This window comes from Phallusia mammillata, chromosome 3 (assembly GCF_965637545.1).
Source record: "Phallusia mammillata chromosome 3, kaPhaMamm4.hap1.1, whole genome shotgun sequence".
Classification (NCBI taxonomy): Eukaryota; Metazoa; Chordata; class Ascidiacea; order Phlebobranchia; family Ascidiidae; genus Phallusia; species Phallusia mammillata.
Genome location: NC_137254.1, coordinates 6931350 through 7063361, shown reverse-complemented (window position 1 = coordinate 7063361; position 132012 = coordinate 6931350). Strand labels below are relative to the sequence as shown.

At 35.8% G+C, this 132012-nt stretch overlaps 11 protein-coding genes, 2 long non-coding RNA genes and 3 pseudogenes across 24 annotated transcripts in view; 3 read left to right on the top strand and 13 right to left on the bottom strand.

The window, feature by feature from the left end:
* Positions 1-3001: 3001 nt before the first annotated feature.
* LOC145218527 (uncharacterized) lies at positions 3002-4365 on the bottom strand. Its single transcript, XM_080085948.1, has one exon. It carries the CDS (start codon positions 4032-4034, stop codon positions 3348-3350), a length of 687 nt encoding a protein of 228 aa, XP_079942074.1. The 5' UTR covers positions 4035-4365; the 3' UTR covers positions 3002-3347.
* Positions 4366-13703: 9338 nt separating this feature from the next.
* Positions 13704-16270, bottom strand: LOC145218517 (uncharacterized). The gene has a single exon (XM_080085938.1). The coding sequence runs from the start codon at positions 16062-16064 to the stop codon at positions 14790-14792; it is 1275 nt and encodes a 424-aa protein (XP_079942064.1). The 5' UTR covers positions 16065-16270; the 3' UTR covers positions 13704-14789.
* A 12783-nt stretch (positions 16271-29053) lies between these two features.
* Positions 29054-33877, bottom strand: LOC145218523 (uncharacterized; annotated as a pseudogene).
* A 1722-nt stretch (positions 33878-35599) lies between these two features.
* On the bottom strand, positions 35600-37422 carry LOC145218524 (uncharacterized; annotated as a pseudogene).
* Positions 37423-40406: 2984 nt separating this feature from the next.
* Positions 40407-45199, bottom strand: LOC145218513 (uncharacterized). 8 transcript variants are annotated; one of them, XM_080085928.1, is made up of 17 exons: positions 45078-45199; positions 44784-44891; positions 44573-44721; positions 44469-44493; positions 43937-44124; positions 43539-43674; positions 43390-43481; positions 43172-43334; positions 42766-42917; positions 42619-42707; positions 42436-42541; positions 42216-42368; positions 41917-42044; positions 41740-41825; positions 41380-41554; positions 40956-41044; positions 40407-40893 (listed from the first exon to the last, which is right to left on the bottom strand). In XM_080085928.1, the coding sequence occupies exons 1-17, from the start codon at positions 45175-45177 to the stop codon at positions 40790-40792; spliced, it is 2043 nt and encodes a 680-aa protein (XP_079942054.1). In that variant the 5' UTR covers positions 45178-45199; the 3' UTR covers positions 40407-40789. The 8 variants fall into 8 exon arrangements, with proteins under 8 accessions (XP_079942054.1, XP_079942058.1, XP_079942060.1 ...); XM_080085932.1 differs by having other exon boundaries at positions 43937-44058; XM_080085934.1 differs by having other exon boundaries at positions 43937-44001.
* Positions 45200-57050: 11851 nt separating this feature from the next.
* Positions 57051-59200, bottom strand: LOC145217362 (uncharacterized). The gene has a single exon (XM_080084621.1). The coding sequence runs from the start codon at positions 59065-59067 to the stop codon at positions 58291-58293; it is 777 nt and encodes a 258-aa protein (XP_079940747.1). The 5' UTR covers positions 59068-59200; the 3' UTR covers positions 57051-58290.
* A 6194-nt stretch (positions 59201-65394) lies between these two features.
* Positions 65395-67299, bottom strand: LOC145217357 (uncharacterized). Of its 5 annotated transcripts, none has more exons than XM_080084611.1 (2): positions 66850-67299; positions 65395-66630 (listed from the first exon to the last, which is right to left on the bottom strand). In XM_080084611.1, exon 2 carries the CDS (start codon positions 66555-66557, stop codon positions 65670-65672), a length of 888 nt encoding a protein of 295 aa, XP_079940737.1. In that variant the 5' UTR covers positions 66558-66630; positions 66850-67299; the 3' UTR covers positions 65395-65669. The 5 variants fall into 5 exon arrangements, with proteins under 5 accessions (XP_079940737.1, XP_079940739.1, XP_079940738.1 ...); XM_080084613.1 differs by having other exon boundaries at positions 65395-66562; XM_080084612.1 differs by having other exon boundaries at positions 67200-67299.
* A 60-nt stretch (positions 67300-67359) lies between these two features.
* Positions 67360-71327, top strand: LOC145217401 (uncharacterized). The gene is made up of 2 exons (XR_013857381.1): positions 67360-70734; positions 71118-71327. It is a non-coding gene; the product is annotated as an uncharacterized LOC145217401 (long non-coding RNA).
* Positions 71328-75628: 4301 nt separating this feature from the next.
* On the bottom strand, positions 75629-86510 carry LOC145219376 (uncharacterized). Its single transcript, XM_080086747.1, has 3 exons — positions 85720-86510; positions 84076-84853; positions 75629-78729 (listed from the first exon to the last, which is right to left on the bottom strand). The coding sequence occupies exons 1-3, from the start codon at positions 86154-86156 to the stop codon at positions 78580-78582; spliced, it is 1365 nt and encodes a 454-aa protein (XP_079942873.1). The 5' UTR covers positions 86157-86510; the 3' UTR covers positions 75629-78579.
* A 2718-nt stretch (positions 86511-89228) lies between these two features.
* LOC145219375 (dihydrofolate reductase pseudogene) lies at positions 89229-90676 on the top strand (annotated as a pseudogene).
* A 1455-nt stretch (positions 90677-92131) lies between these two features.
* LOC145217351 (uncharacterized) lies at positions 92132-93338 on the bottom strand. Its single transcript, XM_080084604.1, has one exon. The coding sequence runs from the start codon at positions 93304-93306 to the stop codon at positions 92230-92232; it is 1077 nt and encodes a 358-aa protein (XP_079940730.1). The 5' UTR covers positions 93307-93338; the 3' UTR covers positions 92132-92229.
* Positions 93339-100007: 6669 nt separating this feature from the next.
* LOC145217349 (uncharacterized) lies at positions 100008-103907 on the bottom strand. The gene is made up of 10 exons (XM_080084602.1): positions 103407-103907; positions 102213-102367; positions 102066-102154; positions 101903-102008; positions 101685-101837; positions 101427-101554; positions 101256-101341; positions 100920-101097; positions 100732-100820; positions 100008-100669 (listed from the first exon to the last, which is right to left on the bottom strand). Exons 1-10 carry the CDS (start codon positions 103555-103557, stop codon positions 100566-100568), a joined length of 1239 nt encoding a protein of 412 aa, XP_079940728.1. The 5' UTR covers positions 103558-103907; the 3' UTR covers positions 100008-100565.
* On the top strand, positions 101957-113020 carry LOC145217404 (uncharacterized). Its single transcript, XR_013857387.1, has 3 exons — positions 101957-102015; positions 107644-109043; positions 112795-113020. It is a non-coding gene; the product is annotated as an uncharacterized LOC145217404 (long non-coding RNA).
* LOC145218019 (uncharacterized) lies at positions 103765-106688 on the bottom strand. The gene is made up of 6 exons (XM_080085417.1): positions 106512-106688; positions 106340-106450; positions 105320-105474; positions 105207-105231; positions 104441-104604; positions 103765-103911 (listed from the first exon to the last, which is right to left on the bottom strand). Exons 1-6 carry the CDS (start codon positions 106609-106611, stop codon positions 103765-103767), a joined length of 702 nt encoding a protein of 233 aa, XP_079941543.1. The 5' UTR covers positions 106612-106688.
* On the bottom strand, positions 110608-112602 carry LOC145217368 (uncharacterized). The gene has a single exon (XM_080084631.1). It carries the CDS (start codon positions 111511-111513, stop codon positions 110809-110811), a length of 705 nt encoding a protein of 234 aa, XP_079940757.1. The 5' UTR covers positions 111514-112602; the 3' UTR covers positions 110608-110808.
* Positions 113021-127629: 14609 nt separating the features above from the next.
* Positions 127630-132012, bottom strand: part of LOC145219374 (uncharacterized) — a 15962-nt gene continuing 11579 nt past the window's right edge. The window contains exon 4 of the mRNA XM_080086746.1: positions 127630-130034. Within this exon, the coding sequence (XP_079942872.1) occupies positions 129090-130034 (945 nt within the window). The 3' untranslated portion in view covers positions 127630-129089. The remainder of the gene's footprint in view (positions 130035-132012) is intronic.

Below are 132012 nucleotides of genomic sequence, written 5' to 3'. Positions count from 1 at the left end.
AAGTGTTCATACACTGATATCAAATTTTGCGCGATTGTTTCGTGATTCAAGCCATATATCTCGCTGAAGCTGATGTGGCTAACTGTTCTTCGATTATAAAATCGCTTTTTGCCAATCGTAAGCGGTCGACGTCGCAATCTGGTGCTTGTTGATTAATACCGAGTTTGCCATTCCGCCATACAAAGCCAACTTTATTGATTTGTTCAGTCGATAAACGCGTGCGAACAGAAAATGAATTACAAGCATTTCAGTTTTGCAGATAATTCATCCAATCAACGTATATTCATAATACGAATCACATTTATTTACCAATCAGCCTAAATACGTCTAATCACGTAAATTAAAGCTCATGGGATTGTATATTTAATAGGTTTGATATAGAAATGTAAAAAAAAACAATATAAAAACACTGAAATAAAACTAAGAGCAAAAAAGTGAAAACAAAGGTAACTTGGTAGGGGGAACAAGCTGTATTGTATGTATCCTGAAATGAGCGAGGGCAAAACCTGTTGTACTTATTGAGGGGTCGTATTGTTTCAATAGATACAAAACTTTTTTTGAATGTCAATGAGCGTTGCAAAGACTTAATGTCGTTTGGTATTTTTTACCATACTTTTAGACCTCGATGGCAAATTGATCTTGCGCAGATCGCGGATTTTACCCGGGGATGAAAGTAAATCTGGCTGCAGTCAGCCCTTCTGGTGTTTTAACTATGTACTTACGTAGTAGATGTAAACAGTTAGTTGTATGTGGAAGGCAGTGTACCAGAATGGAACGCATGCAACAATTTGGCAACCTTCAGGTGGTAAATTACTTACTTTACGCTACCCCAAGCGGCGACGACGTATTGTAGATGGGGGTACGCAAAGGAGTAATAAATAATACGCGAAAACTGTTGTCCAAAGTAGTAATAAATGCATTTATATAACCAAGTGAAACAATAAATTGAAATAATTGCGTTGCTCAATTATGCAGGAAGCTACGGTGTTTAGTGTTGTGGTGTCCAGAATATGGTTCGAATTTTAATGTAAATGTTCAGCAATTTGTTAACATTTACTGTGGAATAATTGCTATAACTCTTCTGTATCGTTAAATTTTCAAAATACATTGGTTACCAACGTATACAACACTCAGCCGTCTTTAATCAGTATTCAGCAGTCCTTTTATGATTATATTCTAGTTTAACAAAAATGTCGCTCAACTGGTGTAATGTTAAACAAAAATACTAGTTGTTTCTGTCCATAACTTGTATTTTTCCAGATCGGTAGGGCTTCATCAGAGCAATGAATGACGAATGGAAGCAACAAGCGATAGATGGATAGACTACATTACGAACTTAAGGCTCAATCGCTCCTAGGGGACAGCTCGATGTACCAACGGTTTGAAAAGGAATCCACCCAAGACGCCCAACCAATCCATCAAATTTTGGACATTAGTGCCGCTTCATCGTTTTGCAACGGACGCTACTCTTTTCGGATGGCCTTTGTTATAATATAATTATTTTTCATGGTATCACGCTGTTCTTGCGCCTTTCGCTTGTTGCTTGCATTCGTCATTCATTGCTCTGATGAAGCCCTACCGATCTGGTGGGCGAAACGTCAGCAAAAATACAAGTTATGGACAGAAACAACTAGTATTTTTGTTTAACATTACACCAGTTGAACGAAAACGCCTGTACAGCATTTTCTATATTCTAGTTGTAACAGAAACAAACTTATGTTCTGAAAGATATGTGTCATTGAACACTGATTTGGTCTGACAAACTAAATAAAGGCTGTTTTCTTTCCTACAAAATTACAATTGCATAATTCTGTACAGACCGATATTTTTGGGCTCGATAAAACTTGTCTTTCGGCAACTTTCACAGAAAGACAATTCAAACAATCTTATTAGCTGTACTTTATTTACAGATTGAAGTAAGCATGGTGGATCACATACAATAAACCTTAAGCTGTAGATAGTGTCTGGACAAGATGTCGTAGAATATATTTTGCAAAACGATTTGATTTGGCGATACGACTACTTAAGAAACGAGCAAAGAGTTACAGTTTAACATCAACGTGCATATTATCATATTTTAGTATTAGTGTTTTGAGTTTAACGCAAATTAATACGTAATTACAAGACATATGAAAGCAATTGTTCCAGTTGAAGCGATACCAATATTCCTTAACCAAGTAAGTTATCAAATTAAACGGTTTTACCTTCCAGTTATTTATTTTTAAAGATTTTTTTGTTATATTGCAAATAAATTGGCTTAAATATCATGTTCAAATATAAATACCTCATAATTCAATATTATTACACACAGTCCTTTGGTACAATGGAGTATCTGAATGATTTACAAAATCTTACATACAAACTGTCATTCAAATCGTATTTAACGATAAAATATTACTATTGTTTAAATCTCCCTAAGAGATTCCAAATCTCTCTTCCAAATAAATTAAAAGTTTGCAAGTGCAAAAATGGGCAAAAAAACATAATAAACTGTTCTTATTTAACTTTATTGCCAATTGGTCAGATTGTATTCTTGAATGGGTTGCACGAAACCCAACATAACGCAGTTTTACTGGCCATAACCTTTGCACTACGCAACTACTCAACTATGCCGCTACGTAGGACAAAGAGAAACTAAAGTCCTCATGAAGATCCAGCTAATCCTGGAGCAGGAGCTGCAAAATTTGACCTGGCCGTTTCCCCGTGAATGTGATATTATGCTTATTTTAGGCCATACAGCAAATTAATTGTTGTTTTCTATATTTTTTGTTTGTTTTTGTGAAATTTAACAATCTCATGCTTGGATGTTATTGATTTTAATGAAACATTATTATCCGAGTTTATGTAACTAAACATGGCGGGACCGAACCCAAGCGTTTTTTTGTAATGTTGTAAAAAAAAAAACTATTGAAAACAAGAGGATGTGTCTCAAAATAACCTATTTACTGGCGCCCAATTTCTAACTTCAATTGCTGTACATTTAAACATTGGTAACTGTCAATAGAGTAACCGTTTTTATTTTTACTCTGCGTAATATATGTTTCACACTGTTAGAAAACCAAATCTATACAAACATGCAACTTTGGCCCAAAGCAAACCTTTCGATAAACATCAAGTCGGTAAAGTTATCTTTCGTTGTGAGTCAACAAGTGAAATTTTAAACTTGAAATGACATTAAATGGAATTTCACAAACAACACCTTGATGGACCAACATGTGTTTTTCAAATTCCAGACCAGGTAAATGTTTTACTAAAAACATCTATCGATGAGGCTTCTTTTTATTGTGAATCAACATGTGGGTTTTCAAATTTCCACTTCGGATTAATCATTTACCACAAGTATAACATCATTGTGGTTTCTCTCTAGTGTGAATCAACATGTGTGTTTTCAGATTTGAAATGATACTGAAACTCTTTTCACAAACATCACATCGATGTGGTTTCTCTTTCGTGTGGGTCAACATGTGTCTTTTCAAATTTGAAATGATACTGAAATTCTTTTCACAAACATCACATCGATGAGGTTTCTCTTTGGTGTGAGTCAACATGTGTGTTGTTAAACTTTCCATACGAGCAAACTCTTTTTCACAAACATCACAACGATGAGGTTTCTCTTTAGTGTGAGTCAACATGTGTCTTTTCAAAAGTCCACTTCGGGTAAATCGTTTATCACAATTATCACATCGATATGGTCTCTCTTTAGTGTGAATCAACATGTGGGTATTTAAAATTCCACTTTGGGTAAATCTTTTATCACAAACATAACATCGATGAGGTTTCTCTTTAGTATGAGTCAACATGTGTGATTTTAAAACTTCCATGCGGGCAAACTCTTTTTCACAAATGTCACATCGATATGGTCTCTCTTTAGTGTGAACCAACGTGTGTCTTTTCAAAGTTCCTCTTCGGGCAAAAGTTTTTTCACAAACCTCACATCGATGAAGTTTCTCACTGCTGTGTTTCGGCACATGTTGTTTTACATTTCCACCTTCAGTAAGCCTTTGATCACAAAAACCAAAATCCTTTGATGTCATCTCTTTTTTAAAAATTAGTTCGTCGAAAGTTAAATTGATTTACAGTTAATATCGTCTGAAATAAGATAGGCATTTTAGTTCGCCTGACGATTGTAAACAAGTCATCCGAAGTACGACGTCATATACAGGATGTCTACATCCCAACACAGCCGTTCTTATAACACCCCGTGATTGAACACAAAAAAGACACAGGCGCGAAAACCGCTAAAAAACGTTGATAAGTATCGGACCGAGAGCTAATCGGCTTTAGAACATCCGTTTTTCTGGTTTTGAACATTTAGAACTGTACGTACCTTGAATGCTGGTTATTTTGTGATACACGCTTAAACAAAGTGTACCATACAGGGTGTCGAAGTTTCTATATCCAGGGTTAAAATATATTTCTTTTTTGTCTACAAACAAACCAGCACATCCAGGTACCTACAGTTGATGTCCCACCACCCGTTAAACCAAAGACTTTGTATACCAAAGTGCCAGACAGGTCACTGAACGAGCGCCTAAAGGAACACCAAAGAGACGTAGCAAAATCGACATTAACAAAACATGCTACTGTCTATAATCACACCATTAACTTTTCTGCTGCCAAGGTGTTAGCGAGGGAAACCGGTTTTCACAAGCGATGTGTCCGTGGAGCACTTTCACACCAACACGATAAGCGTTATAATGGACGGTCTAGTGCCGATAACTTATCGGTCGCTTTTAGACCATTGAGCTATGCGTAATCACTCGACCATCGGTGAGCACTGCTTTTTTACCACCGCGTTTTTTGTGCGTTTTAAGGCCCTTGTTGCTATATAAGAACTTTGTGTTCTCAATCTATGTCATTACCCGGAAGAAGATGTCTCGTATGGAACATCGAAACGTCGACATATTATAATCAAAACTGCTGGAAGAGCTAAAAATTTGTTGATAAATTATGCCTGGCAGCAACAGTTTATTCAAAATACACATTACTTTCCCCGATGTAATTAAGACCGAAGTATGAAGGATTAGAATTCCATGATATGTATAACAACTAATTTATATTTAATATTCAAACACTCAAATTTTACCATGTTTGAACAATTTTGCAAACCTAACATACAGATTCTTTGCGGCATTATAATGTTTTCTAAACAATGCACAGGCTTGCAAACAGAATAAACATTAATGCAATCAACAATCTGCAAATAAAAATGTATAAGTCTGCCAGCACCATTTGGGTTCGCAATATGACAGTCAGCTGTGCAACAATTTTGTTTTCCAGCGTGTCCCATTTCAAGCGCCATTCATATTGATATGAAATTGGCCAAACTAACTGCAATGACAGATTTTCGTTAGCGCTGGCAAAATTCCTAGGGCTTGTCAAGTGTTTGAAATTCACCTGCAAATGTAATGCGGGAAACACCTGCAACTTTCATCTGAAGTAATATATCTCGCTGTAGTCAATGTAACGAACGAGTATACACTTTTCTAGTTGGCGTTTTGACACGCGCAACAAACATATATGTAAGTAAGTCAAAGCTGTATTAAAGCACATTGCCTAAACTGCAACTGAGTAAGCATTGTTTAGTAAAAATGGTGCATAAATTTTTGTTGATACGTTGGAGTTATCTGAGACATCTAAATATATTGAGACATCGAAATATTAAGTATAGATAAAATGTGAACTTAGTTTTAAACTCTCTTTACCAATGATGCATTTTGCTTATACTCAGCCAGGAAATAGGTGTGGGGCTTTAAGTTTGTTTATACCAGTGGTCTTCAACAGGGGGTCCGCGTCAACTTGTTGATTCGAGCACAACGAGATTGATTATTAAAAGCACAAAGATAATTTAAACTCAAAGGGGTTCGCAATTAGATAACTGTATCGAAAAGGGACTCCAAAAGGCAGAAACGTTGCACTCAGACCTACAAAAAGTTTGTTTGCTTTATTTTTCCTGCTTTGTTTCGTTTAACAGATTCCGTTGTCTGGTGATTTATTTCCACATACGGCTGATGTGAGCTCAAAATGACTTCAAACATTTTATCTAGTAAACTAAGATATGCACCGAAAATCGCAGTACGAATGAAAGTTGGTTGAAGGTAAGGTTAGGTGAGGCGTCACTACGCATAGTGTTATCTGGTCTTTTCGGTCAGAAATGGATTTGGTCAAACTTATGTTGTGGCGAAAAATAAGATTGGGAACTTTATTCCGCATCATGTTTTTTTGAAAAGGTGATGTTGTTCAATATTTATCTACTTGCCTGACCACGTCACAGTTTTGTACTGAAGTCCATTGATACTATAGTTCTAACCATTACTTATTTTACATAATAATTTTATTATTTTGCCGATTTTTTCTACGTGCTTGGGCAGGTCCCATAAAAAACGTTTGAAATTAAACAAAAAATATTCGACACCTAATATCAATTGTTTAAATTGCTGTAAACCCAAGGCGTTTGAAGTCTCGTTAGCGCGAACAAAACACGAAAAATCTGCCCTTTATCCCTTTATTGTCTCAACGTTTTTTTGCTAACATACATCTGTATTCTGAATCGTATATTTTTTTTATCTTGTTCCGTTTCTCTACTGAGTTCAGACAGATTGCGTGTTAACTCAAATATAAAATTCAAAGAGAGCACTGTCAAGTCACACAACCGACAAAACTTGCTTCTTTGGAGAATATGTCCTAAAAACTACTCACTGTTATTCAAATATTTTCAGTTACTAATTCGTTTCGGTTTTATCTTGAATTTCCTGTGTAGAGTGGAAGGTAGGTATTTTTGAACATTTTCCCAAGTTCAGCGAAAAACTAAAGTTCATGTGGTCAAACAATTAAATACTCGGTGCATAAAATCTTTTAATAACCATCTCAATATCATAAAATGGAAAAGTTTGCATATATATGAAATACCCGTGAAAAGTGATGTATATTACGTACAACGTGTTTATTGTTGTTGAATACAAGTAAAAAATCATTGTTTCAACCACATGAAATACAAAACAATATTAAACGAGAACATCCATAATGCTGAAGCCTACCAACATGTTTAAACGAACCAGTTTTTTTTTTTTTTTGTCGGTGAAAATAAACAATTTGGCTGTGATTTTATGAAACTTTTTCAACCGAGTTTATGAAGCAAAAGATCGCGTGATCGAACCAAAGTGTTTTATTTTATTTTCGTTCAAAATTTCTTTTAAGTAAAGCAATCGGATATCCTATGGACTGGCGCCGAACAACGTTTACGGCAGATATTCTTCTTCTGTGTGATACCATAGAATACTAAACATAGAAGGCCAACTTCATTGTTTCACCATTGTGACGCGAATTTCGGTTCCGCTTGGACGAATCTTGGTCAGCGGTTGTTCGTTGCAACTTGCAAAATTTGCTGTCTATTCTTTGTAGAACTATTATGCTTTTCGGTGTAGCTTATACGAGTTTTATTTTTTAGTGATATTAGGTAAAACTAAATAAATTATGGCACCAACTCATTGTGCTGTACCTGGCTGTTCTGTCTCATACGAGCGTTGTGCGGCAATTGGCAGAAGAGTGTCTATTTTTACCGTTAAAATACCGGAATTTGTGCGAAAAGAAGATGAAAAAAGACATCACTCAAATTTAACCAACTTTCTACTGTCAATGCGTGATGCAAAGGCAGGAGATTGCATCAAACAAATGCTACACAAAGAAACGTAAGTGATAAATTTTTGTTGAAGTGATTTAAAGTCGTTAAGGAAGTGTAGGCATGTGGAGTTTGTAGTGTATGTCTTGTGCAGTTAGAAAGTATTGTTTGCTTTCAGTGCTGGAATTTGCCAGGATCATTTTCAGGATGGTGACATATTGAGCAAGGGAAGGAGAAAAGTTTTAAAAATTGGAGCTAGGCCGTGCAAAAACTTGCCCAAAAATGTTTCTGTAGTAAATGAGCGCAAGTTAAAAGACCACCTGCCAATCCGTCAGTTAGATATAAAAATATAGAAGATTTATTAAAGGCATCTGGAAAACTGTCTGAAGCAATGAAAGGTTGTTTTTGTTGTTTTACAGTTCAGCAGTTTATTTCATTTTTCAGTGTCTTTGTATTTCATAGATTCTTGGATATTTTATAAGTGGAGAGGAGAATTGTTTGCAGAATATAAGGAGGATAATGTTATCATACCTGTAGCGTCGCACCTTCAGTGCAGCGCCTGGACAAGCTACCAGTGCGAGCAACAGAATTTTATTTCGACCAAGATGAATGACGCGCGCAATAAACGCGGTTTTCTGCAAATATAACAACACTAGTAAAAGTCAGAACGAGGAACAACGACAAACGCATTTACAGGAGAGAAACAAATAACGTACTACTAAACTACTGGTGCGAAAATGAAAAACAAATTTGACATATACTGCTTTGGGTACATATTCACAAAAATCACAGTTTACCTTCAAAGGAGTTAGGGAAGGTTGTATAACGTAGATTCCATCTTGAAACCTAGCGTCTCTCAGTTCAACACATGAACGTGCTGGATTAAGGAATGTACCAAGCGGTGGTTTTGTTGCAGAATCAATTGTGTTCAACGTTAAATTTGTCTGCTGTGCTGCTCAAAAATAATATTAGAATCAATTTACATATGTGTAGGACAATTTTTAAAGGGAATGTTTGTCACTGAAACAACCTTTTAGACACACTTTATCGTACAGGTTTTATTGTAATTTGATTCTTTTAATTAGTTAAGCATTGTGTAATCTCAACTTGGTATTTGAATCGCATAATTTTGTCCACAAATCTAAATTATCTTTTCAGACATATGGTGACCGAAGTTAAAGGCCTTTGTTAACGTTCATAGATTACCCCGAAAATTAAAACATGTTACTTTACTTACTTTAAGAAGTATTTTCATTTATTTTATGAAACAACAAAACATCAGTTGATTACACTATTTCAAGAATTTTTAAACACCTGGTTTGTTGTAAAAATGAGTATCCCGAAAACTAGACTCAAAGCAGTCAGGATAACAACAGCACACGCCAATATTATAACCGCGTGCGATAACTTTTGGTGTGTTGAGGATTTTCGCAAACCATTTGGTTGTGTCGTTACAGTTTCTGTGTGATTTACAAAATAATAAAAAATATTATTCTGATAATCAGTTGAAATGAGATGCATGAATCTTTATACAAAAAAGGAAGCAGAAACCCCAAAAATATTTTTGTTAAAATTAACGTAAAAGTTTAAAAATCTTTCAGTTGCTTAACAGAGAAAATGGAGTAGAGTAAAACAACTTACCATAATTGTGCATTGCTCTGCTTGTTGTTTGGTCTCTGTTGTTACTTTCTTTGTGAAAATATGCTGAAGATTCTTCGTACACATTACGAAATGTCTCATGATTTCCTGGTTGATTAAATCAAAGATAAAGGTAGGTACAGGTTATGGTTTCAAATCGTTTATCTTCTATAAAAATGCGGTTCAAAAAATGTGATGAGGTAATATTGCTGGTCAAACCGGCATTTCTTTACATTAAAGTATTGCCAAAGGATAAAAGGTATTAAACTAATGTTTAGTTACTATACAGCAACATTATACCAAATCCTTTCGACAAATCTTTTGATTTATATTGATGATTTAGTCAACTTCAGCATGTAACAAGTATTGTTACAGCAACATTTTTGCTCATGTTTGATATACCCACTCGGATTCGTATTATGAGCAACTTGCTGTCCTTTAACCTCCATAGTTTCGTATGCACCAGTATCATTATTTGCAGAAGCTTTAGCCATTTTTAAACTTCCATTAAAATCTGCAAAGCGTACGAACATGATACCTTATCACCGTATGTTAACAGTTGTGAACATAAAAAAGTTGCTTCGTTGGTTCCATATACAATCTTTACTCGACGGATCTTGCGTATAAAAGATGTTTCTATAGTCTCGCATTACCTCAATTGTAACATTTGTATGTAGGGCGAATTGAAAACCTTCCTTTCGCCTAGTAGAAAAATGCTATCTAACGCTCATAACCGAAAACTGGAATGGCAATGGTTGTATTTAAAATAGCAACATTCCTGGAGATGTTTAACTAAACACTGCTTATATAGAAGGCCCGTGTGGTATAATTACGTACACGCAAACTATTGTGTTTGCCCACTGCAATCTTTATTTAAACGCATTCTGTCATCGACAACCAACAAACAGTGGGGTGTTATTTAAAGGTTGTTACGTCTACTGTGGGAAGCAAAGAAACAACCCCCGCCTATTAATCGATACAGCAATTCGAACAACATTTTTTGCAGGAGCTGCTGGATGGTTCAAAATCTTGTTGTTTTTAGTTTATGTACCACACAAATTGTACAGTGCACTTGTGACACAAAACGCTGGTGTACATCTTAACACATAATTAACATGTAAACAAGTTGCTAATCAAAACTGCCCAACTATTTGCTTACACTACCGGCAACAAAACGTACCTGACTAATATAATAATTCAATCAAACTATCGCTTAACCTTGCGGTTTATAAAAACTTTTTGCCGTTTTAATGTTCTACTGTCATTGTAAATCTAATTGTTGCTGTTTTGACCGACAATGATGGTTCCAAGAAGTCTCTAAGTTCTGTTGTTTGTGCAATAATGTATTAATAACTATGCGTGTGCTTATTGGAATACTAATTTTTTTCGTCTCATGCGTGTTGAGCTGGTCAAGTGGAAAAGAGTGGGCCGCGTTTTATACGAGCAAGCAAACAACTAATCACAGTGGCAAGGAAACAAACAGCATTGCTGTAATACGGTTAAATATAAAATGGCATCATTATACCTTTTTAACTAGTTGACAATACGAAACATAACTGTTCAACACATATCTTGTTAAAAATATGCTAAACCAGAGGAAAAAATAGACAACATCTTTATGACGTCAGGTATATTTTCGATATTAAATATAACATGGTTTTAACATGTATCTTGCACAATGAAACACTTTTGTCAGGACATATACTTGTTTAGCATGGTTTAATAGGCAATTGGCATTTAAATCCTTTGTAAGAGGCAAAAACTTGTATGCGATACAATAGAATCCAAAACGCAGGCAAATACAAAGTAAAGGCGTTTCATGTCTGTTCGAAACGTTTTTATGTCCAATTTTAGATTGGTACACACTCGATGCTGGTTTAAATTGAAGTAAAATCAATGGCTCTTAAACATAACACTTCGTATAATTTGATGTAAAGATCCGAAGTTCAGGAACAATTGAAAAAACAGGAGCATAAAATATGCGAGAAGCAATAACATGATTACTAAAACACACATTCCTTTACGCAAATACGGGTTATAATATTTTAACTCAAATATCAGAACACAAATAAGAAAGAGTTAATACAGTTCCGTTTATATAAATTATAAACAATCCTAACCACAACCATAAAGCCATTAAAATTATTTACAGTTTTCAGTTTATCGTATTTATCGATAAAATACCATAAATGTTAAATCCAAATCTTTCCTAACCAACATACCTTGGACACATTTCTTACCAATATTAGCTCGGTTGTGAACGACATCAAGTTTAGAAAACAGCAGGTATCGGAATAACTCCATCTCGTTTTTATACGTTTCCATAAGCAAAACAGTCAACGAAGTTTCAACATCCACTTATCGTAAAGCAACAAACACAGGGTATTGCAGCAAGTGGTTAAAGCTTTACACCGACGCATTTCAAATGCAACCTTGTGTTGGCCTTGTTACAACGCGGCTACAAAATTGTCAGTTCGTACAGGATAATTGAAATTGACAGTTCAAGAAAATCAAACAGGTCTTTCGGAGCGGTTACCCGTCCCATTTTATCGACAAGTGTGTGCAACGATTCCTCAGCAAGAAACACTTTACCCGAACAAGAGCTCTAGCCGAATTGCATCTTCCCTTTGTTGGGACAGTTTTCCATAAGTCCGTTAGGAACTGGGCCGGTTTATCGACCGCTGTGGCGAAGGGAAAATCGATCGAAACCCAGGGGTTTGGCAACGCCGAATCAGGGGTTCGACGGAGGTCTTTTTGAAGTACAATACAAATACTCGTTTTTGTCAAACTTTAGCGCCTATAGTCGCTAAAAACGGCAGTGCGTGTTTGCCAAATATCGAAACACTGGAAGGTTAAACTTGGTCAGGTGTGTTTTAAACTGCTCTAAATATTTCTGTGGTACTGAAAAGAGTATTACCAGCCTAATAACCATATGCGTTAGACTTTTTGTTCGCCTATTGTGTGCCAACAATGCGACAAAACAGGTACTACAAGCATCATAATATAAATTATGACATCATAAACACTTAAGACTGATCTCTTCGCTGTGCAGCTCAACCTGTGCACAGAGCTAGAATTAACCCTTTAACTGCCACGGGCGCATAAATGCGCATGGAGACATGCCTCGTTGTTAACAGCGACAAAAATCGTATTATTTGAAAAAAATTAATTACAGTAAGGAGAAAGTGAAAATTCAGAAAAAAACAAGTTTTTTTCAAATTTTTGTTTTTGAGCCGTTTTTTGATATTTTACGCTTGACTGATTCACAGACAGCTGCTTGGAGTTGATTTTAGGGCTTTGCGTGCGTGTTGCGGCCATCTTTGTTTACAATTTGATATGTGTGCAGCTGAATTGGGCTTGAAAGTGGGTAGTTAGGGCCTGTAAATTTGCCTTGATTTGCTTGAATATACAACTGTATGAGTCAGTTTAGCTTTATTATTAGTGGTGACAACAGTTATTTATCAAGAAAACAACTGTTGCAGAAGCACTTTGACTTTGGAAGTTGGTGCTTGCTGACCTATATTATGATTGTATCTGGCCCACAAATGCATTTACATTTGTCAAATGATGAGGAGATGTGGCCTCACGGATGGACAACAAATACAGAAGAATCAATGCAAAGTATCTTGGGAAGGCTTGAAATTGTGTTTTTTCCGCAAACTTATATGCACTGTGTTTACAAATTTTACATGTTGTGGTGTAATAATACATAATAAACATTCCATTTAAAAAAAACTTGTGAATGCATTATGTGTATACAGCTGGTTGGTAAACATTATAATAAGTCAGTGAAATGTCATATTAGCCAATAAATATTATTGAAAACAAGTTCCATACCCTCAAAAACATTAATTTTATTATTTAATACTGTAAAATAACAAACTGAAATTAATGATTATGACGTCATGAGCTAATTAATGACGTAATCAAAATAACACAGATAAAATTTTGTAACGAAGTGTTTGTAAAACAACTTGTAACTAATAATTGTAACGAAAAACATCAATAAACTGCAATTTCATGAAAAAATAGAATTAAAATGACGTCATTTCATAGGTGATGACGTCATCGAAAAATTTTTTATCCTAAAATTGTAGAAAATTATATACCCAACAACTTTCCCAGAGAAAGTTTTTTCCTATCTTCTATCGATTTTGCATAAAACCTAAAAGAGCAAGAGCATGTCTAAACATCATTTTTTGTCAAAACAAATTCGGCAGTTAAAGGGTTAATCTGGGCTTTTTGGGCGCTATTAGATGGTAAATACATGATATAAACCAAGTATTTCAAAACAAAAAATATGAAGGTAAATTACGGCAGTTGGTGAAATAAGAATCTGCAATGCGGCCGTCCTAGCAAAATAGTTGTGCACCCATGCACTAAGGTTTTCGTAAGCAGAAACACAACGAAATTTAGGTGGCAGCAAAAACATATTACAGTCAAACTTTGATACTATGCCACCTTGCTATTATGCCACACTCGCTGCTATACCATGTTTGATCGTCACCAAGGAAATTCAATAGAAAATATATTTACTATGCGAACTTTCGGTTTGAGCTCATGATAAAACAGAGAAAACACGAAAAACAAATCGTTGAATAAACAAACGTGGTCATGTTAAGAGGTTTTGCGCTTTGCAGCGAGTTATGTAAACGCCGTTCTGTGCTTGTGTCACGGCAAAACTAACAGAACTTGTTAGTTCTAGGCACGATCTATCCGTTTTTTTTTGTAATAAATTATACTGTTAGCTGTAATAAATTATAATCGTACAATACAACGTGGCATTACAGTACATTGTCACGTCACAATGCTATGTTTAAAAACAATCCTCGCTATTATGCCACCCTCGCTACTATGCCACTTTTTCTCGGTCCCAAAGGATGTTTCATGTTTGTGTACAGATGGCAAAAATACAATGCTTCATTTTGGTAAAAAAACGCAAATTCCTGGATGTCAAGCAATCATGAAACAAATTACTTGTATTATTATGACAGAATTTAACAAAATGACAAACAGTAACTGTTGTCACTATGTTTCAACAAAAACTAATTATGACCCACCAAACAAAATGGGTTAAAAACCTAGGATGTAACTTTGGGGTTCGACGAAAGGCTGAAGAATATCGTAGGGGTTCGGCCGTTGTAAAAAGGTTAAGAACCACTAATATAGAGGTCGCCCCATGCCTCGGCAAACCTCCGCTTGCAACCTTTCCGCGTGCGTTTTATTTCATCTCTGTTTAATTTCACCCTGAGTAAACATTTTAACGAACATCACACTGATAAAGCTACTTTTTGTGTTGAGTCAACAAGTGTATTTTCTACCCTAAAATTACATTGAATGGCTTTTTACAAACATCGCATCGATGAGGTTTCGTTTTGTGTGAATAAACATGTGGGTTTTCAAATTCCCACTTTGGGTAAATCGTCACAAACATCGTCACAAACAGCACATCGATGTGGTTTCTCTTTACCGTGGGTCAACAAGTGTGTTTACAAATTGGAAATGACACTGAAGTTTTTTCACAAACACCACATCAATGTGGTTTCTGTTTAGTGTGGGTCAACTTGTGTGACTTCAAATCGCTACCACGAGCAAACCATTTTACACAAACATCACAACGATGAAGCTTCTCTTTAGTGTGGGTCAATATGTGTGTTTTCAAACTTCCACTTTGGGTAAATCGTTTATCACAAACATCACATCGATGTGGTTTCTCTTTACTGTGGGTCAACAAGTGTGTTTTTAAATTGGAAATGACACTAAACTTTTTTTCACAAACATCACATCGATGAGGTTTCTCTTTAGTATGTGTCAACATGTGTGTTTTCAAATCTCCGCCACGAGCAAATCTTTTTTCACACACATTACATCGATGTGTTCTCTCTTTAGTATGGGTCAACATGTGTGTTTTCAAATTTCCACAATGGGCAAAACATTTTTCACAAACATCACATCGATGAGGTTTCTCTTTAGTGTGAGTCAACATGTGTGACTTCAAATTTCCACTGTGAGCAAATCTTTTTTCACAAACATTACATCGATGTGTTTTCTCTTTAGTATGTGTCAACATGTGAGTTTTCAAATTTCCACGTTGGGTAAATCGTTTATCACAAACATCACATCGATGTGGTTTCTCTTTACTGTGGATCAACAAGTGTGTTTTTAAATTGGAAATGACACTGAATTTTTTTTCACACACATGACATCGATGTGGTTTCTCTTTGGTGTGGGTCATCATGTGTATTTTTAATAATCCCATGCGACCAAACTTTTTTTCACAAACATCACATCGATGAGGTTTCTCTTTAGTATGGGTCAACACGTGTGTTTTCAAATCTGCGCCACGAGCAAATCTTTTTTCACCCACATTACATCGATGTGTTCTCTCTTTAGTATGGGTCAACATGTGTGTTTTCAAAGTTCCACAATGGGCAAAACATTTTTCACAAACATCACATCGATGAGGTTTCTCTTTAGTGTGAGCCAACTTGTGCTTTTTCAAATTTCCACAGTGAGCAAATCTTTTTTCACAAACATTACATCGATGTGTTTTCTCTTTAGTATTGGTGAACATGTGTGTTTTCAAATTTCCACGTTGGGCAACACTTTTTTCACAGACATCACATCGATGTGGTTTCTCGTGAGTGTGAGTCGACATATGCGTTTTTGAACTTCCCCTTTCGACAAATTTTTTTTCACAAACATCACATCGATGAAGTTTCATAATGCTGGGTGTCAGCTTATGTCGTTTTACATTTCCACGTTCAATAAACCGCTGATCAAAAACATCACTATCCTGGGATTTCATCTCCTCAATTTAGTTGTTCAAATATTATAAAGAAATATTATATTTGACTTACGAGTGTTATGTTATAAGCTGAAACAAGACGTTTGCCTTGTTGTTTATCAGTTTCACACAATGAAACATTATGTTTAAAATGGGTTGACACACTTAGTTTCACAAACTTTCTAGGTACCAGAACGTAGAAGCAAAGTTATATTCACGCCATACTACAAATTTGAACAAGTTGTATGCTAGGCTAAAATATACAGCCCAATGCTACCCTGGTGTAATGAGATTGAAATAAATACAACAAACATTAATGCGATTGACTTTCTGCAAAGCATAATTTTCAAGTGAAGTTTTAAGCTAACCGGCATAAACTGGTTTCGCAATGTGGCAGTCAGCTGAGTAGCAATTTCCTTCTCCAGCATGTCCGATTACGCATTACTTATACTGGTCTCAAACTGGGTCAAACCAGATAGAACTCAATAATATGTCAGATGCAGCCAGTAACAAATATTAATATGCTATTTCCAATAAGTCTAAACTAAAGGAAACTTGTATCATTGTTGAGATTAATTTTCACAAAACGTGATCTGGGCAAAATAAGCGACCGTCACATCCACGTCAAATTTAGTGAACGGTCCCGCTAAAAGCGTATTTTATGTTAACGCATGCAATCCCATGTGTAGACCAAAGTATTTATAATTCTGCGAAGTTATCTTAATATAGATTGTATTGTATACCAATAAAGAATCAAAACTTTGGTTGACGTTTCTGGAATTGCTCTTCCAAAACAAACTCGTTGACACATTACAACGTTTACAGAACCAAACATGTCTTTGAAACTGAACAAACGCTTATGCGATTAACTACAGTCTAATTCTCGACTGAAGTGTTGAGCTAACCGACTTCATCTGGCTTCGCAATGCGACAGTCAGCTGTGCAACAATTTCCTTTTCTAGCGTGTCCGATTACAAGCGTCAGTTATAAAACCACTAATCGGACACGGTCCACTAGCGCTGGTAAAATCAGCATGTTTCGTCCAGTACTTGAATAAAAACCAATACGTGTATTCATTTTTGCGCGATATTCGTGTAACTTCAAACTAGAGCACAATATATCTCGCTGTAGCCAATGTGACAAACAACCAAACACACGTGACAGAGTCACATTTTTGAACCATAAGCGGTCGACGTCGCAATCAAGTGCTTGTTGGGTTGTTATCGAGTTTGGCTTTCGGCTTCACAAAGCAATGGTACACATTTGTTAAGCACTAAAAGCGTTGGAGGCCGGAAATTATTTACATACGGTTTTTGCAGACAGTTCATCCAACCAATGTTCATAATATTCGCAGTACGAAACTTGTTTCTTTTACCAATCAATCTAAAGCCCTCAAATTACATCAATTAAAGTTCCCAGGAATGTGTACAATGTGAATGTATATGGTGTATCATGGCCGATATGTCTGTGTATTTTTCATTAAAACTTCGATTTTTATTTTTTGTAAATCATTTAATCAACAACAAAGCACAATTAATCAACATGTCCACAACCCTATTGAATTGAAATATATTGGCGATTCATTAAATAATTATACTTGTGCGTACAGGAATCAAAAGTCAGATCATCGTTACAAATTGTCGCTCATTAAAGCCCCCAAATTGCGTAAATTAAAGCGCCCAGGAATGTATACAATGTAAAAGTATATAGTGCATCATTGCCGATATATAAGCGTATTTTTCATTAAAACTTCGATGTTTAATTTTTGTAAGTCATTTAATCAACAACAAAGCACAATTATTCATTAATTTTTGTAAGTCATTTAATCAACAACAAAGCACAATTATGTCCACAAACTGATTGAATTGAAATATATATTGTCAATGCATTAAACAATTATAATTATGCGTACAGGAATTGAAAACAGGATGATCGTTACAAATTTCTGTCGCTCCTTTTTCCGTTGCAGTATTGCAAACTTTACATGCATTCCAATGAGATTCAACAGAAGAACAACATAATGCAAAATCCAGTGTATAAAATCCTAGACCAAACAGAATCAATCGTTGTGTACAAAATTTTCACCGAATATATATTTCACCAAAAAGTTTTGGCATCTTCAGTTCCTGTAAGCGATTACAACACTGTTATAAAAGCGATGGAAAAGTAAAACAATGATATACTTAAACAAGCTGCCAGTATATCTTGCAATTGGCGACGAAACCAGTGGCGGCTCGTGCCTAAAATTTTTGGGGGTGCTGCTCCAAATTTTAGCCATTTCTGAACATACATAAGTTGGCAATATATAGAAAAGCTGCATTTCTAGATTTCTAGCCATTGTTTTGTGTAGAAAAACAAGTAATACAAATCTTAATTAGCAACTCCATTGTGACGTAATTTTTGTCACGCAATAATGTACACGAGTGTAAACAGCAGACGGTATCATTTGTGTATTTTGTTAACTTGCACAGCGACGGACAAAACACAATAACATGCAGTAATAACGTTGAACAAAAACACTTGGACACAGACTCGAAACGAAGCGGTTGTAAATACAGTAAAGCACAACAAGAATATAGAAAAAAAAACAATAAGAAAAAAAGTAACGAGTCGAAAAAAGTCAAAGTATTTCAGTTAGACAACATAAAAAATGGTCACGTTTCATTTAAATAACTTATAGTCACAGTCAGCGTTTTCAACATATTTTATGACACTTTACAGTATTTTGTCACACAAAAAACTAGCCATACAGCTGTTTACGGGTATCATAACTTAACAATCTCTTTACATCAGAACTTGTTTATTTTACCATCTTTTCTTTGAATGTTTGTGTACAGAGTATTATTTGTCTTTCAGATTTTTAACTGCTATACTTGCTGCTTTATTTGCTGGCAAATAGCTTATAATTGCTTTTTTAAGTGCAAAACTCCTTGAAGCTTTAATTTCACTTAAATTTAAACCATATAATAAAACCTTGTGCTTCCTTTTTACAACCAAAATGAATCATATAGTTTGGACAAGATAATTAATAGCTTCTTTCTTGATTCCAAATGACAACTAAGAAACTGTTTTAGTACTAGCACTGCAAGTGCAAGTCTTTTGGAAATAATGGTGTTCCAAACAAAGGTTTGCATCCTTTTCAGTGTTAAAAAGAACTGTTTGCTTTTGAAGGACTCATGGAAACAGCAAAAAGGATTTTTCATCCTAGTAATTTCACTTGTCAAAACATCATCTAGATTATTTTCAAAGTAATCATTCATTTTAGTAACTAGCTTTTCTTTGTCAACAATAGGATGTGTTTGGTGGTCACTACTATCTTGTCTGTAGAATGTTCATTCTTCAGAAACACTTCATGTGAAGCAATTTAGCAGCTACTGTTCAGACAAACAGTACATGTCCATTATATCAATACACATAATTGCACTTGGTTGCAAATACAGTTCACATGGTGTGTTAAGAAACCAAAACTTTAGATTGTCTTCACTCAGATATTTTAAAAATCCTGTTGCTTCTGCCATTGTTTGTTCTGCATATGATATTGCCTGAATTTCAGTAAGGCATTTAACTTCACAGTCACAAATTTACTTTTTCTTTAGTAGAATGAAGAACTAAAACTAAGTATTTCTCGTTGTTTGTTCCTGAATGGCATTGAAGTAGCAGATGTTTTATCCCATATTTTCTTGAAACTTTTTAATTCAGTTATTTATTATGAAGGTTAATAGTGACTGTTCAAGTTGTTAGATGACCTTTTTTTCAAGGTGTTAGATACACTTCTTTAATACAATGATGACTGCAAAAACTGAAACCCAGTTACAGTCATCTTAAAAAGTCACGACTAACCTTCAAACAAATAAATTATAAGATGGCAAACTAGTTATTTAACTATACTCACTCCCGAAAAATATAGTACACGGGTTAGGCTTTGGAGTTCACTGACGCGAAGCAGACAACACAACTATAGCGCTACGTCACGGGAGGGGCTGTGGCTCGCACGTAGCTTTCCAAGTGCGCATGCGCACAACTGAAAACGTCACGAAACTGGAGCTGCAGCTCCACCATAACATATGAATGCAATGATTTTTTTTTTATAAAAAGGGGGAAAAATTACGATTAAGGTGGAAATTATACTTATTATATATTGCTAAAGAATAAAAAAAAGAATTTAATGAAAGTTATTTGTAATATTGTGGTAGGAATATTAAGTAAAAATGTCTAGGGGGTGCTGGAGCTCCGCAGCCCCCTCGCACGAGCCGCCCCTGGACGAAACTTTCCAGACTAAACCCCGAACTATTTACTGTCGGACTGACAAGTCTGCTGCAGGTGCATTACCGGAAAACTGCTACTGTAGGTCAATTTCAGTTCAAACTAGACTTCATTTTTGTAGAACAATATAACAAACGGATGAGGAAATTTTAGCTGTGTGACATCTTTGACAAATAGCATTTTGGTTTTAATATTACACAGGTCAATTTACAATCTTACAACATGGTACTTGTTGTTATGCAACTTTGAAACTAGAGCTCGTTTATACGAATTACATCTTAAAAAGCATTGTGTCAAAATCGTAAAGATTCTAGCCTTTAGCATTTTTCAGTCTCAACGTTTTATTGCCGATTTCGGTACACGTGCAAACTAATATAGCGTAAATATCATTTGATTTTAAAACAATGGAAAATTAAAGTTGCAATTGTATGTTAGGATACTTTAGAAAGGTGAAAACCTTCTATATATGTTTGTTTATATCACTGATTTAAAAAGTATCGCATCTCAATAAACAAGTTGTCGTTTCATATAACTGATTTAAAAAGTGAAAAGAATTTAGTAAGTTTTTGGCAGGATCTAAACATTTTAAACAATGCAATTAAATCGTTTAACAGTAACGCTTTGTTGCGGCGAAACAGGACACGAAAACAAACCAATTCCCAAAGTTCTGTTTTCGAAGCAGATTAGCTGATTTTTGTGTTGAGATAACGCAACACCCAATATGAGTTTCAACATAGCCTTATCTGTTTTAGGATCAAGGCCCATTATAAAACGTGTCGATTAAGTTAAAAAATATATACTTATTTTCAGAAGGAATTGTCGTCAGACGCAGTGTTTTTTAAGGTGTTTTGGGGGACCGAAACGGATTTGGCTATTTTTTGGTATTTAAATGAAACGCTTGCGGTCTCTTGAAACTACTTAGCGGTCAACCAAACCTTAAAAAACCCTGGTCAGACGAGATGTATAATTTGTATTAGATCTAGTACATTATTGCGCATGTACACAGAAAGGGGTACACGTGCATACTACATAAGAAAATAATGCTGGTCTACCACCATGTTTGAAACGAATATGTTGGTTATCTGTGTGGTGAATTAAACAATGTATCGCTTGGATATGATTGAGTTCAATTTAAAAAAATGGCAGCGTTTATAAAGCAAATGATTTCGTGATCGAACCTAAGTGTTCTTTTTGGAATACAGTGAAGAAATTCCTAATGTATAGCAATCGAATATCCCATGGACTGGGGCAGAACTTAAATTACTGTAGATTAAAATAGTTTGGTGAACAACGTCAGATGTACACGAAGTTACCGTTTATATTGTTACTTTGTGTGGTACATGTTTTTTTTTACACTGTTTAGAATCAAAATCCATACAAAAAGGCAACTTTGAGCGAAAGTTAATCCTTTAATGCAGTGGTCGGCAACCGCCGGTCCGCGGCCCGATACCGGTCCGCGAGGAGTTCGTTACCGGGCCGTACAACATTTCCTGTGGAACGGTTTAAAACATTTTCCCATGTATCCCGGGAATGATAAACTAATTTAGGTATTTTTATTGCTAAATATTTATAGTTTTTTTAAGACCGGTCCGCGATAAAATGTCACTTTCAAAAACGGTCCGCGGTGCAAAAAAGGTTGCCGACCCCTGCTTTAATGAACATCAGAACGGTAAAGTTACTTTAGGTTGTGAGCCAACATGTGTCTTTTCAAATTTGAAATGTCACTGAAACTCTTTCCACAAGCATCACATCGATGTGGTTTCTCTTTAGTGTGGGTTAACATGTGTCTTTTCAAATTTCCACTTCGGGTAAACTTTTTATCACAAATATCAAATCGAGAAAGTTTCTCTTTAGTATGAGTCAACATGTGTCTTTTCAAATTTGAACTGGCACTGAAACTTTTTTCACAAAAATCACATCGATGAAGTTTCTTTTTGGTGTGGGTCAACATGTGTGTTTTTAAATTTGAATTAATACTGATTTTTTTTTCACAAACAACACATCGATGAGGTTTTTGTTTAGTGTGAATCAACATGTGGGTTTTCAAGCTTCCTCTTAGTGTAAACCTTTTATCACAAGTATCACATCGATAACGATTCTTTTTGTCGTGGGTCAACATGTGTGTTTTTAAGTATCCACCACGAGCAAACCCTTTTTCACAAACAACACATCGATGTGGTTTTTCTCCAGTGTGAGTCAACATATGTATTTTCAAAGTTCCACTTCGGACAAAAGTTTTTTCACAAACATCACATCGATGAAGTTTCGGAATACAGCGTTTCAGCTTATGTCGTTTTATATTTCCACGTTAAATAAACCTCTGATCATAAACAACACTTTGCTCGATTTTAAAATCCTGAAATTCCATCTCGTCAAATTAGTTGTCCAGGTATTATAACAAAAAGTTTTGTCTGAATCATGAGTACTATGTTATGACCAAAAGAAAGGTGTTAGTAATTTTACTATTGTTCTAAATGCTTTAATTGCTGTTCCTAAGTTTAAAACAAAGAAATGTTATGTTTAAAATTGTTGGACATAAATTTAATTGAACAAACTTACTACGTACCGGAACGTAGAAGCAAACCTATATCGACTTCATACTACAAATTTCCAACAACATGTGTGCAAAGGTACATATATTTAACAATACTACCCTTAAGTAATAAGATTCAAATAAACAGAACAAACACTTATGCGATTAACTATCTACAAAGCATAATTCACAAGTGAATTTCAAACTAGCTAGTACAGCGGTTCCCAACCGGGGAGGAATTCCTCCACAGGGAGGAGTATTATAAGTTCAGGGGAGGAATTTCATAAAAACTGTAAAAAAATAATTTACATTGTAAATGTTACAGAATATTTTTGTTTTCACATTATTATGCCCATTATAATTTGGACCCGGTTTACATTTGAAACTAGTTGCAAAGGATTCTGAAATGGACATCCCTAGTTATAAGGTCTATTTCTAATTGTTATAATTTTTTGAGTTGTATTTGTTTTTCGTCTGATGGGGAGGAATGAATAGTTCGAAAATGGGCCAAGGGAGGAATGTAACAAAAAAGGTTGAGAACCACTAAACTAGTATCAACTTACTTAGCGATGTGGCAGCCAGCTATTTAAAAACTTCATTTTCCAGCGTGAACGATTACCCCTCACTTATATTGGTCCGAAACTAGGACAAACCAACTGAGGGAAAATCAAAATTATTTTACAAGAACTTGATTATACATCAGACTCAACCAGTAACAAAATCCAATAACAAAAAGAATCGATTTCGTCAAACTTTAGGATTCTATAATCGATAAAGTTGGCAATTTTTGTTCTAACTATCAAAACACTGGAAGGTTTTTTCTTGACGTAACAAAGAGCATTGTGCGCGTAGTTCGTAAGCAGCAAAACAACAAAACTTTGTTGACAGCAAAAACGTAATACTTCATATTTTTCATGTTTGTGTACAGTTACGGAAAGCTCAATGCTTCTTTTAGTAAAAAAGATTGTCTGATTTGAAGCAATCCTGAAACAAGCTGCTTATATTCTTATGTCAGAATTTAACAAAATAAAATAAATTGTATGCCATCCCAACACAGAAACGAAACTTTGGTGGACATTTCTGGACTTGCTTTGTTGGAAACATTACAACGTTAACAGAACCAAACATAAGTCTTTTAAACAGAACAAACACTTTTGATTATGCGTCTAATTTTCGACTGTGTTCAGTGTTCAGTTAATCGGCATTAACTTGCTTCGCAATGCTGCAGTAGCTGTGCAACAATTTCCTTTTCCAGCGTGTCAGATTACAAGCGTCATTTATGATGGTCCGAACTGGGTCTAACCGCTATACGAAAACAGTCCACTGGCGCTGGTAAAAGTAAAATGCTTTCTTTAGTGCTTTAATAAAAACGTGTATTTAATTATGCGCGATATCCGTGTGACTTTAACGGTTAACCTAAAGCAATTCGCTGTAGCCAATGTGACAAACAACCAAATTTTTCGAACACAAGTGACAAAGTCTTTTTTATTCCTATTTTAATATACCAGCGGTTCCCAAACTGGGGTCCGCGGTCCTTTAGGAGTCCGTGAGGCAATTTTGGGGGGACCGCGAAGCGGTTGAAGTAATTCTATAATCTTATTTGGCGTCAGTTTGTGCCACTAAATAAGTTTAAATCAAAGTAGAATTGGGAATTGACAGTCTCCATTGCTAAACAATGGCCTTTATTGAATGAGAACTGTCAAAAATGCAATTGTTCGCGCACCATCGTAATGTTTTTGTCCTCTTTGTGATGTCAAATGTTGTCTTTGGATCATTGTTATGCGCAAATTTTGCATACCTAGCTAAAATAGTGCAATCAACTTTCGTATTTATGTAATAAACATTTAGGCTTAAAGACCGCGAGCCCTCGAAATAAAGGCAAAGAGACCGTTTTGAAAAAAATATGAAAAAACCACTGTAATATACCATAGAAACTTTTTTACTTACTGCGACATACTTGTTTGTTTGATCTAATGTGACCCAAAACGCTGACGTACAACTTAAAATCAACTGACATACAAGTTGCTGTTTAAAACTTCCTGACTATTTGCTTGCAATGCCAACACCAAAACGTAACAGACTGTCAAATACACTCTATACATTCCAAATTATCGTTTTATCGTGCAGTAGGTAATATCGTGTTCATTGGAATCTCAATTCATACGCTGTCGGTCAAAAATGTTGTTTGCGGAAGAATATAGTAATAACTATGCGTGTGCTTACTGGAATGTTAACTTAACTCTATTTAACTTAACCGCATTGCGTCTCATACGTGTTGAGCTGATCGAGTGGCTGCGCAATGCGGCAGTCAGCTGTGCAACAATTTCCTTTTCCAGCATGTCCAATTACAAGCGCGGTCATAAACTGAGCCTAGGGACTGGCAACTGATTAGTTAAAACGGTTAAACCTGTAATTCAAGATATGTGAAAAATCCTTTCATTTCAATTAGGTACTAACACACCGGTGAAAACACTTTCGTGCGAATTTGATTACCTTTTGTGGAAAGTGTTACAAGTAATATGAAGTTACGCTTCATTTGAAACTGCAGTTATATTACACACTCAACTTAACCTCAGCAAACCGCTTATGAAACATTATACCTGTGTGTTATAAACAATAAAGAATCGTCCTAACAAATCAATTCATCTTTCCATTAGCTTTACCTCGCTACTGAAAATCCCTCAACTGGGCTACTGTTTCTAGTTGCTTCGCGTACACAAAGTAATTTGGACAGTAATCGGTCGTGCAGCTACGACCTTCCACTTTTACACGTTTTGTATTACAGGAAGCAATTGACTAGTTTGACTCAGGACATGCAGTCAGGGACGAATTAAATGTTGCATGTAGCGTTTTTCGTTTTAATTAGACGTTTGACAGTGTATGCTTCGTCTGAAAAAAACATACAAATGTAAAAAATGTTTTAATGAGTCAACCCGTGTGACGTACGTAAACGAAATAAAAGAAAGAAACTTAATTGGTCCACTGCGATTTTTGAGCACATGGTGCTTGATCGCGTAATTTATTGATGGAAAAGTAACAATCCATCATTTTGTTGTTATAAAGGTAACTTTGGTGTTTGAGCTTTTTCATGTGATGGCTGGGGTTTGGACTCTTTATTAACTTATCTATTTGAATATGTTAATCCATTTTGAAATATGCAAAAATAATATTCGCTAACATTTGCTTTGTGTGACGAAATAGTCATTTAACCGTCATAACCAGTGGCGGCTTGTGCCTAAAAATTCTGGCGGTGCTCCACATTTTAGCCTTTATTTCATTATAGTTTTCCAGTCATTGATTGTGTAGAAAAACAAGTAATACAAATCTTAACTAGTAACTCCATTGTGACGTAAATTTCGTTACGCATTAATGTGAACAGCAAACAGTATCATTGGGGAATTTTGTTTACTTGCATGGCAACTCAATAACATGTGGTAATAATGTGGCACAAAAACACACGTGACACAGACTCGAAACGAAGCGGATGTTAATACGGTAAAACACAACGACAATATATTGAACAAAATAGTAATAAATGAGTCGAAAAGTATTTCAGTTGGACAACATTTAAGAATAACTGGTTATAACAATGACCACTAACTAACACACTTGCTATTCAGTCACTAACACACTTGCTATTCAGTAATATGGTCATGTTTCATTTGAGTAACTTATAGTCACATTCATTGTTTGAACATATCTCATGATACTTCACAGATTATTGCACCACAAAAAACTTGCCATAAAGCTTTTTATTGGTATCATAACTGACAAATTTAACATCGACGTGACATTTGTTCAGAACTTGGTTATTTTAACATATTTTCTTTAAATTTTTGTGTACGAACTAATAATTGTCTTTCAGATTGCTTATAATTCCCTTTTTTAAAGTGCAATACTTCTCCAAGAATTGAAATTTACAACACATTTAAATTTAACCCATATGATTAAACCTTGTGCTTCCTTTTCACAACCAAAATGAATCATAAATTTGTAGTTTGGGCATGGTAATTGATAGCTTCTTTCTTGATTTCCAAATGACAACTAAGAAACTGTTTCTATTTAGTGCTAGCACTGCAAAGTCTTTTGGAAATAATGGTGTCCCTTAGAAACGTTTTTTTTTTTTCAGTGTTCAAAAGAACCGTTTTGCCAACAATTCCTATGAAGCAATTAAGCAACTACTGTTTAGAGAAACAGTACATGTCCATTATATCAATACACATGATTGCACTTGGTTGCAAATACTGTCCACGTGGTGTGTTAAGAAACCAAAATTGAAATGGTTTTCACTCATTTATTTCAAAATTCCTGATGCTTCTGCAATTGTTTGTTCTGCATTTGATCCTGCCTGAATTTCTGTGAGGCATTTAACTTCACAGTCACAGTGCTATTTTTAATTGGTAGCATTCAGAACTAAAACAGAGTATTTCTTGTTGTTGCTTATTCCTACATGACATATTTGGAACAGCAGATGTTTTATCCCATTTTGTCTTAAAACTTTTTAATTCAGTTATTTATCATAAAGGTTAATCGTGACTTTTCAAGGCGTTAGATGACCTTTTTTTCAAGGTGTTAGATACACTTTTTAATTCAATGAAAGCTGCAAAAACTGAAGCCCACTAACGGTTATCTTAAAAAGTCACGACTAACCTTCAAACAAATAAATTGCTGCAGCACGAGCCGCCCCTGGTCATAACAAATAGTACAAACATTTTTGCGATTAACTATTAGCTGGCATCGATTGACTTCGCAATATGGCAGTCTGTAACAATTTCGTTTTTAGTGTGATCGGACATTTTCAACTGTCGCCAGGAAAAATTAAAATCGTTTTCTAATAGAACTAATAAAATGTCACACTTACCGACAACAAAACATAACATGCAATTTCCAACTAGTATAAACTAAAGAAAGCTTGCAATTTTGTTAAGATGACTAGACATAAAACGTTACCATGGCAAAAAGCGACTTTCACAGGTCAGGCTGAAGTGTTTCCAGTTAACACATGGCGATAAAAACCCATAAATTTAGTGTGTTAAACAAATTGTTCGCAATGCGGCGAAACCTTAACTAAAAAATAAATTCTATTGAATTGCAAGAAAAAAGGTAACTTTGTTTACTTTTCTAGATTGCTTACCCAAAACTAACTTGTTGTCACATTATAACGTAGACCAAGGGTGGCCAAACTTTTTTACCAGAGGGTCAAATTTGCAACTGTCTTGCCACTGGAGGGCCGGATTAGAGGTTTACGTCAAATTTGTCGTAACTGGTTGCCATCTTTATTAAAATATATATTATTGTAGTAGAACAACAATAAATAACACCATCTGGTTTGCACTTGTATTTAATAACTGCTAGTAGCAGCCATCGCTGTTGCACTGCTTGTTCACAGTGGTAAATATGGTGCTTGGAAAAAAAACAGGCAAGGTGTTTGGCGGGCCGGATGAAACAGGACTGGGGCCGGATGCGGCCCACGGGCCGTAGTTTGGCCACCACTGACGTAGACAGAACCAAACTTAAGCTTTCTAAACAGCTTAACTATCGGCAAAGACTAATTCTTGACTGAAGTTTTAGGCTAACTTCTATCAACTGGCTTCGCAATGTGGCAGTCAGCTGTGCAGCAGTTTCCTTTTTTTCGTGTCCAATAAGCTACTCACTGTTTATTCTATATTTAGTTACTAATACGTTTCAGGTGTGTATTGAATTTTCTATGTACAGTGGAAGGTATTCATAGTCTTTTAAAGGTTTATCTGTTTAAACATTTTATCCACGTTCAGTGCAAAACTAGAGTTATTTTAGGTTAAATTACTAAACACTCAACACTTTTAATCTTTTTATAACCACTAAATCAGTATCTTTAATAAGTGTTTATTGTTGTTCAATCCAAGTAAAAAATCATTGTTTCGACTAGGGATGGCCCGATAGTACTGTATCGGCGCCGATACCCGATGCTTCGAGCAGCATCGGTACCGGTACTCGTCCGATACTTTAGCGGTATCGATACTTTTTTTGAGACTTTATGAGGGTGACACTAAAACGCTGAATGGGCGGGACGTCGCGGAAACCGCTCAATATCGGGTAAATTGCTGACGGTTAGTGCTATCAGGGTTAGGTTGAGGTTTTATAATAGTATATGAATCAAAAAATGTCCCTGCCTAAAACTTATTCAACTATTTCCTGACATTAGGCAAAAATGCTATGGCGGGACGTCGCGGGAGATGGCGGGACGTTTCGGGCGCGGAATGTAGTGTTCGGCGGAATTTTTTTTAATGATTTTCTATTATAAAACCTTATCCCAACCTTAATAGCTCCAACCGTCAGCAATTTAACCCGATATTTAGCGGTTTTCACGACGTCCCGCCATCTCCCGCGACGTCCCGCCCTCCATTCCGCCCATTCAGCGTTTTAGTGTCACCCCTTTATGATGTGTAAAATTGAAAATGAAAAGAGGCAAAAAAACAACCATCGGCTGTGATAAAATATTGATGGGACTACAACTAAAAAACGCGTTCGTTTTGGATTTAATGAAATAATATGACCTAAATCGCTACAGCGACTTAATGCCGCAACACGTTTTTTAGGCCCACGTTAATTGCGAGCGAGAGTCACAACGCGCAAAGTTCATTGTAGATGTTTGTAAGCGTAAGTTTCGAAACTGCAGGTGTTTAATTTGTACGGCCAAGTGTATTTAGACATTCCTAGTGTTATCAGTGACAAATTATTTTCTCTGCCGTTAGGGATGTCCAAAGTAGAATAACTGGGTATTCTAGAATAATTGTTTCGAATGTAGAATATCGAATCCAATTCTTATGTTATTTTTAACTGTGTAGTCATTAACCTTGACAATAACGAAAGTAGACCATTTTCACATATTATAAAGCTTAACCAAAACAAAGAAAATTACTGGGAAAAAACTTGGAACAAATGCATTGACACTAAATACCCAAAAATCCACAAAGACAGAGAATTAGCAAAAAAACTTTGATTATAACAATTTCATTTAGTGGTTTTTATTGCCTTCAGTAGTAGTAACCATGTTGTAAGCATGCTGAGGTAATTGGATTTGTCTGGTTGTAAAGCACTGACATAGACTTCCTAGTGTAGAGATACATAAAGTTTGTTAACTTAACACAACTGCAAAAAAGGTCCCCTAGCAAACAAAGTTGTGACATTCGGTGACTTTTTAAATCCCAATCAAACTACCTGCGATTTTGCAATACAAAAGTTGGCTTTAAGATATGACCCAGACATCATATGTTTTGGGGATATTAACAGACAATCCCATTCTCTGCCTAAAGCCATGATCGTTAAATGTTTTTTTTGTTGTCAAAGTCGTAAAACAATAACGCCGGCAAGACGTTGCAAAGTATAGACGCCGGTAAGACGTTGCAAAGCCCGTCGCATAAACGTAATCACGTGATCAGATGCGTAACAACAAGTGCACCAATCGTTAGTTATGCCTCCAATGCACCACCGTCGTTAGGGCATCGTTAGCTCGCCAGCTGATTTGCCAAAGAGTCTTTACCAGACCTGGGCATTTTACGGCCTTAAGTTATCTATTAGACTGAGTGTGTTGTTAAACTAACTGTGATGGTGAAAAAACAGTTAATGTGTTAGACTCAGTGTGTTGTTATATTAACTGTGATAGGAAAACACATTACAAATACATCAGTTTGAAAATGTTTTTGCTTGTTTGCAAAGTATCGAGTATCGGATCGCAGTACTTTTGGGGTAAAATATCGGGTATCGGTTCAAAATATTGGTATCGGGGCAACCCTAGTTTCGATCACTTGAAAAACAAAACAGCACCGAGAACATCCACGATGTTGAAGCCTACCACCATGTTTAAACGAACCTGATTTTTATATGTGTCGTGTAAATTGAAAAAGGTCATGCTTGGTTTCTATTGATTTTTATGGAATATTTTCAACCGAGTTTATGTAGCAAAAGATCGTAATCGAACCAAGAGTTTTTTTTGTAATATTGAGAAAAAATTCCTAATGTAAAGAAGTCGGATATCCCATGGACTGGCGCCAAATTTTGTATTTAATTTACAGTAGATTTAAATGATTTGGTGAACAAAGTTAACTTAATCAACGTTTTTATTGTTACTCAACACTCGTGATACATTTTCACACTGTTAGAAAAAAAATCTATAAAAAAAGGCAATTTTCAGCCCAAGTAAACCTTTTAATGAACATCACATGGGTAAAGTTACTTTTTAGTGTGAGTCAACATGTGTATTTTCAAATTTCCAAACTGGGTGAATGTTTTATTACAAACATCGCATCGATGAGGTTTCTTTTTATCGTGAATCAACATGTGTCCTTTCAAACTTCCACTTCGGGTAAATCTTTTATCACAAGCAACACATCGATGTGGCTTCCTTTTAGTATGAGTCAACATGTGTTTTTTTAAATCCCCTCTAGCAGTAAACACTTTTTCACAAACATCACATCGATGAGGTTTCTCTTTAGTATGGGTTAACATGGGTCTTTTCAAATTTGAAAGGATACTGAAACTCTTTTCACAAACATCGCATCGATGAGGTTTCTCTTTAGTGTGAGTCAACAAGTGTCTTTTTAAATTTCCACTCAGAGTAAATCGTGTATCACAAAGATCACATCGAAAAGGTTTCTCATCTGTGTGAACCAACATGTGTTTTTTCAAATCTCCAACACGAGCGAATCGTTTTTCACAAACACCACATCTGTGATGTTTTTCTTTGGTGTGTGTCAGCATGTGCTCTTTCAAAACCCCTTTACGAGCAAACCTTTTTTTAACAAACGTCACATCGATGAGGTTTCTCATTGGTGTGTGTCACCATGTGTTGTTTCAATATTCCAAGCCGACAAAATGTCTTTCCACAAACAGTACACTGATAAGGTTTTTCTTTGGTGTGAGTGTACATGTGTCTTTTTAAAATCGAACTCTGAGTAAAAGTTTTTTCACAAACATCACATCGCTGGAGTTTCTCAATGCTGTGTTTCAGCATATGTCGTTTTACATTTCCACCTTCCAAAAACCTTTGATCACAAATATCAGCTTGATCCACGGCCGTTGATGTCATCTCTCTTTAAACTAGTTATTCGGGTATTATAAATAAAAGACTCGGTTAAGCTGTTTAACGATTTATGTGTTGTGAGCTGAAACAAGATAGGCTTTGCTTTCTTCTAAAAAAATGTAAACAGGTCTTTCGACGTCTTATACTGGGCGTCTCCCTTAGGGTAACGTCAGCTAGCCAACCAGTGGTTCTTATAACAGCAAAAGAGTGAGTACGAAAAAGGCACTGCTGCTAAAACGACGATAATACGTTGATAAAAAACGTGGATAAAAATCGTAGTTAAGTGCTGCAAATGCGATCGATAGCTAATCGGCATTAGAACATCTGTTTTTATATTCATTTTGAGTGTAGGTGCCTTGTGATACTGGTTGGTTTGTGATGCACGCTTAACACAAGTGTACCATCCAGGGGTGTCGAAATTTCTGTATCCAGGAATAAAATATTCTCGTTTTAGTCTACAAACAAACCAGCAAATCCAGGAACCTACAGTTGAAGTCCCACCACCCCTTAAACCAAAGCCTTTTTATATCGAAGTGCCAGGCATGTCCAAACGGGAGCCTGAAGGAACACCAGAGACATAGCAAAATGGGCTTCGTTGAAATCGGTCTAGGCTAGCCATGCAAGCTGCTGCTGCGATTTGCCAAAGAGACAGTTTCACTGGCGCGTCAACACGATGAATAAAAAAAACAGATGTTCTAATGTCGATCACCTATCGGTGGCTTTAAACTGCTGAACAATGGTTTTTATCTACGTTTTTGCTTTAACATGTTTCTCAACATGTTTAAAATATGCCTGGTAGTACCACTATATTTACTGTAACAATATGTTAGCATTTATACAATTGTTTTACATGTTTTTGTTTTCTTTATCCGTGATACATTCTACACATCAACCAAAGTTTAACTCTTCCAGTAGTTTTAATTGTAATATGCCGACATTTCGATGTCCCATACGAGATACCTTCATCGGTGCAATGACATAAATGGCAAACACAAAAATTGTTATGTAGCAACAAGGGCGGTAAAACACACACAAAAGGCGGTGTGAAAAAAACGCAGTGCGCATCAATGGTCGGATGATAACACCTAGCTCAATGGTGCAAAAGCAACAGTTATCAGCATTAGAACGTCTGTTTTAACGTTTATCGTGTTGGTGTGAGAATGTATGTTCCACGACTCTAGGAAACCTAGCATGTGGACGTCAGTTTCCCTCGCTAACACCTTGGCAGCAGAAAAGTTAATGGTGTAACTATGGACAGTAAAACTGATTAACGAAGGGTACACGCGGCCCTGCGGTTAAACGGCTACCCGAACTGGATTATCAGTGACCGAAAACCAAGATTGCACGGAAAAAGATTTAGTCCAAAGAGCGTGCTTATGTCACTTTGCCATACTTTCCTAAGTTAACGGATGTAATCCGTCGCATGTTGACCGATTTTCGGGTTCTGGTAGGGATTAAACCAGTCATCCCTACGTCAGATGCTGTCGCACCCTAAAAGCACCATAGATACAAACGCGTGGAGAGTGCAATGAGATTTACGTCGGCGAATCGTCTTTGATTACGCGCCGAAGACAACACGAAAGGAATGTGGCCAAGAAAGATGCAAACAAATCGGCATTAGCACTTGTTGAACATACATTCTCACACCAACACGATGTGAGAATGTAAACTAAGTGCAAGAAAAGATTTTCATTATAGCTGGCAAAGTTCCCAAGGTTTGCAAAGTGTTTAATATTCACCTGCAGTGTTTTTTGAGGTGTTTTGAATTTCTCCAGCGGTTTCCCGAAATTTGGACTGGCTATTTTTTGGTATTTAAATGAAACACTTGCGGTCTCTTAAAACTACTTAGCGGTCACCCAAACCAAACCTTAAAAAACCCTGTTCACCTGCATATGTAATTCGGGAAACCCCTTCAACTTTCATCTGAAGCAATATATCTCGCTGTAGTCAATGTAACGAACAAGCAAACACTGGCCTTTTGTTACTTATTGCTTGCTTTGTGCTAGCACAAACACGCGCAACAAACAGATGTGTAAGTAATTTAAAGCTGTATTCGAGCATATTGTAAACTGCAGCTGAGTAAGCATTGTTTGATAAAATGGTGCGTAATTTTCTGGTGATACATTGGAGTTGTCTGAGACATCTAAATATTAGCAAGTATAGCTTATTTATTTGTGAGCTATTTTTTACCATTAATGCATTTTGCTTGTACTGAGCCAGGAAATAGGTGTGGGGCTTGAAGTTTAGACCAGTGGTCCTCAACAGGGGGTCCGCGACAACTTGGTAATTTTTGCACTACGAGGTTGATTATTAAAAGCACAAAAATACTTACACTCAAAAAGCTGCGCAATCAGATAGCAGTATCGCAAAGGGACCTCAAAAGGCACAAACGTTGAACTTAGACCTACAAAAAGTTTGTTTTATTTTTCCCGTCTTGTTTGGCGCTATACAGATTTCTTAAATCGCAAAAATAAGCGAAAGTTCGCCTACTGTGCGTTTTTCTGCGCGTCAAGTAGCTTGAACCTGTGGATCACGGTTCGTTGGCAAAAATAAATGATGATGCTCTATTAGCCTTAGATGTATTTATTTGTGACATTTTTATGATTAAATTACATGTTGTGTTTGACAAGTTTGTGCATTTTACCCAGCACTGGGGATAGCTTGCTATGAAAGCATTAATGTGTATGTTAAGCATTCAACTAATCTGAACAATAACATCCAGTATAATCTTGTAAGATTACCAATGTACAAAATCATGTTTGCTAACAAAATATTATTTAAATTAGATTGATACAAAGCTGTAATGGATCGAAATTATATAACAAAACAATTATTAGGTGATTTATCAACAGTTATAACGAGCGAAACATTACGTCAAGCATTTCATTTGTTCGCAAGGTAAGGTTAGACCACCTAGCAATCGAGTCTTTTCGGTCAGATATTGATTTCGTCAAACTTATATTTTTTTCGACGAAGGAACATGACCATATTTTTTCTGCATTGGGTGATGAATAATGTTTGAATATTTGCCCAACCTCACATCGTTTAATCTATATTTTGAAAACTCAAGTGGTTTTACTAACGATTTGTAGATGGTGATGCTGTTCCGTATTTCTCCAAGTGTTTGACTACGTTATAGTTGTAACAACTTTGCAATCATGGAATCAATTATATTTAGCCAAACAATCAGCCGTTTACCAAGCATGTCCATGTGGCAAAGTGTCGCTAGATGAATAATATTAATATAAATGCATGTTGTCCGTTTGTATGAGTTTCATGAAAACCAAAAGTAACGGCATACAGTAAATTTATTGTGTTTAAACACGTAACATTTCACCGGTTCGACAAACTACGAACAACAGAAACCACTACAAAAACATGATCATTTGCTTTACCGATGGGCTCTTATTAAAACATGTAAGATATATTTTCGTTTGCAAATAGCTCATATTCAGAAACCCTGATATTTGTAAGAAGGAAATCAAATATATAATTGTTTAAAAAAGGTTATCCTGCATGTACATAGACAGTTCACAAAGTGTAGTTCGCGGTCGCGTGGGTTCTTCAAGGTACTGCTAATGCTACTCTCACGAATTAACAACGCCATAGGTTTGCGCTATGAGCCTCACCAAGTTTATAGATCAAATTGCTGCCTCAAGATTCCTTGGAGATAAATTTTAGAAAACACCACTTGTGCAATCCGTTGACTACATTGTTGGTTTATTTGGTTATAAGCGACAAAAATATTTCAAGGAGTCTTATTCAAATAGAAATCGCAATTAAGAGAATACAGCAATTAGCGGAAAAGTATATAAGACTTCAAAACCAATTTTCAATATTTAATAGTATGTTTAATGTTTTACAAACACGGTTAAGTATTACCTTCCATGTACGCGGCTGTGCTTTCTTTGTGAAAAAAACAAAAAACAAAAACAAAACGGCGGGTATTAGCATGCTGCCGCTACAAAAGATATGATTTCACATAAGTTACATGTTCAAATCATTTGCGTTTACTTTGTGACTCTGTGTGGTATATGATGTTTTACATTGTTAGGCCACCAAAGCTGGACAAATAGGTGGTTTTTCAGTCAAAGCAAATAATTTTGCGAAGATCAAATCGGTAAATTTACTGTTAATTGCCAGTCAACAAGTGTCTTTTCAAACTTGAAATGACATTGATTCTTTTTCCGCAACCAAAATATCAATAGGTTTTTGTTTTGTATGAAGCAACATGTGCGTTTTCAAATGTCCGCTTTGGGTAAATCGTTTATCACAAGTATCACATCGATGTGGTTTCTCTCCAGTGTGGATCAACAAGTGTGTTTTGAAATATCCACTTCGAGAAAACCTTTTTTCACAAACATTACATCGAAGAGGTTTCTCGTTATTGTGAATTAACATGTGGGTTTTCAAATTTCCGCTTTGGGAAAATCGTTTATCACAAATATCACATCGATGGGGTTTATCCTTAGTGTGCGTCATCATGTGTCTTTTCAAATTTGAATTGATACTGAATTTCTTTTTACAAACTTCACATTGATGAGATTTCTTTTTAGTGTGGGTCAACATATGTCTGTTTAAACTTCCACTGTCAGCAAATCTTTTTTCACAAACATAACATCAACTGGGTTTATTCTTACTGTGCGTCAACATGTGCCTTTTCAAATTTGAATTGATACTGAAACTCTTTTTACAAACAACACATCGATGTGGTTTCTCTTTAGTGTGAATCAACATGTGTGTTTTCAAATCTCCACCACGAGCAAAGCCCTTTTCACAAACATCACATCGATGAGGTTTTTCTTTGGTGTGAGTCAACATATGTATTTTCAAATTTCCACTTTGGACAAAAGTTTTTTCACAAACATCACATCGATAATGTTTTTTATTAGTGGGTGTCAGAATATGTCGTTTTACATTTCCACGTTCCATAAACCTGTGATCAAAAACATCACTTAACTCGAAGTCGAAATCCTGTGATTTCATCTCGTCAATATAGTTGTTCAGATATTATAAAGAAAAGTTTTATCTGACTTTCGAGTACTATGTTATGATCTAAAACAATATGTTAGCTTTGTTGTTCATCCGTTTGAACCATGAAATATTATGTTTAAAATTGTTTTGCATACATTTAGTTGAACAAACTTCCCACCACTGATTTAGTGTGTAGACCAAAGTGCGCAAAATGTTGCAAAGTGTGAATGTGCACATAAAAAAAATTGTATGCCATCCCAATAAAGAAACGAAACTTTTGTGGACAATTCTGGACTTGCTTTGTTGGTAACATTACAAAGTTAACAGAACCAAACATAAGATTTTAAAACAGAACAAACACTTTTGATTACGCATAGTCTAATTTCCCACTGTGTTCAGTGTTGCCGCTAACTGGCATTAACTTGCTTCGCAATGCTGCAGTCAGCTGTGCAACAATTTTCTTTTCCAGCGTGTGAGATTGCAATCGCCATTTATAACGGTCATAAACTGGGCCTGGGGACTGGTAACTACTTAGTCTAAATGCTTAAACCTGTACTTTAAGATATGTGAAAAATCATTTAAATTGGCCAGGTACTAACACACCGGTGAAAACACTTTTGCGCCATTTTTAATACCTTTTGTGTAAAATATTACAAATGATATTAACTTACGCTTTATTTGAAACTGCAGTTATATTACACACTCAACTTAACCTCAATAAACCGCTTGTGAAATATTATACCTGTGTGTTATAAACAATAAAGAATCGTCGTAGCAAATCAATTCATCTTTCGATTAGCTTTACCTCGCTGCTGAAAATCCCTCAATTGTGCTACTGTTTCTAGTTGCTTCGCATACACGAAGTAATTCAAACAGTAATCGGTTATGCAGCTGCGTCCTCCGACGTTTGCACGTTTTTGTATTACAGGAAGCAATTGACTAGTTTGACTCAGGTCATGCAGTCAGGGACGAATGGTGTTGCTTTTTGAATGCCAATTTAGGTGTCAACTATCCGTGATGTTACATACTTATTCAGCTGTATTGACGCACGTTAACCCTTCGCTTGTGGTTGCACACAATAGAATAGTTGAACGATACTGTTTTCTGAATGGGAAAATGAAACAACTTATATTGAGCGATGCAAGCAAACGATTAGGTTACACCTTGTTTTGCACAAGTAAACCATAAATGAGAGTTAGGGTTGAAATAAAACCGAGCCATGTTTGATGGCACAAGTTAGGCAGTGCAACGAATAACAATTGTAGTAGGCACGTGCATAGAGGCCAGTCAAAAAACCAGGCCACTTTAAAATCTGTAGAAATTTAGTCATGTTTTCAAAATAATTACTTTCTAAACTAATAGGTATTTACTATATTAGGTTTTTCCAGATGAATTAAATCTTGCAAAAATCGTTAAAAAATACGAATTGAAACATGTTGCCACCTTTTGATGTTTTTAAAAATTCGCTTTTAAAATCATTGTTCGCATTTTTGTTAAGTGACGCAAAGAAACAAACGTGGCGTTTTTGACGTTGAATCAATCTAAACATGGATGATTTTGTTAGCTGGGTATGACTTAGAGCAGGGGCGGCCAACATACGGCCCACAGACAGTTTCAGGTCTTATATGATAATGTGGCCCGCGGCCACAGTCTGCCGCAATCCCTCACTACTTGCTTACTGCGTCAAATTATAGTTATAAATGTAACCACTGATCTCTATAAACACTGGATTACGCTACAAAGCAAATTGAAGCGTAATGGCGGCTGTAAAAGGAAGTCCCAAAAATGCATTGCGGGCAATGGGGATATCTAATATGATTACAATTCCTTCATAGTGTAATTGTCGCAGTAGTGTAAAAAGGTCGTACTGTAATCCTGCAGTGCCATAAAGCTTGAGCGTTTGGGAAGAGACTGAAACATTTCCAGGGGAATTTTTCCTGAGACAATTAATGTTGCTTATTGGAGAAACATAAACCCTATTGTATCTGAAATATTCAGAAACAACTTCATGAGAAATTGAGAATTGTAAAATTTTAGAATATCACCAATTTTATAATAAATAATAAACACCCAAATCAAATTAACTCAATCAAATCAAAAACTGTTAAAAATATTTTGAGCAAAGTAGTTGAAATATTATATTATTATTTTGTGTTTTTAATTAAAACGTTCAATCAGTTTGGATAAGCAAGGTGATGTCATACAAAGTATCACACCATCTTGTGTGGAGAAAATAGCCATCTTGTGGAATTTAAGTCCAAAATACTTAAAAAAGCACGAACATTACTTATATTGTACAAAATTTTTTTATTACTGCTCAGATTTATTTCAACACTAACTAAATAACGTATATCCAGTACACCTACACTAATACACATAACAGTCAAACTACGCATATTTATAGGTTATTACACACTGGAATACATGCGTCCTATTAATCTACAAATCATATCTGCAAAAATCACTATGCAAATGCCTAAAACAAAAATTATCGTCATTTTTCCACTCTTTCCCCATTGCCCGCAATGCATTTTTGGGGCTTCCTTTTGCAGCCGCCATTACGCTTCAATTTGCTTCAACCGTGACGGCCAGTAGCGCGATCCAGTGTTCATAGAGATCAGTGAATGTAACAGACAGTGACGCTCCCCAACAGCAAAAAAATTTCCCGCCGTTGTTGCCATTGCACCATACGTCCATTGTTACTGCATAACTGCCAACCGTGTATGGCCTGCTTTCACTGTTTAATTTGTTTCCACACGTGTAGTCTAGTTAGTGTTTCAACAGTATCTAAGTCTGTGGTGTATGCATTATATTTGCTGTGGTGAATAATTTTATGTTATATTAGTCTAATTTTTTAGTTGGCAACCCTGATTTTCGGGCCACTTACAAAATGTGCCTACAGGCCAGCAGACCCTTAAGCCGGCACTGTTGGTACACTGCAAATTCTGAACTCAAAGTGCTTGATTGTATAATTTGTTAGTGGGAAAGTAACGATCCATCATTTTGTTGTTATAAAGGCAGTTTTCGTATCTGAGCTTTTGGATTTGAAGGCTGTGGTTTGTCGTATGATATGCTTGACAAATTTTCTCACTTGAAAAATTAAGCATTTTTATATTAATTTGACGCAAAAAGTACATATGTCAATGCCAAAAACTTTACTACCAAAGCCAATGCTTGTGTCGTTTAATCGTTACTCATTTTATTTTGCTTTTCTAACGAGCAAGGATCACTTACACGAGACGATGTATGTGTGCGAATTGTTACGTGCACGACCACAGCATATTACCTGCCGATGTATTAAAGATTAACAGTTTCCTTATATATCGGTTGTAATACATGAAAATGATTTATCCTGACAATATAAGTATGAGTTCAATTAAGTAGTAATACCAAGTCACCTATATATTTGTTCAGATTCACCAAAAATTCTTAGCTGTTTCTAGCAATCCGAGAATACTGTACTTCAAATAATCTTTATTGTATGACATCCCACTAATTTGTTTTTGTTGGCAAAAACACTTTCATTTCAATATCTTATAATCTATTGTAACAGAACGTACATTAAGAGAAGTATTTTTTTATAAAACTGCTCATTCTTCTCATTCCAGACAAAAAGCAACTGTTTATACTATCGTGAAATAAAATGATTACATCAACGTATTTACAACCCAATAACGCATTTTACGGTGAAAGATTTGACTAAAATCAACGTATTTTGTGAGCATAGGCCTAAATTGGACAACAAATTTCGCTTCCAAAAATATGAGTTAAAATCAATTTCAAACAATTAGCAGACACATGAGCATGAATTATAAATCATCCCTTAAATTTTGTTGTCAGTTGTCAACATGAACAATATAATTACAATATTTTTTTTAAATTCAATACGTCGCAGAAATGTGTGACTTATCGTACTCATCGATAAAATATCAGAATTGTCGAATCCAAATCTCTCTGAGAATGAGCATAATCAACTGGAGTAACTTTTTGGACCGCCGTGTTCGGCAATCCATTCCAATCTGCATTAAATTAAAATGTTGCGTTCAAAGATAAAATGTTTACTGCAACAAAAGTGATTTACTTGTAAAATCATTGCAATCATCCAAGTACGGAGAATTAGGATTGTTCATTCCTCCAATACAAACAAATTCGCTTCGCCAATCGTTTACTCTAAAGAATTTAGAAAATTAGAAAATTGCTGTATAATTGAGGCACCAATGTAAGCCCCGCAACTTTTAACCGTTTACTCTAAATCAGGGGTGTGCAAAAATTTTCGTCGTCGGAAATTAGTACGTCACATTCGGTGAAGTACTTGCAAACTACCTCATGGCCCACCGGTTAGAAAACGCTGATTTAGCTTGTACATTAGTGTGTTGGTGAGGGCCTAACTATATAGCTTGGAGGGACAGATTGTGGCCTGCGTGCAGCCTGTTGCACACCCCTGCTCAAAATTAATATATAACTGTACTTTTTCAACAGTTTGATGTTCCTTGGCTGTAACTTACTTAACAGCAGGACACATTGCGTAGACACTCCCAGCTCTTCCATAAGCACGAAACTGAACAAAACCGGTCGGTAGAGGTTTTACACTTGGTGGCAGCATCGAGTTAACAACCAAATCATTTCCGATGGAAAATTGGACTGGTACCGAAATGACGTCATCATAAGAACAATTCGGGCCTGAAACAACAACCGGCTTAAAACTTTGAAAAATCAATACGTAATGTTAGTTATTGACAAAAAAATTAAATTGGATATAAATTTATAACTTTGTTCGCATGGCAATTTATTCAAAATTTAAACAATGACATTTCGTACAAGCTTTAGTTACAAAACAAACAATACATTTAGAGCATAAAACTCACAAAAGTGATCAGTTTCTGAAATAATTTCCAATATTTTGTACATTACAGCTTTGATCTCCTTTCCTGGAATCAAAACTCCATTTTTTCTAAAACGTGTAAACAAAAGTAAAATACAATGAAATAATATTAAAATATGATTATCAGCATTACTTTAAACGTTCAGCTATAAAGGTTTACCGTGCAATCATTGTGTAACCAAATAGTGTATTGGATACAGCTTCACGAATTCTCCATCCAAAATAATAGTGTGATGAATGTGTTATTTTGTACGGTTCTGTAGTTGGCGCTGCAGATGAATTCCAATTCTACGTGACAAAGAACAAGAATGTGATAAGAATTTCGAAGCAATTTAATACTACTTGAGCGAATTCGATTGAATTGAATAAAATGTTCATATATTATGGAATTGGCATAAAAATAATTTGGTTAGGGGATTTGCGAAAACAACACCAACCACAAACATGAACGATGCTTACTTCGGTGTTAATGACGTAAAACCAAACATCACACAAGCTGGCATGTGACGACCCATATCTACACTGTGCTTCATAATGCAGAAAGAAATTGTTAAGAGTGTGATTTACTTTGTACAAAACTATTGAATCCGTATTTGGTCGAAACGATAAAACCTGAACATATCAAACATACAATGGGATTTATTTATTGAGACAAATTGTTAATGCAGTATTTCTTTACCCTAAGGTTTGTGTTGGAAAAGCAATGATCAAAGTTTCCCACAGCAAACAAGGCAATGAAGGGGTGCGTTTTTCGGCTTGATCGAATCATATTGCCAAGGTCGCATCTTTTTGGTTTCGAAGAAAAGTAAGTGTTGACGTGAAACCAGCAAAAACGTAAAATCAAAAGCAATATTTGACTTACGTATAACTCAACCCATATCGAAAACTCCCTAATTGACAATTTGCTTTATACGAGCTTGGATAGCAAGACTGTGTTGTGCTAGAGTACACCTGTGTAGACACCTTTTATTAGTAATTCCACAAACATGCGGTCATACAGTTAACTTACCACCATTCCGTGAGATGCATAAACTTTGTCATCGAATAGCCCGCTTGAATGAATACTATAATCATAATAATAGAAATCAGAGATGTGGTTTCGGATTTCTGAAGATTGTGCTACAAATCGATCCAACATCAAATCTATTTTGGGGTAAAAAACTGAAAATAGAACAAAAGTAAAATGTAAGAAATAAATAAGGTGTTTCCGAACTGCAAAAAAAAACTATCTTTCCAAAGACAATTGTTAACATACTCGCATACGAATACTCGATATGACTATTTTGTATTTAATTATTGTTTGTTACCAAAAATGATTCTTTACTTTGTATGCGTAAAATGCTTTGTTTACAAAAAAAAAAAAAAATATGACAACCACTGTCAAGAACAAATTATGGCAAGTTTAAGTATATTACCACTTGTCGGTTTCAATGGATAATGATTATTAAACAAATTGTGCAAATTTCCTCCATAATCTTTCATAAAACCGTTCTCCGTTTGATATTGCAAAAAAACTTGTTCTCTGCTGGCTCCCAGTGGTGTTTGGTTTAGAACGTGACGTAACATAATGTCTTTTCCCTGGAAATTTCCCGTTGTAAAAAATATACCACATTTTACATCGCATAACATTTGCCTGATATTCAGAATAAGCTTGACTTTTGAAGTCAGATCTTGTACAATTGTCAAATGTTCCGAATGTATTTGTGTTCATCCAGTTTTGATAATCTGGAATTAGAAAAATTAAAAAAGCTGTTGCAAATTGTGTAACATTGCCAAATTTACTCAAGTAATTTTGGTGATTGTTTGACGTCATAAGAAACCACGATCCACCATTAGCCCCAGTCGTATTGAAATTAATATTGTTGATGGTGGCTGCGAGAATCCATCCACCACCAGCAGCTAGCATATCACAGTAAGCCTAAATGCAAAAAAAAATCATTTTCGAAAAATCAAGATAAATTACTGTATTTCTATAGTTTCCATATTTTTCTTTATCTTTCACTTTATTTTAACACACTTCTGCATTGATTGTCTGCATTCCAAATAAAAGAATAACTGATTTCTCCTAAAGGAAGCCTTTTAGCAATTAGTTTTTAAACGTTTTGTTGCATATCTTATAATTTAGTATTTAAGGTTTAATAAACATGTTTAAACAGTAACAAAAAGGATTTGAAAAATACCTCAAACGATTTTAGAGTCGTTTTAATGACGTAGATTCCATTTTTGAATCCAGCATCTCTCAGTTCTATACATGAACTTGCAGGGTTGGGGAAAGTACCAAGCGGTGATTTTGCAACTGGTACTGATTCAGTTGTGGTAAAATTTATTAGCCCACTTGTCAGCGGTGGTAAAAAATAATTTGTCAACACTAAAATGAAACTGAATATTGAAACAACAACTATGTATTTTTGCCAAGTGTGGGTGTTGTGGTCACATATTTAGCTGTGTTTAAAGTTGTTCATCCAGTTGTCTGTGGTGCTATGCAAATGATATTTGTAAACGTACGAGAATAGAGGTTTAATTAATTATTATCCTGTGCACCGAGAGTTTTCGAGTAAATTAATGATCCCATTGACAGCTACTACTTGTCATTAAATGGTTTCAGAACGTGTTTCTCAATTTCAGCAACGTTAATGCTTTTGAACCAATTTATTAAACACCAGTGAGTTATCAACAAATTCAGAACAGATTCTTATCAAACATTTGACTTACCTTGATAGACTTCTTCCTTTTCCTTCTAAAGCAAAAATCGTTGCATAAAAACATGACATTTTTAGAAAACGTGTTTGTTGTTTTACAAAACAAACATTGCATACCTGGTCTTTCCTGAAGTAAAGTATTGCGAAAACTATCGCCAAAGCAGCCAGGATTACGAAAACACACACCCAGATTATGTTTAGTTTCGAGAAGCTTCGTTTTTGCACACACTTTGTTTCAGTTTTATTTGATTGAATTTTACTTTTTTCTAAGTTAAAAAAATGTTTAACGATATTACGATTTTGATGAACTTTTCCTGAAACACCTTACCATATTCTTGCAAAGATGCACCTTTGGGACTCAATGTATCGCTAATTTCTCCATGAAACTTTGATATAGGTTTTTCATACACATTTGAGGATGTTTCCCAGAATCCTACTTCATTAATACAATCAAGATTAAGTAGTGAAAATCAAAATAAGGGCATAATGCACAGATTTCAATTTAATTGAATGGACTTACTGTCAATTTACGTTTTAACTATGTATTGTAGGGTTAAAAAATACAATATAACTAATTTTTTTGCAATCCAAAAACAAACCGTAAACTTAATATAACATTTACCAGGTACCACTGTATTAGCTGGAGCATGATTATGTTGTCCTTCGTTCATCTCAATTGTTTCATAGGCATTCGCTCCAATATTAACACCAACACAATTCATGATTACATTCTTTAAAAAAAAACATTCGTATGTATGTTTTGCCCACAACAGAAGCAGTGCAACCGATATTGTTTTGATAAAATTGTAACAAAATATATTTGGTCAAGTAAAATTTTTGATCCTATTTGTCATGTCACATGTAAAAATTTCTGTTTCGAACATTTGTTGCTTGTTTAAATTGACAAGTCGAATGCTAGAAAAAGTTAACTCAATGCTTGAAAACCGTTTTCTAAATTCAGCAACACGAATGTGTTCGCAGGAGTCGCATTAAAACATTTTCCCATATCATTAGGTTTGGTCACGCGACGACACCAAGTTCTATATGCTGCCTTATTACTAATTAAACTAAAATATGTACAAAGCTAAACTTTAGCCAGACATGAGAAACATTTAATTATGTTATATGAGTTGCCTCTTTTTTGTTATAATAAACCACACTAAAGAAATCTCGGAACAAAGCAAACTACACAATGACCACAAAGGAACAAAGCACATTTTCCTATTGTCTTAAGCATTCCAATCCTTGGTAAAAGGAAAGCCAAACAGTGAAGGATTGTATTTAGGATGTTACGTCTGTTGTGAAAAGCTAAGAAGCAGCCCCCGCATGTGAGTCAAGCCAACGGTACATGTTGTTGTTTCAGAGTGGTACTCCCTTTTGTTTGTGCGATACTGTAATAATAGCTATGCGTTTGTTCATTCGAATATAAATTAAACCGCGTATTCACAAACACATTTAGTTGCTAGAGTTGGATGCAATGAGCGTTGTTTTTTTACAAGCAAGCCAACAACAAATTACTCTACTCTGTTGGATACTCTACAATCTACTGGATATCAACGATACAAGCAGGATGTGTTACTTCGGGTTCACAATGCTATACCATTATTTTTGCCAAACAATGCTCATTAAAATATACTGAATTTATAAGCAAACTTGACTTCCCTTTGTGAAATGACAGTTACTGTTAACTCAGTATTTTTTGATAGTTTCCAAAGCACCATGTGAATTCCATGAAATACCCTTGACATCCTGCAGACAAGTTTATTCCTCATTGTAGCAATGTGTATTTTATATTTTTGTGCGATTTCATTTTAGCTACACACCAGAAGCTCAAAACAATTTTGTATTTCCTTTAAAGTCTGGCGGCCTAAGATGTTGCGTTTTCTAAAACCACACGCCCTAGCGCGCTTACGCAATCATTAAACCGTTTCTTGTAACCGCATTCCGTGTACGATAATTGTTTCTTTTGTTTCGGAGCGACTTCCTTTGCCCTGGGTTACAATACCACGTTGTCCCTTGACTTTATATTTGCGTTTGCTAATACAACAAAATATTTCACTTAGTTACTATTCAGTGAAAGGTCTGTGATTCGACTTTTACCTGTGCTGTTCGATAACGAGCCCGACCGCAATTTCATCGTCGCCGCATAGGAGCCTGGCCATGTAAAAATGGCTGCAGGCTGAACGAGCTCTTCACACGAGCTCGATTCGTTTGACAATTATACTGCATAACGCAGCACACATTGTGGCTTTGCAGCACCGTGATCACTGATAGAAGTGAATCCCCAATCTAAAAATTTTACCTTGTACGAATACTTACTCATCAACGCTAACTATTCCATCTCCACGTTCAGTTTCGCATGATTAACTTGTCCTATTATTTCCCGTGCTAAGACGTTACAATCGCCATGTGAGTAACAGTAAACTTGGAAGTCTATTGTCTGTATGTGGTAATGATTGGTATATTTTCATGTACAGCGTGGTCGAGTGAGGTGACTTTATTACTGTTAATTCGTTTGTGTTTACTTAATGCAGCAATAGAATTAAATTTGGGCAGAATTGAATCACCATAGCGCGACCCATTTTTTGACCCTGCGCGACCCATGTTTGGGTCGCGACCCATACTTTAAGAACCACTAGTAGTGTTCACTATTACAGACGAATCCGGTTAATCGCATACCGGTTAATCGCATAATCCGTTTAATTGCATCACAATTAAAAATCCCAAACCGTCGCGCATCGTTTGTTAAGAAAATCGTCCGGTTAATCGCATACACCGGATATTCGCTTCAATTTTCCACGAAATATGCGATTAACCGGATTGATGATATCTATGTGAAAGTCGAACAGACCGAGTTTTTGGAATAGAAAACGACGGTATGATAGTAAAATCATCCGGAGGTAATGTACGCGAAAAAAACGTAGATGCATGTTTGCATTCTACACCAAATAACGCATCTAATTTTTTTGATCCTTTTTTATTGGCTTATCTAATCGCCAATAGTGCTATATCAAGCGTTTAAATAAAGAGTTCAATGTGTTCAAGTTACGAAATTGGTGTTCGGGCAAAGACGCTGATTGTAATTTCTTACTAAGTGCGAACTTGCAAGTGTTAAACTGTATTGAAATTTGAACAATGTTAAATGTAAAACAAATTTTTAAAAATGTTTTCTGTTATATTGTTCATTACCCACCAAACACGTAATGGTTGTAAAAAATGAAAAAAAATGTAAAAGATCGCAAGTAATCACACTATGTTGTTTAGATCCACGTAATTGATAAGGTGCTAATGACTGCCATATTTTATGTCTTCTATTCGTGACCTTGCGCAACTTATCAGGTAGAACACCAATTAAGAAAGGCATTTATTCATCTAGTATTTGTTGCTGCTTTAAATTTTTCAACCAACGATCACACGTTGATCACGTGACAGTCACGCTAGTCTTGCAGCTGCAGTTTTGCTGAGTAAGCTAGGAAGTAGCGCCACAATCTGAGTCGTTAAAGTTTTAAGAGTGTGTGTGCGCGTTTCTACTGTTTCTTTAACACACTTAGGCGATTGCACCATACCCACGACAGTTAGGAAGCATGACGTCACGCATTGCGCTTAGAGTAATAAGTCTAGTTTTGACTTCAGAGTACTTTTTCAATTCTCGGCAAAAAAAGAGAGAAAATACTGCTCCGTTGCCATAGTTGAGCGTCACTGCAACTTTGTTTCAGCTGGAGAAGTGAAAATGAGCACTTTTGTTAACGGCGTGTACTGTTTACATAGCAACCGGATTATCGCATAATCCGGTTAATCGCATCAAATACCCTTGGCAAATCGATGATGCGATTAACCGGATTCGTCTGTATTTCTGATGTCTACAAGCATGACTAACAGGAGTTACGTCAAAAACACGTGATCGAAGGATAGTGGGTGGTTTCTCATAACTGACAACCACGCAACTATACACTGTGGCAAGGAAACCAGCAACCTCCTACTGATTAGTCATTTCAAAACTGCAATAACATGTAATGATGGTAATTCTAGAACAGGGATGGGCAAACTTTTCAGTGCCAGGGCCGCAAAGTTTTGTGGGCCGCATAATATATTTAACCCAAAATATTAACATAATGTGTGTTCCAGCTAAATACAACCACGTTTGTTGTCACTTCATTGATCGAACAAACATTGGTTGAAACGCTACAAATTGCAAATGTTTCAAAATGAACAGGAAAGCATAGGTTACACCAGGCTTTTTGGTTAATAAATTCCTTGCACCAACTTCAAACAATGGGCAGCTTTTACAGTAATATCCATCTTCACGCTTTTGGCAGGTCTTTGTTACGGATTCCAAAGCTCTGTGAAATGTCCATTTTTAAGTTTTGGCGTCAACAGTGCAAAGTGGGCTTTTGTATTTACTTTTACCAAACAAACATATTGTGTCAAGTGACGATGTGCAACAAAACATGAACTCCGTTGCCGGGCCGGATGCGAGCCGCGGGCTGTTGTTTGCTCACCCCTGGACTAAACAGTATGTGGGGTTTAGTAGAATGATAAAATTAAATGTCGCAATTTTTGCCATTTCTTACAATAAAAGTACAAGAAGAAAATGTACAAAATATCACCATGGAAAACAATTGGGGCATTTACATCTTTATATGGTACAATCACAAACGTGTACTTGCTTAAGCAGATAAAACGCATGTTGAAAAAACTAAAAACCTGAATTCTCGAATGTCAATTCAACTAACAATTGTCTTGAACGAAGATTTGTAAACGCCAAGTTGTGAAACCAATTTGTTGAAAGAACAAAACGTCACTTGTTTTGTCTGATACCTTAAGCTTAACGGTGTCAGTTATGGTCCTATGGCGTAGACTCAATGTTTGAACCTAGCGTCTCACAGTTCAACACGTAGTATTGTACTAGGCGGTGGTTCAATTTAAAGCTGTTTGATCCATTGCTTGTTGTGCGGCTCAGTTGAATAATAAAGTTAAAGCAGTTACATGTTGATGAACTGGCGGAAACACACACCCCAGTTTGCATCTACCAAATATTTTAATCCAATCAAAAAAAAACGAAAACTACTATTTTTCGGGCACGAGCGTTTGTTAAACTTCCAATAAATGTTTTGACTTATTTTGATCCATTTCTTGATCACCGGCCGGAAAAACAAAATCAGAGAAACTACAGAGTCTGTCTATCTGTTTGCCTTGTGGCGACAGGATTACATACAATGTGATTGAAAGTGCGTATGGCGGCCACTCTAATGGCCAGTCAAAAACGTATTCAGCTTTGAGTGTTTTTCTTTACTTTAAACAATAATTTTGCTTACCACGCACTAATTAATAAGGATTGGAGCAACAAGCAGTATGTTAACTGTTAAACTCTGCAGCAAGCATCTGATGTCAACATTCAGTGCCGATCTCGATTTCCTGTGTTAATTGTTATCACTACCTTACAATCAACTTAGACGATTATCGAAATCTTGAATGTCCGTTTGATAAAGATCAGAATGTTTACTTAAAAAATCTCAAAAATAACAATCTTTTGAAAAAGTATTACTTACAAGCTGAATCAAAATTTATTGTAAAACACAATGCTTTAACCAAAATACTCATTTAAAGTTGTATATCAACATAACCTTACTCGTTACAAACGCTGGCCTGTTGATTTTAAATTCTTTTTTATTCGGTTAACGGTAGTTTTATTCAATGAAATGTAACAACAAGTTTAACTCGATAGTTCCAAATCTTTTATCGTTTTCAGGTTTCCAATGCTACCTTGCTTTTTAAAGCTTTTGTATGTCTTGCACAGGTTTACTCGTGTGCATTGAAACATATACTGTTCATGGGATCGCAGTTACCAATCCTTTGAAACAAAGGATTTGATTTAAAGCGGAAATATGCTGCTTCAGCGCATATAACAATACCATACCCTTATATCAATGTGCATTAAACGCTTGGTTATTATCTGCTAACTGGATTAGTTAATAGATGTATTTGTCCACTAAGCGTTTTGGTCGTTTACGGCTAGTACCAGACATATAACTCAAACAAACACCAAAATATCGATCTAAACCAGTCGTTCCCAATCTTTTTGTAGTCATAAATTCTAAATTGATCATTTCGATGCGAAACTTATTAAAGTCCGCGAAAAAACACGTCTCTTTCGTGTAATCCAATCTAACGTGTAACAGAAAAGAAACAGAAATACCACAGCATTTGTTTGCTAACACGAGCACGATTGATACATTTACAATTGAATTAATCAATAATGTAGCAAGCTTTTACAACACAACAATATTGATCTAGTTCTGTTCAGTAAATTAAGATTTTAGCGCATCAAATTTGGTAAAAGAAGATTAGTGAAAACATGAGAAATTATCTAAATAATATAAATCGAGCAGCATCAATGCAATGCAGATGTTGAACAGAATTGAACGTAAAAACAATTACTGGATTTCATCGTTAGCTACGTGGTTTAGTTAGTTTGGTTTAGTATTTCGTCTTGCACTCTCTCACATCACGTGTTACTGTAATTGTAGAAGCTCCGGCTGCTACGCGCTCATTGCTGCTTAGACTTATGACTGGCTTCTACGACTTATGGCACAACCACTTTATCAGACAACAAGACTTAGCTTAAGCAGAAACTTAAAATATGTGTTTGTTTAAAACCGAGTGTAAACGCCATTTTGTATTTTGTTGGCAACAATTCATTTATAAATACGAGTAACGCTTCATTACTGAAACAACTTGTATATTTTGCGATTTGATGCCTAACTGCAATGTTGTCTCGGTCTTGGTCTGTGTTGTGTTTCCTAATATTTAAGAAATTGCTTTGGGTAAGAAATATAAAGTAAAGTTCTTGATATGTGCAAGACATTTCAAACATATGCCAAAAGATTCTGAAATAAATTTTCTTCAAGGCACACTTGGAAATCACTCGCGACGCTTTAGTATATTGCAGTACGCAGGTTGAAATATCTACGACAAAGAAAATATGTTTAAGTACAGATTTGATAGTAACAATGTAGTTGCCTAATGTGCCTACGACTTTCTGCTAACGCAAGGAAAGGCATTTCAAGGACCAATAAGTATTTTTCCAACGATCTTGTTGTCAAAGTAAACATAAAAACATAGACATTCTCACGCAGTTATCACCTCTCGCAACAACCACATGACACCACCACGATATATTTATGAAGAGACCAGATATCGCGGAATGTTTTACGGTCACCTTTGTGGAGCAACCCAATGTTGATCGTTTGGATCACTGCGAAGCCAAATGGCTGAAACTTACTGGCGCAACGCTTAATATTCAAAAGATGTTGCTGCCCAAGATTCGATAATTTTCGTGATCGTGTTTCATACTTGTGTGTGTCTGTGGTCAGTTATTGCACGGCCTTTGGGTACGGTTTACGGCAGTTTAATTTTTAATTTTATCTTCATTTTATCTTTTTTATCGTTTTATCGGCTTTTAGTTGCGAGCGCCTTGGTTTCTTTTTGCCACCCCCCTTTTTCTCTTTACTTTTGTCCACGGTGTAGGTCTTGCCAGCTTTTCACAGGTGTTACCTTTAGGCTTTCCAGGCGTTGCTGGGTTTGCAAGGTTTTTAACGATTTTGTGTTTGGCGACACTCGCGTTGTTGAGTTGCTTAGAACATTGTGTTTGTTTTACATTCTTGATATTTTGGTGTTGATCTATTGCGTTTTTCAGGAACTGATGATGCCATTATTAGGCGAAATATATATTCCTACTTTCTAATTTACTGACTGATTCTGTTGGCAGTTGAGACAGTCCTCTCAAATTTCGAGTCTTTTAACAATTTGCACAGTTATCGTCGGTATGCATGGCGGCTGTTGGAGGTTTAGATATTGCCCATCCACGACAATTTCTGATAAAAACATCGCATTGCGACTTTCCAACGAGAAAGTTACCATTTTAATGACAAAACTTTTTTTTAATCAAAGAAAAAAAATCCACACCGCTATTTTTGATACCGCTACCTTAGATCATCTTTTCTGATAGAGATATTTGTTGTTTAAATAACTTTTTAAATTACTTGTTTTAATGTTTGTTAATTTTTCCTGAAATAATTTTTTATTTCAAGTTTGCATAAGAGTTCTTCAAATTTGCATGGAGTTCTTCAAAACAAAATTATATTGCTTATTTGTAGGGTGCTTTGAAGGAACTTTCCGTGCAAGATCCAAGTAGGTTAGGGTTGCCATTCGTCCGGATTTTCCCTGACATGTCCGGGAATTTAGTGTTTAAATCTGCGTCAGGGAGAAATGGTAAAATGTTCCTAAAAGTCCGGAATTCATGAAAAAATGTTTGTATATTTTATGAAATGAATGTACAAACGGAGAAAGTTTCTAGTAGATAGCTTTCTAGTAGATAACAACCGCGTCTATACCATGAAACGATAAGAGGTAAACTGGCGGCGCGCAGGTTAACGTACCTGTTACTGTTTTATGTGTGCGCGCGCGTAACAATACCTGTGAAGCACCAGCCTCCTTAGAGCCTGTTGGGCGGCAGGTATGGTGTCTCAAGGGAATGGATAGATTGATGACACAAGATTCTTCTCCGTTAGGACGCAACCACAATGGCCTTGCAGGTGCGGCGTGCGTTAGCGTGATCCACTCAAGTTGCTCACGATTAACCCGTTGATATAGTCTCACTGCTTTACTTATTTCGTCTGGGTTGTTGCCGAAACTAGCCTGTTCAAGATCTGTGCTTGCAATTAAGCCTTGGGAAAATTCACACCTTATCTCCTGCAAACGTCGTCGTAGACCTTCAGCCAGATATTGATCTCGGTCACTTGTAAATTCGACTAAAGAGATCTCTTCCTCCAAAGAACAAGGCTTGAACTTCAAATCAAACTCTCTATGGTTAGAATTCCAGACAAAGGTTGGAACTGCGTTCTGAACCACAGTTAAACGATTTATCTCACGCTTAGCTTCAGTAGAAAGTCGCAATGTGTGATCGCGGACACGATTTAATTGTTCTTCGTCCTCCTCACGATTTCTGGATTGTCTGTACTGCAGTGGCGGCTCGTGCCTAAAATTTGTGGGGGTGCTGCCCCCACAAATTTTAGCCTTTACTGGACATATATAAGTTGGCAATATATTGAAAAGCTACATTTCTAGTTTTCTAGCCATTTGTTTTGTGTAGAAAAACAAGTAATACAAATCTTAACTAGCAACTCCATTGTGACGTAATTTTTGTTACGCAATAATGTACACGAGTGTAAACAGCAGACGGCATCATTTGTGTATTTTGTTTACTTGCACAGCGACGGGCCAAACACAATAACGTTCAGTAATAATGTGAAAAACAAAAACACACGTGGCACAGCTTCGAAACGAAGCGGTTGTAAATACGGTAAAACACAACAGGAATATAGAAAAAATAGATACAAATGAGTCGAAAAAGGTCGAAGTATTTCAGTTCGACAACAAAACTTGTCATGTTTCATTTAAGTAAATTTAGTCAAAGTCAGCGTTTTCAACATATTCTATGACACTTCACAGATTATTGTCACACAAAAAAACTAGCCATACAGCTTTTTATTGGTATCATAACTAACAAATTTAACAACCACATTACATTGGTTTCAGAACTTGTTCATTTAAACATCTTTCTTGAATTTTTGTGTACAGACTATTAATTGTATTTTAGTTTCTTAACTGCTATAATTGCTGCTTGCTGGCAAATAGCTTATAAAACACTTATTATAAAAAGTGCAAAACGCCTTCAAGCTTTAAAATTTACAACACTCTCACTTAAATTTAAACCATATTTTTAAATCTTGTGCTTCCTTTTTGGTTGGAAAAAGGAAGTTATAGTTTGGGCATGATAATTGATAGCTTTTTCCTTGATTTCCAAATGACAATTAAGAAACGTTTTTCTATTTAGAGCTAGCACTGCAAGTGCAAGTCTTTTGGAAATATTGGTGTTCCTCAGAAAAATTGGCATCTTTTTCAGTGTTATAAAGAACTGTTTTGCCTTTGAAGAAATCATGGAAAGAGCAAAAAAGGATTTTTCATCCTAGTAATTTAATTTGTCAAAACATCATCTCTAGATTAATTATTAATAAGTAATCATAAACATCAGATCTACAGAAACATTTTCATTTGAGTAACTAGCTTTTCTTTGTCAACAATAGGATGTGCTTGGTGTCACTACTATCTTGTCTGTAGAATGTTCATTCTTAAGAAACACTTCCTGTGAAGCAATTTAGCAGCTACTGGTTAGACAAACAGTACATGTCCATTATATCAATACACATGATTGCACTTGATTGCAAATACTGTCCACATGGTGTGTTAAGAAATCCACACTTTAAATTATCTTCACTCTTTTTTTTGTCTTCATTTCAAAATTCCTGTTGCTTGCAGTTGTTTGTTCTGCATTTGATATTGCCTGAATTTCAGTGAGGCATTTAACTTCACAGTCACAAATTTAATTTTTCTTTGGTAGCATTATAGGAACTAAACCTGAGTATTTCTTGTTGTTGCTTATTCCTGCATGACATTGGAGTAGCAGATGTTTTGTCCCATACTTTCACAAATCTTTTTAATTCAGTTATTTATTATAAAGCTTAATTGTGACTTTTAAAGGTGTTAGATGACCTTTTTTCTGTTTCAAGGTGTTAGATACACTTTTTTAATTCAATGATAACTGTAAAAACTGAAACTCACTTACAGTCATCTTAAAAAGTCACGACTAACAGTCAAACAATAAATTTAATGATAGCAAAATAATTATTTAACTGCACTCACTGTCGAACTTAAAAACACAGTACACGGGTTTGGCTTTGGAGCTCACTGACGCGAAGCAGACCACACAACTAGCGCTACGTCACGGGAGGGGCTGCGCGAGCCACAGCCCCCTCTCGCCTATTACGCCCGGCATGTAGCTTTTCCAAGTGCGCATGCGCACAACCGAAAACGTCATGAAACGTCACGAAACTGGAGCTGCAGCTCCGCCATAGATAACTTATCATTATTTTGATTTTTTTTTAAATTTTTTTTTAAATAATACAAAATTTTTACTAATTTTATTTCAATAAATGCCGATTAATGCCATAAAAGTTATTCTTAGTATACACTGATCAAACATAAAAACTATATGTAAAGATTGTTTTGTATAACAACTTGGAATAGGAATGTCAAGTAAAAATACTGGGGGTGCTGCAGCTCCGCAGCCCCCTCGCACGAGCCGCCCCTGCTGTACTGTCTGGAATAGTTAAAGAGTCTTGCGAACCTGATGTTTCTATGTCGGAATGAGCCTCTCAAATTCGCACGATTCATCACTGTCTCAAATATTAGGCACACACAGAGTTGATTAACACTCTGTATTCTTGATTATTTGCCTTAAACGATATCGTTGATTAGCTCTTGGCCAGCTAACCACAGCAGTGAGATAAAAACCAAATTTAGCATCCACAAATAGAACGGCGAAAACATCAAAGTCTACGCTTATATAACAATGCGAAACATGGGCCGGTGTACGGATTCTTTTTTCTCAAATTACTTATATTATTTATTTTAATGTAGCCATGTAATTTATAGTGCCATAGCGCCTTTTGGTGAACACCATATGCTTTTTCATAGGGTGGAAACGACGCGTTCTAATACGAAACACAACTGCGGAAACATTGCAAATACCGACGGAGATATGTGTCATAAGGGAATAAACACTATGTTTACTGTTAGATCTTTCTGGAACCCGAAAAATGGCTGAAAATAACTTATGACTACCATAGAAACGGAAATATAAACATTAGTCTATGCAGAAATGAGGGTAAACATTTCCATTTCGTGGTGTGAAACGTTATTGCGAAATAACATGCAATCGTTTTCATAAACATTGCACAATAATATTGCAACAACCGTTACACCTGTTTGTTACTAGATGTTTAACAATATGCGTTAAATACATAAATAAAAACCCGCGTTTCAAGAAAACACAGCATTCGAAGCTACATGAGAACGTGGAAAATTTCATTTAACTGTGTACCTAATATGCAGGGAACTAAGTAACAACTAAAAGTCATTTTTACAGTGGCATTTTTCTACAAATTTAAAAAGCTCCTTGTGCTAAACAGAAGCGTGCGCACAAAGTTAATTCACAGGGATCAGAGTATCGTATGTAACGTTTTCTCGTGTCGCTGTCCATGTGACTTCCCAATATTCTAATTTATTCTGGAATAGAAGTGTTCGCAAAAATGGTCAACGCAGCGGTTCTCAAACTGGGGTCCGCGGTCCTTCAGGGCATTTTGCGGGGACCTCGAAAAGGTGGAAGTAATTCTATAACCTTATTTGGCGTCAGTTTGTGCAACTGGATAAGTTGAAATCAAAGTTCAAGTGAGAATCGACCGTCTCCATTGTTAAACAATAGGCTTTATTGCATGACAAGTAACAAAATGCAATTGTTCGCGCACAATTGTAATGTTTTTGTCCTGTCTGTGATGTCAGATTTGGATCATTGTTATGCGCAATTTTGCATAACTAGCTAAAATCCTGCAATCAACTTTCGTTTTTCTGAAATACACACTCAGACTTACGTCAACACATTTAGACTTAAAGTTTGAGAAAAACTGGGTTCACGCAACCAAAATAAATTTTGTCAGGGATTGTGTTTCATAAAATATGGCAACCCTAAAGTAGGTAAGAACAGAAAAAAGTTGTTTCACTTTTTCTTTTTGGGTAGATTTGACAACTACTTGTTTGGTGGAACTCAAACTGCATCATTTGTCGAGTTGATTGCCATTTTGCAGATTTGTAAAACCTTTTGTTTGATTAGATGGTCTAATTGGTATTTTGGAGGTTTTACCATGGCTTATTTGAGGAAAAAAGCAAAACATGGAGTTCCTACACACAAGATTACAAGTTGACGAAATTTAAATGGCATTTGAAACCTCCTTACAAATATTTTTTTCTGTCTTGCACAATTTTGCCCTATTTTAAGCTACCATATCGCCATGCAGCAAAGAAGCACATGCTCACTGCAGCAATGAGGAAGAAAATGCTTTAACTTTTGCAAGAAATACCGACGTTGGACAGCTGCAAAGTGAAGAAAAGTAATGTTTATTGATGAAAGCACTTTTAAACAGGTTGATTTTGTTAAAACAAATCAAAACACCTCAACAATGTAAATACGTTCATTTCTTTCGTCAGTTCAGGTTGTCGTTCCCTATTAATGATTTAGACAGATATTGAACTAGACCAGAATTGGCAAGTTTTTTTACAGCATGAGAATGAATTGTGAAAACAAAAGATTTCTGTTTTCGAAGCAGATGAGCTGATTTTTGTCCTTCGTTTATGCAACAAACTACGGATTGATTATCGAAACTGGTTTTTGGGTATAATTTTGATATACAATGTATTAGATCAGGTACATTATTTTGCATGAAAATAGAGATGGTCACACATACACATTATATACAAAAATAATGCTGGTCTGCCATGATGTTTCAAACGAATATGTTGTTTATTTGCGTCTGTGAAAACAGACAATGTATTGCTTGGTTTTGATCGATTGAAAATTTTTTAACAGCGTTTATAAAGGAACAGATTGGTTGATTGAAGCCAAGTGTTGTTGTTTTTTGTAATACTGTGAATAAATTCCTAATGTACAGCAATCGAATATCCCACGTACTGGGGCAGAACTTAAATTACTGTAGATTAAAATATTTAGGTGAACAACGTCAAATGTACATGGAGTTACCGTTTCTATTGTTAGTTTGTGTGGTACATGTTTTTTTCACATTGTTTGGAATCAAAATCCATACAAAAAAGGCAACTTTGAGCCAAAGTTAACCTTTTAATGAACATCGCAACGAAAGGTTAAGTTACTTTAGGTTGTGAGCCAACATGTGTCTTTTCAAATTTGAAATGTCACTGAAACTCTTTCCACAAACATCACATCGATGTGGTTTCTCTTTAGTGTGGGTCAACATGTGTCTTTTCAAATTTCCACTTCGGAAAAACTTTTTATCACAAATTTCACATCGAAAAAGTTTCTCTTTAGTGTGAGTCAACATGTGTCTTTTCAAATTTGAAATGATACTGAATTTCTTTTCACAAAAATCACATCGATGAGGTTTTTGTTTGGTGTGGGTCAACATGTGCATTTTTAAATTTGAAATGATACTGAATTTTTTTTCACAAACAACACATCGATGAGGTTTTTGTTTGGTGTGAATCAACATGTGGGTGTTCAAGCTTCCTCTTAGTGTAAATCTTTTATCACAAGTATCACATCGATGAGGATTCTTCTTGGCGTGGGTCAACATGTGTCTTCTCAAATTTGAACTAAAATTGAAACTCTTTTCACAAATATCACATCGATGAAGTTTCTTTTTGGTGTGGGTCAACATGTGTGATTTTAAGTATCCACCACGAGCAAACCCTTTATTACAAACAACACATCGATGTGGTTTTTCTCCAGTGTGAGTCAACATATGTATTTTCAAAGTTCCACTTCGAACAAAAGTTTTTTCACAAACATCACAACGATGAAGTTTCAGAATACAGCGTTTCAGCTTATGTCGTTTTATACTTCCACGTTCAATAAACCTCTGATCACAAACATTACTTGGTTCGATTTTAAAGTCCTGAAAACCCATCTCGTCAAATTAGTTGTCCAGGTATTATAACAAAAAGTTTTATCTGAATCATGAGTACTATGTTATGACCTGAAGAAAGATGTTAGCAATTTTACTATTGTTCTAAATGCTTTAATTGCTGTTCCTAAGTTTGAAACAAGAAATGTTTGAACAAACTTACTACGTACCGGAACAGCAAACCTATATCGACTTCATACTACAAATTTCCAACAACATGTGTGCAAAGGTACATATATTTAACAATACTACCCTTAAGTAATAAGATTCAAATAAACAGAACAAACACTTATGTGATTAACTATCTATAAAGCATAATTCACAAGTGAATTTCAAACTAGCTAGTACAGCGGTTCCCAACCGGGGAGGAATTCCTCCCCAGGGAGGTGTATTATGAGTTCAGGGGAGGTATTTCATAAAAACTGTAAAAAAAGGGCAGGAACTTGGCCGAACGGTCTGGCGCGCCTGACCCATAAAAAACCTGATTGGAATTCGTCCCCGGGAGAGTCCTGGGTTCGAACCACGTGAAAAAAAAAAACTGTAAAAAAATAATTTACATTGGGCATGTTACAGAGTATTTTTGAATACACATTATTATGTCCATTATAATTTGGACCCGGTTTACATTTGAAACTAGTTGCAAAGGATTCTGAAATGGACATCCCTAGTTATAAGGTCTATTTCAAGTTGTTATAATTTTTATGTTATATTTGTGTTTCGTGTTATGGGGAGGAGTGAATAGTTCGAAAATGGGAAAATGGAGGAATGTAGCAAAAAAGGTGGGGAACCACTAAACTAGTATCAACTTACTTAGCGATGTGGCAGCCAGCTATTTAAAAACTTCCTTTTCCAGCGTGTCCGATTACCCCTCACTTAAAGAACAATTATATGTCAGACTCAACCAGTAACAAAATCCAATATCAAAAAGAATCGATTTCGTCAAACTTTAGGATTCTATAGTCCATAAAGTTGGCAATTTTTGTTCTAACTGTCAAAAAACTGGAAGGTTTTTTTGACGTACAAAGAGCATTGCGCGTTGTTCGTAAGCAGCAAAACAACAAAACTTTGTTGACAGCAAAAACGTAATACTTCATATTTTTCATGTTTGTGTACAGTTACTAAAAGCTCGATGCTTCTTTTAGTAAAAAAAGTTTGTCTGATTTGAAGCAATTTTGAAACAAGCTGCTTATATTTTTATGTCAGAATTTAACAAAATAAAATAAATTGTAAGCCATCCCAACAAGGAAACGAAACTTTGGAGGACATTTTCTGGACATTTCTGGCTTCGTTGAAAACATTACAAAGTTAACAGAACCAAACACTAGTTTTAAACAGAACAAACACTTAATTACTGTTGGGTTTAAAACCAACATGTTTGATTACAACAAACTATAATTGGTTTCCTCACAATCAGAAACAAGACGTCGTGCAATTCGCCCTCAGGTCAGGTCAATTTACTGACCAACGCGAGAGATCTGATGTCGTGCTTCAAATGAACGATAGCCCGCTAATTCTGTTTAATTGTGTAACTTTAATCATTCTCTTCTTTTGGCGCTTTTCATGTAATCGCCTTTTCTTGCGTTCACATACCTACGACATAGTATTTATGTGGTCCCTTTCGTTGCGAAAGGGAGAGTGTTATCCTCGGGCAGTCGTCCAGCGTGTATGCTGGACTGATTGCCCTGTTGTTGCCTGTGAAGTCGTACGCTTGTTGAATGCAGTTTCTTTAGAACTGAATGCCAGATTACTGTGAATTTGGCAGTTGTATGTATTAGCATTATGTCTTGTGTTTAATAATTGTTTGTGTGTTTCTCTTATTAAAATCACTTGGTGGAGTGGAACTAGGTTTGGTTTATAGACGGGTTTTACTTTCATAAAGTAATTTAACTTTAACTAAAAGTTCGTTCTTACACAAAAAGCAATAAGCGAATTAGTGAACTCACGCAATAATAAAATAACTAGATAATATAATCTACATTAACGTAAGATTATACTCTAAATTTAGTGGCATTTTTATGATAGCTCAAATAGTTAATTTAGACTAAAAAGGCTACCTAGAAACGTTACAATTACGTATAGACTAATTTTCGACTGAAGTGTTGAGCGAATCGGCATTATCTTGCTTCGCAATGCAGCAGTCAGCTGTGCAACAATTTCCTTTTCCAGCGTGTCAAATTGCAAGCGTTAATTATAACGGTCCGGGTCCGAACTGGGCCAAACCGTTATACAGTCCACTGGCGCTGGTAAAATCAAAATGCGTTGTTCAGTGCTTTCATAAAATCGGGTATTTAATTATGCGCGATATCCGTGTAACTTTAACCATATATTTTTGGATACAGTATTGTCATAGAGAGCTTTGGTCGTTCTTGAACTTTTGATTCGGTTGATGTTCCACCGCTCAATACACTTATAATTTGATCAAAAAAAATATTAACAGGTAATTGATTAAAGACGTACCCACGAAACCACAAAAACACCTGTTTCTAGTGTTACAATTTTTTGCATCTTAACAACTTTCACAATGTCACAGATATATAACTTACAAAAATTGTGGTTTGCCCATCTTTACCAAATTTTCTTGAAATTGTTATCTTGCAAGTAAAATCGGATACCAAACCAGACGAATACTTTGCCAGACTGCTGACAATCCGTCTTCGAGCCACCAACCTTGCCAAATTCAAACTGGACTAATTTATATTTAACGCCTATTTTCTGAACGGTCGTAAACTGGTGGATTTTATAACCTCGTTAACCATGGTTGTTGCAACACACATTAATAACGATGTGATGTTTTCTAAATCGCTTCGAGTGCAAAATGTATGAGATGATACAACATTTTTCGAACACATTAAGATGAAATTGTTTTTAATTTGAAAGCTTTCACAAAAATAATAATAGGGTAACACATGTTATGACACAGAAATGAGAAATGCACAAAAAGACACAGAAATGTCACATATGCATCAATTATTTTTAGCAATAATCGATGATTGGAGCATTTGTGTTTTAAGGCATCATGGTTAAATGCGGTACAACTAAGTAAGTGGTCTTCATGAAGTTGTTTTTAACACGAACCTACAAGGAAGTGATTGGGGCAATAAATGTTTACGTAAATACAAAGATTCCAGACATACGTTCCTGCAGAAATCGTCATGTGGGACAAATACTAATATTTAATTGTCACTCATTGTTCGTTTTACTGCCCCTAAAGACACAATCCAGCAATATCGATAAATTGACCTAACACTTAGGGAAACATTGTAAGAAGTGTGATGGTCTGTTGCACAAACCTAGCTGCAAATCAGTCCTAACATGCATCTGATTCAAATCGATTAAAAACACGTTTTCTTCTAACTGTGACAAATTCTAACTGGCGTTTGAATAGATTTGCGTTAGATTGGACTTGCTTAGATTCTGGCTGTGCTGTCAAAAACATTTGATTTAAAATTAAATTATCTTCGACTTGCCTGCGCATCAATACCAGACTAAACGCCACCTTCTGAATTGTTTGTGGGCATTGTCTCCAAGTAATTGTGTTCAAATGCAGATGTTTGTATCTTAACAACTTCCTTTCAAGGATTCATCCAACATCTTAAAAGGCAATTGGATATGAAACCGGACAAATACTTTGACTAACTGCTTACATTTCATCCACTGTACCAGCTAAAACGCACAAACTCAAACAGAAAGTGAGTTATATCATACTCCTTTTGTTTGAACATTCGTAAATTTGGGAATTTTATCAACTCGCAAACCACCACGGTGTAAATAAATAACGATCGTATGTTTGCTAAAAGTTTCGTAGTGTGACAGATTATATGATTTTAAACACATTAAATCCTTTTGATCTGAAACCCAGTAGTCCAAATAATGATATGGCAGCATATATATATGAAGACCAGACATGGGGTCGAATACACGCGTCCTGTATTCGAACACTTTCGAATACCTGCATGATTGTATTCGAATTCATGAATACTTTGGTAATTTTTGAATGACAGCAATTCGAATAACACAAGTCAAGTATATGTATTCGTGAATAGTTGACCAAAATACAATGACATCTAATTCGAATACTATTCGAATAAACCAAAGCATGTTTTCGTATTCACGAGTACTTACGCACTGTGTAAAGTCCAGCAATTCGAATTGTATTCGAATAATGCGAGTCAAATATTCGTATTCACGAATTGTTTCATAATGTTAAGTGACATAAATTCGAATTATATTCGAATGAAACGTGTGAAGTATTTGTATTCATGAATAGTTGACAAAAAACAACAACGTGGAATTCGAATACTATTCGAATAAACCCAAGCATGTATTCATATTCAGGAATACTTAAGAGTATTCGAACAAAAAGTAACGTTTGGGTTTATGAATTGCAAATTAATTGGTAAAAATGTAAACCAACAAGCTTTGTTTTGACACAATAGCTTGACTGATTTAAATCTCCGTTATATAAATTTACCCAAATTTACATGAGATGCTTCCCAAACATGCTTCACCTGTCATGTGCTGAGAACAACATAGTGTTGCAAGTTTTATAACACAATTGCATTTATGTAACGTCACAATCAAAGTTGTATGTGCCATTGTTTTGTAACATCAAACACTTGTCGAGTCAGGTCACACTCACTGCCAAATCGAATTGTATTCGAATCTATTTGGCAAAACTATGTGGCAACATATTCTAGGCTTCTCCTAGTCTGGAGGAAAACGACAATTCGAATTGTATTCGTAAAAATGTAGTCATGTATTCGATTTCACGAATTGTTACGTTGCCCAAGGCTGGCAACAATTCGAATTGTATTCGTAAAATATTATCGTGTATTCGAATTTGCAAATTCTTAGGTTGGCGGGGACCTACAACAATTCGAATGCATTCGAATACGAATTGCCCCCTGTCTGATTAACACACGTTGTTGATCATTCCACCATATAATAACACTAAGTTTTATTATACTTACCTCAATTCGGTAATCGTTTCCAAACAAATTATTATCCTGCAGCTTGAAAGGGTGAGTACCATAGTCGTAGGGATAGAAATCCGTGACTAAATTTGTGATTTCTGTTGATTTTGCATAACGTCGATTCAACATCGATTTCACGTCGGGATAAAAAACTAAAAATATGGTGTTTTAATTCTAAATAACTTTACATGTTGCTACATTGAAAAGGTTCAACCGGTCACTTTTCACAAACATTCCATTTGGTAGTTAAGTTTGCATTACTAGTAATAAACCAGAGAAACTATTCAATCATTCATTGGATAAAATTATTTGCAAAAACACTTTGTCAAGTGTTTGTCTTACCAATTTCCTCAATATATTTGCATAAATCCATTCTCTGCTTAATAATGCAAATTACTCTGCTCTCTGCTGGCCTCCAGTGGTGGTTAGTTTGAGCATGACATAACATAATGTTTTTTTTCTCCAAAAACTAGCCGTTGATTAAAAAATTCAATGCACTATACAACAAAATATTTGCCTGATATTCATAATATGTTTGACTTTTGAAATCTGATCTTGTGCAAGTATCGAATATTCCGAATGTATTCATTTTCATCCATTTTTGATCATCTGGAATTGAGAAAACACGTGAGAACAATTTTCTAGTGGAGAAAATAATCTTTTCACCCATAACATTTTCGTTGTTGTTTGACGACGTAACAAATCGTTGAATGCGGCCGCGAGAATACATCCACCACCAGCAGCTATCATGTCACAGTAAACCTAAATAGAATAAAAACGTGATTTAGGGAAATGAGTTTTGAGTGGTTTATGAAGGCCATTTCTGAAACATACCCTTAAAAAGAGGAGAAATCTTAGAAACAAGGACGGTGTTGCAACCCTGTCTTGAGACCATTGTGTTATTTATATTTTCTGCAAAGTAAGAAAGTCAACTTTCGCACGCTTGTTTCTAGGTAATTGTTTTCAACTATTTGTATCTCAACAATTTTTTTTTAAGATTCATTCAACAAAAACTTTTGCAACTGTTAGCTTACAATGCAATTGGATACGAAACCTGGCTAGTACTTTGACTGACTTCTGAATTTTCATCCATTGCACCCGCGACCAACATGGAAAAACTCAAACACAAAGTGAACTATATCAAACATTGTTGTTCAAACGGTCATAAATTTGTGGATTTTATCACCTCGTCAAACAACACGATGCACGTCAATTTTGATGTCTAGTTTGCTAAAAGGTTCGCTGTGCAACATATACGAGATGTTAATTTCGCTGCGGATGATATGATTTTAAACATATCAATTTGTACAGCAATAGGATGTATCTCATAACGACTGGCACCTAATTGTTCACAAAATTTACAGTGGATTTGAATGGTTCGGTGAACAGCGTTAACTGTACAAAACGTAACCGTTTTTATTGTGATACATGTTTTATTTACATTGGTAGAAATAAAAGTCGGAGAAAACGGTGATATTTCAGCCAAAACATGTTCTTTCACTAACATCATATCGGTAAAGTCACTGCCCATTGCGAGTCAATAAGTGTCGGTTCAACATTAAATGACAACAAATCATAATACACCAATGGGGCTTCTCATTAGTGGTTTAGAGTGAGTCAACATGTTAAATTTCAATCTCCACTACAAGCAAACCTTTTAACACATATTATCGATGAGTTCTCCTTAGTGTGAATCAATACGTGTGATTTCAAAGTACTACCACGAGCAAACCGTTTCTTACAAACATCACATTGATGAGGTTTTTCTTTAGTGTGAGTCAACATATGCCTTTTCAAATCTATACCACGAGCAAACCGTTTCTCACAAACATCACATCGATGAGATTTCTCGTCAGTGTGAATCAACATGTGTGTCTTTAAATCACCACCACGGGCAAACCGTTTCTTACAAACAAAACATTGATAAGGTTTCTCTTTAGTGTGAGTCAACAAGTGTCTTTTCAAATGTCCACTCTGTGTAAATCGTGTATCACAAAGATCACACCGAAAAGGTTTCTCATCTGTGTGAACCAACATGTGTTTTTTCAAATCTCCACCACGAGCGAATCGTTTTTCACAAACACCACATCGGTGAGGCTTTTCATTGGTGTGTGTCAGCATGTGCTCTTTCAAATCACCTTTACGAGCAAACACTTTTTCACAAACGTCACATCGGTGAGGTTTTTCATTGGTGTGTGTCACCATATGTTTTTTTAATACTCCAAGCAGAGTGAATGTCTTTCTACAAACGGTACACTGATAAGATTTTTCTTTGGTGTGGGTCAACATGTGTTGTTTCAAAATCCAACTTTGGGCGAATGTTTTTTCACAAACATCACATCGATGAGGTTTCTCTTTGGTGTGAGTCAACATGTGTCTTTTTAAAATCCAACTTTGGGCAAATGTTTTTTTACAAACATCACATTGACATAGTTTTTTAATGCTGTGTTTCAGCATATGTCGTTTTACATTTCCACCTTCAAGAAACCTTTGATCACAGTCAAAATCCTTTGATGTCATCTCTCCTAAAATTAGTTATTCAGGGTATTATACAGAAAATGGTTGAACTGATTTGCGATGAATATGTTATGAGCTGAAACAACATAGAATTTTTTTGTTGATTGGCAAATGTAAATATGTCGTCGGGCGTTATACAGGGTGTCTACATCAGGGTAATGTCAGCTACCCAACATAGGCGTTAGCACCCTTGGAGTGAAAACGAAGATAATAACGTGAATCGTAGATAAGTGTTGTAAATCAGCTAATCGGCATTAGAACATCTGTTTTTATATTCATCTTGAACTGTAGGTACCTTGTAATACTGGTTGGTTTGTGATGCGCGCTTAAACAAACTGTACCATCCGAGGGTGTCGAAATTTCTGTATGCTGGTATTAAATATTCCCGTTTTGTCTACAAACAAGCCAGCACATCCAGGCACCTACAGTTGAAGTCCCACCACCCGTTAAACCAAAGCCTTTATATCAGAGAACCGGACAGATCAAAGAACGCGCGCCTGAAGGAACACCAAAAAGACCTAGCAAAATGGGTTTCGTTGAAATCTTTGACACAAATTTGTCACTCTTCGGAACGTAGAAGCATAAATATATTTACATCATACAAAAAATTTCCAACAACTTGCGTGCCAAGGTGAAACATACTACACATTAACAAATTTTTAGCTCCTCCAGCAGTTTTTATAATAGTATGCCGACGTACCGATGTCCCATACGACTCACGTTCATCAGGGCAATGACATAAATTATCAACTAAAAGTTGTTATATAGCAGCAGGGGTGGTAAAACAAACAGAAAACGCGGTAGCAAAAAAACGCAGTGCGCATCAATGGTCGAGTGATAACACCTAGCTCAATGGTGCAAAAGCGACCGATAAGTTATCGGCATTAGAACTTTCGTGTTAACGTTTATCGTGTTTGTGTGAAAATAGTTGTTCCACGACTGTAGGAAACCTCGCTTGTGTAAATCAGTTTCCCTCGCTAACACCTTGGCAGCAGAAAAGTTAATGGTTTAATTGTGGACAGTAGTAATTATCCATCGCTTTTGCAGCATTGAGCTAGGTGTTATCACTCGATCATTGGTGCAGACTGCGTTTTTTCCTACCGCGTATTGTGTGTGTTTTTCCGCCCTTGTTGCTGGTATGGCGAACACGTCGATCGCGATCGACTGGTCGATTGTCTGCCTTTGTCTGGTCGATCGCACTAAATTCTCTACTACTAATCAAAAGCTTATTAATTGAAAAACAAATTAAAAATATAAAGCAGCACTTCTCACAACACAACGCACAAATTACAATGAGACAATAACTATGTAAATGTCACTTTCTTTGTTGCGTAACAATTGTTATTTTGGCACCACATTATGTCGTAATAACTACAATGTTTGTCGTCACAACTTGGGTGTTTCCGAAGCAGTTGGAATTAATTGGGTAAATTTAAAAGTTCCATCTGACTACTTTGATAAAGTGTATGTACATATGCGACATTTTATTGTTGTAAGAACTTGGTGATGCTTGACAATAAAACTCATGATAAATAAGTGGTAATTGTCCACCAAATCTCTTGCAGAAATTTGCGTTATTGCTTTATGTTAGTGGCAGCCTAAATTACTACAGATCAGTCGATCGTGTACAATTGAGTAAATTTTCGTTGATCTTAACGCCAAACAAGTTGGCCACCTCTGCTATATAACAACTTTGGGTTCTCAATTTATGTCATTACCCTAATGAAGGTGTCTCGTGTGGGGCATCGAAACGTCTGCATATTATAATAAAAACTGCTGGAAGAGCCAACAATTTCTTCATACATTATGCCTCCAAACTTGTATTGGTCAACTCTCGACAGTCAGGTCTATGGAGTATCAGATCCGTTTTGTATTCTTTTATTCTTTTCCACACATTATACCGAACATGAATCCAAATTCAAATCCAAAAATGCAATTACGTAACGGATCAGATTTCCTTAGAAATGTTACCGTTGGTGCTCAATCCTATATTTAAATAGAAACAATAAAAAGAAATACGTTAATGATATGACAGCGTCTACATACAGATTCCGCACAAGTGCAGAATTCACATCGGACAACTTAACACCAAGCAAGGCGCACGCAGTGTAAAGCGCAACAGAACTGAAACATAAACAAGGCGCGCTGATTACACGCACGCTTTTTTTGCACGGAGCCAAGCGCCCCAAAGGCAAGAAATGGTCTTTTTGTGAACACGAGCAACTATCCGTAACACCTACTAGACATTACTTCCCACAATGTAAAAAAGACCGAAATATGAAGCATTATGTCAACCAACCAATCTATATTCAATCCCAATATTCAATTTATACTGTTTAAACAATTTTGCAAACCCTACATACATATTCTTTGGGGCATTATAATGTTTTCTAAACAATTCATCGGTTTGCAAACAGAATACACCCAGTCAGAAAAAATATCCTTTGCCATCCATGGTTTTTCCCCCGACACGGAAACCCGAAGAAAGCGTTGGATGAAAAGTTGATACTTAGCCATAGCTACCCCGAACCTATATCTACCTAACTTGCCATGAAACTTGACGCCGGACCACAGATAAATAATGGATAGAACTTTTCTATGAATTATCTTTACCGCCTTTTCTCTGTTATTCTACGGGCCTTCTCCGACCTTTCCAACAAAAGCAATACTCCACTTGTGGTCCCATTACTTTTCATTTTTATACCAAAAATCATGATATGAATAGCCACTTTCAGCAAATATGTGACATTGAATTAGCACAGTAGACTTAAACGATATAATTAACAACTGCTAAATGTCGTAATGTTGTAGTTTCAAAGGTTTTTATCCGTAAAGCATCCCAAAACACAAAGGAAAATGTATCAACCAAGAGTTACTACCCCATGTGCCATAGACAGGATTGTGAATTAGCTTATTGTTTCGAAACCACCTGGCCATAACACATGTGAAAAAAATAGGTGTGATTAAACCGATTTCCGTGCATCTCGTCCTCCATCCCATTGTGACACCCCAGCATACACCCGCTGCACCGCATCTGCCAATTCGATATATGATGCACGAGCATATTTTGTCTCCCTGATCACACCTACAAAAAGTTGCATTACTTTGTGAGAAAAATTGTGAATTGTGAGAAAGCATGAAATACGATTTTACATAAGACCTAAGCTTGCATCGGTATAAAACTCTAAACTACTTTTTATTACATAGTTTATGAGCCTTTAAACATCTCGAGTTGATTGCATGGAAAACAGAACCATAATGTTTATAAATTTCACTATCACTTGAATCATAAGTTTAGAAATATTATAACATTTGATTTAGCGATATTATATCTGGTCTAACTGCAACCTAAACTGTCTTTTCCTTTTCAAAAGTAGCGTTAAATTCATTCAAAAAGTTGAATAAATACTCATAAAAATTGTAAGTGCCACTTACTGGTTAGAACCTGATACAGTTCGTGCTCCCTAAATGCTTTTTTCAATCTAATTCTTTTTCACCAAGGCCACTCCAGGAATATTGTAGCGCTTAAAGAGCGCCGGCACCGGAAAATTATTTTTTAATATGTTTGTCTATATGCTTTTACATTGTTTGTCGTATTTTTATAAACACGATTTCAAATTTAAAACCACAAAAATCGATGTTACTAGTCAAATATTTATGTTTTAAATCTAAAAACACTGACACCTTGCGGATATGTTGTCACTTAGCTCAAACGCCATGTGACGTCACCTCGTACCAACTTGGTTTGGAGCTTGTTTGTAGTCGGTGGTTGTTAACGTTCTGCGACGCCAATTACGTTAGTTAGTTTAGGTATTTTGGTGTTTAAATGTTTTCATTTTTATACTCAAGTGTGAAAAAATGCCTGCAGTGTGTTCTTTGTATGGTTGCAATTCAAGAGGAAATCAAAAGGCCAGCAATATGACACTTTTTCGCTTTCCAAATATAAAGCGATTGCGGTCAGCTTGGATTAAATTTGTTAACGTGAAAAAAGGGACCAACGAAATACAGTGTTCTTTGTAGCCTACATTTCACAGATGAATGTTTCACAAATAAAATGCAGCAGACAGGGGTATGGCAAAAGTTCTGGTGTTAAAGCCAAATGCCATTCCATGTATTCATTAGAACAGTCTTCTTCAGCAAGAAATGGCATTGAGAGCAGCTGCAAGAAAAGTAGCACATGGTATGCTTTAATTAACTGTTTTCTGACATAATCTCATTTAACATTATAGTCTTTAATATTACCATTATGTCATACTAATTTAGTTTATTGTCATGCCATTTACTTGGTAATAACAAAAAAGTGTGGTTATGAAAAAAGGTGTGATAATATCAATACATTTTCATTTGGGAACCACCCAATCTAAGCTATGAACCAAAATACATTGTGTGTAAAGGAAAACTTCTTTACCTCTTAAATGGTGTACCAGAAGTAAATTAACTGCAGATTTCCCTGGACACTCAGCTAAATTTAGTACATACACAATGATGGATCTTTGCAACAATAAAATTGTTGCTATTAACCTTGTTAATGTATTCAGATGGTAATTTCATAATATTTTCTAGAGCAATGAAGTGGCAAACAGCAATGATATGGAAAAAGGATTCTTGGGATGCATTGAAAACATCACAAGCAAAGAATTGTTTATTAAAGCCTTTGTGACTGACAGGCATCCACAAATCATTAAATACATTAGTGAAGAATCGTCAGAAACAAAACATTATGTTTGGCATGTAGCTACAAGTATGATAGAAATAAAAGATGAGCATACACCAGTATATTTGTGTTTATGGTTTTCAATTCAGAAAACCAAAAGAAACTGACTGCACTTTCTAACAAAGCATGTTGCAAAGAGTTGGGACCTTGGGTGAAAAGCATATGCAACCACATGTATTGTTGTGCAGCAACATCACAAGGGAATTCACAACTTATAGTTGACAAGTGGCTGTCAGTCTGGCAACATAACTCTGAAGTCTTCCCCAGCACCATTCAACAAATTTTCTGTAGGCAGTATACCTGTAACGCATAGAGATTGCTGGTTGCATGTTAGTAGTTAGTACAGTAAAACTTACTCGTGACGGGTGTTAATTACCCTCATCATGATTTCCCAATTGACGTTTAAATCGATAACATGCTGCTTCTAATACACGTTGAGTCATGTAAATTCAAATCCAGGATATAATTTTATACAAAGCAGATTCGACTCGGAATATTCGTTGAACTTGGCTAACTGCTGTTGCACTTACTAATTTCATGTCAGCAAACGCATGATTTTCTCTCCTCCTTTATCACATAGTTAGTACATAAACACCTACAATAATTCTGTTACGTGGAAAATACCTTTTGTCAACAACAAACCACCTACCTTTTTAAGCAAATAGTTGTTATTTATTGCTTAACTGACAACTACGTATACTACGTTAGTTTTATCAGTTGTAAACAATAAAAAAATGTACGCATCAAAGCTAAAACAAGCAATAAAAACAACAGCTGATCAACGCCGTTGTTAGAAGTTGGTACGAGGTGACGTAACAATCGCTGCTACATATCAAACCAAGGTGTCGCTCGAGAGCTCATTGTTTGATTGAATATCTCGAAAACGAGAAATCATAGGACAAAAAAAATTAGTGATTCGGAATCCCTGATTTTTGGCAATTCTAAATATCTAAAATGTAGAAAAAGTCACATCGCCGCTGCCGGGGCCCTTTAAGATTTTTTCATGAAAACCTTCATAAATTCTCTGACAGAAGCTCGAAGCGTTGCTCTCTCTACATGTGCTGCAACAATTGCAATGTATACAATAAGTTTCCTGTAACTTTTTTGGTATATTTTGGTACATTACTTTCAGTTAATACCCAGTTCGTTAAAACCTGCTGCAAAGTGCTGGTCTTTCGGTACAGTTATTATCAAATGTTGTACAGAGATTGTCTTGGCTTGATTCAGAGCAATCTTGCCAACATGGAGTTGTTTCACTTTCTGTGCTGTCGGATAACTTGGGTGTAACAATGTGATCGTCTGTGACCAACTTGTTTCGTGACCACTTTGCTGCCTACTTACAGTATCATACGGTTTGTACGCGGTTCTTTGGCTTTTGTAACGCGGCATTTTAGCAAAAGCTAGGCTAGATCCAACAGAACTAATTTCAGATTACTACCAGTTGTTGACACACAATTTCGGGAAACAATTATGGAAAATTTACTAGTATTCACTACCTCTACAACCGATTTTAACCACGCATCTTTCTACACCACGCTATGCGGTGTGTCTCCAGACATAACGGCCGACATTTTGGTTATCCCGAATTGGAACTTCACAATTGAAATTTGTTTGAAACTTTGAGGTTAGGGTTGATTGGTTGGTGTGTTTGCATCACAATGCCTCACGGTTTTGTTACTTTCTCACGCTGTTTGTTTGTTGCATTTTTATTCTTGGTAGGCGGACAACGCCTGAAAATAAGCCCGCCGTCGAGGTGCCAGGTTTTATTGCAATTCTGTTGATCATTAAATCCAAGCGAACTTGATCATTAAAATGAATGTATCTTTTTGAGCACAGAATGGAATCTCGCATAATTAAAAAAACAAACAATGACAAGTAGCAACCTATCAGTTTTTATTCGTCAAGTTTATCACAAAAAGGATATTTTGTAACACGCCTTTTTGTGTGTGCTGATGATGATTTAATGCCAAATGTCGACAAACAAGCGACAGCGCATGTCGCCATCTACCCGCCATATCTGGCGTTTTTGTTTGTGCCAAGTTTGGCTTTTGCACGCTTGGCCGATGTCACTGCACAATACAGACAGTGGCGGCTCGTGCCTAAAATTTGTGGGGGTGCTGCCCATTGTGACGTAATTTCATTGTGACGCAATAATGTACACGAGTGTAAACAGCAGACGGCATCATTTGTGTATTTTGTTTACTTGCACAGCGACGGGCCAAACACAATAACGTTCAGTAATAATGTGAAAAACAAAAACATACGTGGCACAGCTTCGAAACGAAGCGGTTGTAAATACGGTAAAACACAACAGGAATTTCAGTTCGACAACAAAAATTGTCATGTTTCATTTAAGTTAATTTAGTCACAGTCAGCGTTTTCAACATATTCTATGACACTTCACAGATTATTGTCACACAAAAAAACTAGCCATACAGCTTTTTATTGGTATCATAACTAACAAATTTAACAACCACATTACATTGGTTTCAGAACTTGTTCATTTAAACATCTTTCTTGAATTTTTGTGTACAGACTATTAATTGTATTTTAGTTTCTTAACTGCAATAATTGCTGCTTGCTGGCAAATAGCTTTTAATTCCTTTTTTAAGTTCAAACCGCCTTCAAGCTTTAAAAGTTACAACACTCCCACTTAAATTTAAACCATACTATTAAATCTGGTGCTTCCTTTCTACAACCAAAATGAATCATGAAGTTATAGTTTGGACATGATAATTGATAGCTTCTTCCTTAATCCCAAATGATAACTAAGAAACTGTTTTTCTATTTAGTACTGGCACTGCAAGTCTTTTGGATATATTGGTGTTCCTCAGCAAAACTGGCATCTTTGTCAGTGTTAAAAAGAACTGTTTTGCCTTTGAAGGAATCATGGAAACAGCAAAAAGGATTTTTCATCCTAGTAGTTTAACTTGTCAAAACATCATCTCTAGATTAATTATTTTCAAAGTATTCATGAACATCAGATCTACAGAAACATTTTGAGTAGCTAGCTGTTCTTTGTCAACAATAGGATGTGCTTGGTGTCACTACTATCTTGTCTGTAGAATAATCATTCTTAAGAAACAGTTCCTGTGAAGCAATTTAGCAGCTACTGTTTAGACAAACAGTACATGTCCATTATATCAATACACATGATTGCACTTGGTTGCAAATACTGTCCATATGGTGTGTTAAGAAATCCACACTTTAAATTGTCTTCACTCTTTTTTTGTCTTCATTTCAAAATTCCTGTTGCTTGCAGTTGCTTGCAGTTTGTTCTGCATTTGATATTGCCTGAATTTCAGTAAGGCATTTAACTTCAAAGTCACAAATTTAATTATTGTTTGGTAGCATTAGGAACTAAAACTAAGTATTTCTTGTTGTTGCTTATTCCTGCATGACATTGGAGTAGCAGATGTTTTGTCCCATACTTTCATCTCTTTTTAATTCAGTTATTTATTATAAAGGTTAATTGTGACTTTTGAAGGTGTTAGATGACCTTTTTTTCTTTTTCAAGGTGTTAGATACACTTATTTAATTCAATGATAACTGTAAAAACTGAAACCCACTTACAGTCATCTTAAAAAGTCACGACTAACAGTCAAACAACAAATTTAATGATAGCAAAATAATTCTTGAACTGCACTTACTGTCGAACTTAAAAACACAGTACACGGGTTTGGCTTTGGAGCTCACTGACGCGAAGCAGACAACACAACTAGCGCTACGTCACGGGAGGGGCTGCGCGAGCCACAGCCCCCTCTCGCCTATTTCGCCCGACATGTAGCTTTTCCAAGTGCGCATGCGCACAACTGAAAACGTCACGAAACTGGAGCTGCAGCTCCGCCATAGATAACTTATTATAATTATTATTTTTTCAATTTTTTTTTTTAAATAATACAAAGTTTTTATTAATTTTATTTTAATAAAATGCCGATTAATGCCATAAAAGTTATTCTTAGTATACACTGATCAAACATAAAAACTATATGTAAAGAATGTTTTGTATAACAACATGGAATAGGAATGTTAAGTAAAAATACTGGGGGTGCTGCAGCTCCGCAGCCCCCTCGCACGAGCCGCCCCTGAATACAGATATATCTCGCATTTCCGTGTGATGTAACAATGGCAGAAGGTAGATTTTCGACAGAAATGCAGAATAAAGCTGTTCCCAAGCCGGGGAAAAGCACAAGAAAAATTTCGACTGGGTAATGAGACAATCCAGTTATTCCACAATTTGATCTAAAACTTAAGAAAGACTCGAAATTTGAGAGGACTGTCTCAACTGCCAACAGAATCAGTCAGTAAATTAGAAAGTAGGAATATATATTTCGCCTAATAATGGCTTCATCAGTTCCTGAAAAACGCAATAGATCAACACCAAAATATCAAGAATGTAAAACAAACACAATGTTCTAAGCAACTCAACAACGCGAGTGTCGCCAAACACAAAATCGTTAAAAAAACCATGAAACGATAAAATTAAGATAAAAAAATTGAACTGCCGTAAACCGTACCCAAAGGCCGTGCAATTACTTACCACATTATTTAAAAGAAGTGATCAAATGGCAAAAATGTATAGCACAATCTGGTTCGAAAAACTCATCAGAATTGTATGTTGTAGCAGCCGACGTGGTTGCATTGTACCCAAGCGTCGGCAAAGATCTTATCCAGCGTTCTATTACCGATGCATTACAGGGACAATCCGATTTTGACGACAACGAACGCAAGTGCCTGGTTGATTTCACAATGTACACTCTCGATGCTGTTGTTGTCCAATATGGCGATGCCCTTTACCGTCAACAAAAGGGCATCATTGCAGGTGACACTCAGTCTCTATTGCCAATATCGCAATGCATTTTATCATTAAGTCCATCGCGGCTACCTTGAAGCGGGCTGAGGTGTTTAAACGTTATATCGACGACATCATTTGGGTCTCATCAGGGATCAAAACCACATCCCACATCAGTTCAAAGTTGCAGTACGCCTTTGCTAGGGAAGGCCTCAATCTTACCTTCCGCGTTCTCGACCCGAGAAATGACAATGGAAGAGTCGAGTTTTTAGATGTAGACCACGTGCATTCGTCATCGTCACCCTGTGGGTTTGTAACACAGGACCACGTGAAGGCAACGGCGACAGACAGATGTTTTCTACAGGCACTTCACACCACCCCAGGCATATCTACCGCGCTGTTATTTTGGGAGAAGCGTCTCGCCTAAGAAGGCTTAACGAAAAGGATGACGATTTCAAAGCGAGTCTGCTGCGGCTCGCGGTTAAATGCAAGAAATCCGCGTTTCCAGACCCCATCATCAGTATTTGCATAGAAACTGCAAAAAGCTGGAAAGACAGGTTCAAACCTCCATCGAAAACCCGCAGCACGGAAGTGGTCCCCTGGGCAACGTCGTTTCCCAGGTTCCTTCGCTTGACCAAAAAAGAACAAACACTAAAGCCTGAGACAAGAGTTGTCTACAAGAAGCCACCTACGTTGGGCAACTATTTACTCAATTACAGGCGCCTGGCACATTATAGCCAGGAGGTTGCTAAATCGGCTCCCTGCGGAAGATGTGCTTTATGCGGACATTACGGTGCACATACATATATGGTGTCTACTGAACACAAACTTTGCATAGACGATAGAACAATTGCTCTGAGGCAGTCCCTGGATTGCAGCAATTTTGGCATCTATGTGGCCACTTGCAGGATTTGTAACATCAGATACGTGGGCCAAACTAAAAACAAATTTTCTACCCGTTGGTCTGGCCATAGAACAGTGTGGAACACGTTTAAAACCAGCGGTGACAATGACAACGCCTCGCTGGGCCATCACTTCGCCATCCACCACCACGATATATTTATGAAGAGACCAGATATCGCGGAATGTTTTACGGTCACCCTTGTGGAGCAACCCAATGTTGATCGTTTGGATCACTGCGAAGCCAAATGGCTGAAACTTACTGGCGGCGCGCTTAATATTCAAAAGATGTTGCTGCCCAAGATTCGATAATTTTCGTGATCGTGTTTCATACTTGTGTGTGACTTGTGTGTGTCTGTGGTTAGAATTTTAACGGCCTTTGGGTACGGTTTACGGCAGTTTAATTTTTTAATTTTATCTTCATTTTATCTTTTTTATCGTTTTTTCGGCTTTTAGTTGCGAACGCCTTGGTTCCCACCCCCCTTTTTCTCTTTACATCTGTCCACGGTGTAGGTCTTGTCAGGTTTTCACAGGTGTTACCTTTAGGTTTTCCAGGCGTTGCAAGGTTTTTAACGATTTTGTGTTTGGCGACACTCGCGTTGTTGAGTTGCTTAGAACATTGTGTTTGTTTTACATTCTTGATATTTTGGTGTTGATCTATTGCGTTTTTCAGGAACTGATGATGCCATTATTAGGCGAAATATATATTCCTACTTTCTAATTTACTGACTGATTCTGTTGGCAGTTGAGACAATCCTCTCAAATTTCGAGTCTTTTAACAATTTGCACAGTTATCGTCGGTATGCATGGCGGCTGTTGGAGGTTTAGATATTGCCCATCCACGACAATTTCTAACTTAAGAAAGAATGTGTGAGGAGTAATGTAAACAGCAAAAGACTATTTCATGAGTCGTGGGATATTCAACAACGGGGTAACACAATTAACATTAAAACAGACTTGATCCTTTCAGCTTGCTACAAACTGATGCTCATATATTAGAGGCCCAATCATTTGTTATCGCGCATTGTTTTCGTTGCGATGTGACGTACTTGCGTTCAATTGGTTTTACCTTTGTTTTTCGTGCAATTTACTACGCGCATTTAGTGTTATTTACCCCTGGTGAAGGCGAACTGAAATGCATCTCATACCCTGATGAAGTCGACCTAAATTTATCTCATAATATCTCATCGACCGGAACATATTGTGTTACATAATTTAGTTTGGACTTGAATGGTTTAGTGAACAGTGTTACTGCACAAAAAGTAACTGTTTTCATTGTTACTCTGTGTGATACATGTTTTTTTTTCAATTGGTAAAAATAAAACTCGAAGAATAAGGTGAAATTTCAGCCCAAACAAGTCTTTTCACGGTTGAGTTACTGTTTATTGTGAGTCAACAAGTGTCTATCAAACTTGATCAACACGCCAATGGGGCTTCTCCGTGATGGGGTTAGAGTAAACCAACATGAGGATTTTCAAATCTCCACTACGAGCAAACTTTTTTACACAAACATCACATCCATGAGATTACTCCTTAGTGTGAACTGATATATGTCTTTTTAAACTGCAACTTTGGGAAAACCGTTTCTCACAAACATCACATCGATGAGGTTTCTCATCTCAGTGTGTCACCATGTGTTGTTTCAATATTCCAAACCGACCAAATGTCTTTCCACAAACAGTACACTGATAAGGTTTTTCTTTGGTGTGAGTCAACATGTGTCTTTTTAAGTTCGAACTCTTTTTAAAAGTTTTTTCACAAACATCACATCGTCAAGACACTGACGCGAAAACGACGATAATACGTTGATAAAAATCGTAGTTAAGTCCTACAAATGCGACCGACAGCTAATCGGCATTAGAACATCTGTTTTGAAATTCATTTTGAAGTGTAGGTACCTTGTAATACTGGTTGGTTTGTGATGCACGCTTAACAAAAGTGTACCATCCAGGGGTGTCGAAATTTCTGTATCCAGGAATAAAATATTCTCGTTTTTGTCTACAAACCAACCAGCACATCCAGGAACCTACAGTTGAAGTCCCACCACCGTTAAACCAAAGCCTTTGTATATCAAAGAGCCAGGCAGGTCATGAAACGGGCGCCTGAAGGAACACCAAAGATACATAGCATAATGGGTTTCATTGAAATCGGTCTAGGCAAGCCATGCAACGACGAGATGAGTTTATCAATTTTGTAGCTGCTGCGATTGTCAAATAGACAGTTTACAAAAAAAGTGTTTTTCAAAATCGTGGAACATTCACTGGCGCGTCAACATGGTGAATATAAAAACTGATGTTCTAATGTCGATTACCTATCGGTTTTTATCTACGTTTTTGTGACAATGTCTTTCTCGTGTTCACGACTGTGTTGGTTAGCTGACATTATCTTGATGAAGACACCCCGACGTGTGATTTGTTGACGTTTGTCGGATGTTTACAGAAAGGTGTTTGAAATGTGTCTGGTAGTAACACCATATTCACTGAAACACGATGTTAGGATTTACACAGTTGTTTTGCATGTGTTTTTCTTTATCCGACACTACACATCAACAAATTTTTAACTCTTCCAGTAGTTTTTATTATAATATGCCAAAGTTTCGATGACCCATACTAGACACCTTTATTAGGGTAATGGCATAAAGTGAAAACGCAAAGTTGCTATATAGCAAAGAGGGCGGTAAAACCCACACACAAATGCGGTGATAAAAACGCAATGATAGAGTGATAATCACATAACACCTAGCTCAATGGTGCAAAAGCGTCCGATAAGTTATCGGCATTTCGAACGTCCGTTTTAACGTTCACCATGTTGGTGTGAAAATGTATGTTCCACGATAAAACTTCGCTTGTAGATGTCGGTTTTCCTCGCTAACACCTTGGCAGCAGAAAATTTATTGGTGTGATTATGCACATTAGCATGTTTTGCTCATACCGATTTTTTGCACTATTCCTTGCCACATCATTTTTGTGTTCTTTTCGGCGGGTCTTAAAGGACCTCCCCGTCTGGCCGATGTAAATCTTATTTAGACCGCATTCTCCACAAAGTATTCAGTACACCAAGCCCTTTGTCGCGTTTGCATCTATCTGACATGCGACGGAGTATATCTGTTAACTTAGGAAGGTAAGGCAAAGTGACAGAAGCACGCGATTTGGTATAAAACTTTTTTTTCGCACAACCTTGTTTTTTCGGTCACGGATAATCCAGTTCGGGTAGCCGTTTAACCGCAGGGCCTCGTGTTCCCTTCGTAATTCCGTTAGGAGCATTCCTCGTCCTGTGGTCAAACGTCGGGCCTGATCTGTAAGTGCTTTTGACACAGCTATCTTTTTGCGTAGAGGATGGTAAGATGTGAAATGCAAGTAACGCCTGGTGCTCGTTGGTTTGTGATACACTCGCGTGGGAACTTTTCGGTCTGCGCTAGTAAATCTCTAAACCAGAAAGTGTAACCGGTTGGTAATTTGCAACTCCATGGTGAATGCGTTCCGTCCTGCCCGTTGAATGAGTGATTCAGAAAAGCTGTTACCTGGCAATTATTGATGATGCCGAATGTGTCAGCTACATATCTTTGCCAGAATCGTGGTGGTGTAACAAACGTTTGAAGAGCGCGTTCCTCCACCGACGCCATGATCATCTTGGCAACGACCACCGACACTGGACAGTCAATGACCGTGCCATACACTTGTTTGCAAAAATGTCCTCTAAATCCAGGAGTGCTTCAAACAGAATTACGAAGGGTAGACGAGGCGCTGCGGTTAAACCGCACCCGAACTGGATTATCCCTGACCGAAAAGATTGCATGGAAAAAGTTTCACTCCTAAAGGCGTGCTGTTGTCACTTTGCCAAACATTTCTAAGTTAACGGATGTAATACGTCGCATGTTAGTTAGATAGATACAAACGCAATAAGTTGCGTGGTGTACGCAATACCTTGTGGAGAGTGCGGTCTCAAGGAGATTTACATCGGCCAGACGGGGAGGTCTTTAAATAAGCGCCGAACAGAATGCAAAGGAAATGTGGCCAAGAAAGATGCCAAAAAATCGGCATTATCACAACATGCTACTGTGCATAATCACACCATTAGTTTTTCTACTGCCAAAGTGTTAGCAAAGGAAACCGACTTCCACAAGTGAGTTTCCTAGAGTCGTTGAACATACATTCTCACACCAACACGATGAACGTTAAAACGGTCGTTCAACTGCCGATAAATTATCGGTTGCATTTGCACCATTGAGCTAGGTGTTATCACTCGACCATTGATGCGCACTGCTTTATTTGCCCCTGCGTGTTGTGTGTGTTTTACCACCCTTGTTGCTATGTAACAACTTTGTGTCTCAATTTATGTCATTACCCTGAAGATGGTGTCTCTTATGGGACATCGAAACGTCGGCATATTAAAACAAAAACTGCTGGAAGAGCCAATGTTTTCTTGACACCTTACACCTGGCAGCAACAGTTTTTTCCTACTACAAATTACTTTCCTCAATGTAATAAAGACCAAAGTATAAAACATTAGGTTAACATAACATGTAAAGCAACTAATTTATATTCAATCTCAAATTTGCAAACCAAACATAAAGATTCTTTGTGGCATTTTAATGTTTCCTAAGCAATGTACAGACAAGAATAAACATTAGTGCAATCAACAATCTGCAAATCAAAATGTATATAAGTTTGCCGGAACCATCTTGGTCCGCACATTACAGTCTAATTACAATTCCCAAGTGTTTAATATTCACCTGCATATGTAATGAGGGAACTACCTGCAACTTCCATCTGAAGCAATATAGCTGGCTGGAGTCAATGTAACGAACGAGTATACACTTTTCTAGTTGGCCATTTGTTACTAATTGCTTGCTTTGTGTTAGCACAGACACGCGCAATAAACAGATGTGTAAGTAAGTCAAAGCTGTATTAAGGCAGTCAAAGCTATATTAGCAAGTATAGATAAGATGTAACTTAATTTTGAGCTTTTATTTTTACCAATAATCAGGGTTGCCATCGACTTGAAACAAAAAATGAGAACAACCGAAAAACAAAATTTTAATACAAAACAAAACAAACGTTTTGAACAAATCTTTGTTTTTATACGAGCCATGACACATAGCATATGATAACATGCATAATTTTGGCCAAATACAATCTGTTCCAGCAACTCCTTGTTAATAAAAAAATACTTAGTGCATCTCATAACAGGTCAGGTCTAGGTTTACGTTTACTTGTAGCAGGATTTGTGTAGTAATTGTTGAGAACAAGACAAAATAAGGACGTAAGTCAAAAATAAGGACATTTCTTAGAAATAAGGACAATGAACTTTTTGTAAGGCATACCTCCTCAAAATAAGGACAAATCTTAGAAATAAGGACGGTATGGCAGCCCTGCCAATAATGCATTTTGCTTATACTGAGCCAGGAAATAGGTGTGGGTCTTTAAGTCCGTTTAGACCAGTGGTCCTCAACAGGGGTCCGCGACAACTGGTTAATTCGCGCACAATGAGATTGATTATTAAAAGCACAAAAATAATTAAAACACAAAGGGGTCCGCATTTAGATAACAGTATCGAAGAGGGACCTCAAAAGGCAAAAACGTTGCACTCAGACCTACAAAAAGTTTGTTTGCTTCATTTTTCCTGTCTAGTTTTGCGCTTAACAAATTTCGGGCGCTTGAATCGCGCAGAAATAAACGAGAATTCGCCTACCATGCGTTTTTCTGCGTGTTAAGTAGCTTGATCCTGTAGTTCATAGTTTGTTGGCAAAAGTAAATGAAAATGCTCTATTTACCTTAAATATAATTATTTATGACATTGTTATGATTAATTTACATGTTGTGTTTGACAAGTTTGTGCATTTAACCCAGCACATGGTAAGCATTCAACTAATCTGAACAATAACATCCAGTATAATCTTGTATGATTACCAATGTACAAATCATGTTTACTAACAAAATATTATTTAATTTGGATTGATATAAAGCTATTTTGGTTTGAAATTATATAACAATACAGATTTGATGATTTATAGCCATAAACGGTTATGTGAGCTAAAAATGACGTTGAGCATTTCATTTAGAAAACTAAGGTGCTCGCCGACAATCGAAGTGCAAAATAAAGGGGTAACAAGGTAAGGATAGACCACCAAGCATAGTGTCAATGCGTTTTGTCGGTCAGATATTAATTTGATCAAACTAATATTGTTGCGAAAACGAACATGAGGAAAAATTTTTAGCATCATGTTTAAACAGTTTTTTATTATTGCACACACTTATATCTTTCAGTCCTTAATTATACAAACCCAAGCAGTTACTAGTGATAACCATTTGTAAAAGGTTATGTTGTTCAATATTTATGTACGTGTCTGACTACGTTACAGTTTTTTTTAATATAGTCTATTTATACTATAGTCCAGACCATTACTAATTTCACATAATAATTTTATTATTTTAACGTTTTTTTACGAGCCTGGGCAGGTTCCATAAAAACCAACAAAAACGCTCAGAATTGAACAGAAAGTAGTCAACACCTCATACCGATTCTTTAAATTGCCATAAACCGAAGGCGTATGAAGCGACAAGAACTTACTTTATTGGAGACTATGTCCTAAAAGCTTCTCACTGTTCATCCCAGAATTTTCTGATACTAATGTGTTTCAATTTAATCTTGAATTTTCTATTTAGGTTTGTCTGTTTAAACATTTTACCCAATGTCAAACTAGAGTTAATTGGTTTAAACTGTTAAACATTCAACGCCTATAATATTTTAAAAATTTTGAAAGTTATGTACATTATGTACAACGTGTTTATTGTTGTTCAATCCCAGTAAAAAAGTCATTTTGAAATACGACCACTGAAAATACAAAACAGCACCAAACGAGAATTTTTTTTTAAATATTGTAAAGGCATTCCTAATTTAAAGCAATCGGATATTTCGTTGACAGCTGCCAAATTTCCCACATAATTTATGCAAGATTTGAATGGTTTGGTGAACAACGTTAACTGTACGTAGGGTGACCTTTATTATTGTTGCTCTGTGAGATACATGTTTCTTGTTAGGAAACAAAATCCGCACAAAAAGGCAATGTTTTAGCCCAAATAAACATTTTAATGAACATCACACCGGTAAAGTTACATTTCCTGGTGAGTCAACATGTGTCTTTTCAAATTTCCAGAGTGGGTAAATGTTTTGTAACAAACATCGCATCGATGAGGTTTCTTTTTAGTGTGAATCAACATGTGTGTCTTCAAATTTCCATGTTGAGTGAATTTTTTACCACAAGTATCACATCGATATCGTCTCTCATTAGTGTGAATCAGCATGTGTTGTTTCAAATCTCCACTACGAGCAAACCCTTTCTCACAAACATCACATCGAAAAGGTTTCTCTTTAGTGTGGGTCAACATGTGTGTTTTCAAATTTGAATTAATCCTGAATCTCTTTTCACAAACAACACATCGATAGGGTTTTTCGTTAGTGTGAGTCAACAAGTGTCTTTTTAAATTTCCACTCTGTGTAAATCGTGTATCACAAAGATCACATCGATAAGGCTTCTCATCTATGTGAACCAACATGTGTTTTTTCAAAACATCTTTACGCGCAAACCGTTTTTCACAAACGTCACACCGATGAGGTTTCTCATTGGTGTGTGTCACCATGTGTTGTTTCAATATTGCAAGCCGAATAAATGTCTTTCCACAAACATTACCCTGATAAGGTTTTTCTATGGTGTGAGTCAACATGTGTCTTTTTAATGTCGAACTCTGGGTAAAAGTTTTTTCACAAACATCACATCGCTTAAGTTTCTCAATGCTGTGTTTCAGCATATGTCGTTTTACATTTCCACCTTCCAAAAACCTCTGATCACAAATATCAGCTTGATCCACGCCCAAATCCGTTGATGTCATCTCTCTTTAAATTAGTTATTCAGGTGTTATAAAAAATCGTTTTGCTGATCTACGATTGATACGTTATAAGCTGAAAAAAGATAGACTTTTCTTTTGCCTGGCAAATGTAAACAAGTCATACGATGTTTCGACCGCTTATACGGGGGTCTACACCAGGGTAACGTGAGCTACCCAAACAGTCGTTCCTATAGCACCCCGTGAGTAAACAAAAAAAGACACTGGCGCGAAAACTGCGATAATACGTTGATAAAACGTGGATAAAATTCCTAAGTGTTGTAAATGCGACCTATAGCTAATCGGCATTAGAACATCTGTTTTTATACTCATTTTGAACTGTAGGTACCTTGTAATACTGGTTCGTTTGTGATGTACGCTTAACAAACTGTACCAACCAAGGGTGTCGAAATTTCTGTATCCAAGAATAAAATATGGCCGTTTTTGTCTAGAAACTGACCAGCACATCCAGGTACCAACGGTTAAAGTCCTACCACAGTTAAAACCAAAGCCTTTGTATATCAAAGTGCCGGACAGATCAATGAACGGGCGCCTGAAGGAACACCAAAAAGAAGTAGCAAAAATGGGTTTCGTTGAAATCTTTTTTTTTTTCGTTTCGGAACGTAGAAGCACAAACATATTTACATCATACTAATAATTTCCAACAACATGCGTGCTAAGGTGAAACATACTACACATTAACAATTTTTTTGCTCATCCAGTAGTTTTTATAATAGTATGCCGACGTACTGATATCCATATTCGACACCTTCATCAGGGCAATGACATAAATTATAAACTAAAAGTTGTTATATAGCAACAAGGACGGCAAAACAAACACAAAATGCGGTGGTAGCTCAATGGTGCAAAAGCGACTGATAAGTTATCGGCATTAGAACGTCCGTTTTAACGTTTTTCATGTTGGTGTGAAAATGTATGTTCCGCGACTTTAGGAAACATCGCTGGTGGAAGTCGGTTCGATGAGGTTTTTCTTTGGTGTTAATCAACATGTGTGTTTTCAAATCTCTTCCACGAGCAAACCGCTTCTCACAAACATCACAAAGAACAGGTTTCTCTTTGGTGTGGGTCAACATGTGACTCTTCAAATTTGAAATGACACTGAAACTCTTTTCACAAGCAACACATCGATGAGGTTTCTCTTTAGTGTGAATCAACATGTGTGTTTTTAAATATCTACCGTGAGCATAATTTTTTTCACAAACATCACATTGATAAAGTTTCTCTTTAGTGTGAATCAACATGTGTGTTTTAAATTGGAAATGACACTGAATCTTTTTTTGCAAACATCGCATAGATACAAACGCGACAAAGGGCGTGGTGTACGTAATATCATGTGGAGAGTGCACTTAGATTAACGTCGACGAGATGGGGAGGTCTTTGAATACGCGCCGAAAAGAACATAAAAGGGATGCGGCCAAGAAAGATGCAAAAATCGGCATTAACACTTGTTGAACATACAATCTCACATCAACACGATAAACGTTAAAGGCCCGTTCACACCGGACGTAGCGTAGCGTAGCGAAGCGAAGTTGAGCGAAGGGGGTGTTCACACCGGACGTAGCGTAGCGAAGCGAAGTTGGGCGAACGGCCAACTTTTTTAGGAAACGTCGTATGCACAAAACAAAGTGTGCCAAATGAATAAATGCCATTGCATGTTTATTTGTAATAAATAACTTAAATCATATTTATTTAACTACTGTTGAATTAATTGACATTGTGACGTCATATTCCCTGTTCATATGTACATGTTTACTGTACAGTAACAAAATGTTTGAATCACCAAAATGATGAAGAAAACGTTTGTGATTTTTTTATTTGCTACTCATTGCTATATCCTGATTCTATATGTCATAATAACCAACTACTGTTTATTAAGTACAATTTCTGTCCTGTTCCCGATTGAAGACCTGGATTTTTATGCAAAACTTCATGGTAGCTATTTATTTTCAACATGAAAACATAATGAAATAGCCAGAAACATTTTATTGGGATCATAACTAACAACAAACCATTTGAAATACTGAATATTTTTTTGTTTTTTATTGGCATAGTAGTGGTCTGATGTTCCAAGTAGTGTTCTGATGTTTCAAAGCCAGTTCACTCCCAACATGGGCCTTGTTTTCAAAGCCAGTACACTTAGTTTCATCTTTCTTGATCAAGTAATGACACTTCAGGATATTGAGTTACATCTAAATAACAACACTCTAGTTTTAATGAATATTTAAGTGTTAAAGATTATAGTGGTATAGTAGTTATACATATTAAAACTACTTTTTCATATTATTTTCTCCTACTGCACATGACAAACAAAACTTGGCCACAAAATTTACCAACATTTGATAGGACAGCATCTGAATGACAAGGCAAAAAGTATACTAATGCCAACATTTTAAAACATTGCAAAAGTTATACTGATAAGTGATACAGATATATATCAAACATGTTACTACAAAATACAAACTTACATATGGTATTGGTAAATCCAACCAAGTCAGACATGGGAATCCTTGGTCATAGGGAACCAGAAAGATACAGCTTACTTTACATACATTGAAACTAGTTTTTCCTAATTAAAAGAGGTTTTGTTTTGACAAAATACCTGGCTTATATTACAAATAAGTGTCTTTAATTTACCTGCTAAACAAAACATAAGTTTTCATAACTAAAATCACAGATATTTTTTCTTATAGCTGCAGGTCTGCTCACATACACAAATTAGTTAACTACAGTGACTATACGATCATTATTTACATTTTTACATATTTTTTACATTGACTGCGATTTGTTTTAAACACTTGCTTCATATTCAAAAAGAATTTTTATCTATTTAAAAAGATAAACTACTAGTTTTACATTTTTTAAAACAGCCAACTGTGCTTTTTCACTGACAAACAAAAACTCGTTACTTTTAAACCTTCATCCAGCCCACTGAACAGTTTTCGGCAAAGTTTCTAGCTAAAATTTACGACTGTACAGAAACCTTCGCCCAACTTCCTTTGTCATTATCCTGATGAAGGTGTCTGGTATGGGACATCAAAACGTCGGAATATTATAACAACTGCTGGAAGAGCTAAAAATTTCTTGATGCATTATGTCTGGCAGCAACAGTTTATTTCTCCTACATATTCCTTCCCCCAATGTAATAATAAAGAAGTATGAAGCATTAGGTTAACATAACATGTAAGCAACAAATTTCTTCAATCTCAACACTCAAATTTTACAATGCTTAAACAAGTTTGCAAACCTATAATGTTTTTTGAACAATGCACCGGCTTGCAAACAGAATCAACATTAATGCAATCAACAATCGGCAAATTAAAATGTGTAAGTCTGCCAGCACTATCTGGGTTCGCAAGTTACGGTCAGCTGTGCAACATTTTTTGTTTCCAGCGTGTCCGATTACAAACGTCATCTATATTTAAAATTGGCAAAACCAACTGTTCGGACAGATTTTCAATAGCTCTGGCAAAATTTATGTTTGTCTAATACGCTAATATAGACCCGCATGTGTAATGCGCAAAACACCTGTAACTTGAATATGAAGCAATATATCTCGCTGTAGTCAATGTAACCAACAAGTAAACACCAATCAAGTTTGCTTGTTTCTGGTTATTGCTAAGTAAGTTGAGTAAAGTTAAAAAAATCAAAGCCTGTTGCCTATTGTAAACTCCATTTGAGTAAACATCGTTTCATTTAAAACGTGCATATATTTTTTGTGACACATTTGAGTTGAGACATCTAAATATTAGCAAGTATAGATAAGATTTAAAATTATTTGTTAGCTCTTTTTTGCAAATGATGCATTTTGCTTGTAGTGAGCCAGGAAATAGGTGGATGTGGAGCTTTAAACTATACGTAGAGCACGCACAAACCTACAAAAGTGTTGATTGTGGTGCCATACTCGGCCAAACGTCTCAAATTATTTTCTCTGCATGATTTCGAATCCTTATGTAGTATGTTTTCAAAATTAATACACTGTTCACGTTGTGTGTTTGTATGAGTTGCACGAAAACACAAATAACGGCATACAGCAAAATTTATTGTTGTTTAAACCATGTAAGATTTCACCGGTCGACAGAAAACACCACAAAAACATGATCATTTGGTTTACCGATGAATTCTTATTTAACCAAGTAAGATAAAACTGCTTAATTTGTAGTTTTCAAATAGCTCAAAAGTTTGGCAAGCCTGGTATTAGCAAGAACGAAATTAAATATGTAATTGCTGTGAAACAGATGATCATGCATATGAAAAACATCAGCGTTTACATTGTGACTGTGTGTGGTACATGATTTTTTTCACATTGTTTGGACACCAAGACCGAACAGGGGTGTTTTACAATCAAAGCAAATATTGTTACGAACATGAAATCGGTAAAGTTAGTGTTTATTGTTAGTCAATATGTGTCTTATTAAACTTGAAATGACACTGAATCTTTTTTCGCAAACATCACATCGATGAGGGTTCTCTTTAGTATGAATCAAGATGTGTCTTTTCAAAGCACTACCAAGAGCAAACCGTTTCTCATATGTTTTGCACTTTGTCGCTCCATAAGAATTTTGTCCTGCAAGTTTTGTCATTTCCTGATGAAGACGTCTTGTATAGGACGTCGATTATACATTATATTTGAATAAACAAATTAGGAATAATTTGTTGTTGGAATCAAGTATTTTGGGCAACATAAAAAATATTGAAATTCACTGTTAGCTGCTTGTTGTAACAACTGGGGAATTGGAGTAAATGGCAGTTTACCTTGGAGGTTAAGAAAGGAAATGGCACGGTTCACCAAAGCATCAACTGGATCACCACCAGAGGGCAAGAAGAATGCTGTTGTAATGGGAAGAAAAAAAATGGGATAGCATACCCAAGTCTTTTAAACCAGTGATTCTGCCGCGGCACACTAGTGTGCCGTGTGAGGTTTCCAAGTGTGCCCCGAAATCTTCTTGTTTTAAAGTGCAAACATTTCCTGGTGTTTTAAGACTTCACAATGAAAGACTAGTGTGTATGACAACGTTTCTAAGCTCATATTTTTGTTATTCGTTAATTGAAAGCATCCTTACTCATCACGATTAGGTTGAAAATTACCATTTGTAACAACTTTTGTTATGTTTACCTGCAAAGTGTGCCACGGCAACATATTGTAGTTCGTTAATGTGCCGCATGCATAAAAAGTTTAAGAACCACTGTTTTAAACCAATGAAAAATCGATACAACATTGTTATGAGTCGGACACTACCTTTGAACACACCTGGAGCGGATGCCGTTGTTAGGTCATTTGAAGATTTAATTCAATTATTATCATGTGAACAATGGCAAAACAAGATACATGAAGTAATTAACCTTGGAGGTTTACAAAGTTATTCAAGAGTCTCCTTACTGTGGTAAAGTTTATCTTACAAGGGTCATGGCTGATTTCAAATGTGACACATTTTTTCCCAAGCTGGATGAAACGTTTAAGATGCTCCCAACAGATCAATTTGACAACGTGCCACAGGGTGTACATGAAAAAAACGGTATTAAGTGGAAAGTTGAAGTTTACCAAAAAAATAAACCCTCTTGAATTGATTGTCTAAATACCTAAATCTTTCATATGTGCTTTGAAGTTTATGTGTTACTAATTTTGTTGTGTCAATTATGTTGCCTACATTGTGATCACATATAGCTGCATTTTTTTCATGTACTTGGAGTACCAATATTCAGTTTGTTGTGCATTTTTTCGCAGGCCTGCTAGTTGTACATTGAAATACCTCAATTTAAGAAACTGCTGTTGTACATATGCTTACATTATAGTTTGTGACTATACGTAACAAAACAAGTTTGATGTAATTTTTCTATTGCATACAGTACAGAAATACTATAAAAAAAGATTATACATTCTATTTGAATAAGCTAACACCTAATTGGTCATGCCAAACATTATTGTAATTTTTAGTGGCAAACGTAAAAGTGGAAAAGACTTCATTGCTACGAAAGTATCCCACATTATTGGAACAGAAAGATGTGGTATAATTAGACTGTCAGCACCCCTAAAGTTTGAATTTGCCAAAGAAATGGGCTAAATTATGAAGAAATACTAAAGTCCAGTGAATACAAAAAGTTGTACAGGGAGAAAATGATAGCCTGGGGTAGGATATAAAAAACAATGACCCAGAGTATTTTTGCAAACTGGCAATTGCTCTTTTTTCAGCTAAATAGGTTTGGATTGTAACTGATGCTCCCCGAAAGTCAGATTTGACATTTTTTGAGAGGAACTTTCCCGACACAAAACTTTTTTTTGTTCGAATAACAGTAAGTGAAACAACACGGATTGCTAGGGGCTGGCAGTTTGTGACAGGAATTGATGATGCTGAATCTGATCTGGTGAGGGGCTTACCTGGAATGTCGTGATAAACAATGATGACAACTTGCGAGTACCAACGTTCAGTTTGACGTCCGTTTTTTCGCAGGCTTGCTAGTTGTACATTGAAATACCTCAATTTAAGAAACTGCCGTTGTACGTATGCTTACATTATAGTTTCTGACTATACGTAGCAAAACAAGTTTTATGTAAATTTTCGATTGAATACAGTACAGAAATAAATAAAATTAATCATAAAAAAAGATTATACATTCTATTTGAACAAGCTAACACCTAATTGGTCATGTCAAACATTATTGTAATTTTTAGTGGCAATCGTAAAAGTGGAAAAGTTGTTATGAAAAAAACGTTGTTATGCACACCAGTACTTCATCATGATTGCTATGACACCAGGAAGTGTTTGCACTTAAAAATAGGAAATATTTTGCGGCACACTTGTAAATCTCTCACAGCACACTACTGTGTTTGAGAATCACCAAAAACGGCAATTTGTAATTGCCAAATATCAAAACACTGGAAGGTTAGATTAGGCAGGTGAGTTTCGAACTGCTCTACACAGTTTTTGTGGTACTTAAGAGTATTATAACCATGTGTCAGACTTTCTGTACTCCTATTGTGTGGCAACAATGCGAACAAAACAGGAATAGGGGAAAGCGGGGTATAATGGGACACTTAAGCGGAAACCGTCGTAGCTTCGTTAACACTGGTAATATTGAACCCAAACTTACATGACAGGTAGTTTAATCTATCTCCTACAGAAACCACCCCCAATAGTCAAGCTTTACTTTACAAACAACAAGTTATTTTAAATTTCCCAAGGGTCCATTTTTTCCCATTTTGCCCCATGGGTGGGGTAAAATGAGGTTTTGTCAAACTGCACTAAAACGAAAAAGAACAAAACACACAAAATAGCAACAAATTGTTTTTTTTGCATTTATAAACAAAGTATTTGCGAAAAACAACAACAAATACAACCAATGAACACTTTTTTTCAGTAACAGGCCTAATCACTGACATAAATCGCAAATATAGCGAACACACCTTTCACACTCATCAACTCCAGCACAGGAGTAATGTGCCCACCTATGACAGATACAGCAACAAATCCATCCTTCTGTAGAAGTGGAATATAACTCCTCACAAAATAAGCAGGCTGCATCTTCTTCCTGATTAACTTTCACATTGTTTGCAGCTTTTTTATACTTCAAAGACTTCTTGCAGTGTTTTCCTTTTTTAGGTTGTTTTTCTTTGTTTGGTGTTTGTAACTTCAGCTTTGACAGGTAAGGGGAGCTAGTTAAAATACTTGTTGAACCTCTCTTTCTTTTTTTTCTAATAGTTGTTTGTTTGACTTTTGGAATTGGCATCACATCACAAATAGATTGGGCAAATGACAAATCAAGATTTGATGTAGTATCAGTGATACTGGCAGCATTGTCCATGTTTGGCTCAGCATTTAGCACTAGGTTATTTGAAAGCAGATCTTCTAGAGGTGTTGTGACTGAAGGAGTGGTTATCGTAGATGGGATAATATCAGTGGTTGTCGAGGGGGCATGATCTGCCTCATCGAAGACATTTTCATTTACTGGCCAAATACCGGTTGTTTTGAATCCTTTAATAGCAGTACGCATAGTTGCTGCTTGCAAAAATGCCTCACTGACCAGCTTTGCTATTTGAAAAGCAGATACTACTCTACCCGGATTGCTTCTTAACCACTGTTTGACCATTTGAGCATAATAAGTGCTCAGTGGCTTCATAAAGCTCACATCAAGAGGCTGCAGTCGATGAGTGCAATGCGGTGGAAAACGAAGCATTATGACTCCGTTGTTCTTAGCCAAATCAATAACGTCAATGTTCATCGTATGTGTGGAATGACCATCAAGTAACAACAAAACTTTAGAGTTCAGTGAAGCATGACTAAATATAATAATTTTTTTCATCCATTCAACAAATAGATCTGACTGCATCCATCCTGAGGGGTGGCATGTTGCCCATGCCCCAGACATTGCACCATCCATAAGCTCTGGCTTCATCCGCTTTCTGGGGAATATAAACATGGGTGGCATGTACTTTCCATCTGCGCACATGCATACTTCCAAGGTAATGGTTTGGCCTCTTTCTGCTGATGTTAGTGTACCGACTTGGCGTTTACCTTTAATTGAAATTATTTTGGATAGGGACTTTGGTACGCTTGTTACACCTGTTTCATCACAATTATAAATTGAACCAGCCGTTAACTGATTTTCTTCAATAACTTTAACTAACAATGCAAAAAATTTGCCCACAACTACTTTGTTGAAACCAGCAGCACGAGCAGCAGATGTAGCTTCAGGTTTACGAACAGAGAGGCTTTGGTGTCTTTTTAAAAATCCTCGAAGCCAATCTTTGCCGGCTAAGCCAGTGTTTTGATTAAATTTGTTCTCTATGTTGTTTCTTTTAGCAACTTGAAATGCTAGTCCACGAAGTTCTTTTGGAGTAAGACCAAATAGTGATGCTTCCAAAATTTTGACATATTTAACCAATTGCTTTTCTTGTAAAACAGAAAAAATTGGTCTGTATCTTCCAAGTTCTGCAAAATTTTATTATTGGTAACATTTAAAAAACACAGTGACAGTGAAAAGTAACCTAACATTAATCGGTAAATGCAGCTGATATACTGAAAAATCTGGGACAGTATGTCTCGATCTAAATATCATGATCTGTTACAGTCATACCTTTCCTGCATGCTGTATTTAATGTCTGGCTTTTTCGGAACCATGACACCCTTCTTTCAAGTGTACTTCTTGGAATATGGAAACTTTCTGATGTCTCTCTGTAGCTCATATGTTTGTTTGTCACCTCTAATACTGCTGATTGCATGGCTTCCTTGGACCAGTTTTGCCTATTAGTTTTTCTCTTATATATTCTTGCCATGGTGGTTGTCTAATAAAAATACGAACTGCAATAGCTTACATTTAAATAAAAAATAATACAATTTCCAAATCCTAAACCAATTCTTTGTTTCTCAACTGTTTAGCAGCTAGCCAGCTATGCTATACCAATAAAAATACTACATTGCTTGCCATTGTAATAGCGAAAACAATAAATATGGGTTAGTTGTATTGCAATACCACAGTGGGGTAAAATGAAGTGGGGTACTTCATTTTGCCCCCCGCCTGTACTGAACAGAAAAAGCTTTCACAAAAAATATTAGTAACTGGAAAACTTTTTGATTCATTACCAATTATTTTGTCTCAGCACTAACCAGTCTAAAATAAAGAACTTTTATTTCTAAACTGTGTATGTCTTGGGAAAAAAAGGATCAAACTTATATCACTCATTTTAAGAAACAGGCTATTTTTAATTTTTTTGCTCCAAACTTTTTAAAGAACCGCCTAAATAAAAATCTTTCCTTGACAAGATTGATACTCAAAATGGCCGCCTAAACACAGATTCGGCGCTTGGTGGCGTAAGTAGGTCGCCTAAAAACGGTCAACTTCATTTTACCCCACCACCTCATTTTACCCCGCCCTCCCCTACAAGCATTACAATATAGATTATGAAATCATAAACACTTAATACTGATCTCCTCGCTGTGCAGCTCAATCTGTGCACCGAGCGGGAAATTAATCTTGGCTTTATGGGCGCTATTATATGGTAAATACATGATATAAACCAAGTATTTTGAAACAAAAATAAGCTGGTAAATGGCGTCCGTTGGTTAAATAAGAATCTGCGTTGAAGCTGTCCTAGCAAATTGGTTGTGCACCCCTGCACTACGGTTTTATAAAGCATTGTTCGTAACCACAAACACAACGAAATTTCGTTGGCAGCAAAAACTTATTGCTTCATCTTTTTCATGTTTGTGTACAGATGCTAAAAATACAATGCTTCATTTTGATAAAAACTAAAGATTGCCGAAAGCAATCATGGACAAGTTGATTGTACTATTATTCGACCAAAGGTTGAAGAATATCGCAGTAGTTAGGCCGTAACTGATTTAGAGTTTACTTGAATTGATAGTTGTAGTTTTCATTGTTAGAGTTGTACTTAAACAAAAAAAAGCGATCGTCGTCAAGTATGTTAAGTATTAAGTTAAGTATCACTGGGAAAAGATACTGCTCAATCAATTAATTCGTTCCTGGCTTACCCAGGTCACCAAGAAAAAGTGCTCAAATGTCCGCTTTTTTACTGAATTTCTTATTTACCCAATAACAATGCTATACCTTTGAGAACAGGCAAATATACATCTTCAGCTGATTTTTTTGAAATACAGGTGGATTTTTAAATTTTTTGAAAACAAAAGCTTCCCAGCAGACACACGACGTCCTATCGACGTTGAATAGATGTCGAAATGATGTCGCTAGATCGTAGATCAGTTCAATCCATCAGTGTTTGTCAGTCAAAGTAAATATTTTCACGAACATAAATTCGGTACAGCTACTGTTTATTGTAAGTCAACATGTGTCGTTTCAAACTTGAAATGACATTGAATCTCTGTTAACAAACTTCACATGGATGGGGTTTCTTTTTAGTGTGAATCAATATGTGTGTTTTCGAATTTCCACTTTGGTAAATATTTTGTCACAATTATCAAATCGATGTGGCTTCTCGTTAGTATGTGGGTTAACACGCGTCTTTTCAAATTCGAAGTGATACTGAAACTCTTTTCACAAATAACACATGGATGTGGTTTCACTTTACTGTGAGTCAACATGTGTAATTTCAAATCCCCACCTTGGGCAAAACTTTTTTCATAAACATCACATCGATGCGTTTTTTTTTTGGTGTGAGTTAAGATGTGTGCTTTTAAATTTGAAATGACACTGAAATTCTTTTCACAAACATCACGTCGATGAAGTTTCTCTTTAGTGTGGGTCAACATGTGTCTTTTTAATTTTCCCATACGACCAAACTTTTTTCACGCATATTACATCGATGTGTTTTCTCTTTAGTATGGGTCAACATGTGTGTTTTCAAATTTCCACTTCAAACAAATCTTTTTTCACAAACGTTACATCGATGTGTTTTCTCTTTAGTATGGGTCAACATGTGTGTTTTCAAATTTCCACGTTGGGCAATTTTTTTATCACAAACGTCACATCGATGTGGTTTCTCTTTAGTGTGGGTCAACATATGTTTTTTCAAATCTCCACCACGAGCAAACTTTTTTTCACAAACATCACATCGATGAGGTTTTTCTTTGGTGTGAGTCGACGTGTGTCTTTTTAAGTTCGAACTCTTTTTAAAAGTTTTTTCACATAAATCACATCGATGCAGTTTCTCAATGCTGTGTTTCAGCATTTGTCATTTTACATTTCGATCTTCCAAAAACTTTTGATCACAAATATCCGCTTGATCCACGCCCAAATCCGTTGATGTCATCTTTCTTTAAATTAGTTTTTCAGGTATTACATATTTCAGGTATTTAATATGTTACGACCTGAAAAAAGATAGGCGTTTCTTTCGTCTGGCCAATGTAAACAATACATTCGACGTTTGGACGTCTTATACTGGGGGGCTACATCAGGGTAACGTTAGCTAGCCAACCAGTGGTTCTTATAACAGCAAGAGAGTGTACACGAAAAAGACAATGCCGCGAAAACGGCGATAATACGTTGATGAAAGCCTGGATCAAAATAGTTAAGTGCTGCAAATGCAACCGATAGCTAATCGGCATTAGAACATCAGTTTTTGTATTCATTTTGAACTATAGGTACCTTGTAATACCGGTTGGTTTGTGATGCACGCTAAACAATATCCAGGAAATTTCTGTATCCAGGAATAAAATATTCTCGTTTTTGTCTACAAACAAACCAGCACACTCAGGTACCTACAGTGGAAGTTCCGCCACCGGAAAAACCAAAGACTGTGTATATCAAAGTGTCGGACAGATCAATGAACGGGCTTGAAGGAATATCAAAGAGACGTAGCAAGGTGGGATTCGTTGAAATCTTTGACACAAATTGAGTTGACCAAATTTGTTACGTTCCAGAACGTAGAAGCATAAATATATTTTCATCATGCTACAAATTTCCAACAACATGCGTGCTAAGGTAAAACATACTACACATTAACAAATTTTTATCTCCTCCTGTAATTTTTGTTATAGTATGTCGACGTTTCGACATACGAGACACCTTCATCAGGGCAAAATGACATAAATTATAAACTGAAAGTTGTCATATAGCTCAATAGTGTAAAAGTCGTGTTGGTGTGAGAATGTATGTTCTACGACTCTAGGAAACCTCGCTTGAGGAAATCAGTTTCCCTCGCTAAAACCTTTGCAGCAGAAAAGGTAATGGTGTAAATATTTGACAGTAGCATGTTATGGACAGTAAAACGGCATTACGAAGGGTACACGAGGCCCTGCGGTTAAACGGCTACCCGAACTGAATAATCTTTTGTCACTTTGCCATACATTCCTAAGTTAGCGGATTTAATCCGTCGCATGTTGACCGATTTTGGGGTCTGCGTAGGGATTACACCATTCAAAACCCTACGTCAGATGCCCTCGCAAATCAAAGACACCGTAGATACAAACGCGACAAAGGGCGCGGTATATCCTGTGAAGAGTGCAATGAGATTTACGTCGACGAGATGGGGAGGTCTTTGAATACGTACCGAAAAGAACATGAAAGGGATGTGGCCAAGAAAGAAAAGATCGGCATTAGCACTTGTTGAACATACAATCTCACACCAACACGATGAACGTTAAAACGGACGATAAATTATCCGTCGCTTTTGCAGCATTGAGCTAGGTGTTATCACTCGACCATTGGTGCAGACTACGTTTTTTTACCACCGCGTATTGTGTGTGTTTTACCACCCTTGTTGCTATGTAACAACTTTGTGTCTCAATTTATGTCATTACCCTTATGATGGTGTCTCGTATGGAACATCAAAACGTCGGTATATTATAATAAAAACTGCTGGAAGAGATAAAAAATTCTTGATACATCATGCCTGGCAGCAACATTTCATATCTACTACACATTACTTCCCACAATGTAGTTAAGACCGAAGTATGTAGCATTAGGTTAACATAACATGTAAGCAACTAATTTATATTCAGTCTCATGACTCAAATTTTATGTGTTTGAACCAGTGCTTCCCAACCTGTTCCAGCTCACGGCCCACTTTAAAAAAAAAATTTGGCGGACCGCTGTTTTATCACATTGCACTTTTGCCTCAAATTTACTTCCTGCCTTTTTTATGAAACCGTATTTGATGTATTCTGGGTCCAAGTGAAGGTAACAAAGAGAGTTCTGGCATCAAGATTTTACAACTAATACAAGTACTGTTCTGCTTTTGAACTTCTGTCTTGGTATGAGAATAGTTTGACAAGTTTCGCGGCTTACGAGAAAGAACGAAAAATAACCTAACATAAAGATTCTTGTACAGGCGTTTTCGTCCACCAGGTTGCATATTTAACAAAAATGTCGTTCAGCTGGTGTAATTTTAAACATAATATTCCGTTGTTTCAAACTGATTTGCAACAAAGCTTCTAAAACAAAGGTGAAAATACTAACATCTTGTTTCAACTCTTAAGAAAGTACTCGCAAGTCGGATAAAACATTTTATATAATACCTGAACAACTAATTTGACGAAATGGAATCTCAGGATTTTAACTTAGAGCAAAGTGATGTTTATGATCAGAGGTTTGATGAACGTGCTAATGCAAAACCACAAATGCTGACACCCAGTATTAAGAAACTTCATTGATGTGATGTTTGTGAAAAAAAAATGTTCGAATGGAAATGTAAAACGACACAAGCTGACAACCAGCGTTGAAGCCCTACCGATCTGGTGGACGAAACGTAAGCAAAAATACAAGTTATGGACAGAAACAACTAGTATTTTTGTTTAACATTACACCAGCTGAACGACATTTTTGTTAAATAAAGATTCTTTGCGGCATTTTAATGTTTTCTTGTCTTCTAAGCATTGTACAGACTTGCAAACAGAATAATCATTAATGCAATCACCAATCTGCAAATCAAAATGTGTAAGTCTGCCAGCACTACCTGGGTTTGCAATATTACAGTCAGCTGTCCGACATTTTTTATTTCCAGCGTGTCCGATTATAAACGTTATTTATATTTGTTTAAAATTGGCAAAACCAACTGTTCGGACAGATTTTCAATAACTCTGGAAAAAATTAAGTTTGTCTAATGCGCTAATATAGACCCGCATGTGTAATGCGCGCAACACCTGCAACTTGAATACGAAGCAATATATCTCGCTGTAGTCAATGTAACCAACAAGTAAACACCTTTAAAGTTTGCTTGTTTCTGGTTATTGCTAAGTAAGTGGAGTACAGTAGGTAAAGTTCAAAAAATTGTTGCCTATTATCACATCGATGAAGTTTCTCAACGCTGGCTGTCAGCTTGTGTCGTTTTACATTTGCACGTTCATCAAACCTCTGATCACAAAACATCACTTTGCTCGAAGTCAAAATCCTGAGATTCCCTTTCGTCAAATTAGTTGTTCAGGTATTATGAAAAATCTTTTATCCGACTTGCGAGTACTTTTTTAAGAGTTGAAACAAGAGGTTAGTATTTTCACCTTTGTTGCAAATCAGTTTGAAACAACGGAATATTATGTTTAAAATTGTTTGACACAAATTTAGTTGAACAAACTTACTACGTCCCGGAACGTAGAAGCAAACCCGTATTTACGTTATACTGCAAACTTCCAACAACATGTGTGCAAAAAGCAAAATATACTGAAAAATACAACCCTGGTGTAATGAGACTCAAATAAACAAACGAATGCTAATGCGATTAACTATCTATAAAGCATAACTCCCAAGTGAATTTCAAACTAGCTAGTATCAAGTTACTTAGCGATGTGGCAGACAGCTGTTCAACAATTTCCTTTTCCAGCGTGTCCGATTACGCCTCACTTAAATTGGTCCGAAACTGGGTCAAACCAACTGAGGCAAAATCGAATTGTTTTGACTACAACTCAATAATATGTCAGACTCAATCAGTAACATAATGTAGTATGCACTTTTCAATTAGTCAAAACTACAGAAAGCTTCCAATCAGTCAAAACTGAAGAAATATTGGCGAGACTGTCGGTCACCAACTTTTCGTTAACGTAATTTGGACAAACTAAGCGACTGTCACATCCACATCAAATTTAGTAAACGGTCAGACTGAAAGCGTTTTTTTTGTCAACACAAAATCAATTCAAGAAATTAATTTGCAGCATGAAATATGTGAGAAGGAAAAAATTGATTACCAAAACACAGATTCGAGTATTGGTAAGTAAATACGGGTTGTAATACTTGAATTCAAAGCCTAGAACACAAAAAGAAAGAATTAAATCAGTTCATTTGATATGTGCACTGATTTCTATTTATCGATAAAATATCAGAATTGTTGAATCCAAATCTCTCTGAGAATGAGCATAATCAACTGGGGTAACTTCTTGCACTGCAGTGTTCGGCAATCCGTTCCAATCTTTGTTTAATTAAAACATTTATGAACTGAAAAATGTTTTACAGCACAAAATGCTAATTTACTTGTAAAATCATTGCAGTCATCCAAGTAGGGAGAATCTGGATTCATCATTCCTCCAATACACACAAATTCGCTTCGCCAATCGTTCACTCTAAACCATTTCAGGATTTTGTGAGTTTAGGGACCAATATAAGTTTAAATCGTTTACTATTATTGACTGCATTTTCGTACAGTTTAACAAGCGACTTACTTAACAGCAGGACACATTGCATAGACGCTCCCAGTTCTTCCATAAGCACGAAACTGAACAAAACCAGTCTGTAGAGGTTTTACACTTGGTGGCAGCATCGAGTTAACGACTGACGCGTTTCCAATGGAAAATTGAACTGGTACTGAAAGTACGTCATCATCATAATAACAATCCGGACCTGAAATAAAAAACTTAGAAACTGATGGGTTAGTTTAAAACATTCAACAAAAGATGCTAATAAAGCTTGAGTTGTATTGTTTGGCCTTAAAATTGGTGACTATATCAAAAATTAAAAAACATCTTTGATATTTAGTGAAACTAATATACTGTACTTACAGAAGTTGCCAGTTTCTGAAATAATTTCCAGTAGTTTATAGGCAACAGCGTTGATCTCTATTTCAGGAATTAAAACACTATTTCTTCTACAAAGTAAAGAGTATAAGGAAAACAAGCACAAAATAATTTGACGTTTATGTCACATTACTTAAATAGAGAATAACAGTTCACCTTGAAACCATAGTGTAACCAAAAAGTGTATTGGATACAGCTTCACGAATTGTCCATCCAAAATAATAGTCTGATGTGTATGTTCTGTTGTATAATTCTATTGGCGGCATTTCGGATGATTGCCATTCCTAAGTGGTAAACAGCAAAATAATTATTACAATCCGTGATTTCAAACAAAGGACGAATGGATTTTTGACAAATAAATTTGGAGCTGGAAAAAACTGTCAAAAAACACTAGACGTGACGAACCCAACGTACCTTCGCATTACTGACATAAAACCAAACATCACACAAGCTGGCATCGAATGCCCCATATCTACATTGTGCTTCATAATGTAAGAAGAAATTGTTGAGAATGTGATTTCCTTTGTATTCTCTAAAGAAGTCTGTACTTGGTCGATACGATGTTGCCTTATAAGATTAAGTGTGTTAAATAGGCAATAACTTGAATATGGACTAATTCAGTATTTGTTTACTCGAAAGTGGAGATAGTAGAAGCAGTGATCGAAGTTTCCTACAGCAAACAAGGCAACGAAGGGACGCATTTTTCGACTGGATTGCATCATGTTGCCAAGATCACATCTTTATAGTTAAGTAGAAACTTGAAACTTAAAATACGAGAAAAAATCTCTGACTTACCCGAAATCCAAACCATAATCTACATCATCACTTGGACAGTTTGCTTTATATTCGTATGGATAACAATTTTGATCTGGGTTAAAGTAAATCTACAATAACACACTTTGTTGATTATTCCACAAAACCATCAAAGTTTAAAAAGCTTACCGCCATTCCGTAATAGTTTCCAAACAAATTACTATCCTCCAGCCTGGAAGGGTGAGTGCCATAGCTGTAAGGATAGAAATCAGTAATTAAGTTTGTAATTTCTGTGTCTTTTGCCTCAAGTCGATCCAACATTGAATTCACATCGGGATAAAAAACTGCAAAAAAGCTGGTTTTACGACATGACATGACTTCTGACAGTGCTGCGTTAAATGATGGTTAAACCACTTGGTGATCACAAACATTCCATTGGCAACCAAATTTGCAATAAGTTACTAGTAATTACTTCATGGACATTATTCAATAACACAGGCCAAAATAATTTTTAGTGCTTTTAATATTAAAACTGATATGGACAAATTTTGGGGTACTGATTTATCAGATGAATGTTTTAAGTTTACAAAATCGAAATTTATGACCATATTGATTCAATGACTTTAAAATCACGCTTTTAAGTGTTTGTTAAAGTTTTGTTACAATATACACATGAATTTCCTCCAGTGTAGTCATGTTTATAGCATGAATACGTGTTCTATGCTTATGCTCTGTCTTCTATGCTTATGCTCTGTAAAATGGTTGGTGCAAGCTAGTGGTAACATTAAACTATACGTGTTTTGTGGAGAGCTTTCCAGACTAGTAAAGCAAGGTGTAGTGGCTAGGTCATCTATGAGATGTGGCATGAATACCAAGATGTTTTATGCTACATTACTGGTGTACAATTATGTGATCCTGGCTAATTACTGGGGTCAATTAAACGGAACGATATTGCTGCCAGTCATTTCCAAAAGTTACAGAAATACATGTGATCAAACCTATACCCGATATACCTAAAAACTTACAACAATTAAACCATTTTAAGTTTTTGCTGTTGAATTTTGTTTGTTTAAGAGTGTCCAACTGTTACATTTAAAATTAAATTCGAAATTTTGTTCTTGTAACAACGTTAATTCCAAATAAAATACTCAAAACCAGTTTCACAACCTATAGATTTTTTTTAAAACGTGGATGTACCATAACAATAAAAACTAGACGTCATACAGATAAACCAATTGCATTTTTGACATCAGGGCACTACTGTAAAATTAGTCAAATTCAGTTAAAACATTACTGACACCAGAAAAAAATATTTTTCGTTGCCCTGTGTGAATGATTGGATTAAATTGTTTGCAAAAACAACATGTCAAGTGTTTGTATTACCATTTTCTGGTTTTAGTTGATATCGTAAGTTAAACATTGCATGCAAATTTCCTCCATATATTTGCATAAATCCGTTATCTGTTTGATATTGCAAAATACTCTGCTCTCTGCTGGACTCCAGTGGCGTTTGATTTATGACATGACGTAACATAATGTCTTTTCCCTAAAAACCGCAAGTTTCTTATTAAATCAAATGCATTATGCGAGAAAATATTTGCCTGGTATTCATAATAAGCTTGACTTTTAAAATCTGATCTTGTGCAAGTAGCAAATGTTCCGAAGGTATTTGTGTTCATCCAATTGTGGTAATCTAACATTTAAGATGCACGTAAAATGTTTGTTTTTGTGCAATAAAATATCATAATTTACCCATAATGTTTTCGTTGTTATTTGACGACTTAACAAACCACAAATCACTATAACTTTCATCTAAACTTAAATTATTGTCGTTAATTGTGGCCGCGAGAATCCATCCACCACCAGCAGCTATCATGTCACAGTAAACCTAAGTACAATAAAAATGTGATTTAGCCAGAACCAAAATCAAATGTAAGGGTGGTAGTTTGTTAAAGGAAATGCTTTCAGACATTTATTTATTTTTTGGTTGATTAAACACCCTTTATTTCATGTCTTGAATAAGACTGCTCAAGAAAAAAACAGGAAGTGGAAGTGGCATAATTAAGTATGTGGCAAAATAACGGTAATAGACCAAACTCCAATAAAGTTCTACAACTAAATACCTAATTTTTGTTAGAAAATTAAGTGCCAACAATTCAAATACCCCTTTTAATGGATGTTTACGAATGATTTTCTGTTAAATAAAATAAACTTATTTGAAAATTAAGACTTGCTAACACATATTTATTCTGTTCTGGTCTCGAAACTTACTCGGAAACTAAGTATGGTTCAAAATTGGTAATTACAAAATTTTGAACATAGATTGCAAACAGCGTATTGAGCGCTGCCAATGGCGAGTCACAACATAGGTAAGGTTTTACAAAAAATACGACATTTATCTAACTACAATAAGTTACCTCAAACGATTTGCAGAACGGTTGTATGACGTAGATTCCCTCTTTAAATCCAGCGTCTCTCAGTTCAACACATGAACGGGCAGGGTTTGGGAAAGTACCAAGCGGTGGTTTTATTGTCACTGATTCAGTGGTGTTGAAGGTAGTATTTGGAGTTGTCTGTGGTGCTACGGAAGGAAAATGTTACCTCTAACCTAATTACAATCAGGGCTTAAACATTAAAATACGCATCACTTAAAAACGATTTTTTTTGTATTAGGTCCCATTGTTATCATAGTATGCTGCTTCTCCTACTGTTGTTAAATTGGGTTTCAGAAACATTTTTTTCACTCAGCCCTATATGCATTTAGGATGTCGTTTAATCAGACAAATATCACTGAGCATCAATTTGTTTCGAAACTCCTAAATGCACAAAACTTTTTTTGTTGCATATAACCAGGGTTGCCATACTGTCCTTATTTCTAAGAAATGTCCTTATTTTTGACTGTTGTCCTTCTTTTGTCTTTTTTTCAGCAATTACAAGTCAAATGCTTGCTACAAGTAACAGTGAGTCTAGACCTGAGCTGTCGTGAGATGCACAAAATATTTTCTACGAACAACAAGTTACTGAACAGATTGTTTCTGGCAAAAATATTGCAAATATTATGTCATGACTCGTATAAATGCAAAGATTTGTTTAAAAACGTTTGTTTCGTTTCGCCTAAAAATTTGATTTTTCGGTTGTCCTTGTTTTTGGTTCAAGTCGATGGCAACCCTGCATATGACTTACTTTGATTAATTTCTTCATTTCCGTTCTGAAGCAATGAAACATGTAAAAGAAAACACTCAAACGGATTGTTTTCAAACAAAAACATACAAAGCAAAAAAAGCTTTGACACACACCTGCTTTGGCTGCTTAGCTGTGAAATTGAGTATTCCAAACACTAGTCCCAAAGTAGCCAGAATAACAACCGTACATACCAAGACGACAATCAGAATCGACGGGTTTTGTTTGCTCGGAGCAATTTTACGAAGTTTATCATCCGATTTCACATTTTCTGTGTAAAATACACGACAGTCATAACCATTGCTTTCTTGAAGAAAAAAAAATATTTTCTGCCAAAGCTCGTTTGCACTATGCGTAGTTTGATCGATCAAATCTGCATAAGTTTTTTTTTTTTTTCCTTTTTTTATGTCGGATTTCGAGCTTGGCTGATTTTGGCCGCTCATGTCTAGTAGAAATGAGCGAGTGATTGCCGGCCGAGCGTTTTTCTGCGTATCAAATTAGTGTTATCGCTGTGTGTGGGTTTCTGATTTTTCTGAAAAGTTGGTTCATTTGCCACAAACAAATGATGGTACGCTATTTGCTTCAAATTTGATTATTTATTACATATGTATTATTGTATGAACTGTAAAAACATAAAAATTGATACACATGCCACCAATCTATACAAGAAACATTCTAAACAATCCTGATTTCCAAGATGCAAAATTGTATTTACATACAAAATATCTTTTGATTTAGATTCATACCGAGCTTTTTCGAATCTAAAATAGGCAACAATACAATTATGTAGTGATTGTTGGTCTTCGACAGTTGCTGAGAGCTTGAAATGACGTCGAGTGTACTAATTAGTAAACTTTGGTGCGCACCTGAATAGCAGTGTAAACGGAAGGTAAGGTCAGTTTAGGCGCCACTAAGCACAGTGTAAATGGGCCTTTAAAGTGGGATAAATGCTCAAAAGTATAAGAATAAATCAGTTGTATGACGGTCACCCTGTTACATATTAATTACCCTTTGAATTGATCGGAATTGATAGACAAAATAAGCTGTCATTGCCAGTTTTGTTTTAAATAATTTTTGGCAAAATTATGAACAAAAAATACTCAAATGCAGTGAAAGCCGCCTATTATATAACTTACCAAAACCGTGCCCACTTTTAACTGTGGTTTCAATCGTATCAATAGATTCGTCATATACGTCTGATGACGATCCTGCATACACATTGGAAAATGTCTCTTGATTTTGACGTCCTTAAAGACCAAAATATTAACTTAAAACACTATTCTTCAAAGTATACAAACTATTTTTTACCCTGTTTCTTGGTGTTAGTTGCAGTTTTTCCAATTTGTCCTTTCTTAAACTCTATGGTTTCGTAAGCATCTGGATCTTTATTGACATAAGTATGATTCATGTTTAATTTCTATAAAATCTGCAAAATGTAGAAACCTTATATATGATTGAAAATTAGATGATTAGTTTCAAACTTGTTCGATGTTAGAACCACAAACCCTGGTTTTATCGGCGACAAAAGGCTTTTGTTTAATTTTAGTTTAATGTAATTCTGCAGCTTCTGCAGCACTTTAAAAGTATATAACACCGTTGTTATTTGTTACTTACACTTTCTTGCATTATAGGTTATCGGTTACAAACAATAAAGCGAATGCATTGACATGTGTTAGCTCAAACAGAAAGTGTTATACACCATGTGCTCATTGTTTGAACAGTCGTAAACATGGCGACATTGAATCCTCGTTAACACGAACGATACACGTTGATCAAATCCATGCTTTTATGCGTTTATAAAACGCTAAATTTACAGGTGACACCTTTCAAGCGACAACATGACCAAAAATTTTTTTTTAGTTTATTGCGAGCAGATCGGAACAAAAATGTCAACCGAAAAAAAAAGCATTTTCATACGAAACGAAACAAACGTTTCTGAACAAATCTTTCAATTTATGCGAACCGAGACACACCAAGCCATGTTTTTTTCATGTTTTCTTTTGTAATGTCACAAAAGCAACACTAGATGCAAGAAGAAAAATATAGCAGTTTTGTTAAAAATCAGACAAAAAAGGCTGAAGTCAAAAATAAGGACATCCCTTAGAAAAAAGGACAATATTGTTTCTGAGAAATTACCCTTCAAAAAATGGACAAATCATAGAAAGAAGGACGGCATGACAACCCTGTCAACTGCGCACTAACGAGACCTTTGTGTAAAATTGCATCACTATAAGAAAACTGTGGTTTAATCTCTATGACTATTTATATTTTCTGCAAAGTATAAAAGTCAACGTCCCAATATATCAGTAAAACCAAAATGTTTGTAGGCATTTTCCTATATCGCTTGTTTCTAGGTAATCGTCTTCAAGCATTTAAACCTCAACAACTTTCTTTTCAAGATTAATCCAACTCTATCCACAATTGTTATGTTACATTGCAGTTGGAAACATGACAAACAATTTGACTAACTGCTGACAATACGTCCATTGTACCAACCACCAACATGGGGAAGCTCAAACAGAAAGTAAACTATACTACACCTTGATTGTTTAAACGGTCGTATTACATTGTCACTGTTTATTACATCTGCGCTGTTTATTACATTGTCAACCAACACCATGTACATTAATAACGACGTGATGTTTGCTAAAAGCTTCGTAGTGCAACATTTACGACGTGTGCGTTTCGCAGTTGGTTTTGTGATTTTAAACACATCAGGTTTAAATCGTTTCAATTTGAAACCCTTCATCAAAATAATGATATGGCAGCAGAGATGTCACTATACATCATCTATTTTTACACTAATTGATGATTAGAGTATTTGTGCAACTGTAAACGCAGGTATACAATTTTTGACGTTCCAGTGTATTATTTATCGTAGCTCATGTTTTTACCTGTTATACTCGTAATTTAATCGTAATTTTAAACCCTCTAAACTCAAAACAATATAGGAGAGGGTCGTTGAACAAGACATAGCAATGGCACCACCTGTTATCTCGTTTACAAAAACTTATGGTGAGAGTTTTAGAACCATTGATAACGTAAATGTGTACAATAAAAACAACAACATTAGAAGTTTTCACACCAAAGTTAACAAAACACAAATTATTGGTTCAAGGTTAAATTTGGTACAGGTAAGACAGACACTTGACAAAGTTTTTTTGCAAATACTTTTAACCAATCAATTATTGAATATAGCGCTTGTTGTCGCGTTTTTCACTGCTTTTACTTATTTTATGTGCTGCCTTTTTGATTTACATTTATTGATTTGATAATGACACATGTTGATTTCGAAATCTTTTGTTTACACTAATATGCTGCCTCGTTTGTTTCTGGGTTAGGATTTTTAAAACCGTAAATTGTATCACTGGTATCGCAAGTTTAAATGTAATGTATTGCAAGTTAAATCATGATAAGCGAAAGGTTCAAACTTTTTAATGTAGTTTTATTTGAAGTTGTTTGGCAATGAACCACTGTTCTTTTAGTTTTTTATCCCGATGTGAGATCGATGTTGCAATCGACTTTATGCAAAAGAAACAGAAATTCGGAGCGTTCTTGTTGGTTTTATATGACACCTTCCCAACCTCATAAGAAATGCAAAAAAAACTAAATTGTTATGTAAAATTAGCAATGGTCTGGATTCTAGACGATAGTAAAAAGCATAAATCTTTGCAATGTATTTGTAAGTTATTATTCATGTAGCTACGCCTTGCCACATGGAAACATTTAATATGCCGGGCGGGCTTTGATTTACATGTGAGTGTGCCATGATCGCTTGATGGTTTGTTGCAACTATAACGTAGTCAGGCCCGTGGATTGTGGATTAAACAATGTAGTAAGGTGAGTGCAATTTTGTAAAAAATAACACGTGATGTGATGACGTAAAAGTTAACTCTATGTTCTTTATCGCAAAACTAAAAAAAATGACCAAGCTAATATGACTAAAACTCAGTTTTCACCATGCTTGGTGGCAGCGCCTGACCTTACTTTGCGATCCCTTCCCTTCGCACAGCGATTTTTTTTACCTTAGTTTGCCAATGAAATGCTCGACGTCATTTTTCGCTCGTAATAACTGGTGATGGCCACAAATCAATTAATAATTGTGTTGTTATATATTTCAGATCCAAAACAGCTTTGTATCAATCTAAATTGAATAATATTTTGTTAAGCAAGATTTTTGTACCTTGGGAATCATAAAAACAACTTACCATTTCCTGGTTTTAGCTGATATCGAGTGTTAAATATTTTATGCAAATTTCCTCCATGTATTTGCATAAATCCGTTCACTGATTGATATTGCAAATTACTCTGCTCTCTGCTGGCCTCCAGTGGTGTTTGATTTACAGCATGACGTAACATTATATCATTTTTCTGACAAATAACAGTTTCTTAACAAAAACAAGCCATAATATCACGAAATATTTGCGTGAAATTCATAATAAGCTTGACTTTTGAAATCTGATCTTGTGTCAAATGTTCCGAATGTATTCGTGTTCATTCAATTTTCATCTGGAATGGGGGAAACACCTAAGAACAATTCTATCTTTTTCACCTATAACATTTTCGTTGTTGTTTAACGACGTAACATATCACAAATCACTATAACCTTCATCTAAACCTAAATCATTATCGTTAAATGTAGCCGCGAGAATACATCCAACACCAGCAGCTATCATGTCACAATACCTAAATACAATATAAACGTGATATAGGGAAATGAGAGGTGAGTGGTTATTGAAGGCCATTTCTAAAACATTACCCTTCAAAAGGGGAGGAATCTCAGAAACTAGGACGGTCTTGCAACTTAGCGCATTAACGAGACCATTGTGAAGTATTTATATTTTCTGCAATAAGAAAGTCAACACCGCACGCTTGTTTCTAGGTAATTGTCTTCAACTGTTTGCATCGCAACAACTTTTTTTAAAGATTAATCCAACAAAATTTTTTACAACTGTTATCTTACAATGCAATTGGATATGAAACCTGGCTAGTACTTTTACTGACTGCTGACTATTCATCCATTGCACCAGCGACCAATATCGGAAAACTCAAACAAAAAGTGAACTGTATCATACGGTTGTTGTTTAAACGGTCGTAAATTTGGGGAATTTATCACCTCGTCATACAACACGATGTTCGTTAATTTTGATGTCATGTTTGCTAAAAGGTTCGTCCTGCAACACTTACGAGATGTAAATTTCTCTGCTCATTATATGATTTAACACATCAAGATTTACAGCAATAGGATGTATCTCATAATATCCCATCGACGTTCACATAATTTACAGTGGATTCGAATGGTTTGGTGAACAGCGTTAACTGTATAAAACGTAACCGTTTGCATGTTACCCGGTGTGATACATGTTTTATTCACTTTGGTAGAAATAAAAGTCGGAGAAAAAGGTGATATTTCAGCCAAAACATGTCCTTTTACAAACATCATATCGGTAAAGTTACTGCTTATTGCGAGTCAATAAGTGTCGGTTCAACATTAAATGACAACAAATCGTAACACATCAATGGGGCTTTTCATCAGTGGTTTAGCGTGAGTCAACATGTTAATTTTCCAATCTCCACTATAAGCAAACTTTTTCACACAAACATCTTATCTATAAGGGTTCTCTTTAGTATGAATCAATATGTGTGATTTCAAAGTACTACCACGAGCAAACCGTTTCTTACAAACATCACATTGATAAGGTTTTTCTTTAGTGTGAGTCAACATATGTCTGTTCAAATTACCACTATCAGCAAATCTTTTTTCACAAACAACACATCGATGAGGTTTCTCTTTAGTGTGAGTCAACATGTGCCGTTTTAAATCTCCGTTCTCACCAAAGTTTTTTTTACAAACAACACATCGATATGGTTTCTCTTTAGTGTGAGTCAACATATGTCTTTTCAATTTTCCACTTTCGGTGAATCTTTTATCACAAATATAACATGGGTGAGGCTTCTCTTTTGTGTGAGTCAACATGTGTATTTTTAAATCTCCACCTCGGGCAAACCTTTTTTCACAAACATCACATCGATGAGGTTTCTCTTTATTGTGGGTCAACATGTGTCTGTTCATATTTCCACCTTGACAAAACCTTTTTTTACAAACATCACATCGATAAAGTTTCTCTTTATTGTGAGTCAACATATGTCTTTTCAAACTGGAACTTCGAACAAATGTTTTTTCACAAACATGACATCGATGAAGTTTCTTAATGCTGGGTGTCAGAATATGTCGTTTTTCATTGCAACGTTTAATTAACCGCTGATTAAAATCTTTACTTTGCTCGAAGTCAAAATCCTGATATTTCATCTCGTCAATTTAGTTGTATTACAAAAAAATAATTTGTCTGACTTATGAGTAATTTGTGGTGAGCTGAAACAAGATGTCTGGTTTTTAACAATCGCATTGGATGCTTGTTGTTCTCAATTGAAAGGAACATATTAGAGCCAACTTACTCCGTCCCAGTACGTAGAAATAAAGTTATATTTACGCAGCACTACAAATCTCCAACAACATGTGTGAAGGTAAAAAATACTGCATCATACTATCCTGATGTAAGGACCGAAATGCGAAACACTCAGTAAACATATTAATGCGACTAACTATCTGCAAAGCATAATTTTCAAGTGAAGTTTTAAGCTAACCTGTATCAACCAGCATCGCAAAGTGGAAGTCAGCTGTGTAACAATTTACTTTTCCAGCATTTCCGATTACGCCTCACTTATATTGGTGCAAAACTGGGCCAAACCAACTGAGGCCAGATAAAAATGATTTGACTAGAACTCAATAATATCTCAGACTCAACCAGTAACAAAATGAAGTATGCAATTTCCAATAAGCAAATGTCGTTGAGATGAAGGGTCACCAACTTTAACAAAACGTGATATAGGCTAATTAAGTCAGACTCACATCCGCGTCAAATTTAGTAAACGTTCAGGCTAACGGCGTTTTTATGTTAACATATCCAAAACCAATTTATTCCGTGTGTAGAACAAAGTATCCATAATGCTGCGAAGTCTAAAAGTTAAAAAAATTGTAATGCATCCCAATTAACAATCGAAACTTTGGTTGACCTTTCTGAACTTGTTTAGTCAAAACAAACTCATTGGAACATTACAACGTTCACAGAACCATGCATAAGTTTTCAAACAGCACAAACGCTTATGCGATTAACTATTGTCTAATTCTCGACTGAAGTGTTGAGCTAACCGACTTCAACTGGCTTCGCAATGCGGCAGTCAGCTGTGCAACAATTTCCTTTTCCTGAGTGTCCGATTACAAGCGTCATTTATAAAAAAAAAACACTAATTGCACACAGTCCACTGGCGCTGGTAAAATCAAATTGGTTTGTCCAGTGCTCTAATAAAAACTTAAATGTTTATTATTTCTTTGAGCAATCTTTGTGTGACTTTAACTCAAACAATATATCTCGCTGTGACAAACAACCAAATAGATTTCGAACACACGTGACAAAGTCGCTTTTTCAAACCATAAGCGGTCGACGTCGCAATCCAGTGTTTGTTGATTTTGCCTCAATATACCGTAAAAACTTGTTTACTTACTGCGACTTACTGGTTTGTTTTATCTTAGGTGATCCAAAACGCTGACGTGCAAGACTGAAAATCAAATGACAAACAAGCTGATCAAAACTGCCTGACTATTTGCTTGCAATGCCAACAACAAACCGTAACAGACTTCCAATTACATTATGTTTATTCTTTATTATCGTTTTATCATACAGTAGATAATAACTTTTAGCCGGTTTAACATGTACACCGAAGTTTTAATTTATACGCGTTCGGTCACAAATGTTGTTTGTGTGACAATGTATTAAAAACTATGCCTGTGCTCACTTTTTTAGATAGTACTTTAAAGACGTTTCGTTTTGAATGTGTCATAAAGATATAGTCAGCAGTGAAATGCATAGTACCTTGGTAACATCCAAATTCTTTTAAACTTTTTCTCTGCCTGGTTAGATTTTGTTTTAGATAAAACTGCAAACAATAACCTTCTTGACCTTTGACGTTTTTGAAAATAAGAAAAAACTGAGTGTACTTGCAGCAAGTATTTGCAACACAACAGGTAAAATTGAGCCTTAGTTGTGTCCATTTCTTATCAATTGAAGGCTCTAAATCAGTGGTTCTTAACCTTTTTGGTGTGGTTTCCCACTAAAGTCAATCATCAAGTTCAAATTTCCCCCCTGTTATTTATTTTGTGTCCTACATTAACAATTAAGATGAACATAAATTCATAACTGGGATCAGCCCTGAAGCTTCGGTATAGCGCCTTCAATGGGCCTGGCGTACTGTGATCTACATTAACAAAACAGTATTCTTCGATTGAAATAATTTTGAAGCAATTTGGTCGGGACGTTACAGGTACACTGCAATCTAATTAAGTTTGAATTGTGCTTTCGTGAGGAAGTAAATTTGTGTGAAATATTGGAGAGTCTCATGTGCTTGCATTAGTCATTTACTCCATCACAATCAACAGAGGAAAGGCATTTATTCGTGAACAACAACACAGTCATTGATACTTTTAGTAATGTCTGTGACGTAACAATCAAATTTCTGATTTTCTGCGTCTTGTAGAACTAGGTGATATTAATCTTACATGTTGTTGTGGAAAAAAAATTGGATTAAATTAACTTTTAATGGTTAATTCAAGGCCGGATTCGACCCGCTGGCCCGAGTTTGGTGACCCCCGACTCACATAATTTCCCTCTGAAAACATTAAATTTCCCACTGGTGGGAAATTTCCCAGCGGTTAAGAACCAGTGGAGTACACATGGAACAACAAACCCAACTTCAAATTACCCACTTGAAATCCTCAAATTCCCCACTAGTGGGTAATTACCCACCGGTTAAGAACCACTGCTCTAAATTCATCAATCTTAAAATCACAATACATCAAAACAATGCTTTGTAACAATCACGTTTTAAAAACGTTTGCAATATACAAATAAAAAAAAACACGAAGCATGTACCAAACAAGCGGGCTGCGAAAACGCGCCATGCAAATCGAAGTGTTTAGCGGGTTAGAATGGGGAATACCCGCGATAGATTTCTATGCGGGTTAACGCGTATCGCTAACCCGATCATGTAAATAGGCTTAACTGTAGGTTAGTGTAGCCACTTAACAGTAAATAGTCTTAAAAACTATAGGCCACAAAATGGATCGTGATGCTGAGCATGTAGCTTAATTATTATGTGATGAGTTCACGATGTGATATACTGATATACTAAGGAATAAAACGTGGAAAATAAGCGAAAGCAAAAATTCCTGAAAAAAGGCAAGGAAAATGACACACGAACAATAATACATATTTACCCAGTTTATTAAACCTCTAATATCGTTTAAAGCTTCGACATTTTTTTTTATAAAATGTGAAACACACAAAACCTGATGAGATAAAGTAAATTCGAAAGCTTAATAAAAACTCAAACTAATATAGTAAGAGTTGCATGTTTGTAAATATTCAGGACTACTGACAAATTTAATACCCGATAGAAAGCTAAAAACTACTTAGTGATTGGTTTAACTATAACCGCACACTCCACTTACTACTTTCGCAGGAATAGCGTGACAGCAAAACACATTTTGCAAGCTTTAAGTTGTTCTTCTAATAAAAGTACAACACGATATCGCAAATTAGGAAAAAAAGACAATACAAACGAGAAAAAAGGCAATACAAACGCTTCAAGAATTGAAATACATTTCTTATTGTTTACGCAGTTAACCTGAGAATGATTGCAATCGGCCATTTATGACCAACATATAATTTAAACCTGGTGGTCACGTAAGACGTAATCAAACGAGATAAAAGACATATGCAAATATATTTATGATACAACCACAAATTAACTGCCAGTCCCAACTTCCCCATTTACTCATTATTTAAGTCTGGTGGCTCAAAGTGTTCAACTCGTTCCAATACAAAGGGTTACGCGTGTGGTTCTTAAACACAAACATGTTTCAACATGAGCTTTAACAGATTTTTGTTCAAAGGTATACTGTAACTTAGACGTATGAGTATTGTCGTTTAACCAAGATGAACAAATGAAGTTACCCTGAAAGGTTCATGTAGACCGGCCAGCACGTTACCATTATACACAAATCACAGTACGGCAGGCCCATTCACATGATATCCGACATGCTTGGGAAATAAGCTTAAATTGGTATAAACCTTGAAAAAGGCTGGCGCACTATTGTCGTTAGTTTATGATTACATGCATCTTACCTAATGACAGCAAGCAATAATGGTTAGCCACAGTAAACACCATGCATGAGGTTTCATGCAGGACGACAAGGTCATGGGGTATGTTCACTGCGTGAAGAAGCAGAAGAGCCACTGACAAGTTGATTTGAACAGAAACCCGATCATTTTCTTTGAAATGGTGAAGGATTGCTATAGTGATTATCAATGCCACAATGGAGGCAATTTCAGTGGTGTAAGATGTGATCTGCATTACATGAAACGTTGGCACATTTGTGTTGAGCTAAATTGATCGGGTAACAGCTTATAAGCCTAATAACATCATCAACCTTAAATAATTCCTTTTTTTTGCAATACTGCTGTTACCTTTACGCCATGAGGGAGAGTGACGGTTTCCATTGCCATGAGAACACTAAAAACGGTCAGGTGGTTGCACACGCAAGTGACGTCACCTGTTACGTCATTGGTAGTTGTGGCGCAACCTAAACCTGAATATTTCCTTAAAGCTGCATCGAAGAAGCGACAGACGTGTTGAAGCTTTGTGATCTTCAGGTTGCTTGTGTTTTTCATTTCTTCTTCGATCTGCTTGCAGACTGTTTGTGTTGACGGTGGGGTTACGACAAAGCTTGCGTTTCCTGGCAACTGATCGCTTCCTATCGCGCGGTTGGATGCAGGAAGGAAGCTATTGGCATCCCAACCAGCAATAACAATAAACGATGAGTTATCTATAGCAATGTACCGCGTGATAGCGAGTGAACTTCGACTGGGTGATTCGGTATCTACGGTTTTAGTTTGGTTTATCTTATAGACAAACACACCAACAACGATTCGACTAACGTTAATTGTTTGTAGCTTAAAATCGATGTGGGCTGATTTAAGGTCAATAAGGAAGTTGTATGTCTCTTTATCAATATCGGTAGCCACGACATGCAACTGGGCATCCGTTAGGTTGTAGGTTGTTCCGTTGGTATCGGGATGATTTCGGCCAAACTTTTCAATGATGTATTCGAGGTTATCGAACCCAACCCCGTCAGTCGGTTTTCGAATTTGCAACTCCTGTAAAGCTTCTACAAAACACGTGACAAGTCCATAAACGCTTTTATGAGTTCATCAAATGCACAACTGCACCTTTTCAAACACTTACATTCACAGACCCTCTGAATCATTTGCACAAATTAGGAGTTTGCACACCGATTGGTTTAAACTTCAATTTTAAATATAATGGTTTAAAATTTAACCCGTTTTAATTTAGAATTAATTTTTGCACCATGTATTCATATTTTTAGGCTTCTCAGGAAAACATGTTGAAAGTCTAGAACTTTTCTGCTGCTTGCATAGGTAAAACGGGAACTGTTAAATAAAATGTTCTAGAACACTTTAAACGTTGACCTTTTCTCAAGCAAACTTACATCTTAAAAACAAAACGAATTAACATATGTTTTGAAGAAACACGCTACAAATTATCCAATTAGGAAACACGCTACCAATTGTTACCTTCAATTGGAATTGGACAATCGTCGTATTCGATGAATACAAAACCTGAAAATATATATTTATACAGTCTGATATCATGGTGTTAACGTGTGTAAAACAAAACTTACTAAGACTGCTGGCGATCACATTATTAAATGTTGAACTAATTGAAAAATTGGTCTTCTTGTATCCTAGTTTGCAAAATGCTTCGGCTAAAGTTTCGTTGACAAATCTTCTACATTCTGGATCTGTAAAAGAATATTGGTAATACAAGCATCCGGATAATTAATTTTAAGTAAGCCGCAAACAGTACACACTGTTTCCACTTACAAGGCCCAAGTTGTGCGGCTGGTGAGAAGACATTGGGCATGTTGGCCAGTGTAGCCATACAGCACTCTCACACCACAGTTTTTTGGGAGTAATACGCTAAAAAGCCATGCCTCGTCAATTCTGTCTGATTCTTGTCACCAGCTACACTGATTAGACCTTCAATCGTGATCAATTTACCCTACACTGTCCGCAGCTCACTTATATTAGATATTTATTCAAATCGCCTAGTAAGACAGGTCGTGTTTTAGTATGATTTAAAGCTGAAAAGTTTTGTTATAATTCTACTATAGTCAATATAACTCAAGGGCTTAATTCGGTCATTGTTTTTAAAAATTGTCTGGTTTGGTGCAGTTCTGTACTTTCAGATTCAGGTAATAAATTTAGGAGCCGCTTACAAGCAGGTATAACTGGCGTTTAAAATGTTTCGTTTTCACAGCTATCAAAATTGAAATTAATCGCTATTTTTGATTCACCCGAAGTTCACCCGATTCCCTTTGTCAAAAACAGTAAATGTTTTGTGTTTCAAAAATGGTAAATTGTTCTGTAGTTGTGTTTCGAGTCTACTTTCCTTTAAAGATGCGTTTGCTTCCAAGGTAAATACTGTATATGTCCACAAGGTGTGAATATAAATTAGTAAAGTCCTCATGTAGAAGATTTTTTATGATAATATGTAATAATATTTTCGTCAATAAAGAGTAGTCGCAATCCTAGGAACAAAATGTATGAAAAGGGCTGCATTATTGATTACAATTGAAACTTCTGCATCAAAGTGCGTTTCATAACGGAACGGAGCGGCACATGGAAACGAAATAAATAATTATTTATAACTATCATTATTTTAAATCATCATTTTGGCTTAAATACCGAAAAGAAATAGCGTTGTTCACTATTCCTTTTTTTCGACCTGCGCATTTAACATGAAAAAAATGCTGACAAATTTCGCCGAATTACTGAAGAAAAACGTCGTAAACTTATTTCGGTCAAACCGAAAGGAAATGAAAATATGGGTCAGGAACAATATCACGAAATAAATAATTTGCACAGAACCAATAACGTCATCTCGTTTCGCTTCGCCCTCGTACGAAACAACAAGATAAGAGGTTGTGAGCAATAAAACTTACACATGTCAAACGTAGACGAGTCAATATTACTTCCGGACAGTTTATGAACAAACTAGCTACTTACGAATGAACTTGGTGCAGTTATCAAAGCAGTTTGTTTTCCAAAGGCCAATTCCTGGTCCGCACCTGGGTCCTGCACAGAATATTAAACTTATCTTCATATCTGACATGTGGGGGAAATGTATAGGAACACAACCACAAGTTTAAAAACACTAATGAAAGCTCAGCAAGTAAAATTCGAATCCCAAAGTAAAGTTTGCGAAGACTAGCGTTCTCCAAGTTGGGTCACACAAATTTGCTAACATGCAACTCAAAGCCAATGAGGTAACGGGTCTGAAACTCCCTTTAGAGGTTCGTGAAGCGATTTGGGCGGGAGTAGCGAGCAGCATTGGAAAATACTTTGAGAGTTTAAATGTTTTGTTAATTACATTTGGTATGCCCAAATATTAATTTTGCTTTGACATTGTGTGTATATTTTGGAGTAAAAGTGCTCAGAAAAACCGGGATAGATCAGTTTATTTCCAAAAGGTTTATGAATTCAACTGCAAGGAACAAATCAGGCACAAAATATTATTCAAATGGGAATAAGAGTGTGGTAGAGAAATTGCACTTACCATTGTATTCTGTTCCCGTTTCTGCATCTAAACCACAAACATAAAAATAGTTTAAAGAACAAAAAACGAAGTTTTTTTTTTCGATTTTCGTTAATGTAACAGCGGCTTGCGGCAGTGGTCAAAAAATGTTTTAACACAGTTTTAGTGTATGGTTGCGTCGGGAGACGAATCATCGCCCTTTGTTATCATTTGACTAATCACTAAAGAGTTTTTACTCAAAATTGACACGCAGCATTGTCAATTGGTACGATAATTTATCACGAAGGTAGGGCAAACGTCTGTGAATACATATTTTAAAAGGTCTAAAACTACTGTTTTTTTCTGAAGCAAACTTTTATATAACCAGCAATATAAACCCAAAAGCAATGAATGCTTGCGGCCTTTTTACTACTAGTGTTCACAAGAATGTAATAGTGCAATCTTACAGGTTAAATGTCACATGTAACTGACATGTAATACATGTAACTAACCATTGCAAACGATGGTACTTCCTATCAGTGGCTCGATAAATGCACTTCGTTTGGAGTGGTTAATGGGGTCGCCTAAACACATTGTTGGTAAGTTATAACTATGTACTTTTTTACATTGGAACACAAGTATATTGAAGCAGAGCTGACTTTCCTCAAACCAAAAGCAGTTTTTTCAAGTATATATGTCGTTGTAGAACGGGTTGTTAAGAGTGCGTTTTTATAACAGCTTAACTCGAAATAAGAAATATTTTCTGCACAAAGCTAGTTTGAATTACAAATATCGCAAGTAGTCAAAAATTTCTACCTTGATTGCATCTGTGTTTCTTGAAACACTCTGAATTTCCATTGTAACTCTGAAACTTGGGCATTCTGAAGAAAAAACTGCAGTTTTACATTTCCGTTTACACGCTTCGTACATGATGCTGGAAACTGGATTTTACCTGCAATCGTTGCGCTCTCCTCACTGTCACATGGGCTCACGTGAAAGTTCATAATTAGGTTTCCATCTACAAACACAACATGCCATATAAATAATCAAAATAACGATTTTTGATCAGTAAAAAGGCTTAAAATCAACAATGTGTTGACGTTTACAAAACAAAAGATATTCCACAAATTGTGCCCTTTGTTTTTGGCGCAATAATGTTTTAACCGTGGGTGGATATTTCCGCCCCAGTGGTTGTTTAAGTGCAATTGTATCGCAATGTTTTTATTCACATCACAAATATAATTCAACTCAACAATCTAATGAGTACTTAAGTTAATCAATACCCTGTGCAAAACGGTGCTTTGCAGTAACTTGTTAATGCTAATGAGTCGTAAAGACCCTACTTCGGTTTTGTTACCATCAGTGTTAAATGCAAGAAACTGTGTTGTGGAAGTAATTTGCATCTACCTAAAATTACCTATTTTTAGTGAAAAAGGAAAAAAGTTGAATTTTAACATTAAATTTTAGATTTTTTAACAGATATGAACCAGACTGCTAAAGATTTCCATTTTGACTAAAAAGTGTTCCCAGCCTCAAACGCAACCTGTGAACAAAGATCATTAAGTTAGAATTAATACTCTTACTTTTTTCTTCTGTCCAGTATTCAGCGATTTTGAATTTGTAATAAAGTGTTTTATTCACAGACTTCCAAATGTTTATATCTTTAAGTTTGCACTGATGATCTTCTCCTAAAAGCAACAATTTGTATTTTTTAACCGTCTGAACAAAAATGTGCAGAGTTTGTCCTAAAACTTTAAAAGCTAAAAAATAGATAAACGATTTGTTCAATTACATGAGAAAAACAAGGTTTTGACCAAACAAACCAAAAGTTGAGGTAAAAAAGTTATTACTTAAAATAGTTAACACTCCTCTGTAGGTATAATTGTGAAAATTATAATTGTGAATATAATTGTGAACATGCAGAAAGTGAACACTGTTCCGACCGTGACAAAACATTGGCTATATGGGATAGTGTAGCCACCTAACGGTACAACAGTTTTTTCAGATTTGCACGGTTTAAAACCTCAATGCAACCCTTCTTTTTTGTAACCAGACAACCGATTTAAACACTGTACATTTTTAAAGTATGTTTTCTGCTGTGAAGAATAAACGGTTTTCTTCAGAATGCAATAAATAGTTTACCGTCTCGAATTATTCCATTTTCTGATGGATCGTAACATGCCTTGGGGTAATACGAGTAGCAACATTCTAAAAGTACAAGCAAAATTGGACGTTAAAATAACATAAAAATTCAATGAAACTTTCTTTCGCATAATTAAACAAATCAAACTGATTTGTTTGAAAAAAATCAAATAAACAATTTTTTTTCGCCAAAAGCGCGCCATCATAACCTTAAAAAATGCTAGCAGTTTTGCAGTAAACCTCAAAGCACACATTTTGGAAGAATATTATTTTTACCGCTTCAATAGTTTTAGATATCAGATTGTTGTTTCAATTAAACCCTAAATAAGTGCATCTGGCGCATAACATGCAAAATAAAATTTTGTTCTTGCCCTTCTTTGTCGATTCAAAGATGTTTTCGATTGCATAACTATCTTTGTAATTGCCATTCCTGTCAATAGAATTGCCGTTCGAACGCTCATTGGAGTAGCCTGTTAAAACAATGTGTATCAGTGTTGTAAGTAAAGATGATGTAGTTTTTGGAAATGAAGTCTCAGTTGTGCAGTAAATTATCTTGTACCCTGAAAATCAAAACAATCACAACTTTAACTTCTTGATGTAAACCATTTGCGTGGTAGCAACAAAACGAATTATCAGAAGATGTTTTAGTGTAACATCCACAATCAACGTAACAAACAGCACTAAAAATAAAGCGAAGTCGATATTTTTATCTGTTTTATAAAACAGATTTTGATTTGAATTTTTTAAGTGTTTCGTTTTATGTAGTTAACAGTAAGGTATAACCACTTAAAGTAGTAAGCATACTATAATTTGTGAACATTATGCAGACTGGTTTTCGGACGCCAAATTTCACGCAACTATAAATTACAAAAGCACCAACCTTTTATTTCCAGAAAACAGCAAGCAAGAAAAAGCTGAAATATCAACTTTCTCATTTTGCTCAGTTTAGTAAAAGTTTAATTTTTTCTTTTTTAAATACGAAAAACAAAGGAACGGTGCGGAGTGATCAGGTGTAATTTGTGTAAAACTAACACGTATTTTAAGTATAACTGTATGCTTTGCCCAAATTAAACTATTTGTTATCCTAAACTTTTTGCAACAAGATATTCTGTATTTCCGCATAAAGAGAAATTTTTAACGAGCTTTTGGCAGTCAACCAAATCGCTTATTTCATACACTACATTGTACGCTTTAGGCGGGTTCCCTAACGAGTCTCGTGCATTTAACTATAGCTTAGTACGTAGATAGGCCATTTGCTCCCCGCTGTTCATCTAAAAAGCTTTACGGCAAACATGAATACCGTTTATACAATGTACTACTTCGTAATATCAAAGTGATTCGTGCAGTCAACCGGCATAGCGCTTACTACATGCACGACTTGCAAGTCTAAAGCGGTTACCCCAACGGGCTTCGTTACGTCATCATGCCAAATTTACAATATTAGACAAAAAAGTGGCAATTAAGCTTTTAATGCACATTTTTTCTGTTATCTCGCGCCTGCAATTTTGTTATGTCCTATCGCAATTGCAAACGAGTCGTACTAAACCCAACGTTGTTAATAACGTTAAATGCATAGACCAACAAACTCTTAGAATAGATCCTTTGTTGTTATTTAGAAGGAATTTGAGCTAATCGCGCCTACGTAGATGTGTAGACATGTCGACTTCCGCAAGAAAAGATGGAAAATCGACCAAAGCGTTAGAAAAGCGTCACTGTTCCTTTGTTACGTCACAGCCGTTCTATAGAGCTAACTAAAGGTGAACAGATTTGTTTTGATTTCAGATTAAGACGCATGCTGCTGCTGTTGATAGCTCTATTGCATTGCGTAATTGGGCGTTGCCTTATTTACCCATCATAAAAATATTGCATATATAATAACTGGACCTGTTCACAATTTATAAAAAGGTGACTACATTGCAGGTATGAATCGCGAGGCAATGATTAGACAGATATAAATTATTTTTTTCGACACCTATTCAATTCTGTCTAAATGTTTTGGGTAACAATGCTAACTTTGCCAAACTAACCCAATTTTCCACACATTTTGACACTCAATCAATCGTGCTTACCAACATTGTGTCAACCTCACTTTCTTGTTAGCCCCAGTCACATAACGCTTTATAATATGGTGTAGCTGCAGCGCGTTTTGGTATCATCCACCAATTGTGCCCTTTACTTTTTTGGCACTCAACCAGTCGTGTTTACCCACACACTGCGTCAACCGCATTTTCTTGTGAGCCCCAGCCACTTAACGCTTTATAATACGGTGTAGCTGCAGCGCCACTTGGCATCATCCACTAACTGTGCCCTTTACTTTTTTGCGCTCAATAACGTTTTAACGTTGCGCGGATGTTTCCAGCTTGGTGGTTGTTTTTAGTGCTATTGCTTCTCTAATTTGTCTTTCACCAAGCAAAATAAACTCAACTCGACTAAGAAAATCTAAACAAGTGTTTTAGACGAGAAGGAAACTGCGTAGCTGCAGCGCGTCTGACATCTATCCATGAATTGTGCCCTTAACTTCCAACGCCTGGACGTTGTGGAACTATTTCCTGCTTGGTGAATTTTTAGCGCATCTGTGTTGCTACGATTTTGCCCGGCGAAATAAACTCAACCCAATGTTGGTGAGTGCCTTGCTACTAAAAAACGGCACGATCCATACAAATCATTCGTAGGTTTGAAATGTCTGAAATATGAGTCCAGTCACACATGAATGAACGTGTGCTAGTGCTGGGCAAAATTTAGGACAACATAAAATGAGTAAGAAGTTTGATAAAACGATATATAAAGTTGTTAACGGACGCAAAATTGGTTTAATTTGTATTCCATACCCATATAATGTCCTACACCTTAAACTTTCAACAGATTTCAGATTACATTAATTTATACTCGATAAGTGTTATAATAGATTGATAAAAGCAACGGTACGAAGATGGTTCCTATAGACAGGTGATTTGAGGCGTAACAGTTTTAAAGGAATAATCATCTATTTATGAAAGCTGTATAGTATTGGATAATTTACGCGTGCTAACGTAGCGTTTACCAGCGTTGCTTAACATGAGACGTTGTATGTGCGGAAATCGTTGTGCGCTCGTCAACAGGTATTAAATAGTCACCAGAGCATACGACCTGTTTTGCTAGCTGCTATGAAATGACGTACTGTGAAGCATTAAACATAAATTATCGTGGCAATATAGACATAAATCCCATCGGGTAGTAATACCAAGACACTTAATTAGTTTTAACAAAAACTATTTTTATTTTACTTGTTCTTTACAAACCCATATCCAAAAGTAATGCACATATGTACGGTTTTCTGCAATTCCGTCTGGATAACAACCTTGAGTTGTGTGGATATAAACCGGCACCAATACTTTTTTTTATTTTTCAAAAAACATGGCAATTTAAATAATCTACCTACATTCCATATTGTAACCATAACTTCTGTAGATTTTGCTGCAAGCCAATCCAACATCGAATTTACTACTGGATAAACGCTGAAAAAAATGAATGCCTGAATTTGCAAAACTCCTTAGCTGAACCTTTAATAAGTTGCACTGAAAACGTTTACTCGCAATGCAGGCTAGTATTTGAGTCTTGTACGAACTTGTTATTATAATAATTATTAATGACTGACTCTTTTACCTCTGAAAAAACGACAGCAAAGTAAGTGTTTTTTTAACTATTTGTTAATTTCATTGATAATAGTGATTAAAAAATTTCATGCATATTTCCACCTTACCTTTCCATAAATTAGTTTGATATTACAGAAAACGCTGCTCTTTGCTGGCCATTAGTGATGTTCGTTTTGAGAATGACGTAACATAATGTTTTTTCCCTGCAATATTGCCTAGCTTTGAAATTAAAAAAAAGCTTGACTTTTGAAATCTGATCTTTTGCGAGTATGATAATCTGGAAAGTAAAGAAGCACACATTTTGCGAATTTTAATGGCCAGCACACATTTTGCGAATTTTAATGGCAAATTTTAAGCAAAAGTTTATAGGATCCAAAGATAAATTACCGAGCGCTGATTCTGTTATGTTGAAACATTTTAGCATGGGTAGAACTTTAGTAAAGAACTTGTTGGATGTAATGACTTTTGCTGATGGTTTGTTCATCAAAAGATCCTTGTCAAAAAAGTACTGTAAACATTGTTTCTTTGAAACACTTGGTTTTATCGTTTGTTGTTGATGTTGTTGTGCTTGCTTGTTACCTGCAGATTCGTAAGTACTTTATTGTTGATGTACATATCAGAAATGTTTACTATTACCACAATCTGCAACATTATGAATCATTATGAGAAACTACACAGGTTAACATCTGATTGTCTGTGTGTCTTGGGGCAAGAGAATTCCATAAAAGGTAATTGAAAGTGTGCATAGTGGTCACTCAAGTGGCCAAGTAAACCTTAAAATTTATAGAGGGTTTTCAGTGCTTGCCTTTAATATAAACAATCAATTCGCTTTTCAACACTGATTACTAAGGATGGCAGCAACAAGCAATTTGTTGCAGCAAGCATCTAAAGTCAACGATCGGCGCCTATCCAGCCTTTCCGTTCTATTATTACGTCACACATATGTAGCGCAATTAAATACGGCGTTAGACTGCAACGCAAGGTTCGAAATCAAACCCAGATTAACCAATGCAATGTTCGAAATGAGGTCTTTAGACAAATATTGATAATTTTTAATAATTACTTTGCACTAAACTCAAACGACTATCGAAAGCTTTAATATCAGTTTGATATAGCTTTAAATTGCTTAGGTAAAATAGAAATTATACGAAAATTTATCATTAACAAGTTTAACTCATTCTGCAATTGGAACTCTCTAACTCGAAAAATTATTTACTCAAACTGTACCTACATTACAAATCCTGGCCTGCTTATGATAAATACTTTTTTATTGGGCACATTGATAACATGGTATGGTATTGTTCATTGAATCAAGCCCATTGTTTCAAAGGATTGGTAGCTGATCCCATGAACAGTATATGTTGCAATGGATATCAGTAAGGACAACGGTAAAGGGATTTGACACCATCGAGTCAAATTTTTTGTTACACTTCACTGAACAAAACTTGCGTTGAACGCTTACTTATTATCTGCTAACTGGATTAGTTAATAAACGATTTTGTGCACCAAGGGTTTGATCGTACCAAACAGATAACTCAAACAAACAGACACCAAAATGTCGATCTAAACTGACCATTTCGATGTAAAACTTTTTAAGTCCACGAAAAACCACGCCTCCTCCGTGTAATACAATCTAACATGTAACAGAAGAAGTAGAAATACCACAGCAGTTGTTTGCTAACACGAACACCATTGATGCATTTGCAGTGGAATTAATCAATAATACAACAAGCCATCACAACACAACATTATTGCTCTATTACTGTCAAGCGAATTGTAAAATTGTGAAGTAAAAACATGAGAAATTATCAAAATTGCACAAATTGAGCAGCATAAATGCAATGTTGATCAAGGACGGAAAGAAATCAGTAATTAATTCGCGTCAGAACTTGTAAGGGAAAACACTAGTGCAACAACTAACAAAAAAAAAACAAGGAGTACAATCACAGAAATAAGACGATGATTACAGTTTTTGAAGACTTCTCCTGAGGTTGATTACTTGGTGGAATTGTATCAGGTTCTGCGTAGTATACACAATGATCCTAAAACTTAGTTCATCGGGAAAAAGTAGAAAGTTAACAAACGTAGAACTTAAGTGTAAATTAAACATACGGCCTAAATTGTTTTTGTTTCGGTTTTTAGGGTTTTGAAAACTGACTTACCATAATCATGAACAGTTTCAACTGTAGATTTCATTGAAACATATTCATCTGAAATATAATATACAAAGCTTATAAGCTTTGTGTAAACTACTTTAAAAAAATATTTTTATTGATTTATTCTTTATTACGTTGTTATAGTGCAAAATAGTGAGCCTGTCACAGCTTATTAATAAAACTCGGTTAATATGGAATCGTTTCGGAAATCTAAAATATTTTTAACACTCAATGTTTAACTGTCATTTTCGAACAATGTTCATTGTTCCTGGTTTCTTTTTGTTAGTTACAGCTTGTCGAATGTCGCCTCGATTTATCCAATATTTTTGTAAGCACCAGCATCATTATTCTGATAATCATGACTCATGTTTAAATCTTGCCAAAATTTATAAACAGTTATTGGATTTTATCGTTAGCTACGTGGTTTAGTTAGGTTGGTTTAGTATATATTTTGTCTTACACTCTCTCACATTACGTTATACTATGTAATAGTACAAGCTCTGGCTGCTACGCCCATGGCTGCTACGACTCATGGCACAACCACTTTATCAGCTTAGACAGAAACTTAAAATATGTGTTTGATCGAAACCGAGTGTAAACGCCATTTTGTATTTTGTTGTCAACAATTCGTTTGTAGATACGATACGAGTAACAAGCTTTATTAGTGAAATAACTTGTGTATTTTTCGACTTGATTCCTAACTGCAATGTTGTCTAGGTCTTGGTCTGTGTTGTGTTTCCTAATATTTATGAAATTGCTTTTGGTAAGAAACATAAAGTAAAGTTAAAAAAAAAAAAAAAAATCCACACCATTAATTTGGATACCGCTACCTTAGATCATCTTTTATGATAGAGATATTTGTTCTTTAAATAATTTTAATAACTTTTTGATGTTTAAATTACTTGTTTTAATGTTTATTAATTTTCCATGAAATAATTTCCATTTCTTATCAACGTCAAGTTTGCATAAGAGTTCTTAAAAACAAAATTATATTGCTTATTTGTAGGGAGTTTTATAGGAATTTTCCGTGCACCATCCAAACAGGTAAGAACAGAAAAAAGTTGTTTCACTTTTTCTTTTTGGGTAAATTTGACAACTACTTGTTTGGTGGGACTCAAACTGCATCATTTGTCGAGTTGATTGCCATTTTGCAGATGTGTAAAAACTTTTGTTTGATTAGATGGTCCAATTGGTATTTTGGAGGTTTTTCCATGGCTTATTTGAGGAAAAATAACCAATAATTTTTGTCAATAAAAGCAAAACATGGAGTTCCTACACACAAGATTACAAGTTTACGTAATTTAGATGGCATTTGAAACCTTCTTACAAATATTTTTTCTGTCTTGCACAATTTTGCCCTATCTTAAGCTACCATGTCGCCGTGCAGCAAAGAAGCCCATGCTCACTGCAGCAATGAGGAAGAAAATGCTTTAACTTTTTTTAACAAATACCGATGTTGGACAGCTGCAAAGTGAAGAAAAGTGATGTTTATTGATGAAAGCACTTTTAAACTGGTTGATTTTGTTACAAAAAATCAAAACACCTCAACAATGTAAATACGTTACGTCAGTTCAGGTTGTCGTTCCATATTAATGATTTAGACAGATATTGAACTAGACCGGAATAGGAAAGTTTTGTACAGCATGAGAATGAATTGTGAAAACAAAATATTTCTGTTTTCGAAGCAGATGAGCTGATTTTTGTCCTTCGTTTATGGAACAAACTACGGATTGATTATCGAAACTGGTTTTTGGATATAATTTTGATATACAATGTATTAGATCAGGTACATTATTTTGCATGAAAATAGAGATGGTCACACATACACATTATATACAAAAATAATGCTGGTCTGCCATGACGTTCAAAACGAATATGTTGTTTACTTGCGTTTGTGAAAACCGACAATGCATTGCTTGGTTATGATTGATTTTATTCAAAAATTTTCGACAGCGTTTATAAAGCAAATGATTGCGTGATTGAAGCTAAGTGTTGTTTTTGTAATACTGTGAATAAATTCCTAATGTACAGCAATCGAATATCCCACGGACTGGGGCAGAACTTAAATTACTGTAGATTAAAATAGTTAGGTGAACAACGTCAAATGTAGGCTACATGGAGTTACCGTTTCTATTGTTACTTTGTGTGGTACATGTTTTTTTCACATTGTTTAGAATCAAAATCCATACAAAAGGCAACTTGGAGCCTACGTTAACCTTTTAATGAACATCACAACGGTAAAGTTACTTTAGGTTGTGAGCCAACACGTGTCTTTTCAAATTTGAAATGTCACTGAAACTCTTTCCACAAGCATCACATCGATGTGGTTTCTCTTTAGTGTGAGTCAACATGTGTCTTTTCAAACTTGAAATGTCACTGAAACTCTTTCCACAAGCATCACATCGATGTGGTTTCTCTTTAGTGTGGGTTGACATGTGTCTTTTCAAATTTCCACTTCGGGAAAACTTTTTATCACAAATTTCACATCGAAAAAGTTTCTCTTTAGTGTGAGTCAACATGTGTCTTTTCAAATTTGAAATAATACTGAATTTCTTTTCACAAACATCACATCGATGTGGTTTCGCTTTAGTATGTGTCAACATGTGTGTTTTCAAAGTTGAACTGACACTGAAACTCTTTTCACAAAAATCACATCGATGAGGTTTTTGTTTAGTGTGGGTCAACATGTGCGTTTTTAAATTTGAAATGATACTGAATTTTTTTTCACAAACAACACATCGATGAGGTTTTTGTTTAGTGTGAATCAACATGTGGGTGTTCAAGCTTCCTCTTAGTGTAAATCTTTTATCACAAGTATCACATCGATAAGGATTGTTTTTGGCGTGGGTCAACATGTGTCTTCTCAAATTTGAACTAAAATTGAAACTCTTTTCACAAACATCACATCGATGAAGTTTCTTTTTGGTGTGGGTCAACATGTGTGATTTTAAGTATACACCACGAGCAAACCCTTTATCACAAACAACACATCGATGTGTTTTTTCTCCAGTGTGAGTCAACATATGTATTTTCAAAGTTCCACTTCGGATAAAAGTTTTTTCACAAACATCACATCGATGAAGTTTCGGAAGACAGCGTTTCAGCTTATGTCGTTTTATATTTCCACGTTCAATTAACCTCAGATCATATACATCACTTTGCTCGATTTTAAAATCCTGAAATTCCATCTCGTCAAATTAGTTGTCCAGGTATTATAACAAAAAGTTTTCTCTGAATCATGAGTACTATGTTATGACCTGAAGAAAGTTGTTAGTAATTTTACTATTGTTCTGAATGCTTTAATTGCTGTTCCGAAGTTTAAAACATGGAAATGTTATGTGTAATATTGTTTGACATAATTTTAGTTGAACAAACTTACTACGTACCGGAAAGTAGAAGCAAACCTATATCGACTTCATACTACAAATTTCCAACAACATGTGTGCAAAGGTAAATATATTGGATAATACTACACTTGAGTAATGAGATTCAAATATACAGAACAAACACTAATGTGATTAACTATCTACAAAGCATAATTCACAAGTGAATTTCCAACTAGCTAGTACAGCGGCTCCCAACCGGGGAGGAATTCCTCCAAAGGGAAGAAATGAGTTCAGGGGAAGTGTTTTTTTAATACATTATTATGTCCATTATAATTTGGACCCGGTTTAAATTTGAAACTAGTTGTAAAGGATTCTGAAATGGACATCCCTAGCTATAAGGTCTATTTCAAATTGTTATAATTTTTTAAGTTATATTTGTTTTTCGTCTTATGGGGAGGAATGGATAGTTCGAAAATGGGCAAAGGGAGGAATGTAGCAAAAAAGGTTGGGAACCACTAAACTAGTATCAACTACTTAGCGATGTGGCAGCCAGCTATTTAAAAACTTCCTTTTCCAGCGTGTAGATTACCCCTCACTTATATTGGTTCGCAACTAGGACAAACCAACTGAGGGAAAATCAAAATTATTTGACAAGAACTTAATTATATGTCAGACTCAACCAGTAACAAAATCCAATAACAAAAAGAATCGATTTCTTCAAACTTTAGGATTCTATAATCGATGAAGTTGGCAATTTTTGTTCTAACTATCAAAACACTGGAAGATTTTTTTTGACGTACAAAGAGCATTGTGCGCGTTGTTCGTAAGCAGCAAAACAACAAAACTTTGTTGACAGCAAAAACGTAATACTTCATATTTTTCATGTTTGTGTACAGTTACTAAAAGCTCAATGCTTCTTTTAGTAAAAAAGGTAGTCTGATTTGAAGCAATTTTGAAACAAGCTGCTTATATTTTTATGTCAGAATTTAACAAAATAAAATAAAATGTAAGCCATCACAACAAAGAAACGAAACTTTTGTGGACCATTTCTGGACTTGCTTTGTTGAAAACATTACAAAGTTAACAGAACCAAACACAAGTTTTAAACAGAACAAACACTTAATTACGTATGGACTAATTTTCGACTGAAGTGTTGAGCGATCGGCATTATCTTGCTTCGCAATGCAGCAGTCAGCTGTGCAACAATTTCCTTTTCCAGCGTGTCAGATTACAAGCGTTAATTATAATGGTCCGGGTCCGAACTGGGCCAAACCGTTATACAGTCCACTGTCGCTGGTAAAATCAAAATGCGTTGTTCAGTACTTTCATAAATCGGGTATTTAATTATGCGCGATATCCGTGTAACTTTAACCTAAAGCAACTCCCTGTAGCCAATGTGACAAACAACCAAGTTTTTAAACACACGTGACAAAGTCTTTCTTATTTTTATTTTAATATACCATAGAAACTTTTTTACTTACTGCGACATACTTGTTTGTGTGAACTAATGTGACACAACTGACATACAAGTTGCTGATCAAGCTGCCTGACTATTTGCTAATGAGATTTATTCTAACTTACCGTTTTATCGTGCAGTAGATAGTATCGTGTTCAATAGAATCCTAATTCACACGCTTTCGGTCACAAATATTGTTTGTGGAACAAGGCAGTAAAATAACTATGCGTGTGCTTATTAACATGGTTTTACTTAACCGCATTGTGTCTCATACGTGCTGATCTGATCAAGTGGCTTAGCGACGCGGCAGTCAGCTGTGCAACAATTTCCTTTCCCAGCGTGTTCAATTACAAGAGTCATTTATAGTGGTCATAAACTGGGCCT

Coding starts and splice junctions, on each gene's coding strand:
- LOC145218019 (XM_080085417.1), bottom strand. CDS start 106,611: ATGAATCATACTTATGTCAATAAAGATCCAGATGCTTACGAAACCATA. Junction 106,451..106,511: donor AACTAACACCAAGAAACAGG/GTAAAAAATAGT, acceptor TTGGTCTTTAAG/GACGTCAAAATCAAGAGACA. Junction 104,605..105,206: donor AAATGAAGAAATTAATCAAA/GTAAGTCATATG, acceptor TTCCTTCCGTAG/CACCACAGACAACTCCAAAT.
- LOC145219376 (XM_080086747.1), bottom strand. CDS start 86,156: ATGCGATGTTTGCAAAAAAAGATTCAGTGTCATTTCCAATTTAAAACA. Junction 84,854..85,719: donor CTAATGCCGATAACTTATCA/GTCGCTTTTGCA, acceptor ACTAATTTAAAG/AGAGATGACATCAACGGATT. Junction 78,730..84,075: donor TGTTGACTCACCAGGAAATG/TAACTTTACCGG, acceptor GTGTCTTGACGA/TGTGATGTTTGTGAAAAAAC.
- LOC145218513 (XM_080085928.1), bottom strand. CDS start 45,177: ATGAATTGTGTTGGTGTTAATATTGGAGCGAATGCCTATGAAACAATT. Junction 44,892..45,077: donor AGCTAATACAGTGGTACCTG/GTAAATGTTATA, acceptor GTATTAATGAAG/TAGGATTCTGGGAAACATCC. Junction 42,369..42,435: donor TTTCCAACACAAACCTTAGG/GTAAAGAAATAC, acceptor TGATATGTTCAG/GTTTTATCGTTTCGACCAAA.
- LOC145217368 (XM_080084631.1), bottom strand. CDS start 111,513: ATGAAATATCAGGATTTTGACTTCGAGCAAAGTAAAGATTTTAATCAG.
- LOC145217351 (XM_080084604.1), bottom strand. CDS start 93,306: ATGTGCGCAGATGGAAAGTACATGCCACCCATGTTTATATTCCCCAGA.
- LOC145217349 (XM_080084602.1), bottom strand. CDS start 103,557: ATGTTACGTCATGTCATAAATCAAACGCCACTGGAGTCCAGCAGAGAG. Junction 102,155..102,212: donor GAAACTATTACGGAATGGCG/GTAAGCTTTTTA, acceptor GTGTTATTGTAG/ATTTACTTTAACCCAGATCA. Junction 100,821..100,919: donor GCAATGTGTCCTGCTGTTAA/GTAAGTCGCTTG, acceptor GAAATGGTTTAG/AGTGAACGATTGGCGAAGCG.
- LOC145218517 (XM_080085938.1), bottom strand. CDS start 16,064: ATGAAATCCCAGGATAGTGATGTTTTTGATCAGCGGTTTATTGAACGT.
- LOC145217362 (XM_080084621.1), bottom strand. CDS start 59,067: ATGGGTTTTCAGGACTTTAAAATCGAACCAAGTAATGTTTGTGATCAG.
- LOC145217357 (XM_080084611.1), bottom strand. CDS start 66,557: ATGACATCAAAGGATTTTGACTGTGATCAAAGGTTTCTTGAAGGTGGA.
- LOC145218527 (XM_080085948.1), bottom strand. CDS start 4,034: ATGACATCAAAGGATTTTGGTTTTTGTGATCAAAGGCTTACTGAAGGT.